Raw genomic sequence first — 144,179 nt, forward strand, 5'->3', positions numbered from 1 at the left:
GACTTCAAAGCAGTACTTTGCAGTACTTTGACATAAAGTACAAAATAAATATCTTGTATGTTGTCATGTTATGGGATCAAGTTGAACAATATACAAGGTAATTTGATTTGATCTTGGAATGATACCTAAGGATCAACTTGACCCCATAACATGACAAGATATTTTGTACTTTATAAATTTGAAACAACTTTCTCTCGACCAATCTGGCAAATTTTCCTTTATTACTTCAATCACAACGTTTCGACTATCTTTTTAGTGCTTCTCAAGTGATATAACTATACAAACATATTAAACAAGATTCCATGATATACATGACTTCATTAATAATAATCTAAAGTTAAATCAGGTTTATGCATACTTGTAAAAGAAGAAAAATTGTTAATTTCAAGAAGTTTCAAGAGAATGGTGTCTAATCGACATCACGTCAAGTCTATTTGACAAACAAAGAGAGATTAAGCGACCTTTATTATTTTATCATATATATTACTTTCTCCGTGTCCTTTTGTAAATTAATGGTGTTATTGTTTTTCTTTATAAAAAACATTTCAGCAATCTCTCTTTTCCTAATGTGTTTTTCATTGTGTAATATTTTTGGCATAGACCGATCAAAATCATGTTCAAGTTCCATTTTATGCTTACTAATCACCGACAGATTGCTAGAATGCATTTTAATATTATTGAAATTGTTTTAATCTGTGTGCTTAAGTGTCTCTTTGTTTGTCCAATATATGAACAATTACAATTTTTACAATTAATTTTATATACAACCTTAGTTTTTTTCTCAGTAGGTAATTTATCTTTTCCAAGCCTTATCAAACTATTTAACTTATTTAATATATTGTATAACAACATTAAATCCTAAATTTTTAAAAATTCTATCTATGTGATTTGAACCATTCACATATGGTACAGAGACAAAAGGAGACCTATCTATATTTCTTTCATTAAAATCAGAGGCGCCGATATAACCGTGTTTTAGAAATTTTAGTCTTTTTCCACCCAACGATCTACAATATTTTTGGGAAAGCAATTATCCGATAGTATTCTTTTAACTATGTTAATATTCAAAATAAAAACTTTTGTACTCGGCTTGAATTATTGTGTTTTTTATATTTTTTTTAATTGTAATGACTGTCTTTTTGATTTCTTGAATTTTTTGTATGTTGTAGCTACTGAAGAAGACCCGAAGTGGGTCGAAACGTTTAGAATTGAATAAATGAGCTTTATGTGAGATCTCATTTCTATTTATTAATTTTTGTGCATGACATCCGCACAGGCTCCGATTGCCGTCAATATTTCATTTTTATGTTAATATTCTCACCATGAAACTATTTATCTAATAATAAGATTACATGGTCCACAAGATTGAAGATAGTGTTTATTTTATATTGCAAAGGATGATTCGAATAATAATTTATATATTTGTCTGAGCACGTATTTTTCTAAACCAATTTGTTATGAGTTTCCCATTAATTCGTAAAATCGTTGTGTTTAAATAATTGATACATCCATTTGATTCCACCTCATACGTGAACAATAAACGGTGGTGGTAATTATTGAATGTATCAATCATGTCATGAACTTTTGAGCGTGGAATAATTGCGAAGATATCATCAACGTATCTATAATAAATGCGAACATCGAAACTCAATTTACTCAAACAATATGTTTCAAGGTCCATCACCAAGTCTGTTAAAATAGGTGAAAGAGGAGACCTCATGGGATTGCCAAAAATTTGTTTAAAAAATTGTCCGTTGAACGAGAAACTAGTAGAATCTAACACAAAGAAAATCGCGTGTAATAACTGAGGCATATTAAATTTCGTATTCAGCGCAATATCTTCCCAACGTTTTTCAATGGCCCTCAAAACTAATTCTTTCGGGATGTTAGTATATAACGCCGTCACATCGTCCTCAATATTCTTGTTCCTCAGATTATTAGAAAAGAACCATCCATCTTTTATATGCGATTTCATTAATAATTTTGACCGTTGAAGTATATTGTGAATAAATTTACCCATATTGTATATAGGACTTCGCAATGATGATACAATAATGCGTAATAAATACTCTGTTTTGTGAACTTTTGGCAGACCATAGCAACGAGACAAGTTCCCATTAGTGGTGATAAAAATTTTATACGTTAGATCATTAATCAATTTATTGTTTCGCCATGATTTAATAAGGACATTTATTTTAGTAGTCAATTGTCCTAAAGGATTTTTGTTGAGCTTTTTATTCGTGATATTATCACTTAACAGCAGTTCCATTTTTTCCACATACTCATTTTTATTTATAATTACAGTAGTTTAACCTTTATCTGCTTTTGTCACCATTATGTCATCATTTTTACGTAAAAATTCCTTAGTCTGAGTAAACATTTGTAAAATATATCTATCTGAAATTGTGATGTGTTTATTTGTATATAAAATTCTTTTAAGAACGTCAGCAAATGAAATTCTTGTCGTTTCTATTATGTCTTTTGGAATTTTCGCGTAATTGATTTCTAAATTTTGTATATTTTCTAACACAAAATTGGTTCGATCCTTCTTATTATTATAGTTTACCGGCAAACTAAATCCATCGCCTAAGCTTAAAAAATCGGATATTTTCTTAAGGATAGTTTCACCACTAATGTTCACCAGCCACTTTTGTACTTTGTCAAAGTACTGCAAAGTACTGCTTTGGAGCCTCATAACTCGAAAATGACTCAATGAAAAGTTATTTTATTATAGTGTTTTGGAAAGCTCTCGAGATAACCTACAAGAATATGTAACAAAAAATAGTAGGTTCCATTTAAGAAATTGAAGGTAACCTTCATGTGACTTTTAAATTACTCTTCAAGATCAAACCAATGGTACCATTTTATGTCTCCCTCAAAACTATACAACTTTTGTCTGAAACATTTTTGTCTGCTGAGCTCAGTTTTAGAGATATTTTACTGTCCAAGTTAAAATGGGACACCCTGTATATCAAAAAAGAATACGATTAAAAGTTCACCCGGAGAAAAACAAGTAGGTAATAAATTATCATTATTATAAAAAATCTGTCAACTGTCAAAACATAGTTCAACCGAAAGCAACGGATACCGTATTGATTCTCGAGGATCAACGTTGCAAAAGACATACGTCGCTTAATCACATGGCTCCCGAGAGCCAATCAATCATGCAATCGAACGTTTCGCGCATGTCAGGCGCGTACCTATCTCGCACAGATTACTGCCAGCCAATCACAACAGGCGCCCTCGCGTCACCTTCGCAAGTTTTAAATTTATTAAAATTAAAGGAAACACATAATAAGGCCAAAAAACGAGCACCAAATTAATTATAAAAACATAAAATCTATACAATTTAATCGTTAATTCATCTAATTATAAGGTCATACAGTCATCTGAATAAATTAACTAAATAAAATAAAATAATATAGAATAAAATAAAATAAAATAAATTAAAAAATCAAATAGGATAAATAAAATCGCAATGTCAAACGTTTCGACCTATACTTAGTCCTCTTCAGTAATTAACAAATAAAAATAAAAATTGATATATTATTAAAATTAATTGGCGCATTACGATTAGTGGGGCTCCAGCACCACGATAATAAAAGGAGCGTCCACACAATATCGCTATCGAATCTTGTTCAAAACATTAAGAAAAAATATAAGCGAAAAATAAAGTTATTTCGAGACATATTGTTCTGCTTAACAGTTGTTAGCTTATTTTCGACATCACGCGCTCGAGATGGACAAACACGTGTTTTTCCTCGAATGTTTTCGATACTCGGCTCAAGCTTCAGCGAATTGGAGTCGAGCACGTACGTGCCACGCGCCTTATTTGTGATCTCTCGGACGATCTCGTTACCGAATTCAAAAGGTGAGAATCAGTCTGTCCAGAAGAATTAACGGAGCAAGGTGCTCCCTTATCCGCTCTCGATAAAGAATCGCGCGTTGGACTTTGCGTATTAATCGAATGAGAACGTCGAGCGGGATACGAGTCGCGAGTACATTTGTTGAATTAAATACTCCGACTTTGCTAATAAACTGTTTTAATAAATTGTTTATGAAAAGATCAAACAGTTTCTCACGCTCACTATCCAACTGTTCCGTATCCAAGAATCAGCAAGTTAGATAAATAACTTTGGTATGTGGAGAAATTGTATCGAAGGTTCTCGCACAAGTCTCTTGAATCTTCGTACGCAAAACCGCTGTTCGCACCGCTTGTAAAAATACCGCTAAACGACCGCATTAAAACCGCTTACGTAACTTGAAAACGATTTCGGATTACTAATTGGAGCTTTTTGTTAAAATTGTATTGTTAATTGTATTAGTAAATTATTGTGTTAATTAAAATCGGCTTATCTATTTCGGCCTCTTCTCCGCGCTCTCCTTCACGCGTTCGCGCACAATAATAATAATAATATGTAATTGCTAATATGTATAATACAAATAATATAAAGGAGGTGTCAAGGCCGTTTTTGGCCCACGTCAGAATCGCGCTAAACTGTGGTATTTTCTTCCTGGCGATGTAGCTCACTACCTCCTAGACCCGTTTGCTGTCCGAGCAATTAGAGGTTGAGAATGGGCTTGAAATCTCAAAAATAAATATTTTCCGTTCCGGAAAATATTCTTTACATTTTACTAAGATTTGGAATTCAAATATTTTTTCACAATATGTGATTTCGAATATACATTGCATTCGCAAAATAATATAATCTCTTAAAATCAAGTTTGAGCTTATAGTAACATCGTCCGATTCATCGCAAGGTATGCTATTGTATGATTGTTCAGTAATTATGGCAATCCGTTCAAAATATCAGGCTTAATTCTATCTTGAATGCATGAAGATCAGATGAGCTTCTTTCGTATTTAGAGCAGCACATACTCTAGTAGTTTTTGAAAAAATATAGTGATGAAAACTCAAGAATGACATGCTGAAATGAGAACCATGTAAAAAATTCTATTGATTTTTGAGATTTTAAGGTGCCCATTCACAACCTCTAATTGCTTGGACAGGAAACAGTTCTAGGAGGTTGTGAGCTACATCAGCAGGAAGAAAATATCACAATTTGGAGCGATTCTGACGTGTGCCAAAAAATGGCCTTATTGACACCCCTCCTTTCGTGTATCAATCAATTTTACATAATATTCTATTTGGAGGTCATATTAAAGTCAATATGATATAAATAAGTCATCAAAACAGCCAAAAATGAATCAAATGAGATCATTATAGTTTTTCCAAAATAACTTTTAAGTAACGTCATAATGAAGTCATTATGAGTTTTGTGTTCTACCTGGGATTGAATTGATTTCTTTTATTTTTATGAAACATCGAACAAATAGATCTATGTAAAAGTTGCGCTGGAAAACTGATTGTAAACCAATTTGACGTTTTCATATTGTTGCGCCCCCGTGTTACGCCCCTGGATCTACATCTTTGTATCGAGTGATACTTTTCGCGGGATCAACTCTTTACGCCTCCGGGAGATCGTCGTCAAGGGAGTTGTTGTTAAACAACTAAGGGTCTTCTTCTGTTTTCGGGAGACATGACAGATTTGGTCTAGCGGTCGCATCGTGCGGACGTTTTCCAAGACTGGAGCTTCTTTGCATTACGAATGCACTATTTGTTATATTTCATTGGTTTCGTGTATTGGATCCTCATATTAAAGTTTATTTCCCTATTACGCGAGTGTCTTTATTTCGCGCGCGAGTGAGAGTGACTGTGTGTGAGTGTAAGATATATTACGAGATATATCTTGCATAGTATAACTATGCCTGCGTGCGGATAGGCGCGCGCATCCTGTAGATGCGCGCGCAGGTGTGAGATGCGCGCGCAGTGGCGCAAAACCTCGTGGTCGACGAGGAAGAAGGCGGCGGCCATGACGGTATCATTAGCAAAAGTACAGCGAAGGAGTGTGGTCGGGCGCGCGACGTTCAACTACGTCGCAACAACTTGTATGGCATAAGCCGAGTTAGAATATAGAGTCACACGGCGAGAACATGGTATTTGTAAGTACCATGCGCGTGAATAAAGATCAGTTCAGTTAAACGTGGTGTGATAAGTATTACAACCATCTCACGAGCAAGACCCCTTTGTTCGCCTCTCCCGCGGCTTTCCTGACACCCGCGAATCCAGGCATCCCAACAAAGAGAGTCCTCTCATTAAATATCTACCACCCTCACAGCTTCAGAAGTGGGATATCCCTTGCTCTGAGTGGTTTTTTTTTTCGTTTTTCGCGTCCGGAATTTAGACGCAAATAGATTGCGTCACCCGCATTCCTTCTCTCTTTTTTGAAAAAAAAAAAAAACCACAGTGCTCGCGTCGTCATAAAGACTAACGAGTGCGTGTTATTCTCGCGTTGTCCAGTGACTGTCGAAATATTCTCGCGTTGTCTAGTGACTGTCGAAATATTCTCGCGTTGTCCAGTGACTGTCGAAATATTCTCGCGTTGTCCAGTGACTGTCGAAATATTCTCGCGTTGTCCAGTGACTGTCGAAATATTCTCGCGTTGTCCAGTGACTGTCGAAATATTCTCGCGTTGTCCAGTGACTGTCGAAATATTCTCGCGTTGTCCAGTGACTGTCGAAATATTCTCGCGTTGTCCAGTGACTGTCGAAATATTCTCGCGTTGTCCAGTGACTGTCGAAATATTCTCGCGTTGTCCAGTGACTGTCGAATTATTCTCGCGTTGTCCAGTGACTGTCGAAATATTCTCGCGTTGTCTAGAGACTGTCGAATTATTCTCGCGTTGTCCAGTGACTGTCGAAATATTCTCGCGTTGTCCAAAGACTGTCGAAATATTCTCGCGTTGTCCGAAGACTGACGAGTCAATCCTTGCATTGCCCAAAAGGCGGTCAAGGCTTTCTATAATTTTCAGTGGTTAATCGCATTCGAAAATTTTTGTTGTTACGGTCACAAAAAAGTGCCGGTTAGACGCCATTGGAAACAAATGCGTCGTTCGCGCTAAAAAGCAGTCGCCATTTTTAGTTTTCTTAGTGCCTTTGTTTTCCGAGTTCACGAGTCGCGAGATTCCCGCGCTTTCAAGATGTCTACAGACACATCGATGGAACTCGTCAAGGCGAAATTAAGTAATTTATCTCTTCTCCTCTTACGAGCTGAAGGAAGAAAATACGGCATCATCCTATCAAGTCAAGATAAGGATAGATGGATAGATGAGATCTTAGATCACATAATTAGACAAGAAAAGCTGCAATTAGAAAAAAATCCTGAGCAAACAGAGACGACAATGAAGGAACAAAACCCATCACATTCTGATGTATCAGGTAATAATACACAGCCTCAATCTTACTCCTCATTGAAAGAACAAATAGAATTGCAAAAGGAACAAATGGACCAGCAAAAAGACATGCTGCAACAATTGGTTAAGCAGCAGTCTATCATGCAACAAATGTTCATGTCAATGTCCGTCTCAAAAACTTCTACGCTAGAACAGCAGCATCAACTGCCTGTTTCAATGTCGCAGCATTACTTGCCTATTTCAACACAGCATCAACTGCCTGTTTCAATGTCGCAGCATCACTTGCCTATTTCAACACAGCATCAATTGCCTGTTTCAATGTCGCAGCATCACCTACCTATTTCAACACAGCATCAATTGCCTGTTTCAACGTCGCAGCATCACCTGCCTATCTCAACACAGCATCAACTGCCTGTTTCGATGTCGCAACATCAACTGCCTATTTACACACAGCAACAACTGTCTGTCCCAACGACACAGCATCAAATGCTAGTCTCAACGGCTCATAATCAAGTACCCATTTCTTCACAGCAACTGCATATTACTACGCAGCCTCAAAGGTCAACCACTATGCAGCATTTAGTGCCAACACATATACAGCACCAATGCTCTACAAGTTATCCAAATCAAGGATCCTCACCAGAGACGCCTCTGTTGAACTACTACAAAGCTCAGGAGTCATATTCAGAAACTCCTCTAGTAACAGATTATGCAGACTCGCAGATACCTGTTTTCTCACCACAAGGTATGGTGCGGCACAAATTTCAAGATACTAATAATAACCTTGTTCCAGAAATGTCATTCGCTGCCACAGCACAAGCCATCAAATTCTTAACGAATTCCATATCTTCCTTTGGTGGTACGGAAGACGAAGACATCTCCCTATGGTTGGAAAAAATAGAGACCATTGCGGATAATTATGGTCTGTCACCTATTGTCAGATTGTCAGCGGCTACCTCCAAACTTACAAGTAAAGCTACCCAACTTTCACTCACCGATTTCTTTGTAACTTTTTATACATATACTACATTGAAAAATATTTGACACGTATTTTTTTATATCGGCCCAAACTGATGTTTAGACATTTAAAAAAAATTTTTAAGTTTAAGACCAAATTACCAAAAAAACAGGTCGAGTCGGAGTAAAAAAATAATATCTCTGCTTCTGCTTAATATTTTTTGATGCGGTAAACAGTTTTCGAAAGGTAATTAACTATTCTTTCTAATGAAAATTAACAATTTATTATTCCGTATTTCTGAATTAGAGGTATTTTGGATCAAAGATGAAATTTAATAGAACACCCGTTTTCTGAGCCTCGCTATTTATTCCAAGATAGGGTGGTCAATGGTTTATATTTTTTGTTTAAAGCTAGATCCATTACCTACAATCCAATGCTTACAGAATGCAAAAATTCCAAACCGTTTACCCACAAGCTCAATTTCAGTGAAGCCATAATCCTTTTTTCCCCCGAAAGCGGATCTTTGTACCTAAATGTATTGAACACTTCTTCCAAGCACAAGCAGAGAAAACAAACCGAATTGATGAAAAATAGCAGGTAAATCTTTATTTCTTACGTAAGCAACAGCGCTTAAAAATAATTTATTTTTTAACGATTAATTCTTATCCAACTATTTTTGAGATCGCTCTTTTCAAAGCCGTGATTAAATACCGATATTACCGATAAGACACAGCTATCTACCTATCCACAGCTGTCATTCATCAACACAAGCCTTCATTCGCCAATCAGAGTCATTTGCTAGTTCTCATTCTCACTAACTCACTACCACAATAAACAAAATACCGATTATTGGGGATTTACCAATTTTTTGTGACGCGATTCTGTGGCTACTTTGGTTTAAATGCTATTTTTACTTTGATACCAGTTTTATGCTATACACACTATAATACTAGATTCAAATTCTCCAAATTCACTCTACAGAATTTCACTATAATTTACTTCAATATCTGTTGGAATTTCATTATTAACGTATCCTTTTTAACATAATGTCGCTGAATTCAGAAATACGGAATAATAAATTGTTAATTTTCATTAGAAAGAATAGTTAATTACCTTTCGAAAACTGTTTACCGCATCAAAAAATATTAAGCAGAAGCAGAGATATTATTTTTTTACTCCGACTCGACCTGTTTTTTTGGTAATTTGGTCTTAAACTTAAAAATTTTTTTTAAATGTCTAAACATCAGTTTGGGCCGATATAAAAAAATACGTGTCAAATATTTTTCAATGTAGTATATGTATAAAAAGTTACAAAGAAATCGGTGAGTGAAAGTTGGGTAGCTTTACTTGTTAGTAAAGTTGCTCGCCGCTGGATGGATTTGAGTCCGGGTAATATAAATAAATCCTGGGACACTTTTAAGGATGAGATCACTCAAAGATTTAAAAGAGAAATTCTTTTCAACGTTGTAATGCAGAAAATAAATGACAGAAAATGGAATTTTGCATCAGAGAGTTTTCAAGAGTATGCTATGGATAAGCTAGCGTTAATACACCCACTCAAACTTAATGATAGAGACACCATCCACCTGTTAATCAATGGGATTAACAACCTCGCTATAAAGTCTACGGCTGCAAACAAACCTCACCATTCGATAAATCATTTTTTAAAAGAGATGCATTATATCACTGAAGTCTGCAGATCTACTAAAGTTGTTTCAAAAAATGACAAAAGATACAACCCCTCGAAGAATAACGACTTCAAGGACAGCAACGGTTCCTCTAAAAATGGACAACAAAAGCCAGAAATTTTTTGTGCCTATTGCCGCAACAAGGGTCACCTAAGAGAGGATTGCAGAAAATTAAAAAGGAGGGAGCAGCAAAAAGCATCATCCCCGACAACTTCTCCTACGGTAGCAACAGTCGATGAACAGCCAAGCAGTCCATCTTCTATAGTAGCGGTAACATTTAAAGATAACGGTAGGAAAATTGTTTCCCAAGACACCGTCCTTAATATTGTTAAATTAAATAACGTCGCATGCGAGTTACTAGCAATGATAGACACGGGAAGCCCGGTCTCTTTCATCTGCCATGCCACTTTTAGTAAATTTTTCTCATCTCAATCTTTACGATTTAACAGCAGTAAACAAACATATAGAGCGGTAAATAACACTACCATTTCAACTCTGGGTTCAATAAAAACAAATTTAGTTTTAAAATCCTTGCCAAATTTTACAGCATCTGCAAGTATGCTAGTTTTAAAAGATAATTTTTCTTCCATGAATTTGATTTTAGGAAGAGATTTCCTTCAAGACAATGAAATAACTTTCACTGTTTCTTTGACTAATAATGAATCAAAAATTAAAGTTGATTTATTTTCAGAAGTAGCTTCAACGGAAATCGTTGAACTTCCAAAAAAGGACTCTATTCCTTTTCTATCGGAATTAAAATCTGACTTTGGTCCAGAAGCGGATCATAAATTAATTAAAGTAATTGAAGAAGTAGAAAATACAGACGTCCCACCAGTGGAGGACGATCACTCGGTTAAAGTCTCGTTAAAGGACGATTCTATTTACGCTTACGCGCCACGAAGATTTGCGTGGTCTGAAAGGCAACAGATCAGAGAGATTACGGACGACCTACTAGATAGGAATATTATTAAGTATAGTTCTTCTCCGTACTGCGCTAGAATAGTTCCGGTTCGAAAAAAGAACGGTACCCTGCGTCTTTGTATTGATCTGAGACCTCTTAATAGTAGAGTGATAAAACAAAAATATCCCTTTCCGCTGATAGAAGACTGCATATCGCGTTTAGGTGATAAAACGATATTTACCCTTTTAGACTTAAAAGACGGGTTTCACCATATAAAAATTTTTCCAGAACACACGAAATATTTCGCGTTCGCCACACCAGATGGCCAGTTCGAATTCGTGAAACTTCCTTTCGGTTATTGTGAAGCACCAGCTGAATTTCAGCGTCGTCTTATACAAATTTTGTCACCATTGATTCGGGAAGATAAGATATTAGTATACATAGATGATATTTTGATTCCATCTACATCAGTTGACGATAGTTTACACGTTTTAAAACAAGTTATGTTAATCCTTAAACAATATAATTTTCAACTGAATTATAATAAATGTCTTTTTCTGAAAGAAAAGATAGAATACTTAGGATATGTAATTTCCCGACAGGGATTACGTTAAGCGAAAGACACGTGGAAGCTGTTAAGAACTTCCCCATACCAAAAAAGATAGTAGAAATTCAAAGATTTTTAGGTCTCACCAATTTCTTTAGAAAATTTATAAAGAACTATGCTTTTAAAGCAAAACCTCTTACGGATTTATTAAAAAAATCTGTATCCTTCAAATTTGACGAAAGTTGTCAGACAGCTTTCAATCTTCTTAAAAATGAGCTAGTTTCAGCGCCCATTTTATCTGTATATAATCCCACGTTACCCACAGAAATTCATACGGATGCTAGTGCAGTCGCAATAGCTGGCATCTTGCTTCAAAAACAAAAATCCAATAATTGGTCGCCAGTTGCTTACTACAGTCAGTGCACTAATGGTGCTGAAAGTAACTATCATAGTTTTGAACTAGAGATGCTCGCAATAGTCAAAACTGTCGAAAGATTCCATATTTACTTATATGGAATAGACTTTACAGTAGTTACAGATTGCAATGCAGTAGTGCATGCAATCAATAAAGCCTGTCTGAATCCTCGAATAGCGAGGTGGATCCTGAGATTACAGGATTATACATTCAATACCAAACATAGAGAGGCCCCTCGAATGGTGCATGTAGATGCTCTCAGCAGAGCCGTCTGCTTCACAGAAACAATTCCGCTAGAAAAAGAGCTACAATACAGACAATTAACAGATCCCTTCTTGAAACGTTTGGCTGAAAATTTAGAAAAAGAAGATCAAGAAAAATTCCAATTGATAGATGGTCTAGTTTTTAGAAAAGATACTAACAAACATAGGTTTGTGGTACCGGAAGCCATGGTTACTAACATAATCAGGGTCTACCATGATGATATGGCCCATTGTGGTTTTGAGAAAACCTATCAAGGTTTAGCAAGTCATTATTGGTTCCCTTCGTTAAGAAAACGTATTCGTAGCCACATTGATAATTGTCTAATTTGTCTCATTTCTAATTCTTCTCCCAACTCACGTGAAGGCGAACTCCAATTAACTAATACGCCAGAGCGTCCCTTTCAGATTCTCCATTTAGATCATTTTGGACCTATCAAAGAATCGATTGATGGACAAAAATATATTCTAGTAGTGATCGATACTTTCTCAAGATTTACATGGCTCATCGCCGTGAAATCAACCTCTTCTAAAGATTCGGTAAAAGCCTTAACTAATATTTTTCATAATTTCTGTTATCCTGAATCAGTCATTAGTGATAGAGGCTCATCTTTCACCGCGTCAGAGTTTATCGATTTCCTTAGAATTTATAATATAAAGCATCATCTAGTTGCTGTAGCTGCTCCATGGGCTAACGGCATTGTAGAAAGAGTTAATCAATTCCTAAAATCATCCCTTAGGAAACTCATAGACGATTACGAGTGTTGGAATATACACCTAAATACTGTGCAATACGTGATGAATAATACGTTTCACTCGTCTTTAAAAGCTTCCCCCTCTAAAGTTCTGCTTGGTATAGAACAGCGTAATAACGCTGACATTGAGTTAGTGGATTTTCTGGATATAATTGCTAAAAACGAATTAGATTTTCAGAAAGACAGAGAGACCTGTCGTGAAATAGCAGTAGAGGCCACTAACATGATTAAAAAATATAATAAAACCTACTATGATAAAAGACATAGAAAACCGACTAAATACAATGTTGGCGATCTCGTTATGATCAAAGACTCCACTGTAAAACCAGGAGAAGACAAAAAACTCAAGTCTCAATATAAAGGAACATATCGTATTGCGAAGATATTAGATAAAAATAGATATGTAGTCCAAGACATACCGGGATATAATGTCTCGTCTAAGCCATATGATTCAATATTGTCCACGGATCGAATCAAACCCTGGATAAAAGCGATTCCAGAAACCTAGTCGTTGTATATATTATTGGTACATTGCTATATATATATATATATATTAGTTCATAACCAAACTTGCGTTAGACTAAGTTTACAACTATATATTAAGTATAGCTTTAAGAAGCATAATTTTTATAAGCAATCGAAGTACAAACATTCTATTCATTGTGATTTAATAAGTTTTAATTTAATTTTGAAAATTTATTTAATTTATTAAAATAATATTTTTCGTTTCAAGTTCCGATATGCTGATCCTACGTTATCGTTTTTGGTTAAAAATTATATTATGTTTCAGGCATAATTGCGTCTATTGTATTTGATTATTTTATTTCTCTGTCGTTCCGATAGTTTAATAAAACATTCGGGACGAATGCCTAGGCCAGGATGGCCGAAGCTGTAAGATATATTACGAGATATATCTTGCATAGTATAACTATGCCTGCGTGCGGATAGGCGCGCGCATCCTGTAGATGCGCGCGCAGGTGTGAGATGCGCGCGCAGTGGCGCAAAACCTCGTGGTCGACGAGGAAGAAGGCGGCGGCCATGACGGTATCATTAGCAAAAGTACAGCGAAGGAGTGTGGTCGGGCGCGCGACGTTCAACTACGTCGCAACAACTTGTATGGCATAAGCCGAGTTAGAATATAGAGTCACACGGCGAGAACATGGTATTTGTAAGTACCATGCGCGTGAATAAAGATCAGTTCAGTTAAACGTGGTGTGATAATTATTACAACCATCTCACGAGCAAGACCCCTTTGTTCGCCTCTCCCGCGGCTTTCCTGACACCCGCGAATCCAGGCATCCCAACAAAGAGAGTCCTCTCATTAAATATCTACCACCCTCACATGAGTGACTGAGCGAGAGGCGTCCCGAGGATGCAACAATATTATCAATGTATTATATGTTTATTTATAATATTAAGTATTCTATATACAGAGTGTCCCATTTTAAAAAAACGCACTTCAATTATTCTTTAAAGAAGCATTTTCAGCAAAAATGTTTCAGAAAAATGTTGTATGGTGTCGAAGGGGACATAAGATGGTGCCATTGATTTGACCTTGAAAAGTCATATGAAGGTCACGTGAAGATCAACTTTAATTTTTTAAGTGAAACTATTTATTTTTTATTATTGTATATTCTTGTAGCTTATCTCAATAGCTTTCCAAAACTCTATAATAGTGTTTTGGCTCTCGAGATAAGCTACAAAAATATACAATGAAAAATAAATGATTCCATTTAAGAAATTAAAGTTGACCTTCACGTGACCTTTAAATGACTTTTCAAGGTCAAATCAATGGCACAATTTTATGTCTCTCTTGAAACCATACAACTTTTGTCTGAAACATTTTTACTGAAAATGCTTTTTTAAAGAATTATTGAAGTGCGTTTTTAAAAAAATGGGACACCTTGTATATTGCATAAAAATTTACAACGGTGAAATATCTTACGACATTTTATTGGAATGACTCTCGACGTTCGCACTGTTCGTTATATAATCATCTGTATCGTTAGATGAAATTATTAATAAGTTAAGCATTTTTTCTTTTCTAATCAAGTAAATTTACACGCCTATCGTTGCGAGGCGAGAATGTATGCGTAAATAATGTTGATTCGAAATAGAAGTTAGATATTCGCAAAAAAGAGTGAATTCTAAGAAAGAAGTACAATATATGTATAGGGTGTCTGACATAAAATGTCACACCAAAAATATACAAGTAGATCTCGTTATTTAGAGACGATTTTTCCTCAGCAAAAATGTCGAGAGAGGCCATCATTTCTTGCATTTTCCCAATTGTTGCTATTATATATCTTTATATAATATAACTAAACCTTAAATTAAATTTTTACTAAAGTAAACTCTACTTTAAAATAAATTGGAGAATGTGGTTTTTGTTAATATTTTATTTCCACAAGGCTTAGCTTGCGAAAAACTTTATTTTCAGTCGCTTATAACTCAAAAATTATTGATGCCTCAATATTTTTGCCGAGGATAAATTGTCTCCAAATAACAAGATGTACTTGTATTTTTTCGATGTAACACCTTATGTCAAATTATATACACACACTCTTGTTCTATATATTATTAAAATAATAAATGATAGAACGATTCATACTTTTTATTGGTTTTGCAATTAAAAAAATTTATTTATATGTATTTTTATCTTATACTTTTGCTCCAATATTAAGGATTAAGATTAAGTTAAAGAATGGAAAGAAGTTGGATATTTTTAAAGTACCAACACGCGAAAATGGATTTTACAAATTGTGGACTAATATATTCGTATTACATCAATTTTTAATCTTACTTACGATTTATCTAACTTGAAGTGGAAAAGTTTATATCAGAGCTTTAAATGATGAATAATGTTTGTTGGCTCATCCGTTAGAAAATGTGTAAAATATCACGTGCTAGTCTCGTTTTAGAGATTCTCGAAATAAAAGTAATGCTGTAGTTCTGAATTTAAACTGTATCATCGGATGAAGGAATGCGATTTGGCACATACATATAGTAGATTCTTTCGACACAGAAATAAAATCAAATTGACATTTATGAAAATATTGACCAGCGAAGATCGAAGATTTCTAAGTTAATTGACGAATAGGTGCGACTACTCAATATCAGCTCAAACAATAAAAAGTAATCAGATTGGTAGTAGATCGTTGAAGGTAAGATAATAGGAGAGGAAGTTTGAAAGGTAATTTTTATAATGGCAGCGTTTTATTCCAAATAATCGATGAAAGTACAAACGTGTGTTATGCATTTTATTCTCTTCGGAAAGCGCTAATATTCTAACTGCTTACCCTGTATAATTTCTCTTTGTCATCTGTATAATTTCTCTTTGTCATCTGTAAGTAATTCCGCGATTAAAAAAACCATGGTTTTCATCAGTCTTTACGTTGTTCTTCCATCGTCCACTCGAGAAAAATCATTGCAAAAACGTTACATTTCAATTACTGTGAAATATACAAGATATCTGTAATAATCGCCTTATCAATGTGCAGATAAAACAAATTATATTGAGTAGGAAAGTCCTCTAATTTTGTGATCCTTCGCAATAATTAAGGAGAAATTAATTTCAAATAAAGATCGATCAAGTCCAAGTAAGTTAAAACAACCTAGTCAAAATGTTAGTGTCATCAAATTGATGAAATGTAAGATGTCAAATAGATACATCAAAATGGTAGCAAAAAAAGTGCGATTTGACGACAAAACATTTTTTAATGATGATTATTCTGATTGCCATTTTGATGCAAATAATTATCTCTATATGGAATAAATGGAAGATTAAAAAATTAAATTACATTCAATGTGAGCAGAGACAAAAGGTCTATTTTTTTAGCTGAACTGGCTGCACTAATTCAGAAGCCTTTTATCAAAGAAAACTATTACTTATCTTGGGTAAATGCTTGAGTAAACGAAGTAAAAATTACAAAACAGATTTACAAGATTTCAACAAATAATATCGTAGATACTTTATAGTAAATTTCCTCATTTTTATATTATTTTTTAAATGTTGCTGTACATTTCTCAGATTTTATAAAATATTACAGTATATGTTACTGTAATGTCTCTACAATAATATTATATTACATTGCAACTTGTAAGATTGTAACATTGTTGTAATCCATTCGCTGTGCTCTATAAGATAAGTTACAAACTGTCTCATTACAATATATATATATATATATATATATATATATATATATATATATATATGCTAGGCACAATAATTAATTGATTATTATTAATCCCAATTCTTCATCGCTTTGAGTAACTGTGTAAATTTTCAAACAGCCTAGTCAAAATGATGTCATCAATATAACATCGAAACCGTCGTTTGCGTCAAGATAATAAAATATGAACGAAAAATTGACATCATATGTATAGTAACGTGATGTGATGAAACATTATATAAGAAATGGTAAAAATAGATGTTTAGATGATAATTTTAATGCTATATATGGATGGGAAAAAATCAATGTCATGTTGACATCAAAATGACTATATATATATATATATAGTCAAGAAAATAAAATATGAACGAAAAATTGACATCATATGTATAGTAACGTGATGTGATGAAACATTATATAAGAAATGGTAAAAATAGATGTTTAGATGATAATTTTAATGCTTATATGGATGGGAAAAAATCAATGTCATGTTGACATCAAAATGACTATATATATATACATATGTATATATATATAGTCATTTTGATGTCAACATGACATTGATTTTTTCCCATCCATATAAGCATTAAAATTATCATCTAAACATCTATTTTTACCATTTCTTATATAATGTTTCATCACATCACGTTACTATACATATGATGTCAATTTTTCGTTCATATTTTATTTTCTTGACGCAAACGACGGTTTCAATGTTATATTGATGACATCATTTTGACTAGGCTGTTTGAAAATTTACACAGTTACTCAAAGCGATGAAGAATTGGGATTAATAATAATCAATTAATTATTGTGCCTAGCATCGATGTAAGGTGGAATGTTTTTTGTTTCTTTTTGTCACGTACTTAATATATTCGCGTGGATTGGATGATCTTTTTTGAGTAATTTCTCATTAATAATTATTGCAAAGATCGCAAACTGATAGAGAACTTCTATTCGTTTTACTTACGTTTTACATACGAAAATGGAGCAATTATTATCGGACATTCTGTATATGTATATTTAGAATCATAAATGCGTCTCGAAATCGCGTATAATTCGTGCGTGATTCCTATTTAAAAAAAATAGCATGACGTCTGGTTGCAGAGACCATACGGCATATTCGCTGAGAGCGTCTCTATTTCTGGATTGCATGTTGCATTCGCGTCTACAGTAATCTTTATATAAAACGACCAGTCCTCCTTCTTCTGTAAAACTTTGCAAACATTTAATATGCTAAATGTACACTAATCTTTCTCTTCTTCTTTCAATAACCTTTATAATTGTATTTCGATTATACAATTACATCTTATCTTCGCTGAACGTAAGTCTATAAAGATTTTTCTAAATTACATCAGATTGTATTATTACTTCTGACAAAATTGTCTTCTTCCTTGTCTTTTCGTTATAAAATAATAGTCAAAAATGTGCATCTGGCTAAATTTCCATCTTCATCAATATTCTCTGAAATTGTACTAGATCATCACAATAATTATATAGAGATTTAATCTTTCTCTTTTTCTCTCTTTGTAATTTGATTAAGGGGATCCTAAACATCTTTGAGAAGTCTGTGGTTTCCGTCCTGTTTTATCGACAAAATGTGAGGTTAGATAAACTATAAGTTTATTTATTGGCTATTCTTTTTTTCATAATTCTGCAACCTAGATATGAGACTATACAGATTGATAAATCTTTTTCCTGTACAAATTAAAGTATTAATATTAACAAATTGCGAAGCGCTCTAATTTAAGGTAAAAAACAATCCGTATAATCAATAAATAGTATATTAGCTAACAAGTGCGGGGATTGTAAATCGGCCGAGAGTGCGGAAGTTTGGCGCACGAGGCGAAACCGAGTGTGACAATCCGCACGATCGGCCGATTTATGACCCGCACATGTTGGCTACGATATTTTGTGTGACCGGTGCGTGGAAAGAGAGCCCTTTCTAAAATCCCATCATGTGCGTAAAGGGCGACTTTCCGGTTGCACAATAGATTTATAGTTTCTCTAACCTTACATTTTGTCGATAGAACAAGACGAAAACCACAGAGTTCTCAAGGACGTTTCGTTTCTCCTTAAGTCATAAAATTCTGTTCTTTTCCAGCGCAAGTTCGTCAAAATTGTAAGGGCAAACTAATGGTAATCGCTAAGTAAATCGGAGTAGACAAATATATATATTCTCTTTTTGTTTTTAACTTTGTGGAATAGTTATAATTCAATCTTCGATAACATCCTAAACTTTTTATTTTAGTTCGTAATAACCTTTAACATTGCGATTTTGATAATATCGCAATAATTTAATTAAAAACACAGTGTTTTCCGCAAATTTTCGATAATCCTAAATCCGAATTAATTCGAAAATTATTACAGTCTTTCTTTTTTACAAATAATATTGTCTCTGTACTGTCCGTTATGCAATAAAGTTCTTATAGATTAATATCCTTCCAGACTAACTATCGTATTTGTTTTGTAAATTTTTAGCGAATCACTAACACTCTAATTAATACACTTATATTGAACTATACGTCCTTTTTCGTAATGCTTTTCGTGCGTCTATCTTTTAATAAGTACACTCGCACACACCAATGGACGGAGGATAATCTTCTTTAGGAATTGTTATTCGTCGATCACAAAACGTTGGTCTGCAACTTGAGAGCGCTATATTGTCTGTAAAGACGTTGCTTGCAAAACTGATAAAATTCGACCTCGCGAGTGAAGTTGCTGCGCACCAGGTTTTTTACTTCCTCGCTGACTGGCGGTTTGAAGAAATTCCGATTGATCCTCGTGAACGAATTCACTTGATCTGCACGAAAAAAATTGAACAACATTAAATATAATTAAAATTACATAATAATAATTTTATTATAGCAATTTATGATTATACAATAATATATATTTACAAATATCAAGATATCAACTAAATAACTATAAATTACTATTATATAAATTGTAGTAATTGTAGTAATAATATCCCATACAACACAGATCATTACAATAACATTGCAACAACGTTGCAATGTTGTAAATTGCAATGCAACATTACAAAGACATTGCAGCAATATTGCAATGTTATATTTGCAATGCAACATTGCAAAGACATTGCAGAAATATAAAGCCACAAAATATCAGCACACTTGTAACAACATGATATTAATATTTCGGAAACATTGCAAAATATAAATTTTATATATAATAAATTTTTATAATAAATTTAAATTAAATATTTTAATTAAATATTTAAAGCTGAACCGCATATCGCGTATTTATTATTGTTAAAAAATAGCTAATATCAAAACCATTTCCAGTAAAAACATGCCTGCGTCTCACACTGCATTACATATGTTATCTCAAAAATTTCACATGATATTATAGCTATACAAAATGATATAATAAATAATAGGAACATTTTTATTTTTTTCTAATATAAAAAGAAATTAGAATAGTTTTATTTTAACGTTAACATGTTATGTGCAATGTTATTTTATTAACGTTAACAAAAGAACAAATAAAGACATTTAACTATAATGTATCGTCAATAATTACATTTATATACCCAAAATAAATATATATGCAGTATTGCAAATTCATTACATTAGAATATTGCTATATTTTATTGTAATCTTCCTAAAAGCGGACATTTTATCATTTTGCAATTCCAGCAATGGTGCAGCAACATTTTGCAGTGTGTTTACAATGTTACAATATTGCAGTGAAAGATTGCTGCAATGTGTATGCAATCTTTGTGTACTGTATGAGTAGTTATGCTATTATTTATTGTTATTAGTAATTAAATATATTAATACAATGTAGTTATAATTAATTATAATTATTATAGCACTATATATTAAAGAAAACACATAGTTGTTTTAAGAAAAAATATGTAATTTGCAATTAGAAGTTACTATTTCTTAAAAATGATTATGTGTTTCCTTTACATCAATTAATTCCTCATTATTTCGTGCATAAAAGTATTGAAGTAAGATCATCAATACTTTATGATATTTTATAGTTTATGTAAGATTATGTCAAATTAACATATAAAATATCCCGTGAAAACTATTCACTTTCTGATCATTTTATTCTTATAACTTCGTATACAGAATATTGTAAGAAATCGATTTATATATAAAAAAAAAGTGGTTTCATTCACAAATTTTAGATGACCTTGATATGATCTTGGTAATACCATCTAAAGTCAAATTGTTCAAATAGCTAAATGGGTTCTTTAAACATTATATGTTCTGTATAAAACATTTTTTGTAATCCTTTCTAAAATATTATACCGTTCAGGGACTTCGCACAATCCGTATATGTAATAACTACATATATAAGGTGTTTCAGATCACCCGTCCACCTCTTTTATTTTAGAAACTGCTCAAAATAATGAAAAAATGCAAAATACGCGAGCGTGTTTGATTATTTCGAGAAATTTACTCTTTTAAAAACGTATTTTGCGGTTTTTCATAATTTTGAATCATTACCAAAATGAAAGAGATGGACGGATAATCTAAAATATCCTGAGTATATAATAATTATATATATATATATATATATATATATATATTGTATATATATATATATATAATATATAATTATAATTATACATTATAGTTATTATTATTATAACCAACATCTCATATTAAAGATGGTTGGACTTTGCTAATATCGTAGTATAAATAACCGAAAGATTAGTGATAATGAGTTACTAATCTCTCTGGATGTTACATCGCTCTTTATTAATATGCCGAAAGATTTAGTTATAAGCGCAATCACTAAACGTTGGGACGATATAACCATTGAAACAACATTTAACCTACCACAATTTCTCCATATGATTGAAACAATCTTGGATTCTACTATGCTTAGTTTTGATGGTCAGTACTATGAGCAAGTGTTCGGAAGTCCTATAGGATCTCCGTCATCGCCTTTACTAGCAGACATTATTACGGATAATCTTGAAACACACTGCTTAAACTCGTTGGATTTTGAAGTTCCGGTATATTACAGATATGTGGATGATATTTTTGCAATCGTCCCTCGTACAAAAATTTATGTAATTCTAACAACCTTTAATAATTATAACCAACGTCTAAAATTCACCCATGAAATTGAAGCTAACAGCTCTATCAATTTTTTGGACACCACTGTCATCAGGTCGAATAGGAGACTTCTAACTAATTGGTATCAGAAACCGACATGGAAGATACTGAACTTTTTTTCTAACCATCCATTCAAATACAAAATTAATACGATTAATAACTTTTGTTAGTAGATCACGCGATTTTACTTTCAAACGAGTGTTTTCATAAAAAGGATATAAAGAGAGTTAAAGAAAGTTTAACGATTAATTGTTTTCCGCCAAGACTTGCTAACAAATTTGTAAACCAAAGATTAAAAATCTATTACGCAGAAAGAATAATGATAATAACAACGATAATAATGAGAGTTGCGAGTTTGACATGTCTTCTTGCATTTTTTTTACCATATATCGAAAGATTAATGAATAAAAATAACGTGCTTAAGAAAAGGACAGGTTTAACAACTATACATACTATTCCGAAAAAACTCAACATAATTATCAAATTAGGGAAAGACAAAATATGTAAGACAAATAAAACCTAAGTTGTTTATAAATTGGACTGCAATGACTGCAACGCTACATATATTGGACAGACGAAAAGACAAGTAGCCACACGTATTAAAGAACACGTGAATAATATTAAATTGCATTCGAATAAATGGACAGTCATTAGCAAACATAGAAATGAATTCAAATGGACAAATTCAAGTATTCTATATTGTGAAAAGCACACAAGAAAAAGAGAAATCTCAGAAATGTTTTTCATAAAAAAGTATGAAACACAATTAATTTACAGAGAGACACAGAAAACTTGAACCCGATATATGACAAAATAATAAAGGTCGTTTAAACATTTCTTCTTTCTTGTTAGTTTTTAACTCAGTCGTCTATGTACTTCCATCGGTGACACTCTCTAAAAATAAGTGCTAAGACTATATATAAAATATCTACACTTGACGATTCTCAAGTTTTAATATGTGCTATCACCTTCTTTGTCATCTCAGATGTTTTATATAAAAGGTAGTTTTATCCTATTTTTTAATTTAATTTATAAAAACTTAACTTTTGGTAATCTCGTACCAAGAGATACAGTTCCGAAAAATTAATTTTCGCGCTTTGGGCTCTATTGACCGATTTAAAAATATCATATTTATGTTATTATTATTTAATATTGAGAGCCGACAAAAATATTTCTTGTTTGATTATATTTTTATTAAGTTGAACTCTGGCGATTTTCACAATAATTATAATTTGTTATTATTATATGTATAGTAATAAACATACAGTTATACTATTGTTATTAACAATTATAACCCAAATAACAAACTGACGTCAGTTTGACGTTTAATGACGTTAGTTTGCTACTGGGAAACTATTATACAATAATTATTAGTATAAATAAGTATTAATTATTATTGCATACATATATAAAATATTTTAAACTTTTTATCAGCGTATCTCACTAATCATGTACTCGTAAAATAATATCAAACGTAGCTATACTCATTAATTGACACTCAATTAAAATAATTGATCGATTACTCACCGTAGTAAACATTAGTAGCTCCCTGGAAAAATCGTGGTATGTAGTTTTCCAGCACCGTGAGAGTCGTGTTCATGTCCTCCAAGACGCCAACTACCGCATAGTGCTTCTCTACCGCCAGCTTCGCTCGCTCCAGGGCACCCACGGTGTTGAAAGGACTTGAAAAGGCAAGTACATTAAAATAATATCATGTTTTTATATTATCCTATAAAAATTAAGTAATATATTTTCAAATTCATCAAAATATTATTATTATTATTATTATTATTATTATTATTATTTATTATTATTATTATTATTATATTATTATTTATTATATTATTGCATATCACATATTATATGTTATAATATATTTTAAAATAAATAATCAAATTCTTGATGTTGCCAGTCAATATATAATTAAAAGGATAAATAATTTTTACAACCAATACTGGCTAATAAATATTGAATAATTATCACAACGTTTCGACCATAGGTGTTGGTTCTTCTTAAGTGTAATACTTTATTGTAGTACACTTGAGAAGGACCAAAACCCATGGTTTGAAACGTTGTGGTGATTATTAAATATTTATTAGCCAGTATTAGTCGTAAAAATTATTTATATTTAAAAAAATTTTGTATTTAAAATTATCGTAATGTGTTTAAGGGAATCCTTCACGTTTGTCTGTTTTATCGAGCAATTATTATTTCCGTACTTCTAGTATTTTGTCGCATTAATTTGACGGAATTAAAAATGCTTCTCTACGATTACAATACATACATCAATGATCCCAGGGAAATTCGAAATTTTTTACATGAAAAACGAAAAATAATTACAAAATCAGTTTTCCTTATCTACTTTTTGTCTCTATTTGACGCCTCGAATGTCAGACGAGCTGTGAACTCATCATATTAGGTGCTTTATATAAAAAAATATATATTTTGTATGAATATAAACACAAGATCTCTGACGAGATTAAGATACATGAAAGAAAACACTATTATCCTCTAAATCTTGATTAGAAGTCTAATATAAAAGTATATAGTTTTTATTACAATTTGTATGTATGTGTGCGTGCGTTGTAGGTATAATAGAGTGAAAAACAGCAATACATATTTACGTTAAAATCTATAATAGTATTAAACGTAGCAAAAGGTGACTCCATGTGTGCCATATATACATGGATTTCTAATACATGTTTGATCTGGATGATTTATAATGTGAAGTTCAAAATATCAGTAATTATTCTATCAGTAATATCAGTAATTATTTTCGACAAAAATCGGTCGGTAATTACCGATATTTTTAATTCCAAAATGAGGGTGCTACTATTTGGAGTTTGTAGTTAGCTGAGGTATCCCCTTCATTTGATTACTTAATTTTACTTGGAAAAATAACTTTCTACAAATTTTGCAAATAACATTTGTCTTACGTGCACTTCTCGCTGTGTCCGCAAAAGAAGAGCGTTTGCCTGCGATGATCGCCGATACCTTCGTGGACTTCGCCCTCCAGATATCTGCACTCCCGATCGCCTTTAAGAACGCAAGACTCGAAGTCCTTCTTAAGCCAATTGGGATCGGGCAGCGGCAGATCCGGGAAGATCTGTTTCCTCTCCACGTAATACCACGGCGCTCTTACATAATAATACCAGGATATGACCCTCTCGACGGGATCGCGTACTATGTTGATGTAAATCGGCTCTGGTAGATGAAACCTGACGACGGGGAGAGACACAAGGAAAGTAGTGAGTAGAAAATGGAGAGTGGTAGCAATCATTTAAATTGCCGAGGCTAATCTTGTGGCACTCACTCTGTGAAGTTAGTAAAGCAGACGTGCTTTACGTAGACAGACGGCTCCGAATAGCTGCTGACCATCCTAGCAAGATGGAGCTGAAAATGTGTGTATACAAAACAAAGTTAATTCAAAATTACATACAAATTATATAGTACTTTCAAAGTACTTTGAGAGATTGCGAAAAAAATAATAAATCTTCTTTCTTTGTTACTTTCCTTATTACACGAGTCATAACGATCCTCGTAAATAGAGGAAGAGATTATTTCGAAAAAAAATCTAGCCAACTTGAGCTTGTCGCTTTTAAATCGCGGATTCTATTTTCTCCAAATGTCGTAATAGCAAGCTACACTTGTCCGCAAATCGCTCCACGTCTCTTATCTCCATCGCTCTTCGTGACGGGTTTCTATGAAAAATAAACGATATTTCTCCTCTCCCTCCCCCGTAATTTTATCAAGAAGGAAAGACCCGCGGCGAGCACGAGGAAGTACGAGGAAGGGACGGAACCGTTAGCGCGTGAATCACTTGATCAGTCCAGGTATCGTTGTACTTTTCTATCACCATGTAGGGCTCGACGGGATTATAAATTAAGATAGGTAATTACTACGTCGCTGCCATCGCCGCGATTGATGATAATTGATTGGGCTGCCCGTCCCCCTTCTGACCGCCCTGAGGGGGGTAGTTCGTTACCTGTTCGATCGGCGCGAGACGTATAGTCTCGACTCGCTGCACGCGGTCCCTGTTGAACGAAAACGCGTTCCTGATCGACAGCCTCCTAAGCAGCTCCATGAAGGTCTGCGAGCCGACTTTTGGCACGCGATTGAAGAACAAGACCTGCCGGTCGGCCCTTCTCGTATTGTTGAGGGCCTCGATGTCAAGTGTCTCCTCATACTAAAAAAAATTAATTATACTGTAGTGCTATATCTCAATTTTTAACCCCTTCGCAGTGTCGCAAAATGCCACCAGTGTGTGAAGAAAAAGTTTTGTAGTTCTTAGTTTTTCGTAATAATTTTTGTATCAAGAGGTATTTGAAGTCGCTCAATCCGAATAACATCAGAATTTCAAATTCAAAATAGCGGATCTAAAATATTGATATAATATTTTTGATAAAGTTTATATAAATTATTATTTTTACGTTATTCTTTTTAGCAAAGTTTCATCTGTCAGAATAACAAAATTCAGATATATTTTGATTTAACGACCTCAATAATTTTTGAGAAACTTATTTTTGTAACAATCTAATCATTCTTTCAAATGTTTATCTGCTATATCGGAGCCGCCATTTTTAAATTCTGATATTATATTCGAGTTCAGTAACCTCAAAAATCATAGCATATCAAGTTTCATACAAATCAAAAAGATAAATAGGTTTTCTTTAGATGTGCATATATGTTAGATACGCTGTGAAAGAATTAAATTACACTGGTTAACAGAAAAAAACCTTTGTTTAATTGCCAAAGATGTTTGATCAAATTGAAAGTATTTTGGGAATATTGAATCCAAAAATGACAACTACACTGGTGGCATGTCTTTTTTCTGTGCATATATGCTAGATACATTGTGACAGAGTTAAATTACACTGGTCAACAGAAATTCGTATAAATAGCATTTTTCTATGCATTAATTTTGATTATCTGAATTTACTTTGTTTTTTATGTTATTTGATTGAATATAACATTATTAGATATTTTATATATATATATATATTTGATTGAATATAACATTATTAGATATTTTATATATATATATATATATATATATATATATATATCTAATAATGTTATATTCAATCAAATAACATAAAAAACAAAGTAAATTCAGATAATCAAAATTAATGCATAGAAAAATGCTATTTATACGAATTTCTTTTATATAGATCATTAGGATCATGTTGGAGATAAAAACAATGTTAAAAAAACAAAAAGACAGGTCAAACCTTGCTGCATATGTCAATGGCTACAGATCATATTTGGGATGAAATCGTAATTTGAGTATCTAAAACTAGAGCCAATTGTTGTTTAGCAAAATTGTTGTCATTTTTGGATTCAATAGCCCCAAAATATCTTTTATATATATATATATATATACTTTTAAGATGATTTGAGACAGTTTCCACATGATTTGGGGGAGAAATAAACTACGCCTGATCATTACATTTTTTAATGTTTTTCACTTTACTATTTCAAAAATTAGAAAAATTCAAAAATTAAAGTCAATCTAGGAAATTCAATGCCATATTCAAAATCAGTGACACAAAGTTACCCTAAAATCGATCTAATATATAATTGATAATAAAATCAGTGTTGATCAATATTAAATCTAGTCCAATAAAATCAATCAATTTAATTTTTTCGTCAAATACGTCAAAGTAATCTCTAAAGAACACGAAGAAAAACGAGGAACACTCGCGGTTGGAAATCAAAATGCGAAGAACGTTGCGGAGAGATATATAATTTACCGGATGACTTTAACCGCTTATTTTCGGCGCCGACCCATCATCATTCAGAGACTTCTTCATCGTCCCCCCTCCTCCTCCCCCTTGCGAAAGGGAGAATATATTGTTTCGCCAGTAACACGTTTCCGATTCCCTCTCGTTAGATAACGATTCGTGTTATTAGCAAGTCATTCCATGGCATAAGGCGAACGAAGGTAAAGGCGCTTTAACGCAACTACAGACGCACAAGTAGGCAGATAGATGTACAACAGGCGCACACACAATTGCCCGCGTCGCGAATTGCTGATACCCAGCAGCGCAGTAATAAGCTCCCTCTCTCCCTCCCTCCCTCCCTCCCTCCCTCCCTCCCTCCCTCCCTCCCTCCCTCCCTCCCTCCCTCCCTCCCTCTCTCTCTCTCTCTCTCTCTCTCTCTCTCACACACACACACACACATACACACATTAGTCTCGCATATCTATCTTCCGCGTATATTTTTGCCATCAACAGTTGTACATCGATCGATGTGTTTTTCCTTCTCTTCTTTTCTCCGATGCATGCTACATGCTAATTTATCTGATCGAAGCATCGCAAAAATTAACGCCTACACATACTGCGCGTATGTATATACATATGTATGTATGAGCGAAACGTGTCTCGTTTCCGCTTTACGAAGATGGAAAGTAAAAGAAGAAAGATACGCTTTTCGTAAATTAGACATAACAATAGACAGAATCATTAAAGAAAGTAATAGGTTTTTAATTACCATCTAACCTAATTTGACCTAACTTGACTTAACCTAACCCTAACCGTAATTGTAAAGTGAAATAAGCGTCATCATCACGTTTACTGATGATTTCATGTATGATTCTTCCCTGTATGTATTGAATTAAGAACGTACAAAATTATTAAGTAATTCCTTGCCGTATGAAATAATAATTGTGCTAATTATACCTTCCCCGTAACAGTACGCTGCACACTCGAATAATGAATGATTCCTTGGCTTGGATTGGAATCTGTCTGAACGCCTTCTGAAAATACAGATTAATATAATGATTAATATATATCCTGGTAATTAAATTTTAATTAAAATGGCGTTACAATTAGCAGAACATGTACAAGAGGATATATCGACAAAAAATGCATCATAAATTTTTTATTTATTTATTTATTTATTTTAAAAGCAATGGCCGACTTTACTTTGTCTATAATGCGGTTAAGCGAAACGCGGCCGTGGTGAATTTTTTTTCTCGACTCGCGCGCGGAGAAAACCGCAGATGGATTTGTGTTGTCATTCGGAAAAATCACTGCCGCGCGCGGAAGTGAACGACGAACTTCGTTTAACGTTTGACAGACAGCCGTGTCACGCGAGTCAGCGAACGTTCCGAGATTCCTGCCTCCGCCGTCATGACCACGTGGGAAATTGCGTACGTAATGACGGGAGATCTCTATAGCAGAAATGTGTATATAGCCTTGCTTTAGAACGTTCGTGTAATGGAACAAGATTCACCAAAAAAATTCGTCAAAATCCTTTTCCAAGATTTTGCTGAGAAATATTTTTTGTGATATTGAAACAAAATAAAAATATGAGTCTTCATTTTATTTTTAAAGAGAAAAATATGTAATCTGCCGAAAAAATTTTAAAGAAAAAAAAAATATGTTAATAAAAGATTTCTCAGGTTATTTGAAGACGACATTTTCTGTCGAGAGAGGTCATTATTTTTCGCAAGCTCTCAATTTTTGCTATCATGTATTTTTGTAACTAACAATAAGCTTTAAATTAACATTTTATTAAAGTAAACTTTATCTGATATTAAGTGAAAAATGTAGTTGTGTTATATTTTATTCCCACGAAGCATAGTTTACGAAAAAAATCTTTATTTTTAATCGCTTATAATTTGAAAATTATCAACATTTTCGCTGAGGAAAACTCGTATCCAAATAATTCCAAGAATCTGCCATTACCAGGTGATTCAGTAATTCTAAGAGACATCCAGTATATACAAGATATTTACAAAATACTTGGATACAAACTTTTTACATATCCTCACAAAATATAAAAAAAAATTATATATATATATATATATATATATATATATATATATACCCATAATAAAAAATAAATGGTTGCCAAATTATAATAAAATAAAAAGTTCATGTTAACGTTATTATTAAATGTAATCGTAAGTAAGCATTTAACTCATCAGAAATATCCAAAATGACACCCATTCTTTAAAACTAAGAATATATTCTTTGTTAATAATAAACAATCGCAGGTTTTTTTTTGCAGACTGTTTATTTGGTGTTCTGATCATAATACAGCAACGTTAAAAAAGAATTTATTGATCGCATAGGTAAAACAACTTAAAATTGTTCGAAGTATGACCCTTCTGCGTCAATACATTTTTGCCAACGCGATTTCCATGCGTCATAAGATTTCTGGAACTCCTTGACTGGGATGCTGTTCAGGGAGGCCGTCGAAGTAGCTTGTACGTTGTCAACCGACTCGAGCTGTTGTCCTTTGAGCTCCCTTTTCAGCCGAGGAAATAAAAAAAAGTCCGCCGGGGCCAAGTCGGGACTGTAGGGCGGCTGCGGCACCGTTGCCACACCGATCCGGGTCAGGTAGGCCGTAATAACAAACTTTATCGCATAGCGTTGCTCTATCGTTCTCTCCATCACAAGTTCGACGCGACCACTAAGCAGAGGTTCACAGAATAAGCCGTCCTAACCCTCCAAGCGCATGGAAACAATTGAGCGACCTACCGTTGGAAAGCTAAGGGTACCCCCCTTCCTCCCCAACCGGTCCCATCGCTCTGCGATGTATAGTCGCATGATTATATAATGTTGCAATTTACAGTGCAGTGCAGTATATGTCATTGAATGGTTTTAATTTGTTAGAAGAATGAATGAAGTTTAATCATTAGTTCGAAAAAAAGAAAAAAGTGTTCACGCGTAAGTAACGTGTAAACTAATTTATGTAATTCAGGATTCAGTCTCGTGTTTTCATGCCTAGTCTATTTACTATATCTAAGCTTTCTTTGCTTCTGTAATAAATAATGTACTTTACTAATTTACATTTTTATAAATTAGGAATACCAATCTTGAAAGGATTACTTTCTTAAAATAAGAGAATCCTTTTTGGCGCTTATTTTAGAACAAGATTATTCTAAAAATAAGAAGAGAAATTTATAAAATAAGAATATAATTTTTTTTCAGTGCATCAAATATCACGAGATAAAGAAATGTGACGTTTTTGTTGATTCTTGAACTTATCTCTGGTTTTTATGATTCATGGATTTAGAGTACTTCGCGAGGTTCGCGTATTCCGCAAATGTGTATTCGGCAATTCGTTGTCCACGTGACACGCGTGCAGATCTCTATCGCGTGTTTTCCCGACACGCGACGGAATTTGTTGCGACGTACAAAGCTGACGCCGGAAATACCGTAACAAAGTCGGCACGATCCGTTACACGCGTGTGTACGGAACAACGTCAGAGTTATCTAAAGCCAGAACCGCGCTGGGACTGTCGGCTCGGAACGTTGCCTGTGCGAACGTTGATGGATAAGTTCGGCTAATCCAGCTCTCAAGAGTGCGTACACTTTGGTACGCGTAATTAACTTTGTAATTACATCGCGGTCCCTATATAACATTCATATTACATTCTTACTAGAGTTTTTTATATGTACGTGCGATAATTAACGCACGCATAATGAGGAAACTAACGATTTAATTATGAGATTATAATTTTCGAGACGGATCAAAGAAATCGGAGGATGTGTGATTGATTAGCAGCCAAAAATTATATGGACAATTTTAAACTTCATTTTTGAGTTCAGCAGGTCCAAAAACAAAGATATACCGATTTCATACATTTCATTTACAGGCAAATTTTGGCCCTTTTTCAGCATTGTTCTTTATTGAGTCTCTTAAATCTCCCCATATGAACGAGTCGTATTTATTTTCCGCAAAAATAAGTACGACTTTGGTCAGTTTATTCTTTTCTAAGCGTGGATAAATATTGCATGCGAATCATGGAGCAAAACGATATCTCATCACGGATAAATTAGCGCGATCGCGCTGATTAAGAGGTCGCCGCCAAGGAACTCGGCCAAGATCGACGATCTGCGGAAGAGACCGGAATCGAGGTTCCCGTAGGCGATCATCTCTAGAAAGTTTGCCGCTCTTTCCGAGAGAAGAGCATCTCCTCTCATGCGCGCGGAACGAACGCGAGAGAGGAAAGAGAAAAAAGTCCAAGTCCAGCGCGCGCTATGTGCGATGAGCGTCTCTCCCTCTTTCTCTCTATTTCTCTCCATATTTTTGCTCTGGTCCAGTCAACTAGAAATGAGATCTTGTTTCGTACAAAGCCGGCAAGCAGACCATCCTGGTATATACACTTCGTTTTCGATCGATGTGACTAATCTGATTCTTACGTGTGATCCCGGATTAATTCGCATGGTTTAACGGTTTGACGCGTCCAAATTTGAACGCACACATACATACATAACAATACGTACATAACGCAACGTGTTATTTTATTATTCGTTTCTTCCGCATCAAAATGTTTTCAGCATATTCAAACAAAAGTTTTTAACGCCCCAGAAACCTGCTTGTCAGAGAAAAAAATGGGGAAACTTCCCAGAAAACAAAATGTCTAAAATCGGCACATAAGACGTCTTAAAGGCGTCATTAATTTGTGTTTTAAACATCCCTTTCCCTTTCTTCCTTTTCTAAAAAAGACATGTAAAGTTGATTCTCGCATGTATTGTTGCCGCTTTTCCACGATGTTGATTGGTTGTCTCGATTCGTGCTGTGTTATATTCGTGTTATATTCGTTCCATTGAGCGGTTGTCATCGCGAAGGTTAATAATTTGTCCAACATAATACTAAATCAAGTGTGTATGAAGTTAGCCCCCCTTTTATAATTTTTAATGTTTTTATAGTTATTCCAGATTGTTCTATGTTTGTTCTACATTGTTCCAGAGTTATAAGCCTAAAACCCAAAAAACAAGAGGAAAAACGCAAAAAAACGGTTTTTTATTGCGGCCTCTATTTTTTGAAAAATCCAATTTTTTGTTGTTCTGGATTGTTCTAGTTGTTCTAAACATTGTTCCAAAGTACAAATTCTCCGAAAGATGTATTTACAAAGATATAGCAAAAAATGGTTTTTTAGTGGATCCCCTTTTTTGAAAAATCCAATTTTTTGGTTGTTCTGTATTGTTCTAATTGTTCTAAACATTGTTCCAAAATATTAGTTTAATTGGTCAAAAAGTTTAGAAGATATTTAATAAAAACGAAAAATAAAAAAAATCGATTTTTGCCATTAATTCAGAAACAAAATAACTTACAGGATTGTCGATTTAGATAATGTTTATTATCGTGTAGCACAACTCAGAACAAAAATTTGGAGGCTAGTACACCAATATTAGACCCACTTTACTCTTGATCGGAAAATTTTATTTCTTGATTTCATTTGGTAAAAGACTTGTTCCAGGCTTCTCACTTGAGAATTAAAGTGTTCTCGACTAGAACAACTCAGAACAAAATTATTAGATGAGAACAACAATATAACGCCTACTTTACTCTTGATTGGAAAATTAATTTTTTTATTTTCTCGTGTAAAAAACTTGTCCCAGGCTTTTCACTTGAGAACTGAAGTGTCCTTGACTAAAACAACACAGAACAAAATTATTACGACAAAAACATCAATATTAGACCTACTTTACTCTTGATCGAAGAACATTTTTTTCAATTTTAATGGGTTAAAGATTTGTTCCAGACTTCTTGCTTTAGAATTACAGTATTCTCGATTAGAACAACTCAGAACAAAAATTTAGAGACCAAAACACCAATATTAGACCTACTTTACTCTTAATCAAAAAATATTTTTTTTTGTTCTGGTATTACAAATTTTACTCTCGATTGTTCTAGTTCGAGAAAATGATAGTTTTAAAGCAAAAAACATGGAACAACTTTTTAACCCATTAAAATTGAAAAAAAAAAATTTTTCGATCAATAGTAAAGTAGGTTTAATATTGGTGTTCTGGTCTCTAAATTTTTGTTTTAAGTTGTTCTAATCGAAAATACTGTAATTCTAAAGTGGGAAGCCTGGAACAACTCTTTAACCCATTAAAATGGAAAAAAAATATTTTTCGATCAAGAGTAAGTCTAATATTAGTGTTTTGGTCTCTAAATTTTTGTTCTGAATTGTTCTAACCGAGAATACTGTAATTCTAAAGCGGGAAGCCTGAAACAATTCTTTAACTCATTAAAATCGAAAAATAATATTTTTTGACTAAGAGTAAAGTGAGCCTTATATTGTTGTTCTCGTCATAATATTTTATTCTGAGTTGTTCTAGTCGAGAACACTTCAATTCTCAAGCGAGAAACCTGGAAAAAGTCTTTTACCCAAAGAAATCGAGAAATAAAATTTTCCAATCAAGAGTAAAGTAGGCGTTATATTGTTGTCCTCATCTAATAATTTTGTTCTGAGTTGTTCTAGTCGAAAACATTTCAATTCTCAAGTGAGAAGCCTGGAACAAGTCTTTTACCCAATGAAATCGAGAAATAAAATTTTCCGATCAATAGTAAAATGGGCCTAATATTGGTGTACTGGTCTCCAAATTTTTGTTCTGAGTTGTGCTACACGATTATAAATATAATTTAAATCGACAATACTGTAAGTTATTTTGTTTCTGAATTAATGGCAAAAATCGATTTTTTTTATTTTTTGTTTTTTTTAAATATCTTCCAAACTTTTTGACCAATCAAACTAATACTTTGGAACAATGTTTAGAACAATTAGAACAATCCAGAACAACCAAAAAATTGGATTTTTCAAAAAATGGGGGGCCACTAAAAAAACATTTTTTCCTATATCCTTGTAAATACATCTTTCGGAGAATTCGTACTTTGGAACAATGTTTAGAACAACTAGAACAATCCAGAACAACAAAAAATTGGATTTTTCAAAAAATGGCGGCCGCTACAAAAAATCCTTATTTTTTGCGTTTTTTCTCTTGTTTTTTGGGTTTTAGCCTTATAACTCTAGAATGTAGAATAAACATAGAACAATCTGGAACAACTATAAAAACATTAAAAATTAAAAATGGGGGCTAACTTCATACACATCTAAATCAAAGCATATAAAATCAATAGCGTGCGCTTGTGTTATCTAGCCATATTAAAAAATGTCTAATATGTTTTTAAGATATCTTTAAGACGTCTTATGTCCCATTTTTAGACGTAATGTTACTTTTGGACTAACCTTCGTACATAATATCCTGGTACGGTCACGGATGATCAACAAAAAGAAAGAAGTATACCAAGTTGGGAAAATTTTGTGGTACAAATCAATCGTCATGAATCTTTACACAGACATAGTATAAGGTAAAATATGAAGAAATCTAATCAAAATTGAATAGATCAAAGTTAAGAATATAAATGCTTTATTTTTCGCAGTAACATCGCATTGGCTCGCTTGGCCGATATATATATATATATATATATATATATTTACTTTGAAAATTAAGTAGGTCTGGAAAAAACTTTTTGATGCAACAAAAGATTGATAGTGGGAAACAGTGTAATGTATCGATGATGATAACCGAAGACTGCCGCACTCTTAAACATTCAGTATGCCAATTGCCAACGATTATTTAGTGAATTATTCACGAACAACATTATTCTATTGCCAAAATGAGATTATATGAGTGACAAATAAGCACTGTTGCTATATGACCCAGCGAATCCATTTTCTGATTTTTGACCAGGAACTCATTTAGTCGTTCGATTTTGATTAGATTTCTTCATATTTTACCTCATATGTCTGTGTCAAGTTTCATGAAGATTGGTTTTGTATCATACAATTTTCCCAATTTGGTATACTCCTTTTAACATTCCGTCTAAAATCTGAAAATCAAAACTCAACGCACACGAAACGGAACGTTCGTAAGGAAAATGTAGCAAGAACGGGCATTCAGAATCGAGAGATTGTACGGGGAGATAAAAGCGTGCGCGCTCGCGAGAACAGCATCCCTTGCAATCGCCAGGAAAGATGCGAGGTCGCTTCGTGATCGGACTGACAATGCCCCGGCCACCTTCTTCGATGACCTCACGCAACGCTGCCCAGTGGACTGATTATCGATGGTGTATATCGCCGGTTCTCTCTTTTTCTCTCTTAACACTTCTTTTACTCTTTCGAATTTCTTTTATTGCAATATTTTACGATAAAAGAAGAAAGTCTATCTGTACAGAATATGTAATCGAATAGAGAGAATAATACAGCAAAGAATATGGGGCAATTATTACTTATATAAATAGAAGAGAAATTGTACCTATTTCCGTGGAACGAGTCTGTGTCCAATGTCAGTACAAAAAAGAAAAATATATAATGATATCGCCCGCAATACGTGTACGTAGATATTATTGTCATGGTTACCTTTTATTTTTCCCAGCATCACCGAGTAGTGACTACTAATGTGTCCTCAACTTGTCTTGTCAGGTTATAAGACACAAATATTCATGGTTACCTATTATTAATTTGATAAGCGAAGAGTTGACGTAACAATTTTTTCAACAGTAAGGGTCATCGCACACAAATAGACATAGCTGCATATGCATAATATAAGACTCTCTAGACCAATGAGTATATTATGTAAATCAATATGGCAACTTTATGTTCGATGCTCATTGGTTCAGACAGTCTTATGTTATGTATATGCAGCTATGTCAATTTGTGTGTGATGGTGCTAACGATGGACAGATCATAGCAAAGATGATCGATGCATTATGAATGATTGAAAGTTACTATGTTTCTCTATCACATCAATGTTTGGGCACAGACTCGTCAATTCCTTTTCCATTTATATACGTTCTAAGAGACCGATGAGTGGTTTAGTGACAGAATGGTTGCCTACTGAAAGGAAGATCCTTAGGGTCGGGTCCCGGTAGAGTCTCGATATTTTTTCTCTACTCGAGAAAGATCTAATGTTTTTGCGCGAAGCAGACATTCGATTGATGGCGAGAGCACCGTAGATGCAACTCGCGCACAATGCCGATGAGTTATGCACAAAAGATTGGTTCGCGATAACTCCATGTAACGGTTTCTATCGGCATTGTGTTTCTTCCCTCTCCCTTCCTCCCTCTGACTCTTGTAAAATCGAGTTCCGTATAATAGAAACTCAAGTCATGGGTGCATGCAACATATGGGTGTTATAATTAATTCTCGATCTACTCGTTAACTGTGCACCATCGTCGATAAAGTCAAAATTTTTATGTTGAACATTTCCTCTCCGCAAATCCTGCACGTATCTTAAAGCTGTTGTTTAACAAAGTAATCAAGTTCCTAATTTGGCGCACACTTTTTTGGAATATTTTATATTTTTTCCATTAGAGTATATTTCATATTCTTTCAAATAATGAATTTTATAACGTTTTTATGGAAAAACAGTAAGGCTATTGCTATTTCCAATACGGGATTTTGTTTCCTTGAATCGATTGCGATACATCGCAATCAAATTGAAAATTGCTCAATGGCGAGTATACAATTATGGTCGATAATTTATCATCGGTCATTAACGCGGTCATGCACGTACGCAATGGTGCACGACCGCGCAACGCCGAAGGACATCAACTAACAATCGGTGGAGTCTCGTGACTGATACAGATGCAAGTTTAATTGACGAACGAGAGAAGCCACACCGTCCGGAACTTGCACGCTCGATGCCAGAGGCACCGTCGCTCAGCGTAGGCGTAGGGGCCTTTATTTGCGTCATTCACGACGTAAGACGTGTTGCCGCGGCTACATTGATGGCCGCAAAAAATCATCCCCGATGCGCATCTCCCGATCGTTGATCTTTGCCCGCTGGAACAAGAACGACTCCTCTCTCGAATCCCTATGCTCTCTGTCTGTAGCGCTCTATTACGCCAAAATTGGCGTCAGTATTATGTCTGCGAGATCTCGCGTATATATGGATGGTTGCTGATAAAATTTTTTTGCAGAGAAAGAGAAAGATGCAAAACCTGATAATTCCGTTAGCAATTTTTCCCACAGATCTTTTTAAGGCAAATCCAGTGGGAAACTTTCTTATCTCATTATTTTGTAAGATTGAGATAAAATTAGATAGAGGGTGAAGAGTGCAGAACCCTATCTGTAAATATTTATAACTTGTAATTTGACATCTTACATTTTGATAAGAGAGATTCCAATTAAAGATGAGAGTTTAATATGTACTTAAAAATCCGAGTTGAATCCAATAATCAAGTTTCAGTTTTTAGAATTCGAATAAGACGTAAGAAATAATATTTCATATTGTACTGGTGAAGTAATCGAATTTAGAATAATTACATTCGAATTTTAGATTAAATATTTACAAAGTTCAAAATAGTACTTACGAATACTTTTTTTCGTAAAGAATCGAATCTTTTACAAGTAGTACTAGAATTCTAAAATAAACTTGCTACACATATATACAATAAAAATTTCTCTTAAGAGAGTACTCATAAAAGATTCAAAACATATATTTTCCAGTTCTAATGTAGTTGAAAGTACTACTCTTAATTATTTGAAATACTTATAAAAAGTATGAATTTATCTCATCTAAGTTTGAGTCTACTGGAAAATACTTTTGTATTACACGTGCAGGCAAAGTGGCACTTTGTGTGCGTGTTTTCTGTGCGGAAAGCGGCCGATTTCCCACGCCGCCATCTAGCGGCGACGCGGTGAGTGAATAAGCCGCGTTTAAAGCCATTGCCTACGGCTATTCCCGCACCGTGCCGCCGCAAGATCGCGGCGTGCGATCGGCGACCTTGCGCACAGAAAACGCGCACAAAGCCACTTTGCCTGCACTTGTAATACAAAATAATATGTGTATCACGTGCGGATTGACAATTGGTCACGAGTGCGGGGGATGGACGCACGAGCCGAAGGCGAGCTTTTTGCACTTGATACACAATATACTATTCTTCGAAGAAAATTCGAAACCATGCAAAAACACACAAATTTGAACTTACTTTTAAGATATTTAATCAATGACTGTTTCTATTTTTGAAGAGGAAAAAGTGATATAAAAGATGTTGCAGTAACTTATATATAGTTGGTTTTTTTATTAAAACTTTCTCTATTACTCTTGTAATGCTTATTATAGCACTGTTTTTTTATATTATAATATGATAAAAAACCAATCGTGAAAAAGCGTAATTTAGATTTTACCAGCGGAAAATATGTGCTATTCTTTCCACATTCTAATTTTATATCTATGCTGTGGAACAACCTAATTTCCTCGCAATTTAACTCCGTCGTGCTGTTGCATGTGAAGAAACAATCTCGTTTTATATCCCATGTACCATATAAGTAGCCGCAATTAATTTTTATTAATTTAGAGAGACAATCTTCAATTATTACGTGATTATATAGTGTTTCTTCTTAATATTGAGAATATGGCAATACAGTTGCAGCATATGATGTATTATGATATACGTAATTATTGTACATATATGAGAAAACTATATTTGACTATAGAATGTTCAGTGTTTATTGTTATCTAAATAAAATTATATAGATGATTATTTAGATAAAGTTTTGACGTCATTTTATTTTTATATCTGCATTTTAAATAAAAAGTGTTACCTCTATTAAATCTATCTAAAATAATGTTCGGATAATTTGATTTACGGTTACATAAAAATACTTCAGCAATATAATTTAAGCAATAAATGAGTAAGCGATACAAGCTTATAAATAAAATTCGGAATATATTTTTATATCCCTTTTATAATTCACATTTTTTTATAACTGTGTTTATATTTATACATAAGCGGTCTTAAAATAATATTATCTGGAAGTATTATCTAGCTGAATTGTCATACAATTTTATCTTTTATCTAGATGTATTTAAAACAAAATCATCTTTATTTTATTTAACAATAAGATAAATTTACATATTTTTATCTCATCTTTATCTAACTAATTTTGAAATCATCTAATAATAAGCACAACACTGATAACGTTGATACATTCAATAACATATTGAAAGTTGATTTATACATTTATTCGTTTACATGAAACTCTTTAACGCTTGCTGTAAGTACTCTCAGAATCTCGTCGAAGTTTCTTCGAGGTTATTGAATAAATGCATTCGTGTTCTCCAGCTACTAATCGCTACTTAAACAGACGATTTACCTCGGTGAATCTAGATCTACGCCCGAGAAAAAAGAAAAGAGGAAGCGCTCAATGAGTTTACGGTACAGATGTGGAAAAAGAGAGGAGACGGTGTGTGATCGTTCACTAAGCTAATAAAGAGAAAATAGCAGTGTCTTAACACAATACACTTGTATACACATCACACACTTGTACTATGTACTACGTCGCTCTTTACGAGAGATGCGTTTACTCTAACGTTCGCGATTAAATAAAAGGGGAAAGGATCGGAGAAATGTTTCCGTAGTAATCTTTTTATGCTAAAGCGTCAATACCGAAGAAGATCGGTCAACCGCGTTCCGCTCGTGCGTACGTAAATTCGAAATTATCCTTCGCGATATTTCCGGAGTCGGAGTTTGTGACGAGACCGCACAAACCGGGGGAAACTCGTTCTCTTTACTTCCGTGGCCGAGATGTTGCCGCGCGCGTACGAGAAAAAAAAAGAAAGGATGTCAAGACGCCGGACCGGATCGGCGACCTTTTACTCCCATTTTGGTTAATCGCCTTTGGACCCGTTGATCGAGAATTCGAGAAAACTATACAGGTCAGCGAAAAGAAAGAGAGAGAGAGAAAGAGAGAGAGAGAGAGAGAGAGAGAGAGAGAGAGAGAGAGAGAGAGAGAAAAGAGGGAAGAAGAGAAAGCCAAAAATTCTATTAAACTTAACCCTAACTTCTACCTGATTTAAGTAAAATTATATTTGTTATAATAAAAAAAATTATTGAAAAATCTCTAAGAAAATGATTTTTTGCAAAAAATTTTGAAATTAAAGTGATAAATATAAGGCCAACTTATCGAGCTGAATATTCGAGATGTTCAGTCAACTACCATTTATTACATGTATAAATTATAAAACTACAGTCATTATATTAAAACTAACGCAAATTACAATCATTCTATAAACGTTTCGACCGCACGCGGTCTTCTTCAGTATAATTATTGAAATATAAATTCTTACAATTCACATAATATCGAAATTTAATTATAGTTATTCAGAATCAAGAGTTTTTGAGCTATTAACGCGTGTTTCAATCCGTCCTGTCCAAACAATGTTCGCCTCGATATGATCCCTGATTTTGTTCAGATCTCGGATAGTTTCATCGTTAATATGCGAGAAATTAACCCGTTCCGTAGGCGCTGCGATTAATAAAAAATTACCGATCAACGTATGTCCAAATTATAATATGTATCCCCCACAATTGGTAGTATGCTTACCTATCATCGTTCTTCTTGACAATTTTGCTACTTATTAACAGTTATTAAGGATGACACATAACAAACCAACAATACAGAAAGACAGCTCATTTTAAACTCTACTTGATCGGAGAGCGTGCGTGTTTATATATGATCTAATATCTATGTTTTACTCGTTAATGTCCTATTTGTCCTATTATTATTTCTTGTTCGCTAATATATCCAAAATATCAAAATACGACTCGCTAAGTAACTCAGTATCTTTGTTTAAATTTAGTCCATTTTTTTGTTCCTTGATATGTAGCATCTCAGAAATGAGTCTTTTATAATAATTATTTTCGTTGTCCATGATCTTAACATTGTCCCAATTAAAAGTATGATGTTCATTTATTATGTGTTCAGAAATTACTGAATGTTTCGTTGAGTCCAATCTAATATTATTTTTATGTTCTTTCATTCGCGTCTGCAATTGCCTCTTTGTTTGGCCTACATAAGATGCATTACAATTATTGCAACTGATCTTATAAACCACATTCGAATTGCATGGATGTTTAGTTTTATCTTTCTGCGCTTTAATAATATTATCCAGTTTGTTGAGACATCTATACCCTACCATACAATTTATATTTTTTACCGAGGAAACAATCATTTCTGAGATCCCATCTATATACGGAATGACAAAGAATTTTTTATTGACCGAGTCATTTCCTATACTTTTTGTTCTTTCTATGTTGGCCTGTCTCTCTATAATGCTCCCCTTAGATATGATGTGTTCTATCCGATGATTAATTTTGTTAAAAATCAGATCAAGAGGGTAACCATTGCTTCTGAGTATATTAATAATTAACTCCAAATTTTTATTAAAAAATAGTGGATGTGATAGCAATAGACATCTGTCTACAAGGTTATATATTATTCCAATTTTGTGGCATAATCGTTATGTGGATGACATAATAGTGGCCACCTCTATGACTAATATGACTCAGATTGTGAATAATTTTAACAACTATCATGAAAGACTTAAATTCACGGTCGAACAAGAGGTTAACCATAGCTTGAATTTCTTAGATTTATCACTTAAAATTATTAATAACAAAATATATATAGACTGGTATCAAAAAGAAACCTTCTCAGGAAGGACGTTATCATTTTATTCAAACCACCCATTATGCCACAAAATTGGAATAATATATAACCTTGTAGACAGATGTCTATTGCTATCACATCCACTATTTTTTAATAAAAATTTGGAGTTAATTATTAATATACTCAGAAGCAATGGTTACCCTCTTGATCTGATTTTTAACAAAATTAATCATCGGATAGAACACATCATATCTAAGGGGAGCATTATAGAGAGACAGGCCAACATAGAAAGAACAAAAAGTATAGGAAATGACTCGGTCAATAAAAAATTCTTTGTCATTCCGTATATAGATGGGATCTCAGAAATGATTGTTTCCTCGGTAAAAAATAAAAATTGTATGGTAGGGTATAGATGTCTCAACAAACTGGATAATATTATTAAAGCGCAGAAAGATAAAACTAAACATCCATGCAATTCGAATGTGGTTTATAAGATCAGTTGCAATAATTGTAATGCATCTTATGTAGGCCAAACAAAGAGGCAATTGCAGACGCGAATGAAAGAACATAAAAATAATATTAGATTGGACTCAACGAAACATTCAGTAATTTCTGAACACATAATAAATGAACATCATACTTTTAATTGGGACAATGTTAAGATCATGGACAACGAAAATAATTATTATAAAAGACTCATTTCTGAGATGCTACATATCAAGGAACAAAAAAATGGACTAAATTTAAACAAAGATACTGAGTTACTTAGCGAGTCGTATTTTGATATTTTGGATATATTAGCGAACAAGAAATAATAATAGGACAAATAGGACATTAACGAGTAAAACATAGATATTAGATCATATATAAACACGCACGCTCTCCGATCAAGTAGAGTTTAAAATGAGCTGTCTTTCTGTATTGTTGGTTTGTTATGTGTCATCCTTAATAACTGTTAATAAGTAGCAAAATTGTCAAGAAGAACGATGATAGGTAAGCATACTACCAATTGTGGGGGATACATATTATAATTTGGACATACGTTGATCGGTAATTTTTTATTAATCGCAGCGCCTACGGAACGGGTTAATTTCTCGCATATTAACGATGAAACTATCCGAGATCTGAACAAAATCAGGGATCATATCGAGGCGAACATTGTTTGGACAGGACGGATTGAAACACGCGTTAATAGCTCAAAAACTCTTGATTCTGAATAACTATAATTAAATTTCGATATTATGTGAATTGTAAGAATTTATATTTCAATAATTATACTGAAGAAGACCGCGTGCGGTCGAAACGTTTATAGAATGATTGTAATTTGCGTTAGTTTTAATATAATGACTGTAGTTTTATAATTTATACATGTAATAAATGGTAGTTGACTGAACATCTCGAATATTCAGCTCGATAAGTTGGCCTTATATTTATCACTTTGTTTTCAATATACGAGCGACAATTGTATTAATTTATTTTTGAAATTAATAATATATTAAAAAAATATTAAAATTTTGAAACATCAATATCTCGAAAATTAAAATTATATTTGTTATAATAACAAAATTTGATAAAAAATCTTTATGAAAATGATTTCTTGCCAAAATTTTGAAATCATAATATATTAAGAAAAAAATTAAAATTTTAAAACATCGATATCTTAAAAATTATTTATATAGAATGAAAAATAAATTTTGGCTCGTGTAAAATTAAAATAAGTAATAAATTAAAAGGCCAACTTAACGAGCTAATTAATTAGGTGTTAAACAAATTTGTTATTATACGTCACGAAAATAATACAAATGATAAACGTTTCAACTGTACGACAGTTTTTATCAATATTAGTATCGTTTTGCTAACATATCAATAAATTAAATAATTTGGAAAGACAGAACTTATCATACATGTAAAATATATAGACTTATAATATGAAAAAACGCAGTATAACACATCATACTTGTTGGCTTGAATTACGACTAATTCGAACGATCAGCCGTAATTCAAGCCAACAAGTATGATGTGTTATACTGCGTTTTTTCATATTATAAGTCTATATATTTTACATGTATGATAAGTTCTGTCTTTCCAAATTATTTAATTTATTGATATGTTAGCAAAGCGATATTGATATTGATAAAAACTGTCGTACAGTTGAAACGTTTATCATTTGTATTATTTTCGTGACGTATAATAAAAAATTTGTTTAACACCTAATTAATTAGCTCGTTAAGTTGGCCTTTTAATTTATTATTTATTAAAAACTATTGATCGTAGTGCATTATAATTTACGACATTCTATTTTTCAATAAAAAAAATCTATTAAACACTCCTATTAAATTAAGGAGTCCCGGAAATCATATTTTTTCCAGAGGGAGGGAGAAGGGAGGAGAGAGAGAGACAGAGACAGACAGAGAGAGAGAGAGAGAGAGAGAGAGAGAGAGAGAGAGAGAGAGAGAGAGAGAGAGAGAGAGAGAGAGAGAGAGAGAGAGAGAGAGAGAGAGAGAGAGAGAGAGAGAGAGAGAGAGAGAGAGAGAGAGAGAGGATGAGGGATGTAAATGACGCTTGAAGCGTATTTCAGGGCGATTCTGCGATTTAATTGCTTGTGATGCTTCGAGGAAGAAGCTCACCGCGGCAACTTTCATCTTAACCAAAAGTGGAGTTGAGGGACGTCGAATCAAATTTCCGCCTTTCCTTTACGAGGTTACCAGCGAAGATCGACACGTACATATATATTGCATGCCTGCAAGATAATTTAAAAATAAATTGAGAGAGAAAAAGAGAGAGAGAGAGAGTGAAAAAAATCATGCGGAAAATAACTGACGGGCTTGGCCGGCGTGGGAATGTAGGCGCACATATAAGAGCGCGTAAAAAGTTGCACATTGCGATGCATACGATTGATTGACCGTGACAGTGATCGCAATTTCCTTAATCAACGATCCAGGAAATAGAAATCACGAATTTTTATTATTACAAAACACAAATGATATCGCAATAAATTATGTCGCTCTTTCTCTCCTCTTTTGCTTTGTTATAAAAATTTTTTTCAGATTTCTATGCCAATGTGTTAGAATGTTCCAAAACATAAAATAATCATATTTTATTTAAATGTGTGTGTATGGGTGTGTTAACCCACTTTTCCGAAAACTTAAATATCCCAAGAACTGTTTGAATTATAGCGCTCCAATTTAGCATATAAGTAAGACAACTAGTTCATTTATGTTATTTTTATAAGTACTAGACAACACAAGCGCGTACTTCGCGGGCTCTATTGATTTTATGTGCTTTGATTTAATATTATTTTGAACAACTGTCAAACTATTTATTAATCTTCGCGCTGACAGCTGCTCAATGCTACGAATATAACACACAACGCAAATCGAGACAATCAATCAGCAACACAGAAAAGTGGCAATAATTCATGCGAGAATCGACTTTGCGTGCTTTTTTTACAAAGGATTATTCAGTTATAAAAATTTATACATTTTTTAAATTTTAATGCAATTTAATTTTAAAAAATGTTTCTTGCTTTAACTTTTTGTAAATTTTAAAATGTCGGAAAAAAATTTTTTTACATAATTAAATTATCAAAGAAAAGTTGATATTGAATTTGACTAGAATCGGTGAAAGGGTTAATTTTTTATAAACTTTTGAATTTTTTGAAAAATGTCTGTGGTTGCTCTAATTTCCGTAAATTTTGAGATATTAGATCACTTTTTTTATGTAAATGTTGTATTAAAAGATAGTATTGGATTTGGCGAGAATTGGTGAAAGGATTCATTTTTATAAGTACACACTTTTTAATTTTCCCAAATTTTGAGATATCGAGTTAAATTTTTCTTGAATAGAACATTATTAAAAAATGATTAATATTGAATTTGATGAGGATCGTGAAAAGTTTCATTTTTAATATAATTTTGAATTTTTCAAAAAATATGTACATTTTCAAATTTACGAAAAAAACATACGAAAAGATCAAAAGTAAGTACATACATATACACGTAAATATGTGCGTGACAAATAATGTTACGAGTATTTTATGTGAAAAAAGTGCGTAAATTGTAAACTTGCCTTTATTTCATTTATTAAGCTTCTTCTATGAAGAAGCCAAAATTGAAAAATTAGTTTGCTTATAGAGAAAGCTTAATTTTTTTATTGTCTAGAATTAATTTTGTTTCGAAAAAGAATAGTGGCAAAGATCTTTTCGCAAACTGGCACTGATAACGTTAATGAAAAACGTGCGACAAGAGACACGCATTGCTGTGTAAAATTTCAATTTAATCGTGACTGATAAAAGTGAATGATCGCAAAAGTCAATTACTAATGCATGTTAAGTAGACAATAAAATTGAAGATACGTTGCTGCAGCTGTCGTAGACATGGTAAAAAAGAAGCTTTTAGATAACAACGAGAAATTCGACGAGGCGATTCGAATAGTCAACAATCGCGTGAAATTGTTTGAACTCTGAACGTCCGTTCCGCGAGGAAAGGCGTTTGCATATAAAGGAGTGTCTCACACGAGAAATTCGAAAGGGAGCTACCTGACTACTTTCGCGAAGCGCACGTTATAAAAATGAAGAATGTGGGTCGCCATCGGAGCTTCTCGAAGTCATTTCGGTACTTCCTGTGCACTTGATATAGCTTAGATATGGCTTATTTGGTTTATTAAGAGAGACATCCGGCAGAGGACTAATTTAAATCTTTCTCTCTCTCTTTCTCTTTCACTCTCTTTGAAACATTATATAACTATATTAATGACACCAGAAATTCTGTATAAAACAATTTTTTTATAAAACTTGGCTATAAATTTTTAACTCGTTAAATTCGAATTAGTTTTGCAGTCATTTAAAAAAAAATAAAAAATTATTACAATAATTGAGATTTGGAAAAAATTCACCTTGTTTGAAATTTTCGATCTCACTAATTTAATGAACAAAAGTGATAGTAAGTAATGGAATAAAGTATCTTACAGGTATCTTCTTTGTTTGCATGGTTTTAAACTCTTTATGATTATATCAAAAAAATATTACTTTCAAGTAGACTCGAATCTGGACGAAATAGGTTCCAACTTTCTACAAGTATTTTGCAAAACAAGAATACTACTTCCAAGTACATTGAAACCTGGATCAAGTACTGCATGTTCGAACTTTTTCATGAGAAATTGTAGGAAAGGGTATATGAGTTGAATGAATGTGAATCGATGAGGAGTATATGTATGTGTAGCAAGTATTATACATTTTTTATCTTAGAGTTCGAATACTTACAAATACTAAAAGATTCGATTTTGTTATAATAGAAAGTAGTTATAAGTACTTCTTTATATTCTTTACGATGAAAAGTCTTATATAAGTACTTTTAGTGTAATACTAATAGTAAAGTAACTAATAGTAAAGTAACAGATAGTAAAGTAACTGATAGTAAAGTAACTATAGTAACTAATAGTAATATTAATAGTAAATAATACTTAAGTATTTTTTACTACATTAGTATTAGTCATAAGTACTTATAAATATTAAAAAAATAAAATAACATTGATTTGATCTCCTTGGGGTTACGGGTTTTTTTTTGCAAGGAGTGTTCCTGAATCTTTTACAATCTCTTTAATTTCTTTTAATCTAGTTCTAGCCATAATCGACTTTATAATTATAATCCCTTTTTTCTTCCTCTTTCCCATTTTTCTTTTCTTTATGCTCCTTTCCTCTCCTTAACCACCTTTTTCGCCCCTTTCTTCATCTTCCTTTTCTAAAAATTTCTTATGAAGCATATAGGATGTTTAGGATTAAACCGGGTTCGAACCCTGAGACCTTTCGTTTAGCAGTCCGCGACTTTCCACGCGAGGCTATATGTCACCTTTATTTATAAATATTATTTTGAAATAATAAGTACTTATACTAGTAATAAGTACTTACAAGTACTATTTCGAACTTTAGATTGAGTATCTGCAGATACTGAACCTATAATTCGAATATATTTGTTTTAAACTCAATTTACTTCGCAAATACAATATATGAAATATTATTTCTTATGAATTTTATTTGAACCCTAAAAAATAAAATTTGATTAGTGGTTTTTTGACTTGAATTTTTAAGTACAAAATTTTATCCTATTCCTAATAGTAAATATTACTATTTTCATCAAATATTTGTGAGCAATTTCTCAACATCAACTTTTCAGATTAATTACTCGAGAAGTAATTAATCCGTCTGAAATAAGCTTGCGGAGAGTTTCGAAAAAGGAAAGAGAAAAACCACTTTTCTCGGATATGACGCGGAATTATCCTGGTGAAATTATGTAACTTCAGGATGTCGACGATAACGAGGCATCCGCGATCGTGACATACCGTCTTCGTCTGCGGTCGAAGAGAAGAAACGTTTATAAGATTCCGCGGTAATAGACCTGGCCGCAAAAGATACAAAGGACTTATATATAAAGTCTTATGAGGAAAATGAGCTCACGGATGTCGAGATTCGTAAATACTTTCGAGTGTCAAGGAATTCGAGACTCTGTACTTTCGCGAAGATAAAGAGGGATAAATAATGATAATGATAATTTGTGGTTTTTTTGGAAATTAATTCTATTTTAAATGAAAAAAAATCATCGGTACTACGTAAAACAAACGAAGATATTGAGGATTTTTCAGGATTCGAATTTTGGAGTTTGATGATATGGAAGCTGACATGATAAATGTTGTTCGAATCATTATTGTATAATTTTACGTTCTATAGAAAAGATACGTATAGTGTTATCTTATTTGTTTGGTTTTCGAAGTATTTGCGAAAAAATTTTTGTAAATAGATTATTTTGAATAACAATAATAGGTTATTTTGAAAAAAAAAAAAAAAAAAAAAAAATATATATATATATATAATAAAATTTATACAATATAGTAATTATAAAATTTGAACTTTTACTGTACACATAAACTTGCAAATGAAGAGCAGAGTTCGCACGCAACGCAACGAGAACGGAAACGGAACAAAAAACTTGAACGCGTTCTATATCAGTGCTGCCACATAAAAGAAATTTACTATTATATATACTAGCAGAAGCAAAATAAGTCCTATTTTTTGTTTATAATATTGTTTATAATATTATTAATAACTTTTTATTTTCTTATTTTTATTTTACACATATAATAACTTAATTTTAAGAAGTAAAATTAATTCTACTTAGCAAAAAAACTCAAACCAAAGTGATTCAGGGTGATTGCAATCTGGAAAGATTAATTGGAGGGTTAACCCCCTAAAAAATGTGTGTATATATGTGACTTGCTTAATGAAACATGAGACTTGAGTCCTACATTAATTAATAAATTAGATTAAATGACGTTATGTTGCAAGTTACTTACTCGTGAACACGTTTCTTAAGTTACTCAAGTTTTCTTTTTTAAACCACTTATTAACTTCATTCATTTTTCTAATAAATTAAAACCAATTAGTTGTACAAACATTGCACTGCATTGTAAATTGCAATACTTTCATATACATTGCTATAATAATATGACCATATAACGTCAAATAAATGATACGCATAAAAATATATGTTTGTAATTAACAAATATTAGAATGTTCTTAGTTTTAAAAAATTTCTAGAAATACTTAAGAAAATCTGTTAAAAAGGATTTTATAGCGTACAATCTAATTTCAAGAATATAATTTTTTCAGTGTATCTCATATCTATTATGATAAATAACTAAATTCAATTTAAATAATTCGATAAATCATTTCAAGTACTTCATCGACAAGTAGCTAAATTTAATTTGTAGTGAATTTTTTTTGTCGAATGACAATTGTGCACGTCATGCATATGTGTAGCTATACTTTACGTTTGAGCTCACGCATCCTTTTAATTATCTGTCTTCTTTTACAACGTGGATGTAACGGCATGTAATAACGACATCGAGTCGACTTTCACTTACAAGAGGCAATAAATTCGAAACGATATCATCGAGCAATAAACGATTTTTGAGCGTGATCGTAAAATGGAGATTTCATTCACCGTTTTTATTAAGATTTACAACGTAGTATCTATACATATGAATCTTCAACACGTGTTTTTTTCACAAGATGAGTCCCATTAACTAATTCCCATCATACAGGTCTCTCCAGGAAGTTAAGTTCACTTCCCCTTCAAAGTTTATCGATCGCTCAATAATCGATCGACAGTGTTTCATAAGAGTTCTCCGTGCGAAATACTGTCATCTTGCATTCGGGATCTCGCAATTCCAACTGGAGATAAATACCAGCTTTGCATCTCCAACTGGAAACGCGCATCACGATCGCAAACAATTCTATTACGCGAAATCGAGATCGTGTGCGTTAACGGCATTTCCATAATGTTAGAGCCGATCATACAAACGCGATCGTTCGTTTGTATAATCGGCTGATTTTAGCATCCTTCTTACGTGCTAATAATACAGTAGGATAGAAACGTGCGCTTTCTTTTTCCCCTTTTACGGTAGGTATCATTATCATACAACGTCATCGGGTGGAAAACTGACAGCCAGTTAAATTACGCGAGTAATCTTAAGTTTATATTATTTAACTCAAACGTTCTATATTTCTATATATGGTTATTTAGAACGTAACGAGCGCGATTTTCAAACATGATCTTTTCCTTTCCTTCATTAAAAATAGATTATAATATAGAAAAAAGAGATTGTGTTTAAAGAATTTTACCCATCTTTATAGGAGTTTCTAGAGTCCTCGAACCCAGAAATGAGACATACTAACATTAAGAATTTTAAGGCTCCTTGATACCAAATATAGACATATACTAAATTGTAAGGCATTATGTGAAAAGATTTAAAATTTATAGGTGCCAAACACCCGCCAGTAAATGTTAGTGTACAATGTATATTTATTTTGTTATCTAAGCTTATATGATGCTTTCACGTTTACAATAAACTGATGTTTGTTTATTTTATAGTTAAACATGACTCAGATTTCTTGTTTTTATATCATTTTTTCCTAAATATTTTTATACATCTTTTTACCTTTAAGGTAGAGATGTCTTGGACATAAAAATGGTGCTTGCACTGTAAAATGTTGTTCCTATCCCAGTAAGAAATTGATCATCATTAAACGTTATTAAACATCATTTTGACGTCGAATAATGTCATTTTAACGTTTAATGACGTCAATAAACGTCATTTTGACGTCGATGATGTCATTTTGACGTTTAATGACGTCAGTTTGCTACTTGGAATATCATGTCGATTATTTGATATCTAGGATATGCTAAATATTTTACAGAGGATATATTGATACTTTCTGAGCACAGTAATGCTGTATTTGTCATGTTGGACAGTTCTGATGATGAGCCATTAAATGAATAAATGATATCTTTAAGAGATTATAACTATTTCCAGTAGAGGTTGGAAGATCCAAACTATTTTTTTAATATTATTATTATAATCTATAAAATCATATATGTTTGATGACAGGGCGTGCGGGGCTCAAAATGGGCAAAGTTCTTTGGAGGTTATGTTTAAATTGATTCTTTCTTGTTTTATTTCCGTCCTCGCATTTTCTTGTCATATAATATTTTGATCGATCTAAATTATTGCCTCTCAGCAGGCTCTGTAATGCGGAAGAGTCACACGCTGCGTCTGTAAAACGTATATTAGACGCATACGACTGATATGATCCGTACTCTTGTATTATATGTAAAGGTAAAAAAAGGCGACCAGTTAAGGGCACGCCATTAACAAAAATTATCCATTGCAAACCCATGTAGAATCCTATCCTATTGCAAACCCATGTAGAATCCTATGAAAAATTAATCATTGCAAACCCATGTAGAATCCTAGGCAAAATTAACCATTGCAAACCCATGTAGAATCGTACCCATTGCAAACCTATGTAGAATCCTATGAAAAATTAACCATTGCAAACTCATGTAGAATCCTATGAAAAATTAACCATTGCAAACCCATGTAGAATTGTATTAAAAATTATCCATTGCAAACTTATGTAGAATCCTACATTGCAAACCCATGTACAATAGAATTGTATGAAAAATTATCGATTATAAACCCATGTACAATCGTAACAAAAGTAATGAAATAAAAAAAAAATTGCGCCAAGTGAAAGTAGAAACTTGTACCAGTGGAAAATTAAAGTTGCAGACATATATAGAGTCGTATAATGAATCAGTAAAAATTTAAATTTGCAAATGTAAAATCGTACCATAAAAAAACTTATCTTTTAAAAAAAAAGATAAACAAGATGCCAAGTCCATGCGCCATGTGAAAAAGAAATAAAAAAATTTTAGTTAAAAAAACTGGGCGCGCTGCTAAGTTTCAAAATTACAATGCACCTTAAAGTAACATTAATTAATTTAAACACAAAACATATTTTAACTGTAATGAGTTTAAAAGTAACAATTTAATTTTAATATTGTTAGAATATTATTTAGCAGCGCTCCCAGTTTTTTTAACTAAAATTTTTTTATTTCTTTTTCACATGGCGCATGGACTTGGCATCTTGTTTATCTTTTTTTTTAAAAGATAAGTTTTTTTATGGTACGATTTTACATTTGCAAATTTAAATTTTTACTGATTCATTATACGACTCTATATATGTCTGCAACTTTAATTTTCCACTGGTACAAGTTTTTACTTTCACTTGGCGCAATTTTTTTTTTATTTCATTACTTTTGTTACGATTGTACATGGGTTTATAATCGATAATTTTTCATACAATTCTATTGTACATGGGTTTGCAATGTAGGATTCTACATAAGTTTGCAATTGATAATTTTTAATACAATTCTACATGGGTTGTCAATGGTTAATTTTTCATAGGATTCTACATGAGTTTGCAATGGTTAATTTTTCATAGGATTCTACATAGGTTTGCAATGGGTACGATTCTACATGGGTTTGCAATGGTTAATTTTGCCTAGGATTCTACATGGGTTTGCAATGATTAATTTTTCATAGGATTCTACATGGGTTTGCAATAGGATAGGATTCTACATGGGTTTGCAATGGATAATTTTTGTTAATGGCGTGCCCTTAACTGGTCGCCTTTTTTTACCTTTTTTTAAAGGTGAGTTTTTAGAGATTATATCATTCATTTTTGTATATTTTTATGACCGGAATAGAACAATTATTAAACATGTTTATCTAAACTTCTTTGCTTAAAATGATGTGTACAATCATATCCTAGAATCCTGATCATTCCTCCTAAAGTACCCTATTTATATAAATTTACCCATATGTGTGTGTGTGTGTGTGTGTGTGTGTACTAATGTCGAGCATTTTTTATACATTTTCTATTAAATTTAGATAAAAGTTGCAGGATTTCGAAAAAGAAAAAGTTGACACAGACTTTTTCCTAAACGGCGATTTTCAAGGTTATTTAAAAGTCACTTATATTTTCAAAATAGAATTACCTTAATTTTTCTCATATAAATCGATTCCTCGCAATATTTACTATAAAAAGTTGTAAAGGTATAATTTTTATGTATCTACATAATCTTACATAAACTTCGAAATATTACAAATATTTTATTTTATGAAATATTTCAGTTTATGTAAAATTATGTTAACTATCTTTTAAATTATTCACTTTTAGCCATCTTACCCTTACAACCTTTTATAGTGAATATTGCAACAAATTGGTTTATATATATAATATATAAATAACATCAGTTATTATTAATTGATGTTTACATTTATTTTTAGACTTACTAGAGCTCAAATGCTCCACATTTTTTGCAAAAACTGTTTATTCTACAGATTTCAAATATGCTTTTAAATGATGATTGAATATTTCCTTTTTTTAATTATTTTTATTATTATTTTTCAATCTCAATCAACTTTTATAACTTTATGCCAGCACGATACAAATACATGTGTCTTTATTTTTTTTATTATTTTCATTATTATTTTTCAATCTCAATCAACTTCTATAACCTTATGCCAGCAGGATACAAATACATGTATGTCTTTATTATTGTATCAACTCTTGTCTTTTCCATGTAACCATGTCTTCATAGTTTGAATTATCCCTTCATCTTCTCAATCTTTCGCAGAGATTTAATTAATTAAATACACTTCACACGAAATAAAGTTTGCTGGAAGATATACAGCAAACGATAACTGTAAAAACATGATTACGTGGAAAGAACAAGAGTTGGTACAGTAAAGGCAAGTAAATAAGTACATGTAATGTATCGTATTGGCATAACGCTATATCCGCGGAGCAGATAATGTGGCTGTAGAGGTAGTCTGCAGTGCAGCTAATGTGGACGTAGATGTTGATTGAGATAATTGTCTAATATAAAATAGAATTTAAAAATTTAGTTTAAAAAGCTGTTGCATATATAAATAAAGTTTATTTTTTCTAAATTTGGAATATGTTTAATTAATTAATTTTTTAAGTCTATGTTTAATAAATTTTTTAAGTCTGTATTCAATAATTTTATTCATTTGATAAATACATGTATGTCTTTATTTTGATATGTTTAATATAATTAGAAATTCATTATTAATTAGATATGTAAACTATAAATTCATATATAATATTTGAAAATATATGTGAATATTTAAATTTTTATCTTCTCCTTCCTCTCCTTCAATCTCTTTAATATCAATATGTGTATGTGTGTACACGCGCGCACATTTGTACGTATTTATTTAATTATTGGATAGTTGAGAGTACTTAATTGATAAAAAATTATGACAATAATAATCCTTGTTTTTTTTTCTTATTATTTACTCAGATTTTTTTGTCTATCTTATAAGATAAACACTTTAGAGATTGAATATTTCAAGTAAACTAATTGTAAGTAAATTTCACATTAATGCATATAGATGTTTAATCATGAATGTACTAAATAAGTACACAAGACGAACAGTGAGTGAGTGAGTGAGAATGAGAGAGTGTGTGTGTGTGTGTGTGAGAAAGAGAGAGAGAGAGAGAGAGAGAGAGAGAGAGAGAGAGAGAGAGAGAGAGAGAGAGAGAGAGAGAGAGAGAGAGAGAGAGAGAGAGTTAGCCAACATAACCCCGCACGCTGCCGATCATGAATGTACTAAATAAGTACACAAGACGAACAGTGAGTGAGTGAGTGAGAATGAGAGAGTGTGTGTGTGTGTGTGTGAGAAAGAGAGAGAGAGAGAGAGAGAGAGAGAGAAAGAGAGAGAGAGAGAGAGAGTTAGCCAACATAACCCCGCACGCTGCCGATATGGCGGAGCGCCACTATCGCCATCTGTTGTAAAACGTGCGAGATGGACAAAATTACCACTACATGCATCTTGTATGTGTTGTGTACGTGTGATATATGTGTGCGCATGTGTTGTATACGTGTGAATACGTGTAGCACGATACTACTATGTATGCGTGGTCGATGATGATAATGATGATGATAATGATGATAATGATGATAATGATGACGGGGACGTTTCTTAATAGAAATTTTTCATATTTCGACTTTGCATTTATATATCTCTGCTTACAAATCACGTAGAGCAGAAATAAAGACACTTTTATTATATAATTCGAACTCAATCTATCGATTAAGTCTAGTATAAACTCGATTGCTTCAGCCATTATTGAGGATGCGAAATATTATAAAGACTCAAATGTCCGACTCGCGTTAAGATACACGGTGTCTCCGCTACGCCCTTAACTGGTCGCGAGACACTACCGTGTCTCTTGATGTACGTGCAAGATGATATCCAGCATGCGTTGATGCGTTTCGAGAAAGAAATTACTCGAACTGGGTTAGACGGACACACCACTGTTCGCATCGTTTCCTCCGGAAAATGTATAACCCATAAAGTATCGTTATTGGCCCGTGGAAGAATATAAAGACGCCTCTCACGTCGCGATGTAAGATCATCATCAGCTAAAAGAGTTTACCAAAAAATATATTGTTCATATCTATAAGAGATATTTTTTGCCTAGAGAAAAGAAAATCAACAAGAGACAAATTAAAAAGATTAGTTTAAATTTGCTGGCCCGTTATTTGTAACAAAATTCAGCAACAGAATAGAAATCTATTTGTAATTTTATGTATTGTACAATATAAAAAATATTTGAAAAAATTAAATATACACACCAGGAAAATAAAAATATTGAAATATATTTTGAAAGAATAAAATACAGATCAGGATACTGACATATGCGGAAAAAACTGTATTTTCGAAATAAGAGAATCATAAACTACAAAATTTAAATTCTTAAGTGTACATCTCTTAAATTTAATTCCTTTTTAGTTAGATATTTTTAAGCATTTCTTGAACATTCCCTAAATTAAAAATATATTCTTTGTTAATAATGATATATTATATTTATATTTTTTTATGCTGTTTATTTGATATTATATGATCATATTGTTGCAGTAATATATTTATATAGTGTTACAATTTACAGTGTAGTGTAGTGTTTGTCACTGAATGATTTAATTTATTAAAAGAATAAATTAAATTAATAAGTAGTTTGATAAAGAAAACTTTAACAATTTAAAAGAAGTGACTATGAGAAAGAAACGTATAATACAGTTTAAGTTAATCATTCTAAAAAAACCTCGTACTGTATGTTCGTCGATATATATTTTGTTTTTTTTAATGATATATTTGCGTATGTGCTATAAAATAATACACTTTTTTTATTAATGTAAAAATCCCATTTTATCTACATTTTTATAAATTAAAAATATCTAATACTAATCGAATACTAATTTTAGAGGATTCTCTTCTTCAGATAAAAGGATCTCTTTGACGTTTATTTTTAGAACATTTTTAGAATGTTCTAAAAATAAGTTCTTAAATTTTTAAAATAAAAATATTACTTTTTCAGAGAGTATATTAGTAAATAAAATTATAAAGTTCTACCTTAATTTTTTGCATAAGTTACAGATTGTTTAATAAACGGATCTTAAGGATTAAAAAGATGTCTCTCAGATGTCTCTTTATCAAATTTATGCCATATAAACTTTTTATGTGTAGTGAGAAAGAAATAGAAACTTCTCGTTGCTGCAATAATAGCGTTCAACTAATATAGTGCTACATATCCGATTTAATTGCAAGATTTATATACGTGATACTTGTCGGACGTTAAAACTCTTTTCTATCCGCAAAACTTTATTTGACCTACAGAATAAGTTTCGCTATCTGCCTCTTATATGTAGTTATGATGCAGCAGTTTTAATTCGTACTAACTTACAATTAGTAGAGCGCGTAAATGTGCGCTAATGTTAATAATGCATCTAAAGGACCAAAAGAGAAAAACATTCATATAAAGATATAGGAATTAAAAAGTTAAATTCTGATATGAGATATATATTATACCTCTCAAAGTATTTCGAATCGATTGATAATTATTAATTAATATAAGAGCAATCTTCTTAAAAAAGAGACCTATGAGTCGAGAAGAGAGAAAGAATAGATCTACAGATCTTATAATTAACCTACTTTTGTATAATGTATATGCAATTCCGTTTTGCATGCTGCTTCAACGAACGTTATTATCACCGTTACTGTGATGTATTCATCTGAAGAGATGAAGGTATTATAATCACAGCATGCATTCTCACTTAAATGACGGTGGGCGATAATAGATTAACCGATTGTGCGATTTTCAGTCGGACAGTCCGACGGCACTGTATATTGTCAAAGGAACAATAAGGATCGCTTCCTATTCTCTGTCTTAAACTGGTCAACCGATTGTGACCAGAACAATGGCACGTTGCATGACAACGGTTAGAAGAAAGAAAGCGCACGACGAACAAAAGGTTGAGTGTCGTTCTCGAATTTGCGTTTAATTTTCTGTGACGTTAAACGACACGGCACTTCCTTCTCTCGCGGAGAGAGATATGTGATCTTGATCTTGTCTCATTAATCAAACCGACAACGTTGCGGAATCAAGAGCTTTAATCATTTTTTTTAATAGAAAATTAATTTAACCTATAACATGACCTAACGCAGCTTTTGCCGAGTTTAATCACATTCAATAATCTTTTTCTTAGATTTCAATTATAATTATCAAAGGAAGTATTCTTTATCAGAATTGCTATGCGGATTATTTTATTCAACAATTTCACGTTAATTGTCGATGATTGATCGATCTCTGATTTACTGCTCGGTTAGTTGATGGATAAACAAGTAAATGACATACGACTGGGCGCTTGTCGTATTCTGAAATGATTTTACTATCGCATGGATGGACATCCGATTAACCTTAATCGATTCTGACACTAGTGCTTTCGTGTATCAATTGAACTGTCGCTTTCACTATAACAAAAGCCTTCGCAAAGAGAAGCCGCTTTCAACATGTAGACGATACACTTCTTACCGTGCGTGTACCTGCATAAAATAGGGAATATCATACTTTACTTTCACTTACGTGCATTGTTATTTTACGTTTGGCTGGTCACTAGTTAAAATAAATACGGTCAACAAGATTGAATGTAAATCGTTCGCGTTCGAGAAGAGCTTGCAAATTCTTTTGCGCACGAGAATTTATTCCGCGCTGAATCGTATAGGTATAGGTTAGGCGTGAATGCGGAAGTGGATCTGCCTGCGGATCTTCTGTTTTAAATGAGGATGCTGCGATCGGAGAAAATTGCACATTAGACATCAGCAGTGTTTGCTGTTATCTAAATAAAATTATACAGCTGATCATTTAGATGAAATTTTGGTGTTATCTTATCTTCATATAGATAATAAAAATATGTATTATCTATATCTGCTTCTTAGATGAAAAAAGCATTATCTTTACTAAATTATCTAGAATAATTTTGAGATAATTTTGGTTTAGAATCATAACACATAAAAATATAATTAAATAGTAAAACCTAAGCTCCTGCTTAGGAAGCGATAAAAAATTATAAATAAAAATATGAATACATATATTTTTACATCTCTTTTACAATTAACAATTTTTTATAACTGCGTTTACATAAGTAATCTTAAAAATTATTATCTAGAAAATTATCTAAATTGCCATATAATTTTTTCTTTTACATTTAAAACAAAATCATCTTCATCTTATCTAAGATAAATCTACATATTTTCATCTCATCTTTATCTGGCTAATTTTAAAATCATCTAAGCACAACATTGGACATTAGTCAGTTTTAAAAGAGTATTTAGTATATAGAATATTAGTATATTTAGTATATTAGTATATAGAAATATCTGAATGAAGAATGATTACACTAAAGAATTCTAGTCTCAAAGTAAGAGAGGACTGCACACTATTTTATCTTAATATCTAAATATTCCTAAGTGTTTCTAGAACCCTCTATACTAAAAGAAGATATTCTTTGTTAATAACAGACAGTCCTATGTTGTTTATGTGTTCATCAAGTGTTATATATGGCTCCAAGTAGCAAAAGTAATCATTTTGATGATAAATTACGACAAAATACCTTTTGTTACTATTTATTACTATTTTGGATTATATTACTGCAGCAACGTATGTGGTTGTATAAAGTGGTCATTTATAGTGCAGTGTAGTGTTTGTGCATCGTGCGTTTAATAAATGATTTTAGCTTATTGTTAGAAGAATGAAGTTATTAAGTAAGTCGAAAAAAAAAATTTGAACAACTTAAGAGAAATGTTCACGAGTAAGTAACGCATAACCTAATTTAATCGCTCAGGTCTGTGTTGTAAAATAATATACTCTTTTATTTATATAAAAATTAGTCCTATTTTATAAATTAGGAATATCTAATATACTAATCTAAGTAATTTTTAGAACATTTTCTTTTTAAGAAAAGAGAACTCCTTTGGCGTCTAATTTAGAGCAAAATAGTCTAAAAATAAGTGGAAAATTCACAAAATGAGAATACAATTTTTTTCAGTGATAAGTGCTTCGTTGAAAGTAATACGACGTTATATACACGATGAATTATGTGACTCATTATAAGTCAATATATCAGCAACTGCTCATGATATCGAGAAAGTTCTTGATGATGATGACTTAATGATAAGAGAGAACCTATATTATTTATGACTTCTGTGTAGCTTCTCTAAAGCAAAATTAGCTTCTTACTTCAAATTCCCTATCAAATAATGTATGCCTTTCTTTTTTACAAAGATTAATATTCTTATTTATGAATGTGTTCATGAAATTACTTGGATTTTTGCTAGATTTCGTGACCGCGTGCACGATCGTTTTTGCGACCGAGACTAATCATTCCACGAGCGAGACGCGACCGTCTCCTTCATAGATCATTCTTGATCTCGATGTTTGCGCGTGAAGAGACGGGACACCGCGCATTCCTCGCGGACGATATTACTGGCTGTTGCCAGGCGATAACATCCAGGGATTGCCGGGGTGCAATACGAAGGAAGGTGCGAACGCATCCCCGCGAAGAGGTGGAAGACATCTCGTTAATCCACTTTGTCCCCGTCGAGTACATTTCTCGCGGGGAACCCTCTCAGTCTCCTTCACTTCTTCCTTTAATCACACACCGGAGTTGCACACGCCTGGCATATCAATAACATTCAGATCGTACACGCATGCTGGTTTAATTACGTTCCGCGTACTCTGATTGATCCCCGAGAGTAGAAAATCTTTCTGATTTTAATAATAGTAGCTATTAGTATGCGCGGGACGTCTATTTCTCGCACTGTCCCCTTCGCCGCGATTTTTTTCTCTTCAAACTTGCAGGTGATCGCACTTTCAACCCGATCATCGTCCTTTCATCCTCCACTCCCCCTCTTCCCTCCTCGCGTCGAGAGCGAATTACTTCGATAAGAGAGAACGCTTTCGGTATATATGAGCGATTGAACTTTCATTTCCATTCACATCGCCATTTATTTCGCCGCGAGCGATTAATCCATTTCTCCTTTTAATGCGCGCGCGAGCGCATAGCTTCTTCTCGCGGTCTCTGATTTATTTTCGCTCACGCGCGCCAGCAGTTTTTCCTTTCACCTCCCTTCGATGCGGCCAGACTCTCAGCTGGGCCCCGGAGTCAATTCCGCCTCCAGGGAAGGCATTCTTCATCTTTCACGTCTATTCTCGGTCACCTCTTCCTTCTGGTGAACGGCTCTTAAATGTATCGCACGGATCTCGCGGATTTTTTTTCAGTTTACCCGATACGGTCAATATAGCGCCTATAGCAATAATTAAAACTGTATATATACTAATCAATTATGAGCCGAAAGAAAATAAGTTCGATATGCTTTTATAAGGAAGTAATATGTAAAAAATTTTATTGATTTAGGGGGGTATATACTTTATCATAAAATAGAAACAAATTACATTGATCAACACTGATTTTATTGCTGTTAAGTAGCAACTTATATTAGATCGATTTTAGAGAGTAACTTTGTCGCTGATTCCAAATATGACATTAGTTTTTCTAGATAGGCTCTAATAATTTTAGAACCAATTTTCAGCAAAACCGTTGTCATTTTTAGATTTAGCACCCTTAAAGTATCTTAAATTCATTCAATTCTTTGGCAACTAAAATAAAATGTTTTTTGTTGATCAGTGTTATATATATTTGAAAGTACAATACTTAAATTAATTAGTCATGTAATGCACAAACAATATTTTTTCTTTCTAACGTAGATTCAATTTATATAATTGTACGTATCGTATAAATACAGAAAATACTTAAAGAATAAGTAAAATACATATATCTATAAAATGCATATTAGGATATAGACACACACATTAGCAAATGTGATACGTTAAGCAGAAAATTCTATTTTATATTCCATGAATTATAGATCGTCCAAAGTTGTATAAATTTTTATACAACATACACATATAGACGCATAAAAGACAATAGACTATGATTTAAAACGTTGGATAATATTTTTCACGATTTTATCTTTTTCTTGCGACTGACGCAATCAACAAAGTCTCTTTATCGCGGAAATGTGTAACTATGTACATATATTGCCTACATTCGATCTCCAATCGCTAATACGCGAGATCCCGTTCGAACGCACTGACTTTCGCTTTACAAAAACGAGAGGCCAACTGTTTGCTCTTTCTCAATTGTCGTGAGCGAAAATTTCTAGTAGAAAGTAATGCGGCTGGCCATTATAATAATTATAAGCTATGTTCGTAATACAATACATTGTTAATCATTGTATTCCGAGCACAGAGATGAATTTCTACGTAGGTTGTTTCTATGCCACGTATAACGTTTTTTAATTTACGAGCGGGTATGCGCCATTGAAAGTAAAGGCTGTTTCGCACGACTTTGCGGAAATAATAGTACTTAGTGATCTTTTTACGCGATATCAACGATTATTTTTATGATATTCATAAAACTTTTGTTGGTGGAATTATAAACTGTGTTTTTCTTAAGCTTCGCACATTTATTTTTTAAACATTTTGTTGATTTCTCTGAATCTAGAATTTTCTTTTATTTCATGACCAAGAATTATAAAAAAATTATTTAAAGTCTTATTGGTAGTACACCAAGAACAATGCGTGTCTAGTGCACAATGTTTATTTCCATCGAAAAATTAATTTTCGATGGAATATACGTAGTAATATCCATGTATGGCTCTTAGGCCTTTTTTTAGTTATATATATGTTTAAAAAAATTATAATCACATGTGATACCTCTCCTAAAATAAGTACTACGTAAAAAAACTTTAGAAAATAATTTTTTGTCAAAAAGGAGGTTTTGAAAAAATGTTTACATAAATGTAAACATATGCCTTCTCCCTTTATCCCTCCCTGAGAAATTACACTTCCTCAAAGGGTGAAAATTAGGTTTTTAATTTTTTTTCTTAAGTTTTGAACAAATAAAAAAAAATGAAATTTGGTGAATATTTTTTCTAGTAAAACGATATTTATTAATATAAGAGTTTTAACAAGGCTCTGTAATATAAATATAAATTTAACGTATAAGACGGGCAACAAGAGCCAAATCGCGGATGACAATGCGTTATCCTAACGAAACTAAATAATTTTTTCGTTAGAATTAAATACCGGTGCACAAGGCACCAAATTTTACTTGGACACGGCCAAGATTTTAAATATGAAATAATCTCATATTTGAGATTTAATTTCAATACCCCCTTTAACCCCCCTACGGAAAATAAATAAATGAATGCAAGAGAAAAATATAGATCCGAAAATCGCTGAATCGGGAATCGAACCCGAGACTTTTCGCTTGCCGGGCGACTGCTCTTCCAGCTGAGCTATTCAGATCCTTTCGATTCTATACTTTTCTCTGTGATTGATCTGAATAGCTCAGCTGGAAGAGCAGTCGCCCGGCAAGCGAAAGGTCTCGGGTTTGATTCCCGATTCAGCGATTTTCGGATCTATATTTTTCTCTTGCATTCATTTATTTATTTTCCGTAGGGGGGTTAAAGGGGGTATTGAAATTAAATCTCAAATATGAGATTATTTCATATTTAAAATCTTGGCCGTGTCCAAGTAAAATTTGGTGCCTTGTGCACCGGTATTTAATTCTAACGAAAAATTTATTTAGTTTCGTTAGGATAACGCATTGTCATCCGCGATTTGGCTCTTGTTGCCCGTCTTATACGTTAAATTTATATTGATATTTATTAATATTTTTTAAATCTTTCCGTATTGTTATAAAGGAACGAAACTAACTCTCTTCTATTCCATTTTTTATTAAAACTTTTTAACGGACGGAAATGTGATCATAATCTAAAAATATGCGTTAAGAAAGCTAGAAAATTTTTTCAAAAACTTTTATATTTTTTTATCTTTTTATTTCTTTTGTTTCTTTTTTCAATAAAATCCATAATTTTCAAGAAAAAAAATAAAAACCTTATTTTTACCTTTCCCCTTGGAGAAGTATAACTTCTCAGGGAGATATATAGAAGACATAGGTATATAAAAAATCCTCCTTAATTTTTGACAAAGAATTATCCCCTAAAATGTTTCGCACTTATTTAGAAACACTCTGTATATGTATACGAAAATACTGAATTTACAAGAAGCTGAATAATAGTTCAAAGAATAATAAGTAGTGATTAAAATATATACATATTCAAATAGATTGAGTATTTGCAAGATTGAAAATAGTACTTATAACTTTCTATCGTAAAAAGAATCGAATCTTTTTACAAATAGTATTCAAACTTCAAGATAAAAATAATCTTATATTGTAATATTTGTTACACCATCCACACACAAGTGCACGTGTACTTATAACTATATTTCAAAAGTATTCAATTTAAATTTCAAAGTAACACAAAGTTCTACATTCGATTACTTCAAGTACATTATATGAAATATTATTTTTTATGAGTATTATTCGACTCTTAGAAAATGAAACTTTATTATTGGATTCGACTAGAATTTTTAGTATATATTGAACTCGATATCATCCCTAATAATAAAGCCTCGCACTTTCGATCTTCGAATCAACAGAATTCGCGTTTGCTTCGGTGTTGGCTTTAAATAATAATAAAGCGACACCGCAACACGCACACGTAATTGCGAGAGCCGTAACGTAATAAATACACCCGGCGCGGCAAAGACCATGGATTTACCACGTGTGAAGCGAACGACGGGACGTGTACGAATAATTAGCTCGCGATTGCGAGTAAACGAAGCAACTCTCTTGCTACCGTTACGAATCCCGCGAAATGGATGTGGAATGGTAACTACTGAAGCGATAGAGATCTCCTTCTCTCTCTCACTTAACGCGCGCGCATGTATATATACATACAGACATACGCACACACACTTGTATAAAACGCATCTAGGGGGATATCTAGGGGTCATTAGTGAGAGCATTTCCTTCAACGAATTTGATGCCGCGACATCCGTGAGAGAATAAAGCGAGAAGAAAAATGTCTTTTATCAGTAAATTTTGGTATTTTGCGTTCAGAGAGATCAACAGCAAAAAGATATTCTTATCTTTTCCTATTTTCTTCGGAGAATAATAATACATAAACTTATTTAATGAAATAAACTGATAAAAAGATAAATGAAAATTTTAAATAAATTTTTAAAATATTTTATGTACGGACATTCAATAAATAAAGAAACAAATGGCAGTAGTTCAAAAAATATTTAAATAAATACAATATTTTCAAAATTATAAGTTGGTATCCCTCTTCATCGTCATTAATTTAAAACAGTAGTTGTTTGACAACTATTTTAGTATTCTATTTTAAAATCTATTATTCATTCAACAATAACAAGTTCTCTTGAAAATTACACTTTTAAAGAACAGTGTTTAACAATAAAATTTTTAAAGTATCTCAGAAAAGTATCAACCTATCTAAAATTTACTTTCGGATAGTCAAGCAATAAAAGTTATATGACTCAAGTGTGAATTTTTATAAGTGGGTTAAGTAGTTTAAAGTGATCAAAACAGAAAAATGAAAAATTAGACTAGAACGTTCTGCCATAGTCAATTTATAATCTAGACTTCATCCCATTAAACTCTTTGTTTGACCTTCTCATTTAGAGTTAAATTTTACAGTAACAAAGAAGTAAAAACAAATATCCAAAACTGGCTCAGATTTTAAGACAAAGAATTTTTTTGCTCTCCATAAAAAATCGAGTAGAGCAATGGAGTGATAGAGACGAGTGTATAATTGCAGTAGCACATTATGTCAAAGAAATGTTTAAATTCATTGAATAAATTATATTAAAATAATGTGGCGATAATATCGTCACATATTCCCCGGGTATAAGTAGAGACATACAAAAGGACGAAAACAAAAACGAGACAAAATAAACCAGTAGAGAGAAAACATAACAGACGAGACGTTTGACAACTAGCATCGAGACAGAAAAAAGAATAATAACACGAGTGAAAAAGATTAGGTGAGAAGATTCTCGAATGTCAAGAAGATAGGCGACAAGAGGAAATGTAACGCGCGATCAGGAGATTCGGTTTCCGACTGCTGTCGCGTGCGGATGTATACCGCGAATATTCTGTAGCGAACTCAAACGCAGCAATTATAACAGTTCTCATATTAAACCGATTTTTGATCATTTATCCACTGACACACACAGATCCTCGCCTGCACCGGTGCATAAGAACCCGGGACATAAACGATTATTAAAGTGGTGACCCCGACGTGATCGTGAATACGCGAAGTGCAGGGATAGTTTCGCGATCGAGTGTCTAGTGTGTGAGGACGGAAAAGGAGTGACATGCCGGTGATGCGAGACGGCGAAGACGCTATTCCACGCGTGGAGCCGGAGGCGCGGGCGCTCGAGCGGCCGGGGATTCAGGCGCCGAATTCGCACCTGAGTGCGATGCAATCGGCCCGGGCGGAGCAGCCACCGGGGTATTATTTACCTGCCCCCGAGGTGAGTCGAGTGGGCATGCGAATGCCAGAGTTCACGCCGACGGATCCGGAGCTCTGGTTTAACATCGTCGACCGGGGTTTCCAGGCCGCCGGAATTACGGTCGACGCGACGAAGTTCGGGTACGCGTTGACTGCCCTCGGACCGCGTTATACCACCGAAGTGCGCGATATAATTATGAATCCGCCCCCGGAGCGCGCGTACGAGACTTTGAAAACCGAGCTTGTTAAGCGACTAAGTCTGTCGCAGGAGCACAAGACTCGGAGGCTCCTTGAACACGAGGAGATTGGCGATCGAAAGCCATCGCAATTTTTACGCCACCTTTGCGGTCTTGCCGGGAACGTGGTTGGCGACCAGGTGTTGCGGACCATCTGGTTGAGTCGGTTGCCGGCTCATCTTCAGCCGCATTTGATGACGCGCGCGGCCGATACGCCCGAACAATTAGCGGACATCGCGGATGCGATAGTCGAGGCGACCCGTGCGCCGATATTTCAAGTGGCGGAGGCGACGAAATTTGTGACGCCCCAGGGTCAGAGTGCGGTTGACCCCGCGTCCTGGGAAGCGAGGATGGAAGTACGACTCGCGCAGATGCGGCTGGCCATGCAACAAGAGATGGCGGAGCAGCTGACAGCCATCCGGCGGTCAATCGAGGCGATCGGGAGCGGTCGTTTCGGAGAGGACCGCGATGACGACCGACGTCGTTCGCGTTCGCGTCCACGCCAGCGTTCGCATTCGCGCCCGCGAGAGCGATCAGGAAGCCGTGATCCGCCGGCCAGTGGAATCTGCTGGTATCACTGGCAATTTGGACCGAGTGCTCGACAATGCAGGCCGCCCTGCACAATGCAGTCGGGAAACGCGGGGGCCGGTCGCTAGTGGCGGCGAGTGACTCGGGCCACGAGGCGCGTCGCCTGTTCGTAACCGACGCGAACACTAAAGTGAGTTTTTTAATTGACACGGGCGCGGATCTCTGCGTGTATCCTCGGAAAATGGTTCGAGGACCGCGACAGAGATCGACCTACGAACTTTCGGCCGCGAACGGCACACCAATATATACATACGGGACAGAAACATTAGTTTTAAATTTTGGATTACGGCGTGCATTTTTGTGGCGATTCGTGATCGCGGACGTTTCGCGACCTATAATCGGCGCCGATTTTCTGGCGCATTACGGACTCCTCGTCGATCTGCGAAATTCTCGTCTCGTCGACCAGGTGACGAGCTTGACCGCGCGCGGACGATGCATCCGATGCGATGCACCCTGCGTCAAAGCGGTCACGGGAGAGACGCCGTATCACCGGTTGTTGGAGCGATACGCGGACATCGCGAGGCCAAACGGGCGCCCAAGAGAAGCGACCCACACAACGCGACATCATATAGAAACGACACCGGGACCGCCTGTCGCGTGTAGGCCGCGGAGGCTCGCTCCGGACCGATTGGCGGCCGCGAAGAACGAATTCAGAAGGATGGTGGAAGCTGGAATCGCGCGACCTTCAAGGAGTAGTTGGTCGGCGCCCCTACATATGGTGCCAAAAAAAGACGAAGAGTGGCGACCCTGTGGAGACTACAGGGCGCTGAACGCGCGAACGGTCCGGGATCGCTACCCGGTGCGACATATACAGGATTTCGCGCAGGCCCTCGGCGGTAGGAAAGTTTTTACCACGCTGGACCTAGTGCGGGCATACCACCAGATACCGGTAGCGGAGGAGGACATCCCGAAGACGGCGATCACCACGCCGTTCGGCATGTATGAATTTCCATACATGTCGTTCGGATTACGCAACGCGGCACAGACGTTTCAGCGGTTCATCGATGAGGTTTTGCGCGACCTTGAATTCTGCTACGCATACATCGATGACATCCTCGTCGCGTCATCGTCAGAGGAAGAACACCACGAGCACCTACGGACGGTGTTTGAGCGTTTGCGAGTATACGGGGTAGTGATCAACCCCACGAAGTGCGTATTCGGACAACGAAGGGTGGAATTCCTCGGATACGAGGTGTCCGACGAAGGAACACGACCGCTGCCGGCGCGAGTGGAGGCAATCCTTGCGTGTCAGATGCCGAGGACCGCGAAGGAATTGAGGAGGTACTTGGGCATGGTAAATTTTTACCGAAGATTCATGCCTAAAGCTGCCGAGATTTTGGCACCGCTCAATGATCTTCTTCGAGAGAACATTAAGGGCAAGACGCCGATATCGTGGACGCAGCAGACTCAACGAGCATTCGAAACATCGAGGGAAGGCTTGGCCGAGGCCGCGCTTCTGAGGCACCCGAGGACGAACGCGGAGCTCGCGTTGTTTACTGACGCGTCCGAACAAAGCGTCGGCGCGGCATTACAACAGCGGGGCAGCGACGGCTGGGAGCCGTTAGCTTTCTTCTCGAAGAAGCTAAGCCCAGCCGAATCGAAGTATAGCGCCTTTGATAGAGAGCTACTGGCGATATACTTGGCGGTCAAGAATTTTCGGCACATGTTGGAAGCGCGCGCGTTCGCGGTATATACCGACCATAAGCCAATCACCTTTGCCTTCCGACAGAAACCGGAGAAAAGCACGCCGCGCCAGTTCCGCCACTTAGACTACATCGGACAGTTTACGACGGACATCCGGCACGTGACGGGCGAGGAGAATGTCGTGGCGGACGCGCTATCGAGAATCGAGGAGCTCCAAGCTCCTATGAATTACGCCGCACTGGCGGAATCACAGAGGACCGATGAGGAGCTCGAGGAGTATTTGCGACGGGAGACGGGACTAAAGCTGAGCAAGGTGGAGATCCCCGGAACCGGAATCGCGATCTACTGCGACACAGCGACGCCGACACCAAGGCCATATTTGACAAGGTCTTTCCGTCGGACCGCATTCGACCTGGTGCACGGCCTGGCACACCCAGGGATCAAGTCGACGGGCAGACTCGTGGCGCAACGCTACGTCTGGCCGTCGATGAGAGTGGACTGCCGCAATTGGGCTCGTTCTTGTGTGCCCTGCCAGCGATCCAAGGTGTCTCGACACGTGTCGGCGCCCTTGGGAAAATTCACCGTACCATCCAACAGGTTCGAGCACGTCCACCTGGACATCATCAAGATGCCGGTCTCGGAGGGCAAGCAATATTGCCTCACGTGCGTGGACCGTTTCACGAGGTGGCCGGAGGCGTTCCCCGTACGAGACCAGGAGGCGAAGACGATCGCAAGGGTTTTTTACGAGGGATGGATCTGCCGGTTTGGGGCACCCCTCCGAATCACGACAGACCAGGGGACTCAATTTGAGTCCAGTCTGTTTCGACGACTGAGCGAGATGACGGGAGCGGAAAGACTGAGGACGACGGCATACCACCCGCAGGCGAACGGAATGGTCGAGCGGTTTCATCGCCAGCTCAAAGCGGCGATCAAGTGCCAGCAGAGCGACCGCTGGACGGAGACGCTGCCGACGGTCCTGCTGGGGATTAGAGCAGCGTGGAAGGACGACCTACAGGCGACCACAGCCGAATTGGTGTACGGACAGACGTTAAGGATCCCGGGACAATTCCTAAGCCGGCTGCCGACGGACAACGAGGACAGCGCCGTCGACCTCGTCAGGACGCTACGTGAGCAGTTCGAGAGACTGCGGCCGGTGGACGGAACCCGACACGGGGAGCGACGGCCGTTCGTTTACAAAGACCTAGCGACGGCCGGGCAGGTGTTCGTGCGACGCGACGGACCGAGGAAGATGCTGCAGGCGCCATACGAGGGACCGTACGAGGTTGTCAGCCGCAGCGACAGTCTTTGTCGTGCGTATGCACGGCAAAGAAAAAGCGATCTCCATAGATCGCATAAAACCCGCTTATCTGGTTACAGAGTACGAGACGGAAGATAGGGGCCCGACGGAGGCGACGGCGCAAGGCCGGGATGCAGAGGTCGATCGAGATATGCGCAAGGGCGCGAGGCCGCCTCGCCGACGGGGCGAGACGACGACGAGAGCAGGAAGAAAGGTTCGGTTTCCGGACCACTTCCAGGCGGGCCTGTGACGCGGAGGCGAGAACAATTATTTCGGGTCGCGAGGTTCCGAGAGAGCGACTATTTCCCTTGACCTATTAATGTTTCTGTATTTATATCGCTGTTCCATTGTATTCCATTTAGTTTTTTTTTGTTCCCAAGGAATTGACACGCGTACGCATAGGCGAGCACGAACGACCGTATTATGATCACATACTAGCGAATTTCTTTATGGTGTTGTGGTAGACAGGTGCAGTGTTACGTCGAGAAAAAAAAAAAAAAAAAAAAAAAAAAAAGTAACTCGCAGCGTCCACGCATCAGAATATCGTGCTATCGGTATAGCACTGGCGGGGGAGTCCTGTGGCGATAATATCGTCACATATTCCCCGGGTATAAGTAGAGACATACAAAAGGACGAAAACAAAAACGAGACAAAATAAACCAGTAGAGAGAAAACATAACAGACGAGACGTTTGACAACTAGCATCGAGACAGAAAAAAGAATAATAACACGAGTGAAAAAGATTAGGTGAGAAGATTCTCGAATGTCAAGAAGATAGGCGACAAGAGGAAATGTAACGCGCGATCAGGAGATTCGGTTTCCGACTGCTGTCGCGTGCGGATGTATACCGCGAATATTCTGTAGCGAACTCAAACGCAGCAATTATAACAGTTCTCATATTAAACCGATTTTTGATCATTTACCCACTGACACACACAGATCCTCGCCTGCACCGGTGCATAAGAACCCGGGACATAAACGATTATTAAAATAACAATCATTTAGTTTTTTATTTATCGAATGATCTTCGTATATTATTTCCAAACTTGAATTATTTAAAGGGATCCTTAACGATTGTCTATTTTATCGACCAATTATTATTTTCGTACTTCTAGTCTTTTGTCGCATTAATTTGACAGAACTAAAAATGTATTTCTACGATTGTAATACATACATCAATGAATCCAGGGAAGTTCGATTTCCCCGCAGATAGAAATGCCTGATGATTAGATTTCATCATATCATGATCTTCTGATATTGATTGAAATGCATTTGTATGTTTTGTAATCATATTACGATGATAAGTATTATGAGCATAAATTACATATATATGATGAAAAATGTGAGCTCAGATATTAATTTGAGCATATTTATATACTTATAATGACATTTTTTGCAAAAATTTTAAAAATATTATATGTCCGTGTTTTGAGTGGCATATGAGCCTGCATCTGTGTTTATTTTTTGTCATTATGTTTTAAGAAATATGAGTACAATATAAGTACAGAATGCATATATTTTGCTATTTGGGTTCATATGAAAAATAATTACAATATTACAATTTTCTTTATCAACTTTTATCTCGATATGACGTCTCGAATAACAGACGAACTGTCAATTCAACATATGTGCTTTATATAAAAAAATATACATTTTATATGAATATCAACACAAGATCCCTGAGATTAAGATACATGAAAAAAGAACTGTTATCCTCTAAATCTAGATTAAAAGTCTAATATAAAAGTATAGTTTGTATTACGATTTGTACGTACGTATGCGTGCATTGTAGATATAATAGAGCAGAAACAGCAATACATATTTACGTTCAAACCTATAATAATATTAAACGTAGCAAAAAGTAGCTCCATGTGTGCCATGTATACATGGATTTTTAATATATGTTTGATCTGGATGATTTATAATGTGAAATTCAAAATATCAGTAATTATTCTTCAAAAATTAGTCGGTAATTTCCTATATTTTTAATTCCAAAATGAAGGCGCTATTATTTTGTCGGAGTTTGTTGTTTGCTTAGGGACCTTACTAATGTGATAAAAAATGTACGGATAACGAGGACAAACACATCTACATGTGTATTCTCATGCGCACAAGAACATCTGTAACTCTTCTCGAATTCTCCATCCGCGCGTTCACTCTCTCACACCTTGACCTTCCTCAACCGGGAAGTTAACAGCACCCTCGGGGAGCTATGTACAAGCAGATAAAAGCGCATGTATAAACGTGTCTATTATGGTGCGCCTCTCGAGAGTGCCGGCTGACACGAGTGTAATTCCAATGTAGTTCATTTTCAGGCGACGGGAAACCGGAGCGCAGATTGTGTAATTAAATAGATAATCAGTTCCTTCCAATTAACAGTAACTAACAGTTATCTAGGATTTGTCCCCGTCGCTTCAAAAGGGAAATAAAAACTTTCTCAACGCTATTTTCTTGTGCGTTAATTATTCGCTTATTTACACGCATGAGCTATTTATTTATTGTCGTTCATTATTTGAACGGGATGATTGGAAAATTATATTACTTTTCACGGAATGTGGAACGCACACATCGTAAAATTTAATTTCTATTCTTTTAATAATTTAGAAATCTTTAAAATTTTTATTTCATTATATCCTTTTTTTAGAGTTTTTCTACATCCTTCTATTTTATTTATTGCTCTAATAAAGAGAAAGAAAGCGAGACGAAGATTTTTCAGTATCATATGTTTTAATTTTATCGTCATATATTTTAATACGTTACCAGATGAGAGTTGATTTGCCGAAAGTACGTCGTCTTCCCCCGGTTGAAGACGCACTTCCATCTTTTTCAGACGCGAATGCAGATCTCTTGTGTGTAGAAAAAGGAACAACGTACTGGAAATCGCCACCAAAGCGATCAACTCGATTGTCCTATAACAAAAAATATGTACGATAACTTAATAGGTTCATAAAACTTATATATACATATATAATTTATTATATAAATATTTATTCACTTTCTTATTTAGTTTTTTCTTCCATTTTTTCCAACTCGCAAAAAATGATACAATTATTCCTAACGACAAATGTTGCGACTCCACTGAATAATTGTATTCTTGAAGTAAATGAAAGGTATAGATATAAAATCCCTTTTAACAAATATTCTTAAGTACTTTTAGAACCTTCTAAATCTAAGAATACATTTTTGTTAATAACAAATGGTCGAATGTTTTTTTATGTAGACCATTCATTCGGCATTATATGGTCATATTGTTGCAGCGATGTATATATGGTTAGATATAATTTTGCGATTTACAATGCAAGGTGCAGTTTTTGTCACTGAATAATTTTAGTTCACTAGAAGAATACATGAAGAAAATTAATAATGACGCGAAAAAAACTTAAGCGACTTAAGAAAGATGCCTTATGTTCGATCTATACAGGGATGAGAGGAGTGGAAGAGAAAGAAACATGAGAAACATACCAAAATGTGAAATAATTGATAATAAGAAAAAAAACTAAAAAGAATATCCTGGCTCAAGTAGAAGAAGAATTGGCAACGAGCTATCGGAAACTCGCAAGAGCAACCGACATCTTGAAGGCAAAAATGAATCGTGTGCTTCAATTTCATTTCGTGCTCCCCTCATCATTCGATCATTTAATCAATTTGATCAAATTACTGCGCTGCAGCGCGTACAAAATTGATCGACTTAATTATTAAATAACTCATTGTCAGTGAATGACCGGAAAGAAAAGTGACAGAGAAACTTTAGTCTCTAAAATTTTAACCTCTTTTATTCCCTCAAAGATCAATTATGAGTTTTGGGATACTCTGTATTATCTCTAATTGTAAACCTTTTCCATGGTCTTTCTTTGCTGTAAAATGATATATTTTTGTGTTAATATAAAAATAAATTTCATTAGAAATATGTGACAATAATCTTTCGAGTGATTGGAGCATATTTCTCTTAAGTTAAGAAAATTCTTTTAGTGCCTATTTTAGAACAAAGTATTCTAAAAATAATTGGGGAAACTTTTACCATAAACTGAGAATACAATTTTTTTAGTGTTGTCATACAAACAACGAGAAGAATGTAAGATTCTCATGATGCAAATGGTCGCGGCAGAGCAATTGCGACGCCCTTTCGCAAGTTTAATAACGCGAGTTAGATCCTTATCTAGGTTGACAGTAAGGGAATCAGGACACGTCGGAACCATCCATCTCGTAATTGGTCGTCCCGTATGGGGGAGTTGATGTTTCTCCATGCGACCTGGTTCTCGAAGAAGCGCAAATGCTTACCGACCGTGAAGCTTGACGGTCGCTTCAATTTCGCGGACCGACGCGACAGGTGCTTCGGTCACACTAGAGACCCTCGAATTAGAGTCTGGCCATAAGACAGTCAGATTTGATTGATTTACTATGTTCTGTCAACTCTCACTTATATTTGAATCATACTAACCTTTCCATTATCATAAACATTTCAGCAACATAAATAAAACATAAACGTTTTAAAAGAATTGAATATTATGTTCTTTTTATTAATACCATTAAAATAATATGTATTAAGAAATTTTGCAGCACAGACGATAATGCATGAATACGTTAGAAATCAAAAGAGGGGAGATTATCTGATGAATGTACATATATCCCTGAAAGAGAGAGAAATATGACAAATGTATATTCCTTTCTCTCTCTCTCTCTCTCTCTCTCTCTCTCTCTCTATCTCTCTACCTCTCTCTCTCTCTCTCTCTCGCAGAATTTTGACAAAATCGCGTTATGGCCAGACTTTAATTTGAGGGTCACAAGATCACATGATACATGTACGACATTTGTGTCAAAAGATTTGTTCTTTTTAGCTGAACTGGCTGCACTAGTTCAGAGTTTATCTCTTTCGTTTCAATATAGAATAAAAAAGATGAATTCAGAACTAGTGCAGCTAGTTCAGCTAAAAAGAATAGACCTAAAAAGAGAGGCGATTCAAAAATCGAGAAATTCTATCCTAACCTGACTTGACTTAACTCTAATCTAAACTAACTTCTACAAATCACGTGAAGAATCCATAGACATATCAGATAGACCCAGCATACCATATATTTGGCAGAACAAAAAGAAAGGCAAAATATCAATAAATTTGTGTCCTTTTTTTGCACGCGCATTAATGGCAATTGACAATAACCTAATCTCATCTGAAAGTATAAAGTATCGTAATAAAAAGAAAAAATCTCTTACGTTTTACCTCTTTGTTCATTTCGCCAAGGACATGCAAGCTGAGTTTATCTTATATGACTATGGAAGAATCGCGCAGAATTATTTTCTGGCTGGTTTTATCTTCATCAGCTCGAGGGAATTATAGTCCTTGGAAAAGAAAAGAAAAAAAGAATCTAAATCTCGCGTGGCACGAGAAATGCTTGCTACTTGCTAATTAATAATAAAATGCACAAAGTTGAAAATTACCCAGAGGCTCCTTTCTCACCCAGTGTATACATTGTATCGCCGCGAGCCCTTCAATTTCACGTGCTCGCTAACTACACTTGCGAATAACAGCATTTTATACGGTATCGCGTATAAGTCCCCGATAGCACGATAGCAGATAAGCAGTCGTTATTCGTACGGTATCCCATAAATAATGCAATAAACGTTGCATTAACGCGGCGCACGTGAAACCATTGTAATCGATTCCTTCCGCGATCGGGAGAAGCTTCGAGATCGCATGCGCGCGATGACTATGCATAGCAAATCGCAGGAGGCGCCTCTATCATCGAGTTCATCGGTAATTCTCGATCTCGCAAAGAGGATGCGCGGGTTGAAGGGGGGAAAAGGAGGAAGGAACAATTGATTTGCCTCGCGTGGCGAGTTCGTCGACGATTAACCCGCGAGCAATCATTCCTCGTCATTACAGGATTTACTCGATGACCTGCGGAGTGAAATCCGCGCTCTAATTGTCTCGATTGTTGTTCTCCATCGTAATCGGCAACCGCCGCAACATAATAATGTCCAAAGTACGGCGACGAGTGTAATAATTTTCCCGATCTCTTTGCATGACCGCGTTAAGAGATCCGCGCAATCGTTCTAGATGCACTCTTCCTCGGTCTCGGCCGATTCGCGATGCATTCGCGGATTTACTCGTGCAATTTACGCGACAATTCTCATGTTCGCGGGATTCGTCAAATTGCACGAGAAATAATTAAAGATTTTCACAATGACACACGAATGTGTCATTGTCACTAATGTATCTTTTATTTCTGAAAGTTGGGAATAATTCTCTGGGAATAATATAATTGATCTGTTGATTAATAAAATAAACTATTCTCCCTTCATAACAGCGTGCACAGAGGAGATGTATAATTAAAATAGACATCTCTATACATTTTAATATTACTTTATATAAGTTTTACACTGCGAAATATGGCTTTTGATAGAGTCGTACTGATTCTTCGAGATTGTCTGCATTTAGCGTTCTATTCTTGCATTTCCCATCGTGATTACTCAATTCCACAAATAACCGCAGCTTGGAAGATAACTGCATTGTCATTGAACGGTCGCTTTTGTCATTAGCGCGTGGGACTCTAATAAATGCCGGAAAATATGGATATTTCTAGGAAAAGATCACATTGCTGATAATTAAGTCGTAATTTTTATGAGAGAAAAATTATTGCAAATAAATCTCTCCCCCGTGAGAGAAGAAATCTCTCTTACATAAATATACATTCATAAGTATATGTAATTATTTATCCATATTTTGTGTTGATTAGGTATCATATCCGTATAGTCTTCAATTTCCTAAATAGATTATGTATAATTATATATGATTTAACTACATATTATACCTCGTTACGTTTTACTCGCTCACACCTTTGCACCAGTCTCTTTTATGTCCTGTAAGCCCCTTATTAAAATTAAAAGTCGAATATGCGGTTTGTACAAGTGCTAGAGAAGGTTGCCGACCTCCGATTTAAACGCTTAACGGAAGGCTAATAGTATATCCCCAGAATGATGTATGAATGCAATCTTCCAAATGATACACGTACAGTTGCAGTCATATATTTACGCACACTTTATATCTAAATACTCTCTTCTTTCTTCTATATATATACATATATATATATATATATATATATATATATATATATGTATATGTGTACGATCAGTTCTTAAGAATTAAACAATATTTTAATTGAACAAAGCGAGAATTTATAGGTCCGCAATCTCATTAATAAATCATAATTTCTTGGACATTAATCGCGCTAAGAATGTTTTCTGAAAATGGAAACTCCGAAGTGCAATGCGGAAATTTTCATCGTTCACATTAAAATTTCTGACAAGCTCTGCGATGGCTCAGAAATTGCGATTTAGAAAATAAGAAAATTTAGAATAAAAAAAAAATTTTTATGATTAAAATAATTTTATTAATTTTTTTATAAGCAGAAACTTTTTCTCTCGACATTATACACACACATTATATGTATAAGGTCGTCGGTCATTAATCAAGTACTTGGTTCAAATACAACATCAATCGTAGATAAATATAAATTTTAAAAGCGATATAGATTTTAAAAAATGTCTAGATAGACAATCTTTTTAATCCAAAAAAAAATTAACAAAGACAAGTCGTCTATCTTTCTTTATGTTCGTATTTATAAATCGCGTAAAATGTTACGTAAAAATATTCAATTACAATATTGAAAAGAGCTTAAATATTAAATTTTTATCATTGTACATGATATAAGATATTATAGTAGTGTTTCTTGTATTAAAAAGTATTAAATAACTATTAAATCCTTTTTCGCAACTTAAGAATCTATCTATAATTTCTTTAAATTATCGTATATAACTTGTCTATCATTTATAAATCCCGATCCTCCACCGTAATCCGTCGCATCTACGATCCCCCGAGGATATGCAAGGACGTTCCCCGGCATTCCAGCGCGGCTCTTCCGGGCTTATCGGCGAAACGTAAGCAGATCTAGTCGAGGGAAAAGCGAGAAACGAACGGTATCGTTCTGCCCGACGCAGTGTCAACGACACGCGGAGAGAAGGGAACCGTAAGGCTTAAGACGTAACTCTTAAGAACGCGTTTATATCTACCGTAACGGGGTATATAAAGGGGCACCGTATATACATGCACCTCGGATACATAATGGCGTATCTGGAAATCTGATTGTCCGGCTTGGTGTATTCGAGTCGCGAAATCGAAAACCGGCCAAGGTATTTATGTATGTATTGTACATATGTGCGAGCCATTGGAATTCGCCGATCGCGCGAGCCGCGTCGCTCGTTAAAGAGGTCTGCGGGTCAGATCGTCTCTGCGATCTAATTTATGTACAGGGTGATTTATTTTAATCTTAACAGATAAATATTTGGAAATCATAAAATTGTAAAAAAAAGTATAAGGCAAACGTTTTTCAAGGTCATTTAAAAATCAACTTAGTTTTTTCAAGGTCATGTAGGTTAACTTAGTTTTCTTAATGAACAATGCATTTTAGATCAAAGTTGTAAAATTTTGATGGGAAAATAAGATAAAAGGTTATTTGCGAGGCCATTTAAGTCATTTATATTTTTTTAAATAGAAATACCTTGTGTTTTTATATAAATCGATACTCGATTTGCAATTATTTAATGTGGTTACTTATGTTTTTTAAAATAAAAATATCTTTATTTTTTTATATAAATTGATTTTATATAGATCAATCTCCTCGCACTATAAAGTTATATAAAATTGTTAGGTTAGGTTAATGTAAGCTAGGTTATTAAAGATTAATAGTGTTAAATTTATCGTTATATTATATATATATATATATATATATATATATATATATAATATAACGATAAATTTAACACTATTAATTAATAATATATTATATTATATATAAAAATTATATATATATATATATATATATATATATTAAAATTAAATAAGCTAAATTATTCTGTGTAGCTGTTCAGAGACTACCAGATGTGACAGCCATGAAAATTTTCTACCTCGAGAAAGCAGTTATATACGCGCATATTTAATATTATATTTTTAATGCTATATTATATCAGTTTATGAATGTGCGGATGCGGGAAAGCGACCGTTAGTTTTTTTTCCTAATCTTTATTCGAATATCGCGCCGTGAGAAGAAAGAGAATCGAGACAATCGCACAAAGCGCTTGGTTACATACGTTTGAGATGCGCGTGCATATATACTTCTTTCACGCGCGTTTGTACTGTTAAATTTCATTAAATCTCTCAAAAGGGTATACTCATCTTTTCTCACAGACTTGATCTCGCGCCTCGATGCGCCATACAAAATGTTTACGATTTGCGGACAGAGAGGGATATATATAATTCCGCGGTACGATTCTGTCCTTCCATTTCCCCTTCCTTTTCGTGCAATCTTTCGTAATGGATCGTGGTAACGCGTTTAAGTACGTTGAAAGGCAACAAGAGCCGCGAAGTGACGGAGATTTCTTACTGAAACTGCGACGCAACTTTTGATCGCGGTCGATGCACCGCCGACAATAGGGCTTGTTGCAATACAACGACCACAATTGACTTTAACGAGCGTGCGTATATGATAAATTATCGCAGTCACTATGGCCGAAGTGTATTCCAATAAAGCCGCCCGCGAATGCAGCTTTTTCTTCGCAACATTTCTCTCGGTTCACATTTGTCCGACACGTGTGTTTGTTGCGTTTCAAAGTGACAAGTTATGTTTCAAAAGGTGTGGAAAGAACCTCACTATATGAAACTGAATCCCGGTAAAAATCAACTGATGCTTTTTTTTCACATGTTATAGCTTATGACTTATTGTATAAAAGGTGTAATAAACTCAAAGCTAAATAATGGACAGTTACTGACACACACACACACACACACACACACGCACGCACGCACGCACGCACGCACGCACGCACGCACACGCACACACACACTCTCTCTCTCTCTCTCTCTCCCTCTCTCTGACAGTCAGTTAAACACGAAAAACTCGGGTTCTGCGAGTTATTTGACTGGCTGTAGAGCAGTTATGTTACATCAAAGAAAATATGAGAAAACCAGTTGATTTTATCGAGATCATGTAGGACTAGTGTAGGATTCTTTCCAACTCAGAAACAGTTAGGATTACTAAGACTTTGCGTGCAAAGTGAGTCGTTTTATATTTAATGTCATTCTACTCTTTCAATTAAATTTTTAATCGCTTAAGAAAGATGCGCACATGTAATCTCTCAATCCAGTTAGACGAGTTTTCCGTCGCGGAATCTATAAACATATACCGGACGTCCTGAACAACTGTTGCATATATATCTCTCTTTGGGCGTAGATCCTTAACGACGTGTGTCAAAAAATGTACGCATCTGCGCATTCCAACTCAACAGCCGAGAAATTATACGACGTATGTACGTATGTCGGACCCATGTTAATTCACGATTTTTTTCTATTCACTTAAACCAGACGCGCCCTCTGACATTACATATATGGATACTTTATTAAATCAGATTTTATACGCCTGACGTATAGCTAGTGTCTACCTGTTGATACGAGAAAAGTTGCTTCTCCGTAATGGAAATACCCCTGATAGGCATAACCTTTCTTCTTAGGCCACTTAACGTGTACTTATCGCCGGTCACCGTTAATTGCGACGTACCTGAATGTTTGATATCATAAAGAAGCCGGAAGTGCACGGAAAGTGTACGGTATTTCGTATGACAAAAAGAGAGGAAAAAAAGGAAGACATAATAATAATATTATATTACGCGAGACTATCCAGAAATCTTTGCTGAAGGCAATTACAAAATTCATCTACATTAACAGAGATTCTGAAGTATTTCTAGAACATCTTTTAAACTATAAAAATATATTATTTCGTTAATAACAAACAGTTATATATTATTTTCTTTTTTTATGTTTGGAATTATATGGTTATATTGTTGCAGCAACGTACTTATATGCGATTATGTAGTGTTGCAATTTACAGAGTGCAGTGCACTATGTTCAGTGTTTGTAACTAAATGGTTTTAATTTATTAGAAGAATGTGGATGTGAAGTTAATAAGTGAATCGAAATAAAAAGACTTGAGTGCAAGAGCCAAAATTTTTTCTCAAGAATCTATACTTGAGTGACTTAAGAAAAGTGTTCACGAATAAATAATGTAACATAACCTACCCAAGTAGAACAGAAAAACAAAATAATATCATTTTGACGTCATATTGATCAAATTTGGAGTTCAAATTTGGACAAGATGACGTCAAATTGACATTATTTTGACTTTTCTGTTCTACTTAGGTAATGGAATCGTTAGGACCCAGGTCTCGTGCCTGCTCGGTCTACTCATCGGTACTACATCTATATACTACTTTCTTTATAGTTTTTTTGTCTGTGTGCTGTAAAATAATGTACTATTTTGTCAACGTAAAAATTCCATTTTGTTTACATTTTTATAAATTAGAAGTAGTTAATACTTATCTTTAAAGATTGTTCTCTTAAAATAAGATGATTCTTTTTTATTCTTATAAAATTCTTATTCTGATGAAATTCTTATAAATATAAGCGTATAAATTTTTCAGTGAAACGGAAATCTACTTTCCATTTTACGACAATGACATCTTTCTGAAAGATTTTGCCTGCTTCATTTACGCGCAACAGATTCCATAACTTTTATTTATAGATGTTGGAGATTTATTATCGCGTAGTTTTCTCGCTCGGACGGCGAAATTCATCACGCGAGACGAGCCGCAGAAATGAGACAAATTGACCTACGTTCTTGCAAACGTCACGATGGTCCATCACTCGTTCCAGCAGAATTCGTAATTATCAACTGTATTAATGTGAGATGAATGAGAGAAAGAAGGGGGGGGGGGGAGAGAGAGAGAGGAAGACGAGATGAGACGAGACGGCGATTCTTGTTGCGAATACTTTCCAATAGATTGCAAAAAATTGCGATTTATAAAGCTAGACGAAAAATATTCCGTTAACTATTTTAACAAGATCATCTCGAACAAAAAAAGCATTTTTTAGAGAGATTGCGAAAAGATGAGAAATATTTCTTTAGCAAATTCCATAGAAAAACGCGTATTGAGCATCACATACGAAGTTAAATCTTATACTTTAAGTCTAATTATGGGGTAGTCAAAAAATAATATTGTGAAGACCCATTCTTCACCCATTTTTATGAAGATTTTTCGAGTTCAGAGATGAGACATATACTAAATTGGATAGATATTATGAGAGGATTGAAAATTTATAGATGTCAATGTGTATGTGTGTGTGCAAAACAGTTACCGGTCAATGTTAGAACGTCATCATTCTTGGTATAAATCAAGTATGTTCATTTTGTTATCTACTTACACGATGCTTTTACGCTTGCAATAAATTGATAATTATTTATTTTATAGTTGAACATGACTCATAATTCTTGTTTTTGTATTCATCCTTCCTAAAGATTTCTTTTTGCGTCGAAGGCATCTCTACAAGGAGAAAAAATAGTACTCGTACCATAGACTCTTATTCCCATGTTATGTCAATTATTTGATATCTAGGATATACATATGTTAAATATCTTTTAGAAGATATTTACAAGGTGTTTCAGAACTGACGGAAAAGTTTTTAATAGCAGATTCCTAGTATCATTCGGAGGACAATTTTTCTTCAACAAAAATATCGAGACACTAATAATTTTCGAATTATAAGCAGTTGAAAATTAAGGTTTTTATGAAAACTAAGTCTTGTGGAAATAAAATATTAACAAAAATACATTCTTCAGTTAATTTTAGGTAGAGTTTGCTTTAATAGAATTTTAATATAAGACTTGGTTTTAAAGATACATAATAGCATAAATTGGGAACATGCTAAAAATAATGGCCTCCTTCAACACTTTCACTAAGGAAAAATCTTCATATCATACCAGGAATCTGATATTAAAAACTTTTCCGCCAGTTCTAAAACACCTTGTATATACATACAAATACCTTCTGAAAATAGTAATAATGTATTTGTTATCTTGACCAGCTCTGATAACTATCAAACAAATAAATGACATCATTAGAAGGTTTGAATTATTTCCGGCAGAGGTTTAAAGCTCTAAATCTATTTTTTAATACTATCGATTATGTACAAAATTATATATGTTTGATGACCGGGCCCAAAATGGGCGAAGTTCTTTGATTTATAGTTTCTTAGGAAACGAAAATAAAACATTGTCTTTCAATTAATCTCGAATAATCTTGCGTTTACATTTTTTTGCATAATCATACAAATCTGAACGGAAAAATTCGATTTTTAGCTAACAATAAGTTACTTGACGTAATCTTAAAACCAGAATAATGAATGTCGCAATCTCAAAACTCGATTCTTGTTCCACTTTAAACTCAATTACCGTGTTTTACAATGCGCGCTCTCTTCAGGATTGTCAACTTATGCGACTTGTGTGACGTTACGAGTGCTTGGAAGGTCAATTGACAAGAAGTGGTCCTCGTGACTACCATGTATTTGCATAAGATACGATATATCGAAAAATCGACTACTCACGCATGCGGCTGTTCGTATTATTCGCGCCACGATGAACCGATTTGTCGCACGTATGATGTCTCGAGAGAGTCTCACGTGTCGCGAGGGATTCCCCTAACCTCTAACTTTAAGCATTACCTAGACCCTGATCGTGGCCGGTGCGCGAATATATACTCTATTCTACTCTACATTACTCTACTCCCTCTCTCTCCCTCTCCCTCTCTCCGTTAAATTATATACTTTTAAAAACTAACGACATATTCATGAGGCGAAACAGGAAATCTTACGTAAAGCTATTCGTACAGCGATCTCCTCGCATCGTGAATAGCTTTTTAATTCTCGTGCAGTTGATAATAGAACGTATTTTAAGCGATTGCGGCGAACATCTGGATGCGATAAAATATTTCTTACTGTCACCAACTTTCTCGCATTTTCTATGTGACATGTAATGCGAATTATATAGGACGTTCCGTTATTTGTGGTTTGACCGGAAAGTCAACGATTCTTCGATAAGTTTTCCAAATAAGAATTTCTTCTTTCTCCTAAACGGTATTCTCATATATCTCGCAAAGAAACACAATTGTGTTATTTTTTTATCTAAACTTTATATAAGTATAATATACATATATAGTCTAAGAGGATATATGTATTATATGCAAATTTGTTGTACTTTGTATGTGTTCAAAGACGAAAGTGTTAATTAAAAGTGTAAGTTATGCTGAAATTATATTACGATAATAAAATACTCTATTGTGCTATCGTGTAATTAATATGCATTTAAATTACATGAATAATACACTAATAATAATTATGTAATTATTTCGTAGAAAAAAAAAGACAGGAATATGAGGTGCACATTATACTTTCGTAAAATTATAAGCCGTTTAACTTTCTAGCTTACTTCCACTATGTTTATTTTGCGAATTCTATTTGCATAAATTATCCCATCACACATTCGAATAATTTATGTTTTTTTAAGTTAAAATCTCTCACGATGTGTGAGAAATTTTTTTTATACTTTAAACTTTTTTATTTGTACAATTTTTTTATATTTTATACTATATATATATATATATATATATATATATATATATATATTTCTTTTTTTATAGTTATTAACAACTTATTATTTCATTTTTGAAAGAAAAGTTTTTATTATAACTATATATAAGAAATGATTTTAATGAAATAAAAACAAAATATCTTTCTTTATACTTTCAATTAATTTTCAAAAATATTAAAAATGCTTAAAAAATAATCATAGTGTTGACAAATTTTTGTAATTATTAAAAAATTCAAAAAATAAATAATGAATATTTTATAGATTTTTTCCTTTATCTTTAAAAGTTTTATCTGTAAGTAACGTTTACAGTGTTTGCTGTTATTTAAATAAAATTATATAAATAATCATCTAGATGAAATTTTGGTGTCATCTTATCTTTATATAAATAATAAAAATATGTATTATCTATATCTGCAACTTACAAGATGAAAAAAGTGTTATCTACCTGTAGAACTTTACTAAATTATCTAGAATAATAATGTTCAGATAATTTGGTTTAGGACTATAGCACATAAAAATACTTAAGCAGTAAGTAGTAAGCGATAAGAACTTATAAATAAAAGTATGAATATATTTTTATATTTCCTCTTATAATTTACATTTTTTTCCTTTATAACTGTGTTGACATAAACAGTCTTAAAAATAATATTATCTGAATAAATCACTATATATTTTTATTTTTATCTAGATATATTTAAAACAAAATTATCTTCATCTAAGATAAATTTACATTTTTTTCTCATCTTTATCTAATTTTACAATCATTTAGCACAACACTGAATGTTTATAATGTTCTAAAAAATAAGAAAAAATTAAATTTGAAAAAATTAATTAAAAAATCTTTTTCGCAATTCGTGCCATTATATAATCTGAGATATTAAAAACTTAAAAAGACAATTACAATTTAATCAAAATGATGAATATCACATAATTGTAGCCCTCAAAATCAAATTTCATAAGAAAGCGAACGAAAGAAAATCCGGAGAAAACCTCATCGCAAAAAGGTGGACGATTACTTGTCGAGATTAAGTCACCAACGTGCTTAACGGTTAACACCTTGACTCGTTACATAGGTATACTATGACAAGTCTCTCGATCTACAAGAGAGAGAGACACACGAGATATAGCCCTTCGCACATACGCTACTCTCACGCTTTGCGTGCGCTCGCGCGGATAAATATTGATGACATCGTGGAAGATGTTAATCGCGCGCGCATATAATTAGACGACGAATAACGCCGTCGTTAATTCGCGTCTGGAAATAGCCTCCTTACCTCTTGGGAACGGGTACTCTTCTCTGCCGCCACATATTCTCCCTCGGCATTCTCGGTAGAGTTAGTTTCTTCTCGAAATCCCAGGATCCCTTTTCTTTTCCGCGCCGATCTCAGACGATCACGTGCGATCCATCAGAATACGACGCCTCGTCGCAGACCATTCGTGTCTCTCGACTGTCGAGTTGGCGACGATCACTCATAAAGTCCATTCACTAGATTCACACCACTCTGAAGGACGAAGACGAGGACGGAGAAACGAATTGGGGATAACAGCTGAGCCACAAACGTCAAACCGTTGAATTCCTCGAAAGCGATTTTCCCCGTCGATCGAAGAGCACCCGCTACCAGGTCAACATACTCGACGAGTCCCCGATCGATCGATCCCTCTCAGGCGCGCTACTTTACATCTCGTACATTGATTTCGCCGGCGACGAGTCCGTGTATGACGTTCCACCGAATTTCGCGAGTCGAGGGTCCGTGTGTCCGGCGATTGCCTCCGCGAGCGTTTTCAGTCATCGATCATCATCATCATCATCATCAACATCATCCGGGCGAGCAGTATGTCAAGTACATGTATATACACGTTGAGATGAGTTGCGCTCCGGACCGATCTGTCCGCTGGCCGACACGCGACTGCTTTTCCTTCCTCGCGTTTCGGCGGCTCGCCGCCGAGGAAGAGACGCGAAACACAGCCGGGGACACGCGATACGCTCTATTCCGCGTTCGCTCCGTTACTCGGTGGCACGTAATGCCGCGATTCTACTCTACATTCACCTTGCGCCGCACACCCCCACCGTGGTGGATCTGCTCGAGAACGGAGAGAGGAGCGGTTCCCTTCGTCTCTCTGACGCATATCGGGATGAGAAGAGAGGGAAGACACTCGTTTTCGAGGGATTCAATTAAGGTGACCGGATTTTTAACCCTGATCCGGGCGCGCGCGCGTGCACAGATGTCCTATTTTTGCAACGCCGACATTAGCTTCTTCTAGAAAGCTCATATGCGTTTTACTGCGCGAATGTCTATGCATATGTAGATTTTGTTGTGCTATTTATTGTAAACCAGGAATGTATAAGATATGAAGAAGATAAGAACTATTAAAATGTATAGAAACACACAAAAAATTATTCTCATTTATTCAAAAAACTTTTCCGCTTCTTTTTAGACTACTCTGTCCTAACATAGGCGCCAAAAGGATCCTCTTACCTTAAGGCTCGATTGCCAAGTCCGCGTTGACAGTGACGACTTAATTTAACACGGTGGAAATAAGAATCTCTATATTGTTTTATCGACAAAAATGTACAATAATAAACGCAAATAATATGATTAATAAATAATACGATTTTATTTATTAATAATAAGCATAAATGACATTTTAGCAAGCTATAAATTATTCTTGCGACTTACAGCGTTATTTATCGCTTTATTGCAGTGTTTTTATGTTTAAAATAATTATTATGGTGTTAAAATATACCGAAGACTCCCATTTTGGCATAATTTAATATGTGAAAGCAAATATTTATTTCATTTCGATACCTATCAAACAGCTAGTTTTTCTCCTTGGTATTGGGCTCAATTCAATTTGACATATATATATATATATATATATATATATATATATGTGTGTGTTATTTATTGATTACTTAAATAAAAGCAAAGTTTTCAGTATATTTTACATGTCTATTCTATCGATTTCAAACGCTATTTTATTGAAAAACACTTTTATTTGACGTAAGTCGCAAGCATTTTCATGATATATTTTCTCGCTTCTGACGTCATCAATCCATGTGATGGTATATCAAATGTTCCTAATTTATAAAAATGTAAACGAATAAGTGGGATTTATTTTCACGTCAATAAAAAAGTACACGGGCAAAGAAAGACCATAAACCGAATATGAACATCCTAAACAATAAAATTAGGTTACATATTAGTGACCTTCTTTTATGTTGCTCAAATTTTCTTTTTTGACCACTTATTGACTTTATTTATTCATTCTTTTAATAAATCAAAATTCCACTAAATAAACTAAAATCATTCAGTGACAAACACTGGAAATTGTAACATAATATATAATTCCATCTTACATTGCAATAACAAAATATAATCATATAATGTCAAATAAATAACAGTTCGATAAAACAAACATACGAAAAAGAATATATTTTTAGAGAGGATGTTTTAAAAACTTCAAAATATCTGTTGAGAGAGATTTTATATAGTCCTCTTACTTTGAGAATAACTTTTTTGGTGTATATATAAATAATTTTAATTAAAATTTAAAATTAAGAATACATAATCTTAAAAGCTGCCTGTATTCGAATGCCTATTTTATGGATCTCAAAGTAATTTTTCAATTGCAAAAGAGATCTTAAACTAGGATTATTTCGTAAAATTTCTCTCAATGACAGCAGTATACGATAGGTTTTTAAATATTTATATAAAATGTAAATTTTTTTAAAAAGAGGTAAATATTAATAAATATTATGCATGCGCTGTTTTGTATCGTTAAAGATTGCATGTAATTAACGAAGATAAAAGATTTATTTTAAATAATAACTTTAATTTGCATTTTAAGTGAAATGTACAACAAACTCGCAATTTCTCTGGATAAAAGTTAATTCTTAAAGACTATCTTTCATACTGGGTAAGAAAGTGCAAGCGCGGTTCAGGTTTCAAAGTAAGGTTGCGGTCAAATTTCTCAAAGTAATTTTAAACGAGTCGATAAAATGAATTTCCTATCGGTATATACATGTATTGTGCGCGTTTAATGAGAGACACGTATACTTCTTCCGAATGATAATTTAATGCTCGTCGCGGCATTTATTAGCCACCGCGCGATCGGATAGAAATCCAGTCTCAGAAATTCATCCAGAAAGTAACAGACCGCGTTGCATTTCAATAAGGCCGATAATTTAATGCTTGAGAATGACGTTAATGTATACATTGAATCGCGATGATTATCTGCTAATAAATTCGAAAGAGAAAAAAGAGAAGAAGAAGAGAGAATGATTTTCTCCTTTTCTATAAAAAAAAATTATAAAGTCAAATTCCCTTCCGGTGCATTAAACCCAAGCTAAAAAACTATTATATCTGTGTCTAAAAGACCTTAAAAATGTAAAAACGTTTATCAAGAATATAAATAAATTGTTTGTTTTAAAAGTGATATAAGTCTATATTTTTGAGGAAATCAATAATATTGTTACTATAGCTAAAAATTTAAGTTAAGTTTTGTTAATAAAAGAAATATCGAGAAAACGTGAACTTATTACTTTCAAAATAAATGACTTAAATACATATTTAAACCAATAAAACAGTAAGGTTCTGAATGTATCAGATAATAAAAGACTAAAATAACAATGATCAACAAAAAAACTTTTGTTTACTTGCCAAGGATGTTTGAATGAATTTAGGATATTTTAGTAATGCTGAATCCAAAAATGACAACAGTTTTGCCGAGTTGGCTCTAGTTTTTGAGATAATATGGTAAATACTCAAATTAGCAAGGTTTTGTCTGTCTTTTTATTCTTTAACATTGTTTTTATTTCCAATGTGATTTTGATGACTTGCATAAAAGAAAATTATGCAAACAGCATTTTTCTATGCAATTGTGATTATGTGAATCAGTTTATATTGTTTTTACTGCGCCATTAGTTATTTTATATACGTATATACTTTTAAGACAATTTGAGATAGTTTCCATATTATTTGAGGATAGGCTACACTTGCCTATTATATTTTTGCTATTTTTTACGTTTTTATGGGGCACTCATTGTTTCAAAAATTAGAATCAACCTAGGAAAATCAAAATACTATATTCAGAATCAGTGACAAAGTTACTCTACAATCAGTTTAATATAATTATTAGCAATAAAATCATTGTTAGTAGTGTACCTAATAGTTAAACGTGAAATAAAGGCACGAATAACAAACTCCTAAATAACATGAAGCATTATTTATTAAATTAAACTAATATAATATTCAAATAATATTAAAAAAATCGTTTTACAAAGAAGTGACGTGTGATGATTTCGTAATACGGATAAAATTACGCTGATAGAGTACACTTGAATACGAGGGATGTAGTTTGTTTCGTTAATATTTATACTCGAGATTCTAAATTATTCAAGAAAATACACCTGTTGCCACGTTTGTACGTACTCTATGTTTTTCTGTTCCCTCTGTTTTCAATATTCCCAGCGATAAGTGCGTGCATATAGTTGCGTATGTGCGGTTAAAACATTATGTTACAAAATACACAGGATTTGAAAAGAAAGAAAAATCTTGAAACATTACACGTGTTATTAATGATAAAATGACATACATACATATAAGATAATATTGGTAGTTTTCCAGCCAGAAGACACAGATAGACACAATTTGACATGATTGCTATTGAATAAAGAATTTTTGAAGTCCTCAAAATTTTGCTATTTAATAACCAATCATTATGTATATTTCTTGCTGAAAAACTCCCATATTACGCGTTCAAGAATAGCTTTACTAAATTATGTCTTTCGCGTGCAGCGACAGACTTGTCTGCACTATTGTCAGTACATGCTCTACAATGGCAGGAAAAGAGAGAAAAAAAGAATTAAAACAACACACTTTTATGGATATTGCTTGAGAATTTCATATCCGCTGGCGATTAGCATTGCGTTAATATCGAAAGAGAATATTGTAAAAGATCTTGGCGAGAGAAACAATGGCACAAAACACGTTGTTCCTTTATTTCGCCAATGTGCGCGCCTATGCAACAATGCAAGGCCGGCATGCGCGCGTACAATATTATTACTTAGATTGAATCGTATACGCCGTTGCGTACGATTCAATTAACTATTACGACCCGGTGCCTCGTAAATAATTATTCGGCCGATGGGAAACATAACCTTCCATTTCTCAGATTCCGAGATAATGCCTAACCTAACCTAACCGCGATAATTAATACGTCACATATTACCTCGTCCGTTTAAGGGAATTTTTCACGATTGTTTATGTTTTATCGACTATTACATCATGAGAAATATGTACGAAAACGAGAAATCGCGGAGATGTTTTTTATCAAAAAATTTGACAACACAATCAATTTACAAAAAGACACGGATAATCTAAATATTGTTTACGAAAAACTAATAAAGGTCGTTTAGTCTGATTAAAGTAATGAGTATATAAAGAGCTTGAAACCGACACAATAATATAGTTAATTGTTTCACATTACCGTCTTATTATATCTTGTCACATTCTAAGATCAGAAATTAAGGTTTTTTAAAAAAAGTTGTGTTTTAGGTAGGTTTACATATTAATGTGTGGAAATATTTATCGTTTTATTATAGTTACTTTGTTACTTTTTAATTTTTAATTTTCTAATAATTGTCATTATTGTATATTATAGCACTTGATAAGGGCCGAAACCCATGGCCGAAACGTCGTGAATATTAAATAAAGATCACTTAATTTGCCAGAGTTGATTGATTAAATTACTACCATTTTTTAATTATCATCTGGTGACTTCACAGTTTTTTACATCTTTTTTTATCGACTAATTATTATTTTCGTACTTCTAGTCTTTTTTCGCATTAATTTGACAGAATTAAAAATGCTTTTTTATGATTGCAATACGTACATCAATGATCACAGCAAAGTTCGATTTTACATGAAAAACGAGAAATAATTATGGAATCCCAATTTTCCTTATCTATTTTTGTCTCTATATGACGTTTCGAATGACAGGCGAGTTGTCAACTCATCATATTAGTTGCTTTCCATTTACATCAAATAAATCTCACTTCTATCTTTCTTTAACATGGATTTTGAAGAAAGACAGAAGTGAGATTTATCTGAGTTTTGATGTAAATAGAAGGCAACTATTAAGTGCTTTATATAAAAAATATACATTTTGTATGAATATATACACAAGATCCCTAGGATTTAGATACATGAAAGAAAGCACTATTATCCTTTAAATTTAGATTAGAAGTCTAATATAAGAGTATAGTTTGTATTACAATTTGTACGTATGTGTGCGTGCGTAGTAGATATAATAGAACGAAAAACAGCAATACATATTTACGTTCAAGCTTATAATATAGTATTAAATATAATATTAAATATAGTATTTAATATAGTATTAAGGTGATGCCGGAGCGTTGGCCGAACTCCGACGGGTTAGCACCACACATATCTAAACATATGCACGTATACAACACATACGCGTAAAAATGTTTTTAATATATAACTTTTTTATTAGACTTGCAATCTCACTTTTAATCGTTTACTAATAATTCTTCATATTATCCTTACTGCGCATACTATATTTTATGCACAGACAAACTGCAGAACTTTTTTTATTAAATAAGTATTATTACGAACTGACACAAAGCAGCCCATAACAAAATTGTAATTTTTGATTTTTATATGATTTATATATGCAAACATAGCTAGCGCGGTCCGTTTTTATAAGTACTTTAATCGTGGAAAAAAATTTATTGATCAGTATAGTCAATAAAAAGTTATATGAAAAAAATAAATATTCTCGCATTTGGTCGGTAAAAACATCATCCGGGATCCCCTTAAATGTAGCAAAAACTGACTCGATTCGAAAATCGGTCGGTAATTACCGATATTTTTAATTCCAAATTGAGGGCGCTACGATTTTGTTGGAGCTCGTCGTTTGCTGGGAATCCCCTTTAATTTATTGTACTTTTTGAATTGTCAATTTTTTTCATGTTTTGTTGAGTCAAAATTTTCTTTCTAAAGACGATATTGAAAACGATCCTCTCACGTCTTTTAAAACTGGTCGGTTGACAAAAGAGATAGGGAAAAGGTTTTTGTTATGAATTTAATTATATTGCGTCCTGGAACCAGTATCGCGCGCATCCTGTCGCCTCACGACCGAGATTAAAGCTACTAATTATTTAACACAATCGTACCGGAATAATTATTATCTCCAGGAACACCACCATCCCCCTCCCTTCACGCCTCATCATCCGCCGCGCGCACATTATTCTGTTAATTTCAATGGAAAATTACTAGGGGGAGTCTTTATACATTTTAGTTAATCTATTCGGCTCGAAGCTTAACATAAATTTACATACGGTTAATTAACGTCTGGTGCAATTTGGCGCGAGACTACGCCGACACCTTTATGTTTCGCGATCCGTGGAATTGGAAAATATAGGCTTTAATTCCAAGGATAAATGGGCCGTATCTTTCATTACAAGAATAAACTGGGAATAATGCAGTATCTCGTGATTCCGCGCTAGATAGTCAGTGTCTGTGTGACACTAATATCGAGAAATTCTTTTTGTTTTTATTTCTGTTTTCTAAAAGCTTTATTATTATACGGTTTGTCTAGGTAGAATGATTTATAATTATGTGAATAATGTGGCAATCTTAGCAAATAATGAATGGGAAAAGATCAATCGTGTCGAGAGTAATTTGAAAAATCTAGCAAGAGAAAGAAAGAGAGAAAGAGAAAGCTTTTCATAAAAAAGAATATTTAGAAAAAAGTTTTGTTTAGTAATTGATAGGAATAAGATCAAACTCAATATGTACTTAAAAATCCAAATTAAATCTAATAATCAAGTTTTATTTTCCAGGATTCAAATAATACTCAAATAATACTTAAGCAATAATATTTTATATAATATATCATACTTGAAATAATCAAATTTTGAAACAGTTATATTCAAATATTAGATTAAATATCTGCAAAGTTTGAAATAATATTTATAAGTACTTTCTATAAACAGATTTATCTTTAAAAGATAATATAAAACTATGCTCAGAGAGTTAATTTTTTCATATATTGTAACAATGACTTGAACTTATGACATGTTGAATAAAAGATGTAATAACCTCAAAGCTAAATGATAGATAGTTACTAATTGTAAGCTACAACCAATTAAACTCGCAGAATCTGAGTTGTTCAATCAGTATCTATTATTTAGATTTAAGTTTATTTCATCTATTTTTGTTCAGCAGATCATAAGCTACAACATATAAGAAAACACCAGCAGATTTTACTGACAATAAGATTTAATTTTATATAAACTTATAATGCGGAATTTTTGAAAACTAAATAAAATTGAAGCCCGATAAAATCAGCTGGTTTTCTCATATGTTGTAGTATGATCTACTGAACAAAAAATGAAATAGGTTCAAAGCTAAATAATAGACAGTTACTGATTTACAATTAATTAAATACGAAAAATTCGGGCTTTGCGAGCTGTTTGACTGGTTATCAATAATTGTCCATTATTTAGTTTTGAGACTATTACATCTTTTGTTCAGCAGGTCATAATCCCTAACAGTACCATATACAGGGTAGGCCATTTTAATCTTTCCACTAAAATTTCTCAAAATCCAAAAATTTAAGACAAAAATGTTTCAGATAAAAGTTGTATGGTTTCAAGGGGGACATGAGATGGTGTCATTGATTTGACCTTGAATAGCCATTTGAAGGTTACGTGAAGGTCAACTTCAATTTCTTAAATGGAACACTATATTTTTTCTTGCATACTTTTGTAGCTGACTTCGAGATCTTTCCAAAACACTACAATAAAATATTTTTTCATGAAGTATTTTTCGAGTTATTAAGGCTGCAAATTTGCAGTATTTTGACATAAAATACAAAATATCTTGGGAAATATTCATTTTTCGATTATCATACCTTAATACTTTTATGCACAGAATAATGAGATAAATCAGTTGATGTAAAGAAAACACATAGTTACCTTTAAAAAAAAATATGAAAATTGCAATAAGCAGTTAGATAATTTTTCTTTAAGACAACTATGTGTTTTCTTTACACCAATTGATTCGTCTCATTATTCTGTGCATAAAAATATTAAGGTATGATAATCGAAAAATGAATATTTCCCAAGATATTTTGTATTTTATGTCAAAATACTGCAAATTTGCAGCCTTAATAACTCGAAAAATACTTCATGAAAAAATATTTTATTGTAGTGTTTTGGAAAGATCTCGAAGTCAGCTACAAAAGTATGCAAGAAAAAATATAGTGTTCCATTTAAGAAATTGAAGTTGACCTTTACGTAACCTTCAAATGGCTATTCAAGGTCAAATCAATGACACCATCTCATGTCCCCCTTGAAACCATACAACTTTTATCTGAAACATTTTTGTCTTAAATTTTTGGATTTTGAGAAATTTTAGTGGAAAGATTAAAATGGCCTACCCTGTATGTATCCCGCAGACGTTTGGAGAACATCCCGAGGATGTTCGAATGTTCTCTGAATATCCTCTGAATATCTTTCGGATATGTTATGCTATTAGAGAAACTACAACATATGAAAAAAATTAGTGCGGAATACTTTCTCATATATATTTATAAAGATTTGGACATATAACTTGATCCAAGTTCGAATTTTTTACTTGGAAGTTCTACTTTTTTTTCAAAATGCTTGATCGAATCTATCTCGTCCAGATTTGAGTCTACTTGAAAGTACTTTTTTTAAAGTAATCATAGAAAAAGTTTGAAACATGCAAGTAAATTCGAACCTACTTGTAAGATATTTAATTTCATCGCTATATAGTAATCGAATAAATTTTTAGACACATGTATAACTAATATATATATATATATATATATATATATATATATATATTATGGAGCTTTTTATAATATTACGGAAATTTATAATTTTTTATTTAATACCCATTTAACAAGCATACGTCACTTTGACGAATGATGTCATTTTGACGTTTAATGACGTTAGTTTGCTACTTAGGTATTCATAATTACTATATTTATTACATTCAAAATATTAATAATTATAGATATAATTAGATATTGTTATTAACGAATTGTCTTCTTTTTTGTGACTAAGTAATACACCTCGGTAGCATGATTCTGTGAATATATAAACTGAAAGTCGAACGTCGAAGAAACGTCTTCTAAGAGAATCCTTTACTTTTACTCCGGGAAGGAAGCTTCCCAACAGTGATATACGTATCCGGTGTGCAGGTAAAAAGGAAGTAATACGTGATCGGAGGCGCGTAGGCGCTTCGGATTAATCGCATGCGAAATATCGTCCCCCAACCTTCGACACCGTCGGGGCGTACTTACGCGCGCAACGAACTTAATTAACTGAACGCACGTGAGCCGTATCGGGCGGCTGGCATTTCTTTTTCCTTTTTTTTTGTGAATGGAACCGTGAGAGACGTACGCGAACTCACTTCGTGCTCTTGTATCCGCGTAATAACCGTGATCCGACGAATCCAGCGGTTCTCATAGCGGAAGATACGATAGCCGGGTTCCGGAAGTACGACGACCTCCGTACTTACGACGGTTGGCTGCGCTGGGCGAGAGGAGCAAAGGGTCCTTCTCCTTCCCTATCTCTGGTCACGAACATTAGAAATTAACGGCACGAAGCTCGCAGGCGAAACTTATATATAGGCGCAAGAATGCGCGTTGTGAGAAATCGTCCGTCCAAGCTCTTCTTGATCGCTTCGAGAGCGTGTCCTCTCCGTTAACCGCGTCTTACGTTCGATCGGAGAGTTTGATTTAGCGGGATCTGATTCATGAAATAGCGCAGATAATTCTCCTTTGTCAAGCTTCATTCGATGATGCTTGATTTATATGACGGTGTCCCGTTACTTCTTCTCCGTGGAATTCTTCGACAGGTTAAGTTAGATTAGGTAAAAAAAAATTTTAGATTATATATGTTTTGTATATATATGTGCGTAAAAAATTACATAGATAAATCCCTAACAGTACACATATCCGAAGGACGTTCAGAGAACATTCAGAAAATATTCGGATGTCTACTGGATATTCTCTGAATATTTTTCGGATATGTTGTGCTGCTAAAGATATAAAACTAAGACAAAATTGGGAAGATAAATTTCCGAAATCGCGGATTACATCGAGATCTGTAGAAAGTGACGCCAACTTTGAAACTCATAGTTTCGGTTTAACTAATATTCTAGTCCCTACTGAATCGTGTGAGAATAATAACCAGCAGGATGCTTACTTCACATACTTACACGCGGTCCATTTATCTGTTTCTACTGCGACGATGATGTTCCCGAGAGAAGGAACGGCGAGGAACACCGAGGAACTCGTTGCAGGACATCCTTATCACTATGCAAATCTTTATCCTCCGCGCAAGATGTATTTCCACGAATGCTTCCTTTGGAAAATAAATCTCTCACGCGATATACGTCGCAATCTGCGTACGGGAGCTTCGTATATCGTGTAAAAGGACCGTCGCAAAAGTACGCTTGCATAAATACGTAGGAATAATATATTCGCGTACGTGCGTGGTTAGATAAATATACTATACATATCCGCGGAAAATATTGGCTATGCATACTGAAAATATGTATGTACAATAATGCGTTTCAATATTTCATAATCCCTTAGAATTTTATGTGGTAAAACTTTCGAATCAGCTCTCATGATTTTGCGATTTTGATGCTCTTTAAAAAGTTTTAAGTGTTGTTTGTTGCTTATTAAAAATTATATTGACATAACAAGTTTATTAAATAAAACGTAATTTTTTTTATATCAACTTTCTCTTCCTCATATCTGTACCTTCATCCCGGAAAAATGTAAATCAAATTAAAATTTATAAATAAATTATTTGGTTTAAAATGTAATTTTTCTTTCTTTATTTGTCTTAATTTCTCTGGAACATACACAGTATCAAATGTTTCAAAGATATGAAACAATTATATCAAATACTTAATCTGTATAATATTGCAATGTCTTATTAAACTTTCACTAAGTAAAAGTTGTATCTAATTTCAGGAAAAGATCTATGGTTGAAAAGGAAGATGAGCAAAGACAGCTTAGTATTCAATAAAATGTATAATCAAAATGTGTATACATATATATAATAAATATATGTATAATATGCTATAAAAAATAATCTGTAAAATTATTTGTTAAAGAGATACTTTATTTTGGCAAAGTTACATTAAACTATTTAATCACAGTAGTTATCGTAATATTAAAATTAATGTTTTATATTAATGTACTATGCAGTTTTGTGTTAGAACAATGTTTTCTCTTAGACAGAAAAGTTCTGAATATCCATAAGAGCAAATGAGTTAATTAAACGAGTTAATTAAGAATCAAATGTAATAAACGGTGCACAAAAAATTATTCTTTTTTATTATATATTATTTATTTTGTACGTTTCAATTATAATTTTGGACCATCTTTAGTAATTGTCATGCAAATACATGGATAAAATAAAGCTCATGAAATATGGATTATGAACACAAATTCACAATCAAAGGTATATCTAAATAAGTGGGAAAATTTTGAGGAGATAATTCTTTGTAGAAAATTAAGGGGGGTTAATATAAACATATATAAACATCTTATATAAACATATACTTTATAAGGTCTTATTTAAATATATACTTTAAAAATAAAAAATATAAATAAAATTAAATAGGGGTTGTTGGTTTTATCTCCTTATAACGATACGGGAAGATAAAAGAAATATTAATAAATATCCTTTTTTTAGAAAATATCTATCAAATTTCATTTTTTAATTTGTCTGAAATTTGAGAAAAAATAAAAATTTAATTTTTATCTCTTTTTTTAAAAAAGAGTAACTCCTCAGGCAGGGATGTAAGAGTTTATATAAGAAACTCTCTTTAATTTTTGACAAAGAATTATTTAAATTTATTCGTACTTATTTAGATAGACTCTGTATAAACATACATAAAAATCCATTTAATTATGCATCTATCCATGACCCTCAGCAAAGTGATTTTAATTGGGTTCAATGTTTGCTAAGACCGGACTGGTTTATCGGAACGTCATTAATCGTCGCTTTCGTAACGTTAATTAGACTGGTCATCGATGCGCCCCGACATGGATATATGAACGTGAATACTTGTGTCTTACTTTAATCTTACTTTAGTCTTAGTCAGTTGCGCTTTGTCGAGATCGGTCGTGCTTTATCGAACCTTCGATCAACTCTTAGATTGAGTACTGGCATGATCTCGCATCCTATAAGAACCGTTTCAGATATTGTTATCATCGTCATTCGCATATAATTTTCAGCGATGTTTATGTAATGTATGCTGCGATATATTGAAATCGGCCGGTATGAACTTTGTTGTCCGACATAAAATTATAATAACAATATAAACATTGTATAAAAAGTTATATGTCTAATTCAAACACTATTTAATTTTTATCTCTAGATTACTTGTCTAACAATATATGTTGTAACTGTAAAACAAAATTTCTTTTATTGTTGTAATTGAATCGTCTACGTCTATGACGTAAAAGAGCGCTCTTAATCGACGTTTTTGTAGGCAAAAAATATTCCCGGACAATAACGCGATTTCTAGAAAATATATTTAATTCCTAAAGAAATAACGATTGATATAAAATGCACAAAAAATACTTTGAAATGTTTGAAGCACAATCTTGATGTACTATTCGCAAAGATTAATGCATTATTCGCAGAAATTAGGTTAGGTTAGGTTCGAGGTCTTTCGATCAATTCTAAAAGACAATTGTTCTGATTTCAATGATTTATACTTGCATATCGTTTGATGATGTTAACAGACTACTCTACTAACATTTGGGAAAAAATTTTTCTCAAGCATTTAGGAAGTGCAATATTTCGAAAGTAGATTAGATTACAACTAAGAAAGATCTTAAGAGCCATACGCGGATGTTAAATTGCTGCGTATATTTCCAACGAAAATTAATTTTTAATATTAATAAAATTAAATAAACAATCGTGTACAAGGCACATATTATTTTCGGTATACTACTAAGACTTAAAATCTGAAATAATCTCATACTTATTGAGATATCATTTTTATAAACCCCTCTAACCTCCTTATTGGAATAAAGAAATAAATAAATGCGAGAGAAAAGTCTAGATCCGAAAATCGCTGAATTGGGAATCGAACCCGAGACCTTTCGATTAGAATAAATAAACATTTTATTAGTCCCTTAAGAGTTTCAATATATGATGACAATATCTTACATTAATGCAAATCTCGCCATTGGTATCCATCTAGTACAATTATTAATAATTAACAAAACAAAACAATAAAATATAAAAGTATTAAGAACACCTAAAATATGTGACACAAGTCGACACAAACATTATTCTGTCTTTTTTCAACATTCAGGAATAATAAAAGATAGAATGATATTTATGTCAGCTTGTGTCAACTTGTGTAATAGGAAATCGAGATTAGAATAATCTATTAACGCATACAAAATGATTTGATTCAAGGAAGGTCATACACACTCAAGGTTCGTGCTATTTATTTTCTTGCCAGACGGATACATCATCTCCAGCCGATGAGTGAATCGGATTTAACAAGCGTATCATCGTAGACGAATGTTTATCTTTCTTTTTTTTGATACGAGGCCACTTAAAGCCAAATGTCGAGAGATACGCGCATCTCGCTTTCTCATACGAATCTAGGAGCCTGTGGAATCTGCACGCGTGTGGATTCGCGTGGAACTCCAAAAGACCTACAAGACCTATTTTCGCGATCGCCTCATCCTGAGGAATTTTCGCTGCACACTGTCCATCGGGAATAAAGACGCAAAGCAGTCTTTGTCTGTCTGTATTCGAGGACAGAAGGTGTCGAGGATTCTCTTCAGTGGTTTCAAATTAATTGGTAAGTGTTTTTTCTTACGCGATTCTTCTATCCCGATCTGCGTAAACCAAATTTTTTGCCATGCATTAATCAAATAGAATTATGCAAAAAATCTAAACATAGATATGTGACTAAAACATCTTATAAAATATATTAATAAAAGATTTTATTGCCAATTATATTAGATTGATTTTAAGATAACTTTGTGCCACTGATTTCGAATATGGCATTAATTTTTCTAGATTGGCTCTAATTTTTTAGATAATGAGTACTATATATAAAAATATTTTCAAAAATGCAAAAAATGTAATAGTCAGGCGTAGCCTATCCCCAAATTATATAGAAAATTGTTTCAAATCATCTCAAAATTAAATCTATATGTGAAATAACTAATGGCATTGTTAAGAGTTTAACACGGCTCTGTAATATAAATATAAATTTAAAGTGTAAGACAGGCAATAAGAGCCAATCGCGGAAGACAGTGCGTTATCCTAACGATACTAAATTTTCTCGTTAGAATTAAATATCTTGTGCACAGGGCACCAAATTTTACTTGGTCACGGCCAAGATTTAAAATATGAAATAATCTCATTTTTGAGATTTAATTTCAATAATCCTATAACCCCCCTACGGAAATAAATAAATGCAAGAGAAAAATATAGATCCAAAAGTCGCTGAATCGGGAATCGAACCCGAGTCTCGATTCAGCGACTTTCGGATCTACATTTTTCTCTTGCATTTATTTATTTCCGTAGGGGGGTTATAGGATTATTGAAATTAAATCTCAAAAATGAGATTATTTCATATTTTAAATCTTGGCCGTGACCAAGTAAAATTTGGTGCCCTGTGCACAAGATATTTAATTCTAACGAGAAAATTTAGTATCGTTAGGATAACGCACTGTCTTCCGCGATTGGCTCTTATTGCCTGTCTTACACTTTAAATTTATAATGGCATTGTATTAAGTAAAATAACATAAAAACAATGTAAGCTGATTCAGATGATTATAATTAATGCAGAGAAAAATGCTGTTTACATAATTTTCTTTTATGTAGGTCAACAGGATCATGTTGGAGATAAAAATAATGTTAAAGAAAGAGATAGATCAAATCCTACTGCATATGTCAGTAGCTATAGATCGTATTTTGATAAAATCATAATTTGAGTATTCATTATCTCAAAATCTAGAGCCAATTCGGCAAAATTGTTGTCATTTTTGGATTAAGCATTCCCAAAATACTTTAAAATGTATTGAAACATTTTTGATAGTTATCAAATATCTAAACAAAAATTTTGTGTTGACCAGTGTTTAGTCATCTTTTTCTCTAGTCTATCTTTCTTTTTATCTTTTTTACATAAATCTTAGATACAGACTTGATGCTCAATTTTCCTTTTGTTGATGTATGTTTTAACCTAAGCTTAAACTAATTTGCAACATTTATCAATTATGATGTAGTCCTCTTGCTCTACTCCTTTCTTTCGTATGACGTAACTCGGATTTATAAAGTTTTCGAAATTATTAATATATTCATCATGAGAATATCAAACGCCGCTGGAATGCGTGCGTGTGTGGGAATTATCGCGAGATATCACGAATTATGCAATCCGTGCACATCCAGACTCTGTAGTGGCGCAACCGGTTTCCGTAATATCTGACATAAGAGTTTCGGAGAACAGCCTGAGTCGCCGTTTATCGGGATTTCAGATAATTATGCCAATACGCGAGAGAGCTGTCTATTATACATGGAGTGTCGCAAAATAATCATGAAGCGTGGGATTCTCAGATGCATCAGCTGTAGAATTTTTTTCTAGGTTATCAACGAGTAATCGCAAAATTAACATCCTGACAAAGTTTCTCATATTTTATCGTAATTAAATGCATAAATATATGATAATTACATCTTACGTACATATATGTTATCTATCTAATTAGTATCCAGTTTATTATCATCACATGTTTTTGTTTATTTAAGAGGATTCTTCAGTAAACGTAAATCCGACAAAATAGTAGCGGTCTCATTTTGAGATTAAAAATATCAGTAATTATATCAATTGATTTTCGAAGAATAATTACTGATACTTTAAATTTTACATTAAAAATCAAACAGATCAAATATGTATTAGAAATCCATGTATATATGGTACACATTACTTTTTGCTGCGTCTTATAAGTTTGAACGTAAATATATATTACTGTTTTTTGCTCTATTATACCTACAACGCACGCACACAAACGTGCGAATCGTAATATAAACTATACTTTTATATTAAACTTCTAATCTAGATTTAGAGGATAACAGTTCTTTTTTTCATGTATCTCAATCTCAGGGATCTTGTGTTTATATTCATATAAAATGTATATTTTTTATATAAAGCACATAATATGATGAATTGACAGTACGTCTGTAATTCAAGACGTCATATTGAGGTAAAAATAGATAAGGAAAACTGTAATTTCGTAATTGTTTTTTTGTTTTTCATATTAAATCGAACTTAGCTAGGATCATTGATGTGCATTGCAATTGTAGAGGAGTATTTTTAGTTCTGTCAAATTAATGCGACAAAAGACTAGAAGTACAAAAATAATAATTGGTCGATAAAACAGACAATAGTGAAAGATCCCCTTTAAAAAATGCTAGAAGAAAAAATAGAAAAAAATTAAAAAATTATTTAAAAAAAATTATCAATTATTTTTAGAAAAATTTTTACTTTTAGGAAAAATCACGATGCTGCTCTTCATCATATGTTTCCTGCCTCTAGTGGCGTCCCAAATCACATCTTCAAATTTAATTCTGGACATCCATAACGGTACCTTAACAGACATTCAATTCGTCGAAGGCTCAAATCATACGGTATTAGACCTGTCAAATTCCTCTCTTCGTGGATTGGAAAAAACCGCTTTTGACAACGTACTCGACGCAGAGTCGCTCATATTGGCCGACAATTTGTTAAGTTCTCTGCCGGAGTTTGTTTTTTCCAATCTCACAAGATTGAGGAGCCTGTCGCTATCAGGCAATCAAATATCGAACGTCCAAAATCTGTTTGTGGGTCTGGAAAATTTGCAATTGCTGGATATCTCTCGCAATCCCGTCAAACATTTCACTAGAAGTTACCTGTTTGGTCTCAGCAAATCCGTCAAGATTCTCACCAACGAAAATGTCCTATGGAGTATCAGTACAGATGTGTTTGCCAGCTCCTTCAAGGAAGAGGAACCGAAGCGATTAGCAGCGACGATGGACCAGGAGCAGGATTTCGTGGAAAAGAGCGAAGAGAAGAAAAAGGAAATGGAAGACAGCGCGGTGGAACGCGATGCTGAAGAGCCAGTCTTAAAGCCTCAAGAGGTCGTCCAAACTCTTAACAAGGACACTCGAGTGAAAATCTGCAAGTCGGACGGCATCGTGACGTCATTGGCGACTTTTGAAAAGGATGAAGAACTGGTTGAAGGATGCATCCAAGTGCAGGTCGACGTCGACGAGACGCAAGTAAATCTTCGCGAGCGAGGCATTAGAAGTTTTCAGGAAAACTGGTATCGGTTGCAATCGCTGCCGATCTCTTCCTTGGATCTGTCGAACAACGAAATCACCGAGATCACGAAAGAGATGCTGAACAATCTGCCGACCGATCTGACATACGTGAACTTTCTGGGCAACAGGATTCGCAGAATCCGGAGCCAAGTGATTGAAAACAATCACCTAAAGAGACTCAACTTCAAGGGCAATCTGATCGACGAGATCGAAGAAGACGCATTTGAAAAAACAAAACTACGGGGATTATTCCTAGTCGATAATCAGCTGAAAAATCTCAACTTCGTCTCCAGTCTGCCAAACACTTTGACAGAATTCGTCGCGAGTGAAAATCGCATAGCGTCCATTCCTGACGGCGCTTTCTCCAAGTTCTCTCGTTTGCTGTACCTGAATCTCGACGACAACGAAATCAAAACATTGCAAAGTGACGTCTTTCAAGGTTTAGAATCCTTGCGATCGTTGATGTTAACGAGCAATAATATAACGACCATCGAGTTTTCCGCTTTTAGAGGTCTGACGGCTCTCGAGAGGCTCGATCTTCATCGCAATTCTATACGCGATTTGCAAGAAGCCACCTTCGCCGAGTTGACGGCTTTGAAGAATCTGAATCTCGCCTATAACAACATCGCGAAAGCCACATTCGCTGATTTACCGTCGTCTGTGGACTCGTTGCTCCTCGATTATAATGAGATCGACGTGCTCGAGGAAGGTAATTTTGTTCGAGTTCCGAAAGTCATTCTGTCATTGACCGGAAACAGAATCACCAGTATAAAGCGCGGCGCTTTCAATCTGCCCGTTCTTAAGGACCTGAACTTGAGTCAAAATCTCTTGACGACCATAGAAGGCGATAGCTACGAAGGTTTGAATCAATTGAGACGCCTATGGCTTTCGGAAAATAAAATATCCGAGATTCGCAAGGGTGCTTGCAAAAATCTGGGTAGTCTTTATATCTTGGACATAGCTAGGAATCCATTTCAAAAGTTGGAAAACGGCGCTCTTCACGGCCTCAACACTGGCTTGGGAACCAGTTTGTATATTTACGAGAATAATGTGAGAGAGATGCAAGGCGGTGTTTTCGACGATATTTAATAAAATCGAGGTTATTCTTTAAGAACTCCGACACACATTTATAATGTTTTCAAAAAATATATGTATTGAAAACATATAAATATAAACATATAAATTTAAAAAACATAAAAATATATAAAATTATAAAAATTATATGTATTGAAAAATATGTAAACATATAAATATATACAAAATATTGAAACAAATTATTGGAACAAAATTATCTGAATCTTTGTGATCGTAATCCATGATAACTGACGAACTGACAACTGCATTGTGAAATTCACTGCTAGTATCAAAAATTAAAAATCTACAGTATATAATATGTAGTCTCCCAAAAATAAATTGTACTTTTGATTGAATAATTAATAATTATATTTATAATGTTAATTTATGTGACAAAAATATATTTTAAACATTTTTCATCAAATATATAATTTATTATTAACTTAATGTTGCAAAAAATTAACAAGATATAGCACTGAAATTCGAATTATCATGCATTTTAATTGAACTCCAGCTCTGTTGTAATGTGCAAGAACGATTTTTAGGCATTTTATATAATATCTGCTACAAAAATGCAGAGTAATGTGTTAAAAAATTTTTGGAACAAAGTGCTATTTTTTAGAGAAAACGAGAACCATTTTATCCCAATCGCTCTATTTTTATTAAAAACAGTGACCATATACGGTTATAGTGAAATGAAATAGGAAGCTTACCTTAAAAATCAGATCTTTAAGAAATCGAATTTTTTTACTAAATACATTTAATCACTTCACAGCAAACACTCGTATGATGGCAATGTTTCAGAGATAGAATAAATATGAAATTCTATACGTAGAGAGACAACAGCTCCAACTGGGGAGGAAAGTACAGAGTACCATTTAACCCCGGGGGATCACTATAGACCCGGGGGTCTCCTCTAGATTTAATAGAACGTATCTTACCTTACTATTTATTTATAGTAAATCGTACGTGCGAGCAAAAAAGTAAAAAACCTTTCTACTTGTACTTCCACCTTGAAAAAATTTCTAATCTACTTTCTACTCAACACATTTCCTAAAGATAATTATTAAAGATAAATAATTTTTCAAGAATTTTATATTATCTTTAATTTATATCATTTAATATTTTAAAAAATATGCATATATATAATATATAGAATTATTTTGAGAAATTATAGAATTTTGAGGAACCTTGACAAGATATGTCAAGGTCAAAGTTATTGGGGCTGAATCCGTTTTCGGTTCAAACACAAAATTTTATCTTTTGTGTTTTTAAATCAAATATTTGTATTCGCAAGAAATTATCTGTTAAGAGAAAAATGTACACAAATTGAATCAAATTAAGATTTATAGACAAAATATTTTGTTCAAAATATAATTTTTTCTCTTTTTTTATCTCTCTGGAACACACGCAATATCAAATGTTTCAAAAATATGAAATAATTATACCGAACAATCTGTAATATCGCAACGTTCTATTAAACTTTCACTAACAATAAGTAAAAGTTATATTTAACTTCAAGAAAAGGTTTGTGGTTAAAAAGAAAAATGAGCAAAAACATACCAGTATTCAATAAACAGTTAATATTCAATATATAAAATGTATAATCAAAATATGTATAATATAAATATATAATATTCTACAAATAATCTGTAGAATTACTTTTAACAGAGATATTTTTTATTAATATTTTTTTATTAACATATTAAATTAAGATAGCAAATTATTTAATCACGTTAATTATTCCAATAGTCAAATTAATGTCTCATATTAAAATATTACATAGTTTTGTGTTAATGATCTCTCTCTCTCTCTCTCTCTCTCTCTCTCTCTCTCTCTCTCTCACGCACACAACTATTTCAAACTATCTTTAGTAACTGTCAAATATAAATAAAATAAATTTTATAAAACGTGGAATTATAAACTCAAATTCGCATATATCTAATATGGATTATAAATTAAACTTCGCATGTAAAATACATACACATAAAAATCGGTTTAATCGCGTGCATATGTTTTATCCGTGATTCTGAGCAAAGTGATTTTAATTGGGTTTAATGTTTGCCTAAGGCCGCACTGGTTTATCTAAATTATCATTAATCGTTTTCATGACGTTAGTTAGACTGATCGTCGATATGTTTAGACTTGGATACTTTAGTGATTTGCGGTTCGTTAAGATTGATCATGCTTCATCGAACCTTTGATTGATTCTTCGATTGGGCATAATCCGACATAATTTTGTATTCTAACGCTATTAAAAACGTTTCAGATATTGTTATCATCGTTATTCGCATAATTCTCAACAATATTAATATAATGCATGATATATTGAAAACAGTCAGTATGAATTTTATCTAATGTAAATTTAAAACATTTATCGACAAACATTGTATAAAAAAGTCATATGTCAAATTTTTAATTCAAACACTACTTAATTTATTATCCAGATTAAATTGTTTATTTAAATATTATAACTGCAAGACAGAATTAATTTCTTTTATCATGTTGTTGTAATTGAAACGTTTATGACATAAGAGCGTTATTAATCAATGATTTTTTATAAGTAAAAAATATTCCCGGATAACGACGCGATTTGTAGAAAATATATTTAAATCGACAAACAGAAAGCAAAAAAGATATAAAAAGAGAACGATTGGCACAAAATGCGCAAAATATGTTTTGAAATGTTTCAAGCTTAATCTTAAAGTAACATTCAAAGATTAATATGCAGCATTATTCGCAGAAATTATAGATTATAGGTTAGATTTAAAATCTTTCAAGCAATTCTAAGAAATAAATTGTTCCACACAATTTTATTCATTTATATACTGCTTATAAAAATTAAGGGAACACTTAATTTTTCAGAAAAAATTTCAGGTATCTGTATACAGCTTGAAATATGTTTTTTCGAGAAATCTACACTTTTTTTATTTTCTATAAATTTGGTAATTTTTACATAAAGAAAATCACGAGCTAAGCAAAATTTTTATTTTGATCTAAAAAACAATTATAAAGAAAAAAATTTACTCTTTATGTTTATTTATACTTTTAATAACAGTATCTTGCATTTTAAAAAATTACCGAATATAGCTATAAAATTTCTTGTATGGTAGTCACTGTAGCTTTTTTGGACAAAACGTACAAAAATTATGAAATGGATTACTTTCAGTGAAAAATAAAGTTCAATTAACGTTAAAAAAATTAATTTCTAGTGTAAATTCTTAAAATAAATAGCTAGATATATGCATGCATCAACTCCAGAAGGAGTTTGGAGCCAAAAATATCGTAAAACTGACGAGTTGTGAGATCTCACTTCTATGGAGACATATACATATAACATACTTATCGAAGCGTAAATCCGACCATGCGACATCTTCGTGACTTTGTGATACGTTTTGGATAGCGCTAACGCTAGCGTATTTTTTCAAATTTCAATGAAAAAAAATGTAAACATTTTTTTATTCTTGTTGACAAGGTTAATGTACACAGTACATTAAAAATTAATTTTTTTAACGTTAATTGAATTTGATTTTTTACTGAAAGTAAGCAATTTCATCATTTTTGTATGTTTTGTTCAAGAAAACTATATTAGCAACCATACAAGAAACAACTATTCGCTACATTTTTCAAATGCAAGATAGTTAAGAATGTAAAAAACATGAATAGTAATTTTTTTCTTCTTTTTAATTGTTTTTGAATTAAAACAAAAAAATGAAAGAAACACTAATTTTTATTATTTTATTCATTTGTTATTTTCATTTATTTTCAGCCTTAATAATCTGCTTTTTTAACTGTAATATGATGATTTTGACGGAGTTATGAGCAATTAAAGTCAGAATGCTTATTTTTACTTAATTTGCGACTATAGTAACAGAAAATCTTAGAAACAGTTTTAAAAAACGATTTTGTAGGGAAAACTTTAAGCTTTTACAAAGGAAAGCTGTAAATTGTAGTAAATGTTATTTAAAAAATTACAGACCCACAAAATGAGACGAAATTTCTCATTTTGTCCAGCTCGTGGTTTTCTTTATGAAAATTACCAAAGAACTCTACACTAATCATATAGAAAATCTATCCCGATCAAATCAATTGGTTTTTCCATATGTTGTAGTTTATGACCTACTGAACAAAAGATAACCTTGACGGCTTTAGCTGTATAGAGCGCTCAAGTTATGTATAGTGCGCTGTATACTAGCTAGAGCCGTCATCAAGGTCATTCAAAGTCATTCAAAATTCAAAAATAATGTCACCAGCTAACAGATTTTCTAAAACCCTACTATTTTTGTTTCAAACATTTTTCCAGAAAATCAATACTTTACGAGATTTGACTATTCGGCAGCCCGAATTTTTCATGTTTGATTGATTATAACTCAATAACTGTCTATTATTGAGCTTTGTGACCATTACATTTTTTGTTCAGTAAATCATAAGCTACAACATATGAAAAAACTAATTGATTTGACAGGAATAGATTTTCCATATGATTAGTGCGGAGTTCTTTATAGAAAATAAAAAAATATAAACCTTTTGAAAGTAAAGATTTCAAGTTTTAAAATACTTTTTTTTAGATTAAATTTTGTTCATATCTACCGAGATATTACAGCTATCTGTACTTTTTCTATTTTTTTCAAAAGAATTAAGTATTCCGTAAACTTTGCGAGCAGTATATTTACATATCATTCCCAGCCAGAAATGATATCGAATCGACGTCGATTCGACGACGAATTGACGTCGATTCATCGTTGAATCAACGTCGATTAGATAAATCGATGTCGAATCGACATCGATTTGACGTCAATTTGATCATTCATTTCTAGCTGGGTTGATAACGCTAACAGATTGCTCTACTAATACCTAAGAAAAATTTTCCTCGACCTTGGGTCGATTTGAAGAGTATTTCAAAAGCATTGAGTGATATATTAAATTTGTGATTGGACCGTTTGTGCGTGCGAAATCAAACGGAAATTAGAGTAATCGCGTCGGTTAACGCGTCAAGTGATATAATACCGAGGAAGGTTATATACACACGCGGCTCGTGCTACATATTTATTTTCTTCGATTCTCGTCAGTGGATACATCATATCACGAGTGAGTGTCGCATCAGATTCAACAACCGTATCATCGTAGGGGAATGTTTGAATCCTCCTTTTTTTTCGATACAAGGTTGCTTACCGAGAGAACGCGCATCTCACCTTCATGTACACGCGGGAATCTAGGGATTTGTGCACGCGTGAGATTTGCGTGGAACTCCATAAAGGCCTGCAAGACCTGTTTTCGCGATTACCTCGTCCTGAGGAATCTCCCCCGCGAGCTATCCATCAGAGACACGAAGCAGTCTTTGTCTCTTTGTATTGGGAAAAATAGAAGGTGTCGAGGATCCTCTTCAGATTGACTTTGCAAATTGACCGGTAAGTGTGTATTTTATTATGCAATTTCTTTCACCGCGATTTGCGCGAATTAAACTTTTTGCTATATATTAATTAAATAGAATTATGCAACAAAAATTGATATGCGATAAAACTCTTACAACATATAATAATGAAAAGGGAATTTGCCTATATCTTCGATAGAACAAGATTATGGTCCGCTGTTAGCATCAACATAATCAATAACACTGTTCAACAAAAAAAAATACTGGCACAAAATTAATTGCTTTTTATCACTGGAAAAAATTTTGTTGTTTTTCGACGAAACAGAACTACTGATTAAAACGACCATAATTTCTTTTAATGCAACAAGAATCTTGGTTGGCACAAACAATTGATTTGTTGTGTAAACAAGATTCTTATTGCATTAAAAGGAATTATAGTCGATTTAACCAATAATTTCTGTTTCGTCGATTTTTGAACAGAATTTTTGTTAAGGTAGTAGATATTAAACTGACTACACTGGCTGTCTATTAGATTTGTTAAACTATATTTATTGACGTTTCGACCATACGGGCTGTGGTCCTTTTCAAAATTACAATAGAAGCATTAATGAGTTACTGCATATCGTTATTGACATTTAAAAGTACGCTCCGGTGAGACTTAACTTAAGATCGGATGGTAAATTAACTGCGTTTCACTTGTGTCATCTTGCCACGACTGAACACACTGTACAGTGTGTTCAGTCGTGGCAAGATGACACAAGTGAAACGCAGTTAATTTACCATCCGATCTTAAGTTAAGTCTCACCGGAGCGTACTTTTAAATGTCAATAACGATATGCAGTAACTCATTAATGCTTCTATTGTAATTTTGAAAAGGACCACAGCCCGTATGGTCGAAACGTCAATAAATATAGTTTAACAAATCTAATAGACAGCCAGTGTAGTCAGTTTAATATCTACTACCTTAGTATTTCATTCCTGGCGAACGAAATTTAATATTTTATTGTTAGAATTTTTGTTAATATAAGAAAATTTTTTTCCAGTGTAATTACATCATAACTCGGCCCAATTAATTTTTGTAATATCTGACAAATAGAGTTTCGAAGAATAGCACGAGCCGCCGTTTATCTACCGAGATTCTTATATTAGATTGGTGCAGAAATAATGTCAGTTTTTGATTTTAAATGTATATTTTAGCTCAGAATAATTTTTTAAATAAAAATAAGAGTTATTATAATTTTTATATCTTCGCCAACAAAAAACATATGTTTGATCAATAGTAATAAATTATTCTAAAATTAATGAATTCTTTGGCGTTTGCAGTTACTGTTTGATTGTTAAAGATTTTCTACAAAAAGCTGTGAAGATATGAATAAGTGTTAGTAATTAGTTAGCGAAAAATCCAGTAAATATGCTAGGCGAGACAGAATTTTTGTAACTGTCGACTAAACTCGAATAAGAGAGTCTACAAAAATGTACTTTTATTTTTGTTACTTTTTAATAATATTTGGCACATTATACTTCATTGAAGATTAAAGTACGTAATATTATCGAAATTAAATAAGTAATAAACACTTAATAGAAATTTTATATTACAAAACTATTAAAACATGAGCATTACTCATTTCTGATGACAGCATTACATATTTCTGATTTGTAGGAAAAAGATGGCTATAATATTATAGAATCATATATATATATATATATATATATATATATATATATATATATATATATATAACGTTTTTAACGATTCATCATAATGATAAGATGCGATTTCTTTCTTTCAAAACTTTTTCAAATGTTTCAAAAATTCTGATATAATCACATTGTTTAATAATGACAACAGTATCAACTAATTGAACTTTTATTAAGAAATTTCTCACTTGAAAAGGACCAAAAACAGATGGTCAAAACGTTGTGAAAATAAAATAAAAATTTTCTTTGGCTAGTTTGGGTCGAATTTAATATATCGTTCCTATACTAAAATTTAAAATTACAAAAACCGACATTATTTTTGCACCAATCTAATAATTATTCCAATACACGAGAAAAACGACTATTATACATAAAATGTTACAAAATAATCATAAAACGTGGGAATCTTTGATACATCTGCTATAGAATTTTTCTGGATTATCAGTAAATAATCATAAAATCAATATTAATTACATCTAACATATTATCTACCTAATTACTTTCTTATTTATTATCATTATGCGATGTTTCTGTTTATTTTTAAAGAAGTATTAGAAGAGAAAAATTAAAAATTAAAAAATTATTAAAACTTCGAGTGTTTTCTTTTTATCTATTTCGTGCGCATTAAAATTCTCATTAAGGGGATTCAAAACGTCCGTGAGAAGTCTGTGGTTTCCGTCCTGTTTTATCGACAAAATGTAAATTCTTGAATTTATAATTCTGCTGTAATCTAGATATATGAGATACAGATTGATAAATCTTTTTTCTGTACAAATTAAAGTATTAAATTAACAAAGAGGGAAACGCTCTAATTTCAGATAAAATACAATCTGTAGCTAATAGATAGATTTATAGTTTATCTAACCTCATATTTTGTCGATAAAACAGGACGGAAACTACAGACTTCTCAAGGACGTTTAGGATCCCCTTAAGTTTTGTTATAAAATCATTGTATTAAATTATTGATACCCACGACTATCTCTAATAAATTTATGGGTCATATAGATGAATATTATAAACGCGATCAATAAATTAAAAAATGAAAAAGAAATTATTTCATAAAAAAAAAAACTTAATTAACTGTTTTTAGGAAAGATCGCGATGCTGCTCTTCATCGTAAGTTTGCTGCCTTTAGTGGCGAGCATGCATCTAGACATTTTACGAATGATCATCAAGACATCTTCTAATCTAATTCTGGATGTCTATAACGGCACCCTAACAGACATTCGTGTCGTCGAAGGTTCTAATCATACGGTATTAGACCTGTCAAATTTCTCTCTTCGCGGATTGGAAAGAACCGCTTTTGAGAACGTGCTTGACGCAGAGACGCTTGTATTGGCCGATAATTCGATAACTTCGCTGCCGGACTTTGTCTTTTCCAATCTAACGAGATTGCGGAGCCTGTCGCTGTCGGGCAATCAATTAACAAACGTCCGAAATCTGTTCGACGGTCTGGAGAATTTGCGATTGCTGGATATCTCCTGCAATCCCATCAAACACCTCGGGCAAGGTCACCTGTTCGGTCTCGCCAGATCCGTCAAGATTCTTACTGATGGAAATATTCTCTGTTGCATCAGCACGGGCGTGTTTGCCAACTCCTTTCTCAAGGAAGAGAAGCTGCAGCGACTAGTGACGCCGATGAATCGCGACAGGAATTTCGTGGGGAAGAGCGAAGCTGGAAGAAAAAAAGAGGAATACAGCTTAGAGGAATGCGACGCTGAATGGCTAATCGTGAAGTCTCAAAAGGTTTCGAGAAGTCTCGTCGAAATTGTTCACAATAACATTCGAATAAAAATCTGCAAATCGGACGGTATCGTAACAACATTGTCGATCTTGGAGAAGGATGAAGAGCTCGTTGATGGATGCGTTCAAGTGTCGCTCGACATGTTCGATGAGACGCGAGTTGACCTTCGCAAGCAAGAAATCAGAGGTTTTCAAGAGAACTGGTACCAGCTGCGCTTGTTGCCAATTTCTTCTTTGGATCTGTCGTACAACAATATCACTGAGATCACGAAGGAGATGCTGAACTATTTGCCGACCAATCTAACGACGGTAATCTTTTTGGGTAACAAGATTCAGAGGATCCCGAGCCAAGTGATCGAGAACTATCACCTGAAGATTCTTAACTTTAAGAGCAATTTAATCGACGAGATCGAAGACAATGCCTTTGCAAGGACGAATTTGCAAGAGTTATACTTGGCCGATAATCAGCTGAAAAGTCTCGACTTTGTCTCCAGTCTCTCGAACACCTTGACGGAATTCGTCGCAAGTGGAAACCACATATCTTCCATTCCTGATGGCGTTTTCTCCGAGCTCTCTCGTCTGCGTTTCCTGAATTTCGACGACAACGAGATCAAAGCATTGCAGAGCGACGTCTTTCAAGGTTTAGAATCCTTGCGATCGTTGACATTAATGAGCAATAATATAACGACTATCGAGTTATCCGCTTTTAAAGGTCTGACGGCTCTCGAGACGCTCGATCTTCATCGCAATTCTATACGCGATCTGCGAAAAGCCATCTTCGCCGATTTGACGGCTTTGAAGGATTTGAATCTCGCCTATAACAACATCGCGGAAGCCACGTTCGCTGATCTTCCGTCGTCCGTGGAGTCGTTGCTCCTCGATTATAATGATATTGAAGTGCTCGAGGAAGGCAATTTTATTCGAGTCCCGAAAGTCACTTTGTCATTGACTGGAAACAGAATCGCGAGTATAAAGCGCGGCGCTTTCAATCTGCCCATTCTTCGAGATTTGTACTTGGGTCAAAATGTCTTGACGACTATAGAAGGCGATAGCTACGAAGGTTTGAACCGGTTAAGGCGCCTCTGGTTGTCGGAAAATAAAATATCCGAGATTCGAAAGGGTGCCTGCAAAAATCTGGCCAGTCTTCATAGTTTGGATGTATCTAGGAATCCGTTTCGGAAGTTGGAAAATGGCGCTCTTCACGGCCTCAACACCGGCTTTGAAACTAGTTTGTATATATACGGGAATAATTTGAAAGAGATTCAAGGTGGTGTTTTCGATGATATTTAATATAATCGATATTATTGTCTCTCTATTTAAGTCACAGAACTCTCATTCATATTCCGCTAAATGTTTTCAAAAATTATGTATTAAAAAATAAATAAATGTATAAAAATATAAAATATATATATTGAAAAACAAATAACTATATATTAAATATATATATTGATATAATTAATCAATATTAGCTAACATTTATCAGAAATCGTATGTGTGAAATAAAATATATATTTACGCTGATTTTATTAATATGCATTTTTCATTTTCCTTGAAAATGTCGTAAATGTAAAATTGTCAAAAAGTGCGGAATTTCTGAGATGTTATTTAATTATATTAAAGTGTGAATTCGCCGAATTTTTTAACTTTGAAGAATACTTTTTGGTTTTTTTTACACAATTCATTAAATGAGTGAAAGTTTTGTATAATAATATTTAAATACACCTATTTAAATTATAATTTTTAAGCCAAGGATTTTACGTCCACAAAAACATGTTTTAGATAATTTTTTAAAAAATTATTGTTTTCATCTGAATTTATCCTCAACTTGTTATTTTATGATACCATTTTCGTGCCTTCTTTCGGAAAAAGTATTTTTTTCATCTTATTTAATCTTGAATATATGAAAACGTTGAAAAATCGGCAACATGTTTTAAAATTATTTTTTTATTTTTAAATGTGACAAAGCAATAGAAATTCGGTAAAACGTACCATTAACTTTTCTCTATATCATACTGTACAATTTCCTACATTTATTTTTACTTAGGTATAATTATTTTTTTTATATTTAAATAGAGAATTGAAGAAAGTATTATCAAAATAATTATATTGAGATATTTATATTTTGGTATGATACAAAAAGTATTTTATTAAATTTTTGAAAAGAGAATTTATAATTATAAATATAATATTCTTATAGATATATTTTGTTACAGATTGAGAATTATTATAGAAAATAAAACTTCTATTTTGTTATAATTTTTTTTATTTTATTGTTAGAAATACACGATTTAAAAACTCATGTGTACAATTTAGTAAACCGGTATTGCAAATCGTACCAAATACTATTTTTTCATTTTTAAAAATTTAGGAATTTGAAACAATGATAAATTTATGTTAATGTTTAGCGTTAATAAAGAAGTACAGTTTCATATGAATATAAAATTTTGTCATTTCTTTGACAGACATACCGTATGTCAAAAATGTGAGCGAGAATATCGATCGTTCATTGAAAAATGCTGGCTTTAGTGTAGTCTATAAAACAGCCAAAAAATTGGACATATTAATAAAACGAGGCAAAGATAGATTACCTAACGACGATAGAACTAATGTTGTGTATAAAATTGACTGTAAAAATTGTGATTTCTCATATATCGGTCAAACAAAAAGACATTTGCGTACTCGTATGAAAGAACATTCTAACAATATAAAATTACATGTAACAAATCATTCGGTCATAAGCAAATATAGACAAGAGTTGGGACATGAATTTGATTGAATATCACCCGTTATATTACATAATGAAAAACATGTTAGAAAGAGAGAAATCGCAGAGATGTTTTTTATCAAAAAAGTTAATAATACAGTTAACTTACATAAAGACACAGAGAATTTAAACATCTATGACAAAATTATAAAGGTCGTATAAATTCTATATACTCAGTTTTTGACGATTCATCATAACGATAAGATGCGGTTACTTTCTTTCAAAAGTTCTTTCAAATGTTTTTTCAAATGTTTTTAAAAAATTCCGATAATTATATTATTTAATAATGACAACAGTGTCAACTAACTGCGTTTTACTTTTATTAAGAAAGTATGTAAGTTTTAATTCTTGCGTTTAACATCAAAATGTTTATCTTTATTAATTTTAATTAAATGTATCATTCTAGTTTCTCACTTGAAAAGGATCAAAAACAGATGGTTGAAACGTTGTGGAAATAAAATAAAAATTTTCTTGGCTAGTTTGGGTCGAAGTTAATATATCGTTCCTAATTTAGTTAACTTAAAAATTGCATGAACAAAAAGTAACCCAGTTAAAGTTAAATTAAATAAGAAGTTAATTTTTAAAACCATTATTTATATTAAATTGGAATTTTGTTTGTTAATTCTTTTAAAATGTATGATAACAAATAAAACAATTTTGATTTTTATATAGAAATATATTTTTTGGTAATTACAATTGATGACAAATGAACATAAAATTTAATATATCAATTAATAAAAAACTTTGCTCGTATATTGCATATACAACTATAGTGAGAAATAAAAAGGCCAACTTATCGAGCAATTCTTAGAGTTGTTCTGTCAAATAAAATTTATTCCATATATATACTAAACATAAAACATTATATGAAAGCTACAAACATTCTATACTATAACTTAAGCGAAAATTACAATTATTATAAGAAATAAACGTTTCAATTTGTAACGGAGCACCTTTCCCGACGCCACGGATCGGCTCGTCGGTGCCAGGATTCGGGAAGAGGGGAGACTCAGATTTACAATGACACACGGTTGCTCTGGTAAAAGTAGAGTTTATTCGGGGCCACCTTCCTGTGGTTCTCCCGTGATTCAAACCATTATACACAGCCCAGTATAATCGGACGAAACGCGACCAGATGATACAGACGCGTACACGACTTATTGCTAGGATTGACAGATAGAAATATTACGGACGAGACGCGACCAGATTATACGGACGCGGACACGACTTATTGCTAGGATTGACGGATAGAAATATTACGGACGAGACGCGACCAGATTATACGGACGCGGACACGACTTATTGCTAGGATTGACGGATAGAAATATTACGGACGAGACGCGACCAGATTATACGGACGCGGACACGACTTATTGCTAGAGTTTCCAACGCGGACACGCGTACGGGCGCCCTGAGAAGGGCGAGCTCCGTCGGGCGCCGGTGACTTTCAGGTAGGACCCGGTGACCGAGGACGCTCGGCCTGCACGACGAGAACGCTCGTCGGCCGGGGTGATTTACGGACAGGACCCGGTGACCGAGGACGCTCGGCCTGCACGACGAGAACGCTCGTCGGCCGGGGTGATTTACGGACAGGACCCGGTGACCGAGGACGCTCGGCCTGCACGACGAGAACGCTCGTCGGCCGGGGTGAGTTACGGACAGGACCCGGTGACCGAGAACGCTCGGCCTGCACGACGAGAACGCTCGTCGGCCGGGGTGAGTTACGGACAGGACCCGGTGACCGAGAACGCTCGGCCTGCACGACGAGAACGCTCGTCGGCCGGGGTGATTTACGGACAGGACCCGGTGACCGAGGACGCTCGGCCTGCACGACGAGAACGCTCGTCGGCCGGGGTGAGTTACGGACAGGACCCGGTGACCGAGAACGCTCGGCCTGCACGACGAGAACGCTCGTCGGCCGGGGTGAGTTACGGACAGGACCCGGTGACCGAGAACGCTCGGCCTGCACAACGAGAACGCTCGTCGGCCGGGGTGATTTACGGACAGGACCCGGTGACCGAGAACGCTCGGCCTGCACAACGAGAACGCTCGTCGGCCGGGGTGATTTACGGACAGGACCCGGTGACCGAGGACGCTCGGCCTGCACGACGAGAACGCTCGTCGGCCGGGGTGAGTTACGGACAGGACCCGGTGACCGAGAACGCTCGGCCTGCACAACGAGAACGCTCGTCGGCCGGGGTGATTTACGGACAGGACCCGGTGACCGAGAACGCTCGGCCTGCACAACGAGAACGCTCGTCGGCCGGGGTGATTTACGGACAGGACCCGGTGACCGAGGACGCTCGGCCTGCACGACGAGAACGCTCGTCGGCCGGGGTGAGTTACGGACAGGACCCGGTGACCGAGAACGCTCGGCCTGCACGACGAGAACGCTCGTCGGCCGGGGTGATTTGGAGTGTGGGAGTTGAGGAGTGATCCCTGAGTACGCTCGAGGGACCAGGACGGGACTGGTGTCGAAGTCTCGGCTGCGCCGCTCTTTATACCCGTCGGCCACCCCACTCTAAGACTAGCTTGGAGGGGGTCGAGTGACGGGTGGGGGCGAAAAGGCGGATTCTCAACGTATTCGTGTGGTGGCCCCGAAAGGGGCCGTTTACACGCGCGCGGGCGACTAGTGACGGCTAATCGGGTCGTCACATCACCCTCTTTTTCTAGGGGGGGGTGGCTATTCGACGGATCGTTCGCGGTCTTCCTCGTCGGTCGAATCTGATGATCCACCGGCCCGTCGGGGTGCGTACCTTATACCGCCGTGAGATGGTGGCGGCGTGGTACGGTATGTCGACGGTTTGGCCATCCCCCAGAGTGACCTGGATGGGTCGTGGCGGTCCCGGGCGTGGTGCTGGCATTGGTGGGGCCTGGCCGGTTGAAGGTCGGCGTGGTGCCGGTTGGGGTGGCTCCCTGGCTGGTGGCGCGACAAGGGATCGCACCTGTTGGCCTGTGTTGGCGCGATGCGCTGGCTGGTCCGCTTCGTCCGGCATCGCTGACTGGCGCGTGGTGGCTGGCGGTGCGACAGCGGATGGCGTGTGTCGGCGGGTGCCGGTTGAGGGAACCGATCGGTTCGCGGATGGTCGAGCGGGCTGGCGTGCGCTGGCCGGTGTCGTCGTGGGCCTGGTGACGCCGGCGACGGTGGAGGCCGGGGAGTCGGAGAGGACCGGTGGTCGTCGATGCCGGGTGTTCACCGGGATAGGTCGGCGTCTGCCCGGGGGAGGCGGAGGTGCCTCCAAGAGCACCAAGTTCCGACGTCGCTGCTCGGCGTCGGACCGCTGGATGCGGGGCCCTATTCCCGGTACTGGCCGGGTGGTTCGCCCGGAAACGGGCAGATTTCGTCCGGAAACGGACGGATTTTCTTTTGAGCGCTGGTTTGCTTCTTCGTTTGGTGTTTCCATCGTGACGGGATGAGTTCCGACCCAAGGGTGCCCGTTCTTTATACCCCTCGGTGATCTGGACGCGGACCATGAAGAGTGCCGCTCCCGGTGCGGGACCGGGTGGCAAAGCGCGGACCATGAAGAGTGCCGCTCTCGGTTCGGGACCGGGTGGCAAAGCGCGGACCATGAAGAATGTCGTTCCCGGTATTCGGCCAAAGATTTTCGACAAGACGCGGACCATGAAGAGTGCCGCTCCACGTATTTTGATTCGAAACCGCGAACATGCCTAACGGTTGACCGGCGGCGTTAATCGGCGCGCGTGGCTCGGGTATCGGACTAGGGTTCGGTCGCAGGACGCGGTTCGGAGGCGGATTTCAAGTCCCTCACGTGGACGTGCCGATGCCATCGACCTCGGCCGTCCTTCAGGTCCACGATGACGGGGGAGATGATGCGTCTGATCGTCAACGGGCCACCAAATCTTGGTGCTAGTTTGGCATTAAAGCCGCGCTCTTTGTTCGATAACGGGTGCTCCTTTTTCCATACTCGGTCTCCAACTTGTGGACGCCAGTCGCGTCGACGTAAATCGTAGTTTCGCTGTTGATGTTGGAAGGCGCGGGCCAGGTTGATTCTGACAATTTCGTAGGCGTCTTCGAGTCGACGTCGAACTGTTTCAGGAGCGTTGCTGGTCGTTGCCGGGCGGCGGTCGTCGGGATGCGGTGATTGTAACTCCCGGCCGTACATCAGAAAGGCCGGGGTGTATCCCGTGGATTCTTGTCGTGCGGTATTGAAAGCGAACTGGAGCTGGGGAATGTGTTCATCCCAACGGCGATGTCGGCCTTCCACATATTGCGCCACCATGGTCTTTATGGTGCGGTTGGCTCGCTCGACCGGGTTGCACTGCGGTGCGTAGGCGGGGGCGGTTCTATGCTTGATCCCGAAGGATCGTAGTAATCCCTCGAGCTGGTGCGATCTCAACTGAGTCCCGTTATCAGAGACGATGGTGTCCGGGCAGCCGTGACGATATATAATACGTCCAGCTACTTCTCGTGTGACGTTGGCGGCGGTGGCTTGGCGGAGCGGCGTCATCTCTATCCATTTGGAGAATCGATCCTGCATGGTCAGCAGCCAGGTATGGCCACTGGTCGATCGTGGCAATGGTCCGACCAGATCAATGGAGACCTGTTGCCACGGGTGCGTGACGTTGGTGGCTCGAAGTTTCCCGGCCGGCAAGGTTTGTGCGGCCTTGTGGGTGGCGCAGTTTCGACAGTCACGGACGTATCGAGTGACGTCGCGGAACATTCCTGGCCAATAATATAAGCGCGCTACTCGTGCGATGGTCTTCGCAATGCCAAAGTGTCCGGCGGTCGGGTCGTCATGCAGTCGGTGCAGTATTTCCGCGCGCTGGGGTTTCGGGACGCACTGTTTCCATTGCTCCTCGCTTGGCGAGTCGTGGAAGTTGAGATCATGCAGGATGTGTCGATGCAACTGTCGGTTCTGGATGCGGTAGTCCGCATGTTCGGCCGGGTGTTGTTGTACCTGGTGATAAAGGCGGCGGTACCATTGACAGTCTGGAGCGGCTTGTATGACACAGGCCTCGGGTTGACGAGAGAGAGCGTCGGCCACGATGTTCAGTTTTCCTTTACGATACCGGATGTCATAGTCGTACTGCTGAAGCTCGAATACCCATCTCCCTAGGCGACCGGTGGGAGCTTCCAGTCTCTGCAGCCATCGAAGCGACTGGTGATCGGTGACAACCGTGAAGTGATAACCCTCCAGATAGTCGCGCATTCGTCGGATTCCCCACACTACCGCCAGACATTCTAGCTCTGTAGCGCTGTAGTTCCTTTCTGCGCTATTTAGTGTACGGCTGGCGTAGGCAATGACGCGTTCGCCTTCGGATAGTTCTTGGGTGAGCACGGCACCTAGCCCACACGTGCTGGCGTCGGTCTGGAGGGTGAATGGTCGGCTGAAATCGGGACAAGCAAGAACTGGTGCGGTGGTGAGCGCCCGCTTCAGCTCGTCGAAAGCCTTTTCTTCTTCTGGTCCCCACGCAAAACGTGCTCTTTTTTGGGTCAAGCGTGTCAATGGTGCGGCGGTGGTGGAGAAGTCTGGTACAAAACGGCGGTACCAGGAGGCGACGCCGAGGAATTGGCGCACTTGACGTACGGTTGTCGGGGTCGTCCACGCGGCTACCGCGCTGACCTTGTCTGGGTCAGTTCGAATGCCGTCTTTGTCCACTATATGCCCCAAATATTTGAGACGGCTGCAACAGAAGTGGCACTTCTGTGGGTTAAGGCGGAGGCGCGCTTGTCTCAACCGTCTGAAGACCTCGGCCAAATGTTCCATATGGGTCTCCAGTGACGAGCTGACTACGATGATGTCGTCGAGGTAGACCAATACGTGTGGCTCGAGTTCCGGGCCGAGGACACTATCCAGCAACCGCTGGAACGTGGCCGGTGCCGAATGTAACCCAAAAGGCATGACTTTAAATTGGTAGAGTCCTCGCCCAGGAATTGTAAAGGCGGTGGCTGGACGGCTGACCGGATCTAGTGGCACCTGCCAATATCCGTCCTTTAAGTCTAGTGTTGAAAGGTACTGGGCCCCTCGGAGCTTATCGAGGGTAGCGAGGATGTGCGGCAGTGGGTAGGCATCTTTGTCGGAGGCTTGATTCAACTTGCGGAAATCGATACAAAATCGGTGTCCTCCATCCTTCTTCTTGACGAGGACCACGGGGGAACTCCAGGCGCTGTTGGACGGTTCGATCACTCCGGCTTCCAACATTTTATTCACCTCGCTATCAATGACGGCCTGCATGGCCGGATTACGGGGTCGGTATCTCTGCTTTATTGGGGCTCCAGGCCGCAATCTGATCTGGTGTTTGGTGCGATCGGTGGGCCCCTGCACGGACTCAAATAACCGGAGTTCGGTATCCAAGAACTGCCGGAAACGCTGGTCTTCCTCTGGTGAGCGTGGGGAGATTCCGGCGGACAGTTTGCCGTAGACAGACGCCACCTGGGCCGGAGCCGTCCTCCCTGGTCGGTTGGATGGGGGAGGCGGCAGCGTAATGCGTAACCGAGCCCATAGGTCGACTCCGATTAGTACCTCGCTGCTGAGGTTATCCAGGACCTGGAAGCGGTGGCGGACAGAGCGAGGGCCGACTCGGATGGCGAAGCGGATCGAACCGGAGGTGGGTGCCTTGGAGCCGTCGGCTAAGTTGACCGGTTCTTCGGACGGCTGGATCTGGAGGCCGCGATCAGACAAGCGTTTGGCCATGGCGGCGTTCACAAACGACACTTCGGATCCGGAATCGAGAAGTGCCCAGGTGTTGAATCGGTGAATCTGGACTGGTAAATGCGGCCGCGGTGTGTACTCTATCTGGACGCGGGTCGGACGATGGCCGCCTCGTTTCCGACCCGCCGGTCGTTTTCCGTCGGAGGGTGGCAGTCTCGCGTTAGGACGCCATCCTTCCCGCACTGCGAGCAGAACTTCCGTGCTGGGCGGCGACAGTCGAGTCGTGTGTGCCCTCGCTGTTTGCATCGCCAACAGCAACTCGCACGGTCATAGGTAGTGGCGGCAAGATTCGCCTCGGTGGACCGTAAGGTTTCGCGGCGTTGTTCTTGGCGACGCCGGTGGATTTCCTCCCACTCGGCGGCACGACTGCATAGCGCGGAAACGGAGTGCAGTTCGTCCAATCGAACGTATAGCTGGAGTTCCGGGTCGGCGTTTTCGTATAATTGCTCGAGCCGTTCCTGGCTAGTGTAGCAGCCAGCCCGACGCATCATTGTCTGTACGGCGGTAGCGTATCGCGTAAACGCCTCTCCTGGCTTCTGTCGCCGGCCTTGTATTTCCCGTCGTAATTGTCGTTTGTACCCAGGTGATAGATACTGGGCCAAGAAATCCTTTCGGAACCCGGCCCATGTGGACCACTGTTCTCTGGTGTTTCGCCACCACAGAAGGGCGTCGCCCTTTAACAGCTCGGACAGACCGGTGAGAAGATTGTGGTCTTCCAGACCATAGGCCACACTGAGTTCCTCCAGATGCTCGAGGAAAGCGAGGGGGTCCTTACCATCAAAATGGCATCCCCATTTGCGTATCTGGTTGAGGGCCTTAGCCGGGTCGGCTTCTGGTGGTTCGGGGGTTCCGCGTGCACTCCGGTAACGTTCTTCGCGGCTAAGCGGTGCGTGGAGCGTTTCGGCCGCTCCGGTGTTTGGCTGATTGGCCATTACGTGATCTCTTATGCGGCGGCGGAGGTCGATTAATCTCCCTTCTGGGTCTAGATCGCGGGTGGCGAGGTATCGGACGGCTTCCTCTTTATCTAGGCGGTAGATCCACCCAAGCATGTGGATTGCAAACCGGAGTCTCAGACGGTCGAGTCAGGTCCCTGTTCGGGCGCCATGTAACGAAGCACCTTTCCCGACGCCACGGATCGGCTCGTCGGTGCCAGGATTCGGGAAGAGGGGAGACTCAGATTTACAATGACACACGGTTGCTCTGGTAAAAGTAGAGTTTATTCGGGGCCACCTTCCTGTGGTTCTCCCGTGATTCAAACCATTATACACAGCCCAGTATAATCGGACGAAACGCGACCAGATGATACAGACGCGTACACGACTTATTGCTAGGATTGACAGATAGAAATATTACGGACGAGACGCGACCAGATTATACGGACGCGGACACGACTTATTGCTAGGATTGACGGATAGAAATATTACGGACGAGACGCGACCAGATTATACGGACGCGGACACGACTTATTGCTAGGATTGACGGATAGAAATATTACGGACGAGACGCGACCAGATTATACGGACGCGGACACGACTTATTGCTAGAGTTTCCAACGCGGACACGCGTACGGGCGCCCTGAGAAGGGCGAGCTCCGTCGGGCGCCGGTGACTTTCAGGTAGGACCCGGTGACCGAGGACGCTCGGCCTGCACGACGAGAACGCTCGTCGGCCGGGGTGATTTACGGACAGGACCCGGTGACCGAGGACGCTCGGCCTGCACGACGAGAACGCTCGTCGGCCGGGGTGATTTACGGACAGGACCCGGTGACCGAGGACGCTCGGCCTGCACGACGAGAACGCTCGTCGGCCGGGGTGAGTTACGGACAGGACCCGGTGACCGAGAACGCTCGGCCTGCACGACGAGAACGCTCGTCGGCCGGGGTGAGTTACGGACAGGACCCGGTGACCGAGAACGCTCGGCCTGCACGACGAGAACGCTCGTCGGCCGGGGTGATTTACGGACAGGACCCGGTGACCGAGGACGCTCGGCCTGCACGACGAGAACGCTCGTCGGCCGGGGTGAGTTACGGACAGGACCCGGTGACCGAGAACGCTCGGCCTGCACGACGAGAACGCTCGTCGGCCGGGGTGAGTTACGGACAGGACCCGGTGACCGAGAACGCTCGGCCTGCACAACGAGAACGCTCGTCGGCCGGGGTGATTTACGGACAGGACCCGGTGACCGAGAACGCTCGGCCTGCACAACGAGAACGCTCGTCGGCCGGGGTGATTTACGGACAGGACCCGGTGACCGAGGACGCTCGGCCTGCACGACGAGAACGCTCGTCGGCCGGGGTGAGTTACGGACAGGACCCGGTGACCGAGAACGCTCGGCCTGCACAACGAGAACGCTCGTCGGCCGGGGTGATTTACGGACAGGACCCGGTGACCGAGAACGCTCGGCCTGCACAACGAGAACGCTCGTCGGCCGGGGTGATTTACGGACAGGACCCGGTGACCGAGGACGCTCGGCCTGCACGACGAGAACGCTCGTCGGCCGGGGTGAGTTACGGACAGGACCCGGTGACCGAGAACGCTCGGCCTGCACGACGAGAACGCTCGTCGGCCGGGGTGATTTGGAGTGTGGGAGTTGAGGAGTGATCCCTGAGTACGCTCGAGGGACCAGGACGGGACTGGTGTCGAAGTCTCGGCTGCGCCGCTCTTTATACCCGTCGGCCACCCCACTCTAAGACTAGCTTGGAGGGGGTCGAGTGACGGGTGGGGGCGAAAAGGCGGATTCTCAACGTATTCGTGTGGTGGCCCCGAAAGGGGCCGTTTACACGCGCGCGGGCGACTAGTGACGGCTAATCGGGTCGTCACAAATTATTATAAAAGACTCATTTCTGAGATGCTACATATTAAAGAACAAAATAATGGGCTAAATTTAAACAAAGATACTGAATTACTCAGCGAGTCTTATTTTGATATTTTGGATAAATTAGCGAACAATAAATAATAATAAGACAAATAGAACATTAACGGTTTAAACATAGGTATCAGATTATATATAAACACGCACATTCTGCGATTAAGTAGAGTTTGAAATGAGATGTTTTTTTATATTGTTGGTCTTGGCTTGTGTCATCTTCAATAACTTTTTCATAAAAAACGTGGTTAAAAATCAAGAAGGACGATGTCAAGTAAGCATATTGCTAACTGTTAAGGATATATGTATTAATTTTTGACATATGTTAATTGTCAATTTTTTTTGTCAGTTGGAAGAGCAGTCGCCCGGCAAGCGGAAGGTCTCGAGTTCGAGTCCCGATTCAGCCGACTTTCGGACCAATATTTTTCTCGCCTATTTCTTTACAGGGGATGTTAAGAGAAGGAACAGGGGGAATTTTTGAGATCCCAACCATAGGATTCAAATTCCTTTTTCAAATGTTCTTTCTTTCATAAGTGTCGCAATAACATCGCGTTTGGCTCTATTGGTCGAGAAGAATCAAGTGGAGATTGTGGCTTTAAAAATTAAAGAGCTGACTTAATAAGTATTTCATTAATAATAATCAAGGCTACAATAAATATTAAAAAATATTAAAACGACCAAATTGGCTAAAGATGTTGTACTTTATTAATTCGCTACGTTTCGACCCATGTATCGGGCCCTCTTCAGGCTACAATAAACAATATGATAATACGAATTAAACGAAATAATGACAAATTCAAAACAAATTTAACATTAAAAATAAAAAAAAATATATATATATACGGATATAAATTAACTTATATAATGCAAATAATAATATAATGCGAAAATTAAGTTTTATATTAAATAATCACAATTAATCTCAATAATAAATATGCGAAATCAATATAATAAATTAAATATGTCAAAACTAAATATACAATTTTCCAAATGATCTCTAAATCCAGTCATATACAAATTGAATTACATTACATACAAATTCTAATTAAAAATGTAATGTCATAATCAATTAAAAATTATAATATTAATACCTATTATTTGATGTTAAACATAATATATACAGGGTTTGTCCGGAAAGTAATGCGTCGCATTTTTTTAAAAAAGAATTTTTTGATCGCATAGGTAAAACAACTTAAAATTGTTTGAAGTATGACCCTTCTGCGTCAATACATTTTTGCCAACGCGATTTCCATGCGTCATAAGATTTCTGGAACTCCTTGACTGGGATGCTGTTCAGGGAGGCCGTCGAAGTAGCTTGTACGTTGTCAACCGACTCGAGCTGTTGTCCTTTGAGCTCCCTTTTCAGCCGAGGAAATAAAAAAAAGTCCGCCGGAAATTGGGATTATCTGCACAGAGTTGCTTGAGTTCTTCACAAACTTCCACTCGGTGTTGCTTTTGCGCATCGGTCAACACTCTGGGCACAAGTTTTGCGCAAATCTTCCGCATGGCCAAGTCTTCCGATACAATCTCGTGAACAATCGTTTTCGGCAAGTTCAATAATTCCGACATTAAGCGAACATTCATTCGACGGTCTGAATTCAATAATTGGCGCACACGAGTCACATTGTCGTCCGTTCGCGATGTTGACGGGCGTCCTGCGCGGGCCTCGTCGGCGACCTCCTTCCGACCTTCTCTAAACATCTTGTGCCATCTGTTTGACTGCGATTTGGAAAGGCAATCGTCCCCGAAAACTTTCTTGAGCATTTCAAAAGTTTCCAGCGGCGTCTTGTCCAGCTTCACGCAAAACTTTATCGCATAGCGTTGCTCTATCGTTCTCTCCATCACAAGTTCGACGCGACCACTAAGCAGAGGTTCACAGAATAAGCCGTCCTAACCCTCCAAGCGCATGGAAACAATTGAGCGACCTACCGTTGGAAAGCTAAGGGTACCCCCCTTCCTCCCCAACCGGTCCCATCGCTCTGCGATGTATAGTCGCGTCACAAAAAAATGCGACGCATTACTTTCCGGACAAACCCTGTAAGATCATACCAACCAGTGAAAAGATCGTACTTGAATATTAGTTTAGTTGTCATTTTACACTGTGCATAACCTCGGTTTAACTTAAACTGATAAACAATCAAACGGTAAAAATGTTCTTAGGAGTTATAATAATATAAGTCAAAATATAAATACAGAAACATATTCAAGGATCTTATAGAACGTTGATAATAGTGTCATAAATAACATTCAAATTGTCAGTATCTTTTTGTAAATTTATAAAGTCTATATGTTTCTTAATATAAATCATTTTTATAATCTCCCTCTTTTTAACATTACACTCACTATGTAATATCGATACCAATGTCCAACAAAAATCATGATTAATGTTAAAGTAAAGCTGTCAAATATTTTTCCTTTTTTTATATGTATATCTGTTCTTTTTAGTTGTTAAGTTACCATTTAAATAGCTACTGCTCATTGCTTTAAGTTAGCACTAATCCAGTTATTTAATTTTCTTTAAGTTTGCAACACTGCTTTTTGATAGATACTCGTTGTCGTTTAGTTTCGTACGCACGTTCTTTGTCTAGTCGAGTCGTGTCTCGTGCAATACTTATTTTGTATGTTTATCATATCTATAAATATCAAATAAATATTCATGTTGATTATATAACAGTGTGATTCTCTGCACCTGAAATCCTCAACATGGTAGCAGAACGTGGTTCCTAAAACTGTAACATTGACACGTGGTTTGCCTTGCCGGTTTCCTTGAGAGCCTAACTTCTTTGAGAGCGTGAGTCGTAACGCGTGGAATTGGAAGTACGTAGCAATTATTATTTGTTTTCTTGTACAAATACTGTCGCGACATAAAATATGGAATTCCACGGAATTTAAAAACTACGAGGCGCTGAGAACTGGAATATTTAGAAGTTTGCGGTAAAGAATTTACTGCGTGGAACCGAAGGAGCGTACGAAGTCTGCAACGATGAAATTAAGAGACCGACTCCGGAGACTGCAGAAGGTGATCAAGCTGCACATCAGGTACATCTAAAAGCATGGGACAAGGCAGATCGAGCAGCTAGTGAAATCATTGTTAAGACTCTGGAGTCCAAGGTAATGGCTTTACTAGTAACGTGTAAGTCAGCAAGAGAGATGTGGCTCAAATTGCATTCAATATTTGAACAACAGACTAAACAAGCTATACACACTGTTCAAGCAGAATTTTTTAGCTTTAATAAAAATCCAGCTGATGATATAGTAACGCACATTGCTAAATTTGAAGGTTCAGTTCTACGCATGCAGCAAATGAATGTGAAGCCAGATGAGTCATAGCTTATGGTTAAATTATTGGACTCGCTACCTGATGACTATGAAAGCCTTAGACAGGCCTGGTGGGCAAGAGCTGAAAATCAACAAACAGTCACTAACTTGGTGGAGTGTTAACTTCTGAAGAAAAGCGTCGACATCAACGAGCAGAAAAACAAAAAGAATTAGTGGCCCTAGTAGCAAGTAAAGTAAAACCTCAAGGTAAGAAAGATTGCAGTCACACCAGTAATAATAAAACTAATCGATCAAAGAAATCAACGGAATCAACAAGTGGAAGTAACAAAGAAAAGCCACCGAGTTTCAGATGTTATCAATGTGGCGGCCTTGGTCATATTCGTCGTAATTGCAAGAAGGAAAAACAAAGCAGTGTAGGTACATCAAAAGATGGATCAAAGGACGAGGCATTCATCTGTGAAACTTTCAACGCAGAAAATGACGACTTATAGATTGCTGATACAGGTGCAACGGATCATGTAACACATCACGGTAAATGGTTTTCATCATTTGAACAATTCACGACTGCTGTTAAAATATACATTGGTGACCAGTCAACAATGGATGCACTTGGTAAAGGAGTAATTAAATTTGAAGCCCTCGTTGATGGAAAATGGATATCATATAACATGGAAAACATCTTGTATATACCAACACGCAGGAATTTGCTATCAGTCACGTCAGCGTTAGACAAAAGAATGTCATTTAATTCATCCAAGAATAGATGTGAATTCATAAAGAACGGTGTTGTCAAGGCACGTGGTGTTCGAGCAGGTCAGCTATTTAAAATGGTAATTCGAGTAAAGAAACCGGAAACGTCATGCGTAAGTGAATATTGCAGAAGTAAATATTGTATCACGTGACACTTTGCACACTTGGCATGAGAAACTAGGTCATCAAAATAAACGCCATGTGAAGAAACTACTCGAGGAACGTGGAATCGACTTCATAGAAGATGATCAATTCTGCAGAGCCTGCATGGAAGGGAATCAACATCGTAGCAGCTTTATTGAACGACATCAGCGTGCGACTGAACCCGGTGAAATTATGCATGCAGACTTATGTGGCCCGATGGAGTGTACGTCACTAAGAAAATCAAGGTATTTCTTGTGTTTTACATGCGACTTTTTAAGAATACGCATGGTTTATTTTCTAAAAGAGAAATCAGAGGCTGCGAAAAAGGTTGCTGAAATGCTGCAAATAGTGAAGAATCAACGAGGACGACCGGTGAAGACCTTTCAATGCAACGGCGGTATAGAGTTTGACAACAGTGAAATGCGAAAACTCATGACGTCAAATGGAGTAACTTAGCAATCACAAATCCGTACACACCACAACAAAATGGCTGCGTCGAACGAACCAACAGAATCGTGGTGGATATTGCTCGGACAATGCTTTTAGCGAAGAATCTACCTAAATCCTGTGGACTGAAGCGATAAATGCTGCAGTTTATATCTTAAATCATGCCGGACCAAGTGGCGTTGATGGAAAAACCCCTGTTCAGCTGTTTACTGGAAAAAGTGCACATTTGGAAAAATTTCATGTCTTTGGCACTAAATGTTATGTGCATGTACCAAAAGAAAAACGCAAGAAATGGAACATAAAAGGAAAACGCGGTGTGTTTGTCGGATATTCGGATAACATGGACGATTTCCGCGTCTGGCACAAATCAGAAAATCTTGTAATTCGAAGTAAAGACGTCGAGTTTGGAAAAAAAGACGTTGGAAGATTGTTGACTCTATTTCCTGTTGAAACAAATAATGAAACAAATGAACCACCAATTCAGAAACGGAATGATGTATCTGATACAGGTAATCAATCGACTGTCTCAGTATCGGAACGTCGTGCTGATTCAAAAGAAGAATCAAAAATTGATACATTACAAGTGTCAGAAACTTCATTATCTACAACCGGAAGACAACTGCAAGATAGAGAAAATCTAAAAGCACCAAAGCGTCTGATTGAATTGATGGTCGCTGAAGTAAACAAACCGAAAAACTATACCGAGGCAATAATGTCAGCGAAAAAAGCACACTGGAGTACAGCAATGGAAAAGGAGATGACTTGAAAAAAACTCTACATGGGATTTAGTAAAGTTACCAGCAGGGCGTAAGGCCATATCAAACCGTTGGATTTATTGACTAAAACGTAATGCTAACGGTGAAATTACTCGATACAAGACACGTCTGGTTGTTCGAGGATTTAGTCAACAAGGAGTTGATTATAACGAGATATTCAGCCCTGTTGCAAGATTGGACACGATTTGGACGGTACTCAGTATTGCGGCAAACGAAAAATTACAGCTAGCTCAATTTGATGTCAAAACGGCCTTCTTAAACGGCATAATTGAGGAAGCATCCCAAAGTTATGAAGATAATAGCCAGCGTGTATGCAAATTGCAAAAAAGTCTATATGGACTAAAACAATCCCCAAGGGTTTGGAATAAACGCTTTAAAGATGTCTTAATCGCCTTCGGATTGCAAGAAAGTACAGCGAATCCGTGCCTGTTTTATCGTATTACTGAAAAAGACAAGTTGATCGTAGCATTGTATGTCGATGACGGACTAGTTGCAGCAACAAAAAAAATCAGCATTGAAGAATTCTTAAGCAGATTAAAAGAAGAATTCAAAATAACAACCGAACCGATTGGATGTTTTCTAAACATACTAATTGATTGTCGCGACGACAGATCAATAGTTATCAGCCAGAAGAGCTATACCGAGGATATTCTTCGGCGATTCAACATGGAGCAAGCAAACTCAGTCTCAACTCCAATCGAAAAGTGCCAAATGACAAGAGAAAAAGAAAATGCCAATACAACGAATGTTCCATATCGAGAGGCTGTGGAATGCTTAATGCATCTGGCAGTAGCTACACATGACATCGCTTTTGCGGTGAGTTATGTATCTCAATTCCTAGAAAAATCTGAAAATCGACATTGGTCGATGGTAAAGCGGATTTTAAAATATCTCAAGGGCTCAACTACAATGGACATTAAATATGATGTTGCGAATAACATCGAAGAGTTGGAATCCTACAGCGATGCAGATTATGCAAGCGACCAGGCTACCCGACGTTCAGTCAGTGGCATAGTCTTCAAATTCAGCGGAGGAGCCATCGTCTGGGCGAGTAAACGGCAACAATGCGTTTCCTTGTCAACTACGGAAACGGAGTATGTGGCGGCTAGCAAAGCGGCAAAGGATGCCGTGTGGTTAAATTGTCTGTTTCAGGAAATTGCACCATTGAAAGCTGTACCTCTACTTCTGGTGAACAACTCGAGCGCCATAAAGCTTGCTAAAAATCCAAGCTTTCATAAGCGATCCAAATATATTGACGTACGCACTCACTTTGTGCGTGAACAAATTCAAAACGGAGAATTAAAAATTGAACACGTTCCCAGCGAAAATCAAGTCGCTGATATTTTAACTGAACCAATTCCACGCGTGCAGTTTCAACGGTTAAGGGACAAGTTGGGCATAATTGCACTCTAATCATGGACTATCATACATATTGTTTCAAAAATATTTAAGCTTAAGGACGAGTGTTAAACTCGTAAAGCTGTTAAATACATGGTTCATTATAAAAGTAATGCGCATGATTTTTTTGTGACGCGACTATCCATCGCAGCGAAGTAAAATGGGTCGGGAAATGTGGTGGAGGGTCTGTTCTAAGAATCCTGCCAGTTGCCACTTGTTTCGGGCAGTCTGAGTAGAAGGACGCGCCTCCGCGTGAAATGTGTTTTTCAACTTTGTAACACGGCGCGATGGAGCGTTCGCTTGAACAGCGATACGCAATCAAATTTTGTGTGCGGCTTGGAAAGAATGCAACCGAAACATCCCAGATGCTTCAAGAGGCCTTCAAGGACGACTGCATTTCAAGGTCACAGTCCGGGAGATGGCACAAGACGTTCAAGGAGGGCCGGGAGGAGATCGCCGACGAACCCCGTTCTGGACGCCCAACAACGGCCAGAAGCGATGAAAACGTGAAACGTGTGCGCAAAGTTTTGCGTTCCAATCGTCAATTGAGCATCCAGCAAATCGCTGACATCCTAAACATGTCCATATTTGCGGTACATGGGATAATGACCGATGATCTGCAAATGCGCATCATCCCCCCAGCCACACGGCCTTCATCGTTACCAATTTCCTGGCCCGGAGCAACACCCCGGTGATCCCCCAGCCTCCTTACAGTCCCGACTTGGCTCCGTGCGACTTTTTTTTGTTTCCCCGACTGAAGAAAGAGCTGAAAGGAAAGCATTGGGAGTTCGTGGAAAACATCCAAAAGCATGTTACAACGTTCCTAAAAGGCATTCCCGTCGAGGAGTTTCAGGGTGCCTTCCAGGCATGGCAGATACGTCTCCGCAAGTGTATTGATGCTGGGGGAGAGTATTTTGAAGAATTTTAAGCATTTATACCGGTACGATCAATAAATATATTTGTCTCAGAAAATGCGCATTACTTTTATAATGAACCATGTATTTTTCCTTTCTTTATATGTATATCTGTTCTTTTTACTTGTCTAAGTTACCATTTGAATAGCTACTGCTCATTGCTTTAAGTTAGCACTAATCCAGTTATTTTATTTTCTTTAAGTTTGCAGCACTGCTTTTTGATAGATACTCGTTGTCGTTTAGTTTTGTACGCACGTTCTTTATCTAGTCAAGTCGTGTCTCGTGCAATACTTATTTTGTATGGTTATCATATCTCAAATAAATATTCATGTTGATTACATAACAGTGTGATTCTCTTCATCTGAAATCCTCAACAATTAAGACTAACCCTATGTTTGCTGACAACTGAATGACTGCTTTCATGTTTTTTAACATCGTTCTGATGTTCCCTAATACGTGTTTCTAAGTGACGTTTGGTTTACTTTATATAACATGAAGAACAATCATTGCATGTGATTTTATACACGACATTCGTTCTTTTATTTGGCAAAAGTCGGTCCTTCCCTTTCTTGATTAATTTATTAAGTTTATTTACTACTGTATAAAGAACATCTATACCATAGTTGTTTAAAACACGACGAACATCCTCACTTAATCTATTAATATATGAACTATACATTTAGAAAAATCAAAACATTTTTTTATATTATTCCTTATATGATCGTCACCCCTTAAATACAAATATTTTAATCTTTTATTAATAATTGCATTAACAAAACCAACCAGATAACAATTATTAGATAAAATCTGCTTAACCATGGATATGTTATTTTCATGAAATTGTCTATCAGAAAGCAAAACAGCTCTGTCTATCAAATTGATTATAGCATTAACTTTGTATTTCTGTGGATGGTTAGTTCATCTTACAATTAGTGACAAAACTCTACCGGAAGCGGTACAAAACATACTGTGTTTAAGCGATAAATTTAGTCTTCGATTTAATTGTAATAATAGGAATGACCGTTCTTACATTACAATGGAACACATGAAGAATTTCGAAACTAATATTCAGAAAATTCCTGAGGATCTTAGAGATGTTGCAAAGAACTTTTTTGTTAATATAAGAGTTTTAACAAGGCTCTGTAATATAAATATAAATTTAACGTATAAGACGGGCAACAAGAGCCAAATCGCGGATGACAATGCGTTATCCTAACAAAACTAAATAATTTTTCGTTAGAATTAAATACCGGTGCACAAGGCACCAAATTTTTACTTGGACACGGCCAAGATTTTAAATATGAAATAATCTCATATTTTGAGATTTAATTTCAATACCCCTTTTAACCCCCCTACGGAAAATAAATAAATGAATGCAAGAGAAAAATATAGATCCGAAAATCGCTGAATCGGGAATCGAACCCGAGACCTTTCGCTTGCCGGGCGACTGCTCTTCCAGCTGAGCTATTCAGATCCTTTCGATTCTATACTTTTCTCTGTTATATATATTAATGTTGGTAAACAAACGCATTTTTTAAGCCAGCGTGTATCAATATAAGAGTTTTAACAAGGCTCTGTAATATAAATATAAATTTAACGTATAAGACGGGCAACAAGAGCCAAATCGCGGATGACAATGCGTTATTCTAACGAAACTAAATAATTTTTCGTTAGAATTAAATCTTGCATTCATTTATTTATTTTCCGTAGGGGGGTTAAAAGGGGTATTGAAATTAAATCTCAAAATATGAGACTATTTCATATTTAAAATCTTGGCCGTGTCCAAGTAAAAATTTGGTGCCTTGTGCACCGGTATTTAATTCTAACGAAAAATTATTTAGTTTCGTTAGGATAACGCATTGTCATCCGCGATTTGGCTCTTGTTGCCCGTCTTATACGTTAAATTTATATTTATATTACAGAGCCTTGTTAAAACTCTTATATTGATACACGCTGGCTTAAAAAATGCGTTTGTTTACCAACATTAATATATATAACAGAGAAAAGTATAGAATCGAAAGGATCTGAATAGCTCAGCTGGAAGAGCAGTCGCCCGGCAAGCGAAAGGTCTCGGGTTCGATTCCCGATTCAGCGATTTTCGGATCTATATTTTTCTCTTGCATTCATTTATTTATTTTCCGTAGGGGGGTTAAAAGGGGTATTGAAATTAAATCTCAAAATATGAGATTATTTCATATTTAAAATCTTGGCCGTGTCCAAGTAAAAATTTGGTGCCTTGTGCACCGGTATTTAATTCTAACGAAAAATTATTTAGTTTCGTTAGGATAACGCATTGTCATCCGCGATTTGGCTCTTGTTGCCCGTCTTATACGTTAAACTTTTTTGTTAACTCTATTAAAAAATTTTTGGTTAATACTAGCCATTTGAGTTTTTTGAATAATTTGATATTTTCACAGCATAGATGTGACAATGTGTTAGTTTTCTTAAGAATAATCAAGATATTTTAATTACGAAGGTGGATAAGGAACAAACAGTAGTTTTGAATAAAGATTATTATATAAAGAAAATGACGGAATTACTTGCAGACACGCTTACATATAAAAAATTTAATAAAAATCCAATAAAAAACCTGACAAATGATGTGAATGTTTTAGTGCGTGGTTGGTTGGACAATGATATTATTGAGATGACATATAAACGTTTAGTTTGTCATAATGGCAACTTACCGAGATGTTATGGATTGCCGAAAGTGCACAAAGAACATTATCCTTTGCGATTGATTGTTTCAGCGTTGGGGAGTCCTAGAGACCCTCAAGGGAGAGTCCGGAAAACATCCGCCATTATGCAGCAAACTAGTAACTTTTCTAGGAAACACGATATACCATACACCTTCTTCTTCTCGGCCATAGAGCCAAACGCGATGTTATTGCAAAATAAAGTAAGTCTAATATTCTTAATATTCTTATCATTGTTTATTCGCGTCTGAGCCTAAGTACGACGCTTTGGGGGAGGGGGGGGGGTAAAAGCATTGAGAAAAGTATTGTTTCGTAAGTGTCTGAATAGCTCAGTTGGAAGAGCATTCGCCCGGCAAGCGGAAGGTCTCGGGTTCGTTTCCCGATTTAGCCAACTTTCGGACCAATATTTTTCTCGCCTATTTCTTACAGTATTTAAAAAAGAGATACAAGGAAAGTTTTTGAGATCCCAATCACAGAATACGAAATTCTCAGATTCCTCAATTTTCTTACTTTATTTCGCAATAACATCGCGTTTGGCTCTATGGCCGAGAAGAAGGAAGTGTATATCGTGTTTTATATTAAATATATTAATAAGAGCCGATCTAATATTCTTAATATTCTTAATATCATTGTTTTCTAGGAAATTTTGAAATAATAAAAATCGCGTATTAAATACAATAAAATTCTATTTATTTAACATTACAATGCATTGCCATCGTTTCACTGTTATAAGATCTTTTTTTAATTGTTCTTTTTTTATTTGCTATTTTCAGTCTAAATATGATGTATTTAGATATAATTTTGCTTCTTAAATTGTGGCAATCTATAATATTGCAATTAATTATTGCAAATTTATTTTAAAAATATTGTTTTAAATTTATATTTTTATTTTTCACGAAAGGAAAATAACTTCTAAAAATAGTTTCCATGTTTAAAAAAAATATATATATGGTTTAACAAAAAAAAAAAAAAAAAAAAGCGTTTCTTTTTTATAGCATTTAAGTAAAACTAAATTATTATATTTAAAATTTTGAAGGTTTTGTGAACCAACAGATAGTATGCAGTTATTACAAGAAGTCATATTTTTTTAAATATTTGCAATTATATATCTTGCTATATTATACAGTACATTGAGTAAGTACAATATTACTATTTAATGAAATTGGGGAAAGTGGCCTATTACAATCAGCACTAATACTTTGTTTTTTTTTTGTTGAATTCGAATTATTTAAAAATTCTGTTATCATATCACTGTCATCTTCATCATAATTATTTTTCTCTACTGTCTTAATATATTGAGCGGTTGAAATAAGTTTTAAGTTATTTTTAAATTAAAGCGCAGTAGGAGTGACATTTTTTGAACGTATAATAACTTCATGTTTATTTTCATTTTCATTTAGATCTGAGACATTCATAACTTCATGTTCATTTTCATTTAGATCTTCTACAATATTTATAGCTTTATATTTATTTCTGTTGTAATTTGGATCTTTTTCCTACAAAATAAGAAATGTCACATTAACTACTTTACTTTTATTTATAAAATGTATTTTTAAAAAATATTTTATTTGTCTTACCTCTACTAATGATTCTGTCTTTACTAAATAATTTTGAAAAAGAGTAGGTATTACGTTAGATTTTAATTTTCTTTTACCATTAACACGAGTTGTTTCCCACATGTTATCTGGAAAATGTATCTATAAACATAAAATTTTTATTATATTTTTATTTTTTATTTTTCTTTATTAAAAACATATTACACATATGTTATTTTTTACTTCACATATGTATGCATTATCACTCGGTGTCCAATTTAGCCTTGAAACGCATGTTGCCTATAATGCTTTTCTTGTTGGATTTTTAGGAAAGCGTTTCATAATAAATCCTTTTTTGGAACTATTAAAACATTTGCACGCAACAACCCATCATTGTTACTCTGTACGTATAATTAAACGCATAACCTCGAATATAATGAAAGGTGCATAATTTCAATTGATCAAAACTTATCTAAAATGTAACATCTAGTAAATTTGCTGCAAATGTGCATGGCTACACCAATCAGAAAGTGGACGTTAGGTTTCCAGACTCTCCCTTGAGGGTCTCTAGGGAGTCCCACTTATAGTATTGCTTCTTTTTGCACGAGATTCTCGCTAATTCTGTTAAGAAACCGGCTTCATACATCAGGGATGATTGGTTCTTTGCAAGGGATATAAAGATTGTTGGTATTGAGAAGAATAAGGTTCTAATATCTTTGGATGTGTCTTCTTTATATACTATAATGTTCCGAAAACCTTAGTTATTGCAGCTATTAAAAATAGATGGAATAAGATTTCACAAATACAAAGTTTTCTCTAAATCAATTTTTATATGCAGTTAAATTTATTGTTGATTCTACAAGTTTTTGTTTTAACGAGGGATTTACAAACAAATTTTTGGCATGCCGATGGGATCACCTTTTTCACTCATTCTGGCAGACATTGTAATGGATGATCTTGAGACCCATTGTCTTAAGGAATTATCTATACCGATTACTATTTATTGTAGGTTTGTAGACGACATCTTCGCGATTATACAAAGGAATGCATTAATGATATTTTAAATTGTTTTAACAACTATCATCCGCGATTGAAATTTAGTTGATGGTTCTATAGGTTTTTTAGATACTAAAGTAATTAGACATAACGACAGACTTATAACTAATTGACACAGGAAATCAATATTTTTAGGGAGATATATTAATTAATAAGATGCAATTTAATTCGACCAAAAACTGGCTATTCATTTATTGAAAATAAGTACACACTACGTTTCGACCCACATTGTGGTCTTTCTTCATAATAATAATAATAATTATAATTATAATTATACCTTTATAAAATTAATACACTTTAAAATAAGCTAAATTACAAGTAATTAACTTTTCAACTTTTTTCAACTTTTAACTAATTAATTAGTTATTACCCAATCCTGTTAACAAAGAATATATATTCTTCGTTTTAGAAGATGTTCTAGAAACACTTAAGAATATCTGTTAAGAAGGATTTTATAGTATATACAGCACTTTTACTTCGAGAATACAATTTTTGTGTATGAAGTGAAATTACAAATTAGTATCAATATGTGTTAACGCCATCATTACGTACGATATCGTGTATGCCATTTGCATTTCTTTTAATATGCCTGAATCGAGCGATCTCTCGACGGAATCTTTAAATCGCATTCAATATCTATCCGGGAACGGCAGACGAGGAGCAATTTTCGCAAAAGTGCCTGACGAATTCGCTTTCACCGAACCTGCCCGGTAAATCCGCGCAAAATCGCGCAGTAATAGCAATAATAATCATAATAGTAATAATAAAACCTGTCCTCGCGTACAAGATGAAACGTGCAGCTTGCAGCAACCAGCTGGCCTTGACTTTCACGCGTGGAACCTTTCGACTTCCAACTCCACCGGGTTTCTGTGAGACCCGTTTGAAGGTCGGCACGTCGCTCAGAAGTTTTCCCGGTTCCTTTTTTTCCATCTCCCCCAAGATCGGGACTAACGGTAGATTTCGTAGCGGTCGTAACATTGAATAAGCAAATTGAGTAATCGAACGTCATCACATCTTCATGACGGAGGAGGTGATGAATATACACTGCTGGAAAGCGATTTTGTTTCATTTATAGATTGCTCTCAATATCGGCCAACGGTTCATACATTATAAGAGCATAATGTGTATGAAATATCGACTGATCGTGTTATAAAATAATTGGAAATGTATTTTAAATAAAAATAAATAAATAAATAAAAATTAGACCGAAGAAAGAGTATAATATGAGACTATCCGTTATTTTGATACCGTATCAGAGAATTGAAACCGGATTCAGATTACAACTAGCTAATTCCATCCCGAAATAGGATAATATCGTTTTATAATCATGACAATTAATGCGACAAAATCGTGTTTCCGCCATAGAAACCGGAAAGCTCTAGTTTCATAATTACGTATATATATAACACACTTATTCTCCTTCCGATCTAATTAATTCGCAGAGTTAAGACTGGTGTGCACTCGCATAGTGCACCGCGTTCTCCTCTCTCTTAAATAGGCTTCCCTTTCTTAAAGAGGCAAGTTCTTTTTCAAGATAGCGGCGGTACGATCTGACGAGTCGATTTATTTAATTGAATCTTGGGGAGAGTCCAAATTAGATCTTTGAGCGGATAGAGCTCCTTATTGCTGACCGCTATCGCTTCTCTCTCTTTCTCTCTTTCTCTCCGCGCGAAGCTAATTGGCGCGAGTTTAATGACTCTCCGCGGTTTTCATTCTCGTCAATTTTTTCGGATAAAAGTTCGTTGAATGGACATATATATATATATATATATATATATATATATATATATATATATTATGTTACAATTAAAGTATAAAATATCTTTGTGATCATTCTCATAATTTCTTAGGGTTTCCATACTTTTTTCACTCAATATATATATATATATATATATATATATATTGAGTGAAAAAAGTATGGAAACCCTAAGAAATTATGAGAATGATCACAAAGATATTTTATACTTTAATTGTAACATAATTTTACATAAAGTATAAAATATCTGTGAAATATCTAAATTTTAACCTTTGCATTATGACTACATTGGGAGTAATATCGCTTTTCATTTTTACATCTTTTTCTCTTTGTCAATCATTATATCTATCGTTGTATTTTTAATACTTTACATATTTTATGACGTTTCTAATTATGCTTAATGTACATGATACCGTTATGATATCGTTTATTTTAAATTCATAACTTAATCAGCGTTGATAATGGTCAAAATATTGGCTGAAACGTTCGCTCTGTATTTGTATTTAAAGATGACTTATGTTTAATTCTTTTTGTAGTTGATTGTAATTTATTATTAGATATTAGATTAAAGAATACTATTTTTATATATGACTTCACTTTTAATCATATTTTGAATTTTTATATTTACTGCTCTTAACAGCCTTTTATCAAATTTATTATAAAATATCTTTTAAAATATTCATTTTTTGATGATCGTGCCTTAATATTTTTATGCACAAAATAATAAAAAAATTAATTGTAAAAAAATATAATGTAAGGAAAAATATGTAATTTGCAGCTACATAATTTTTCTTACAAACAAGTATGTGTTTTCTTTACATCAATTGACTAGCAGCTACATAATTTTTCTTACAAACAAGTATGTGTTTTCTTTACATCAATTGATTTCTCTCCTTATTTTGTACATAAAGGTATTGAAGTAAAATGATGGAAAATTAATTATTTTATAAGATATTTCAAAGCTTATGTAAGATTATGTCAAACTAAAGTATAAAATATTTTGTAAACTATTCACTTTTTTGCTATTTTGCTATTTTTTCTTTAAAAATTTTTTCCTCGAAAAATTTAATTCGCGCTTCATAAACTATAACATTTTGTCTAAAATGTTTATAAAAATAGTAGGAATTTTTAACTGAGGTATATCTTTTGAAACTAAATCAGTATTTTTTACAAATTATAAAGATACTCGGTAAAAAATTATAATAGATAAAAAATTAAAAAAACACTTTGAAATGAAGTTTCAACTTTAACGCACTATCGACAATGAGCTTTTAGCAGAGAAAATTGACAAAAATGAAATATATTTCCATGTCAAATCGGCCAAAATATTATTAAAGTAAATCTAACTTGTATTAAATTCATTACTTCAATTTTTTAAAAATCGCTAGACAACATCGATATAACTAGAAGTTTTAAGCTAAAGTTTGGTACCTCACAAGTTGGATTTATTAATTCAATATAATTTTGGGCAGAAGATAGTTGATTTGATATGGAATGATTTATATATATGTTTATATGTTTATATATAAATTGAATGGTTATTGTATAACAGTATTAAATCACTTTAACAAAATCAAAATAGATTACTTACCGCGATATGATCAAAGTTGTAGAATTGTGTGAAAATAATTTTAAATATCTCGAAAGAGAATATGCTCCTGTGTGTATATTTAAGAAAGTGCTTCTAGAGAGAGAGGCCTCACATTTGTTTTATATATTTTGATAGATTTACAAAATATTAATTTTTTATAATTATGTAATAAACATTGAATATTATTACCGAAAAACAAAATTTTATTTAAATAGAAAGTGTCTTTCGACATATTAGCTGAATACCAACATTTCAAAATTTAAAAATTGTTGAAACTCATGGAAAAATAAAAACTTTTATCTAATACATATAGTGTTAGATTTGATTCGACAAAATTTAAATTATAACTTTTGTTAAAAAAGAGGTTACCTTTTTAAAAAAATGTTAATTAGTAAATTTCTCGAAAGTGCTGCTATCTGTAAATAAATTGATATCGCCGTCTTATATTTCTCTTGAAGTCAAATAATTTTTGTGCAAAATACTTTTTTGAAGAAAGTGTAGAAAAAAGATATTTAGGATAAGACATTAAAATAGTCTATTCTGAATAATATGTGTATATTAAATTGATTTAATTTAATGGAAATGTTCCAGCAAACACAGTATATAAATATATAAATATGATGTTTTTTTAAATCGGCCAACAGAGCCAAAGCACGAAAAATTAATTATTCTATATAAAAAATAATTATTATATATAAAAAAGGGTCTGAATAGCTTAGTTGGTAAGAGCAGTCGCCCGGAAAGTGAAAGACGCGGGTTCGATTCCCGCTTCAGCGACTTTTCGGATCTATACAGGGTTTGTCCGGAAAGTAATGCGTCGCATTTTTTTGTGACGCGACTATACATCGCAGAGCGATGGGACCGGTTGGGGAGGAAGGGGGGTACCCTTAGCTTTCCAACGGTAGGTCGCTCAATTGTTTCCATGCGCTTGGAGGGTTAGGACGGCTTATTCTGTGAACCTCTGCTTAGTGGTCGCGTCGAACTTGTGATGGAGAGAACGATAGAGCAACGCTATGCGATAAAGTTTTGCGTGAAGCTGGACAAGACGCCGCTGGAAACTTTTGAAATGCTCAAGAAAGTTTGGCCCCGGCGGACTTTTTTTTATTTCCTCGGCTGAAAAGGGAGCTCAAAGGACAACAGCTCGAGTCGGTTGACAACGTACAAGCTACTTCGACGGCCTCCCTGAACAGCATCCCAGTCAAGGAGTTCCAGAAATCTTATGACGCATGGAAATCGCGTTGGCAAAAATGTATTGACGCAGAAGGGTCATACTTCGAACAATTTTAAGTTGTTTTACCTATGCGATCAATAAATTCTTTTTTAAAAAAATGCGACGCATTACTTTCCGGACAAACCCTGTATATTTTTTGCGCCTATTTCTCCATATGTAAGTTTCGAGATTAATTTATATATGGAACTTAGTGATCTCAAACCAAGAGATTCAGTTACGAATAATTAATTTTTCGTGCTTTGGCTCTGTTGG

General features: G+C 35.2%; 4 protein-coding genes across 6 annotated transcripts; 3 read left to right on the forward strand and 1 right to left on the reverse strand.

Annotated features, from left to right (window-relative positions):
* Nucleotides 1-17,527: 17,527 nt before the first annotated feature.
* On the reverse strand, nucleotides 17,528-86,830 carry pip (heparan sulfate 2-O-sulfotransferase pipe). Of its 2 annotated transcripts, none has more exons than XM_029309854.2 (8): nucleotides 86,026-86,830; nucleotides 72,987-73,135; nucleotides 28,729-28,802; nucleotides 26,034-26,234; nucleotides 25,362-25,441; nucleotides 24,985-25,266; nucleotides 23,576-23,730; nucleotides 17,528-19,752 (listed from the first exon to the last, which is right to left on the reverse strand). In XM_029309854.2, exons 1-8 carry the CDS (start codon nucleotides 86,073-86,075, stop codon nucleotides 19,577-19,579), a joined length of 1,167 nt encoding a protein of 388 aa, XP_029165687.1. In that variant the 5' UTR covers nucleotides 86,076-86,830; the 3' UTR covers nucleotides 17,528-19,576. The 2 variants fall into 2 exon arrangements, with proteins under 2 accessions (XP_029165687.1, XP_029165686.1); XM_029309853.2 differs by having other exon boundaries at nucleotides 28,729-28,805.
* On the forward strand, nucleotides 66,182-67,585 carry LOC146724589 (uncharacterized). Its single transcript, XM_085479609.1, has one exon. It carries the CDS (start codon nucleotides 66,325-66,327, stop codon nucleotides 67,351-67,353), a length of 1,029 nt encoding a protein of 342 aa, XP_085335735.1. The 5' UTR covers nucleotides 66,182-66,324; the 3' UTR covers nucleotides 67,354-67,585.
* A 13,612-nt stretch (nucleotides 86,831-100,442) lies between the features above and the next one.
* LOC114936604 (uncharacterized) lies at nucleotides 100,443-105,439 on the forward strand. The gene is made up of 2 exons (XM_029309849.2): nucleotides 100,443-100,662; nucleotides 103,357-105,439. Exon 2 carries the CDS (start codon nucleotides 103,368-103,370, stop codon nucleotides 105,252-105,254), a length of 1,887 nt encoding a protein of 628 aa, XP_029165682.2. The 5' UTR covers nucleotides 100,443-100,662; nucleotides 103,357-103,367; the 3' UTR covers nucleotides 105,255-105,439.
* A 4,558-nt stretch (nucleotides 105,440-109,997) lies between these two features.
* LOC146724590 (uncharacterized) lies at nucleotides 109,998-115,581 on the forward strand. Of its 2 annotated transcripts, XM_085479612.1 has the most exons (3): nucleotides 109,998-110,327; nucleotides 110,403-110,647; nucleotides 113,399-115,581. In XM_085479612.1, exon 3 carries the CDS (start codon nucleotides 113,410-113,412, stop codon nucleotides 115,339-115,341), a length of 1,932 nt encoding a protein of 643 aa, XP_085335738.1. In that variant the 5' UTR covers nucleotides 109,998-110,327; nucleotides 110,403-110,647; nucleotides 113,399-113,409; the 3' UTR covers nucleotides 115,342-115,581. The 2 variants fall into 2 exon arrangements, with proteins under 2 accessions (XP_085335738.1, XP_085335737.1); XM_085479611.1 differs by having other exon boundaries at nucleotides 109,998-110,647.
* The last annotated feature ends 28,598 nt before the right edge of the window (nucleotides 115,582-144,179 follow it).

The sequence above is a fragment of the Nylanderia fulva genome, unplaced genomic scaffold (genome assembly GCF_048542155.1).
Source record: "Nylanderia fulva isolate GAGA-0341 unplaced genomic scaffold, ASM4854215v1 Scaffold125, whole genome shotgun sequence".
Classification (NCBI taxonomy): domain Eukaryota; kingdom Metazoa; phylum Arthropoda; class Insecta; order Hymenoptera; family Formicidae; genus Nylanderia; species Nylanderia fulva.

Coding starts and splice junctions, on each gene's coding strand:
- LOC146724590 (XM_085479611.1), top strand. CDS start 113,410: ATGCTGCTCTTCATCGTAAGTTTGCTGCCTTTAGTGGCGAGCATGCAT.
- LOC146724589 (XM_085479609.1), top strand. CDS start 66,325: ATGCCGGTGATGCGAGACGGCGAAGACGCTATTCCACGCGTGGAGCCG.
- LOC114936604 (XM_029309849.2), top strand. CDS start 103,368: ATGCTGCTCTTCATCATATGTTTCCTGCCTCTAGTGGCGTCCCAAATC.
- pip (XM_029309853.2), bottom strand. CDS start 86,075: ATGCCGAGGGAGAATATGTGGCGGCAGAGAAGAGTACCCGTTCCCAAG. Junction 73,136..86,025: donor AGAGTACCCGTTCCCAAGAG/GTAAGGAGGCTA, acceptor TTTTTGTTATAG/GACAATCGAGTTGATCGCTT. Junction 26,235..28,728: donor AGCGTACTGTTACGGGGAAG/GTATAATTAGCA, acceptor AATTTTTTTTAG/TATGAGGAGACACTTGACAT.